This window comes from Ahaetulla prasina, chromosome 1 (assembly GCF_028640845.1).
Source record: "Ahaetulla prasina isolate Xishuangbanna chromosome 1, ASM2864084v1, whole genome shotgun sequence".
Taxonomy (NCBI): Eukaryota; Metazoa; Chordata; class Lepidosauria; order Squamata; family Colubridae; genus Ahaetulla; species Ahaetulla prasina.
In genome coordinates, this window is record NC_080539.1 from 247,423,249 (window position 1) to 247,567,427 (window position 144,179).

At 40.4% G+C, this 144,179-nt stretch overlaps 1 protein-coding gene across 1 annotated transcript; it reads right to left on the reverse strand.

The window, feature by feature from the left end:
• Positions 1–26,367: 26,367 nt before the first annotated feature.
• SLC15A2 (solute carrier family 15 member 2) lies at positions 26,368–105,949 on the reverse strand. The gene is made up of 22 exons (XM_058195390.1): positions 105,845–105,949; positions 100,814–100,901; positions 98,527–98,668; positions 98,072–98,164; positions 94,970–95,069; positions 83,604–83,694; positions 80,548–80,625; positions 74,882–74,964; positions 70,794–70,880; positions 68,924–69,013; positions 66,882–66,926; positions 63,534–63,566; positions 61,770–61,858; positions 60,553–60,634; positions 60,151–60,276; positions 56,803–56,967; positions 53,104–53,150; positions 47,184–47,294; positions 43,530–43,626; positions 38,582–38,728; positions 33,953–34,057; positions 26,368–26,948 (listed from the first exon to the last, which is right to left on the reverse strand). The coding sequence occupies exons 1-22, from the start codon at positions 105,947–105,949 to the stop codon at positions 26,772–26,774; spliced, it is 2,181 nt and encodes a 726-aa protein (XP_058051373.1). The 3' UTR covers positions 26,368–26,771.
• Positions 105,950–144,179: the final 38,230 nt, after the last annotated feature.

The window sequence follows — 144,179 nt, forward strand, 5'->3', positions numbered from 1 at the left end:
AAAAAGAGCAGAAGAAGCAAAAGGTGGAGACAAACTGTATAATTACTGGTACAGTATATAATGGTCATAACCAGCATGTCCTTTATGTTACAATAAAAAGGTTAAACTATTGAACACTGTGAGTTATGGCACAGTGCTTTGCTGGTGTTTGTGTTCTACGTTTACCTCTGTGTTTTTGGTCGCTATTCATTTTCACAACTGTCATTCCTTCTATGCAATCAATAGGCTACATTTTTATCCTTAGCAGGAAAAAATAAGAAGCTGGCATTTTGAATGCCACATAGAAAAGTTGAATTTGGTTTCCTCCAAGTGGGAAGGGAGTGGAAAATACACACAAGACGTACACAGGAAATCTTCGTGACCATGACTTACGATCACAACTGAGCTCAAAATTTCCCACTTCTAAGCAAGACAGTTTTTAAATGACTTTTGCCCATTTTATGATCTTCCTTGCCAAAGTTCTTAAGTGAATCCCTGCAGTTGTTGAGTTAGTAACACAGCTGTTAAGTGAATCCCCTGCAGTTGTTGAGTTAGTAACACAGCTGTTAAGTGAATCCCCTGCAGTTGTTGAGTTAGTAACACAGCTGTTAAGTGAATCCCTGCAGTTGTTGATTTAGTAACACAGCTGTTAAGTGAATCTGGTTATCCCGTTGACTTTGCAAATGTCAGACTTTGCCCTGCTGGGAAAATGCAAAGTGGCAAGATGATGCTGTGCTTCAGAGGGGTTCCCCAATGGGTTGTGGAGGGTGGGAGAAACCAAGAGTGCATTTTCCAACCAAAAGTATGAAACACTAATGCATTCTGATTTTCTTATTCCCCCCCCCCCATTCAGAATCTATTGAGAATCATTTGAGAATAAAGGAAAGCATGGATTTTATTTACTATGCCCTGGAAGAAAGTGAGAGATGCTTGATAAAGGGTGAACTAAAGGAACAACTGCACTTGTGAAGGTGATGCTACTTTTGCTTACTGTGTAGAGAAGAGTGAGTGTCATTCTGTTGAACTAAAAATAGTGAATTTTCTTGTTGGTCTCTGTCTATAGAATTGGATGCTGAAGTTGAAGGAGACTCTCCTAGGTTAAAATTGCCACCCGTGGCCCCAAGATCCCATCACATCCAAACAATCTCTTTGTTATAAATGGCCATTTTTGGAATTTCCTTTTTTACTTAAAAAAAGAAATAGTATTTCTGGCTTTTCCTGCAGGAGTCTAAGGCTGTGCATATAGTATATTGTTTCCTCTACCAATCTATTTGTATATCAAAAGTTTTGTGAAATTGATGCTGACTGACTTGGGTCATCCAGTGTGTATCCTTGACAGGGTGGAATTATCCAACAGCTTAACCATTATGCTATACTGAAGTTTCATGCATTTCATGCATGCAAAACACAACCGCTGAAAGACAGTTTGGTAATAGTCAAATAAAAGAATTCTACTCAAGTCTAGGGACCAGACTATTTCTTTGTTCAGGGTGACCTGCTCCCTCCTGCATCAGGAGGCACGGGACGATCCCCTGCAAGGGTGTGCTGAGGATTTTGGACAATATCTGCACGATAAAATCGCTCAGATTTGGGACGGATTGGACCAAAATTGGGTAGATTCAGGCGAGATGGCAGAGGTAAGTCTGGGTGATACCATCTGGGATGAATTTGATACTGTGACTCCCGAGGACATGGACAGGATGCTGGGAAGGCTGAATGAGACCACATGTTTATTTGACCCGTGTCCCTCCTGGTTGGTGCTGGCTACAATCATCATATAGTAAGAAAGAACAATTTGGAAAAGTTGAGAGATTAGAGATGGCATACACAGAATATTAGATCATCACACGAATGTGCTCAAAGGCAGCTTGAGAATTTCCTGCAGTTTGCATTTTTATCTGAATTAAATTACCCACACTTTCTGGACAATTAGACTCTAACGCAGTTGTCCTTCAGTTTCTGTATTTGTTCAGGTTTTGCAGTAGAACTCTTGGCTCAGAAATATACTTCACATTCTACATTATTATATTTTGGTGTGTCTATTTGGGCCATTGGGAGAGTAATGTACTCTTAAAAATCACAAAATGATTCAAATGTAGAGGGAGCAAATGCATGAAAAAACTTACATTGAATAGATACCATCTGGAAATAAATTATTTCTCTATCTATATCTCTGAAAAATCCTTTCTTTTCCCCAGAGAAATTATTTTTCTATAAAAGTAGCCAGGGGAAGTTTATAGAACTACAGATAATGAGCCTCTATGTTGGTCTGTGTTATGGTTCACTAGCAGCCCACAGATCTGGCAACAGACAGTGAGGAGGATGGGGCGGACAATGGGCCAGTCCTGGAGTCGGGAAGGCCGGGATGAGGGCTCTGCATCAGAGGCAGAGATGAGTCTAGGGCCATCTGGGAGCGATACATGGACTCGGAGCCTCCAGAGGCAGACAGCAGAGAGGAGGGCCCTGTACCTAGTGCATGCATGTGAAGAGCTGCCAGAAGGCAAGAGCAGCTGAAGAAAAAAAGACAACTCAGGAGTAAGGCCAGAAGATGATTGGCCATTCCCATAAGGCTTAAAAGAGCAGCAACGAGCCGTTGGGTTCTTTGTAGAAAAGCAACATTGATTTCCATGCTTCTTGTCAGTGTCTCTTGAACTTTGTGAGGGTTTTGCCAAGAAAAGCCTTTGGCAGGTTGTCAAAGACATCAAAGGTTGGTGATAAGGCCGAGGGACTGGTTATTAAGAATTTTGCTTTGGACTAAGCTGAGAATGAATTAATTTTCAGGTGTTTTGATAAAATAAGTTTGTTGAGGACTGAATTGTGTTTAGTAATCACTACTTGGGCCTTGATCACAACAGTCTGTGTGCCTCTGTATGTGTGTGTGTGTGTGTGTGTGTGTGCGTGCGCGCATGTGCACGTGAGTGTGTATGTGCACATGTATTTGTGTGTGTGTCTGTATTGAATATAGTGCTCATAGTCCATAAAAAGAGGAGAGACGTGCTGTCACACTCACCCTTGTTGGTCTTCTAGAGGTCTTCAGGCATTCTGATGCATGATATGCTTTGTTCTGCAAAGTTTCCAAATTCATCTTAAGATGGAGAGAAAGCTGCTACTCTACATGGCAAAGGTGAATGAATTGTAGGGAATAAACGCCCAATCTTTGGAAACCAGAAACAACCAACTACCAGATGAAATTAAAACCAGTACCTTGACTTGCTATAATAAGGATACACAGAGAATGCAAATTTATCCTGCCAGTGGAGATCTGGGTTGGGGTGAGGGTGAGAATCACAGCTGTCAAATATTTCAGTATCAGACAACTTTAAAAGATCCAAGGGTCACTTTGAGGTCAAGAAATGCTCTGGCTTTCCTTCTTATCTATCAAAAGGGAGGTAAGGAGAACTTTAATTGCACGATGTGATTTGAAATTCTCCAGCGAGGTTCCTGTGAATTAGAGAAAAATGTAGTAGTATCCAGGAGGGAAAAATACAGTGCAGTTGATAGGACGTTATCTTATAGCAGGTCCTACTGCTTGTCCAACTAGAATTGTGTACTTATCATTAGCGGCTTCTCATTATCTCAAGAAAAGAGCTGTTGTCTGAGACTCTTTTTTTCTTGCTAGAAAGCACAATGACTCAGCCCAGGACTTTCTACATACAGAAAGTGTGCTCCACCACTGAAGTACTTTACATCAAGAGAAAAAAAAATGCAGGCAGATATAAATCTACAGAACAAGAAGACATACTGATCTGTCTACTTCTGCCTGCCCAGTGAACATCATGATGGTGCCGATATAAATTTATGGAGTGGTTCAGTGGGCAGAGGTAGCTACAACAGTCTAGTGCTGGTGCCTTGGATCTGGATTGTAAGTGGAAATTGCTTCCTTATTGCTTCTGTTTTGGAATGTCTTTTGTCAAATCATGTTTTGGAATCCTGTGGATGGCACGCATTGGTCTGTGCCGCACATTTTTTAATGTGCGAAAACACACTCATATTTTCTCTTAATTAATATGCCAAGGTGAAATTGACACTGCCAATATTTGGCAAACATTTATGGGGTGGGTGGGGATGGGGGGGAGTGTCAGTCTGATCCTCCAATAGTCAAAAACTTCTTAGTATTTTTCAGTTTTTGGTTTTGCATCTAAAAGTTGAGCCGTTTCATTTATATATAGCCAGCAAGAACTGTAACCAGGAGAACTGATATGTGTCTTTTGCAACCAAGCTAATTTGGTACCTTTAAAGGACATCATCAAGGAAAGGTTCCTCATTTTCCATGTATATAAAGAGGTGATACCCTTCATAAAATAAAAATGGTGCTGTCCATCTTGACCTAGCAAATCTGGGATTTTGTAAACCCTTTCAGTATAAAATGCTGTCACCTCTGTTATTGATGATTGCAGTAAATCTGCACTATATTCACTCATGTAAGAAAAATTCTTTTGGCATTTAAAAAGTGGAGTCCAAGGACAATGTAACTGTCCTTGGATTCCACTTATTAAATGCCAAAAGACCTTGCATGAGTGGATATTGTAACTGACATGAGTTGCAACTTGTTAGGGAAAGGCAGGGTTGCTGAAGAGGACCTGCTCTCTGAAACACTCCCTTCTACCATCCCTTTTCATCACTGAGAAGGTGCTCAAAATCTTGCATCAAAAGTGAGATAGTTGTAAGGTGAATCTAATCTACCACCACTTTGCCCATAAAGGAACCTACTGAAGACCTCTCAAAGGAAAGCATTGGATTCTGGTCTCTGCTGGCCTCTTAGAATGAGGCACTGAAATGAGGACACTTCTTCAGAGCAGTTGGCTGTTCAGTGTCTTGAGGATCGGAATGGGACTTTTCACCTCGAACTCTTGGTGCTGCCTGTTTGAAGCCAGCCAATCAGTGCAGGGATCAGGGGCTTTGGGAGTAGAGCAGGGGCTGCAGTTCAGAGGGAGGCTCTGTCAGTTCAGAGCTTCAAATTGTCCTGTGTGCCCAAAAGCCCGACACGAACTGTACTGTGATGAATGGGCCGTAGCAAAGGGACTGGGACAGAGGGGCCATGGCCCAAAGTGCCAGAGCGTAATAACACGGAGGAGAAACAGGCAGTACCAAGAGTTTGAGGCAAAAGGTCCTAGACCCTTTGAGGATTTCTCAGAACAAATGGATGAAGTGGACAGTCCCGCTAGAGTTAACGTTCTACCTCAGAGCTCCTATAAATAGATGTCTTTTGTGTGATCCATTAAGTTTTGGGATAGTAGTCCCTTTCCAATCCAGAAGGATCCTCATTTTGAGGACTATTTCTTTCGGTGGAAAGAGAGGGGTGACAGTCAAATGAGATAGACAGGGGACAGAAGAGGGGCAAAACTCTTGGTTCAGGCTTCCCAAACCTGGTCCCCACCTGAAGTATTGGTTACAATTCCCAAAATCTCCACCAAGCTGATTCTAGGTGTCAGGCCTGGACGCCATATTACCTTGGTGCCTTCAGGTTCCAGGCCTGCCACAATCCTACCATGGGAAGTTGGGAGGGGAGATTGCATGAGTGAAGTAGAATTAGCCATAATAAAACTTTGCAGAGAAATTCAAGGCCATGGTGTCCAACAGCTGTGCTGAGATGAAAGTGGAGGTTGTCTTCTGTACATGAAGGAACTGATTGGAGCAGTGGTGGACATGTGGGAGAAGTGGGCAAGGTCTTGAACTTTCTTTTGGATGAGGAAAACCTGGAAGCTCTCAGATTCGGGTTTTCTCAGATGTGCCAATATGACATCTCTAATAAAAGTTATTAGAAAGCTTTGAGGAATTGCAAGCCTCTGAGTTTGATTTTGTTGGGGGTGTTACTTGGAACTCTGACACTAGGGACATTTCTACATCCCTCCCATCTATATCTCTCCCATCTCTGATCCTTTATCCTAGAAGAAGCAGTATAATTTATAATTGACAGAATCTGTGGAGAAAGCTAAACTATAAGCCATAGCTTACAAACCACCATGACTAGGTTCACATAGTATGCTAAATTCAAACCAAACAAATTACATGGTGACTTAGCATGATATGTGAAGCCTATCAATCTGTGGTTTTGCAATTTTTTAATCCTATCTATTATAGTTTAATGCTTCAGACACTTGGTAGAAACATTGACTTTTAAACTGGAAGTATTTTGTAATGTGTTGAATCTGATTGGTCAGAATCCGATTTCTGGTTCTTATTTTTGAAGGCCTGTTACTAATTCCTCTTCTATGATCACATACAAAAATTGAGGCAAAGGATATCTGGCAATGTGAACTGAAAATAAAGACTCATGTCACAGATGAAATTATTTTTTTATGATCTTGGAACAAGATTCCTTTAATTAAAGCTGTGAATGAACGACAATCTGTGATAACCTTGTTCTTTTATATTTTTGGCTTTGAGTATTATGTTTGTGTTTTGTATGCATAGGTAAAGAAAATGTGTTTAGAAAATACAGTCTGTGATTTTAAATAATATCTCATTGTTCCAGAAACATTGCTGTCTGTGGATAAAGTTGTTAAATCCTTGGCAATTTCGTTACTAAATAAAACTTCCCAATCATTTTTATCCACTTGATGCCATATATGTTTCGGTGCCAAGTATCCAAATTGAAGGCTTATAAAATTTTTTAAATTACAGTAATTTAAAATCATGACTGCTAGTGCTTAACCATGCTGGAATTCATCTGTTTCTTTAGGCAGAGAAGTTTGGAAGAGTAAGAGGCCTAATTGTCTGTTTGTGGTTCAATTTCAAAGCAGTTCAGAAATCAGCAGATGCCTGCAATTCAGCTGTGACAGAGCTAATTTGTATTTATCATAAAGCAGAATGTAGGAGAAACGAATCTATTCCTTGGAGAACATGCCTGGTACTTAATGGCTATCATGTGCATTAAAAATTGAAAAAGACAACAATTTTGTCTTTTTGGACTCACTTATAATGGCCGTGCTCAGGATAGTAATGAAACAGAATCCAAGGAATTTCAATGTCCTCTTTCACACTTTTGCCCACATGACTTACTCTCCACTCAAAACACAAGATAGTTGTAATTTATTAGAGTATTATAGTTATCAGTAATCAAGTTCGTTATCAAGTACCTTGTGTCTTTTCTATGCAATCATCCCTATGGCAGAAATGCTTCTATCAGCTACAGCACTGTTTCTGAAGCTGGGCCACTTTAAGACATGTGGACTTCAGCTCCCAGAATTCCCCAGCTAGCTATTCTTGGACTTGAAATCCATACATCTTAAAGTGGTCCAGGTTGAGAAAGCCTGTGCTGCAAGATCATTCTGTTTTACATGCCTAGGGAAAAACAGCTGATTATTTCCTATCCTAGCACTCATGGTTCAAACCAAAACTTTCTACTCTGAGCAGAACTTTCCTTAAAGTGTCTCAGTACCATCAGACATTCGATTAAGGGCTTGACTGAATGGCTGGATTCATGTATGATCCTAAGTCAAGCCTTGGTTTTATTCTGTTAATTGTTCAGCCAGAAAAAAATGTCCTACATATTAATGCAACGAAAATTACATTTTAATTTTCCAGCATTCTATGATAATAAACTTGGCAGCTGACAGAAACTGAATCATTTCCTTCTGTTGCCTCAGTTTATATGCTGTTAGCATATGCTCAAGTTTATATTCATAGCAAAATTTTGTTGGATGATTCCTTAATTTTCTCAAAATATTCATTAAAATGGATGATTAACTGGACATTGCCATTGAAATTTGTAACATACCAATTTTTGTACAAGCTCACCTATGCAACCTATTAATGTTGCAATTTATACAATATACTTTAACTAAATACAATCATTGGTGGAGGTTTTTTGCAATAGCACTTACGCTTATATACCAATTCACAGTGCTTTACAGTCCTTTCTATGCAGCAGAGTCAGCATATTGCCCTCAACAATCTGAATCCTCATTTTACCAACCTTGGAAGGAAGGATGGTAGGCGGAATTGACCTTGAGCCGGTCAGGATCAAACTGCAGGCTGTGAGCAGAGTTTTGCCTGCAATGCTGCATTTTTACCACTGTGCCACCAGGGCTTCTGTTCTGCAGCCTGATGCCTTACACCATTCCCCCAAATTGGCTCACTGTGTTACCTACTGTTGTTTTCACAATCCATTGTGGAGGATTTGTGTCACAAGAGTATAGCAGGAAGTTGGAGAGAAGGAGAAAGGCTAGGGTGTCTGATGATGCCAAATGATAAAATGCATGTTATAATATCAAATGGAAATTCTCTCTTATTGTAGTAGCATTGTGGTAATGCATTTTATCACCCTGCCCACGTCTGCCTTCATAGACACGCATGGCCAGGAACCAAAAATTATTTCCAATTTTTTAATACTATAGTTTTGAAATTGTAGATATTACTAATGTTAAAGAGACATAGTATTGACCTAATGAATAGCGAGTTCAGTGCTAACTCCGTCTGTAATCTCAAAATATCCTTTAAAATCCTAATGATAAAAATCTATTGATATGGTCAAAGGACATCATAATAATGTTTAAACCTCCATCATGCTTCAGCTGCTATTTTACGATTTGCTTAATCTGAGAGGCTTTTCATAGTTAAACATAAATGAAGATACTTCACATTTTCTCAATATCATTTAAATATTCAAAATATACTTCCAATAATTATTACATGAGCTGCTTTGAATTCCTGCAGAGAAGTCATACCTCAGAGACCGTATGGTTCCATCAGATTTTATGATGAAGAAGGTTGGCACTAAAAACTTGAGGGCCAAGTTTTTTAAAAATACAGAGCCTGTTTAGTTTACTGGTTAAGGCATCAGCCTAGAAGCCAGGAGACTATGAATTCAGGTTACGGTTAAGCATGAAAGCCGGCTGGATGACCTTGGGCCAGTCACTCTCTCTCAGCTCAACTCCGCTCACAGGTTGTTGTCACGAGGAAAATAGGAGGAGGAGGGAGTGTTAGGTATGTTCACTGACTTGAGTTATTTACAAAAATAAAATAGGGATTTAAAAAACCCTAAAATAAATAAATAAAATACTTGGGGCAGGGAGATTATATGAGAAGCACTGGATCTACCACAGGGCTGGAATTCTATACTTTTCCAAATAGTGGAGAACTCCAACTCCCAGAAGCCCCAACAACAATAAGAATTCCCATTCAGGGACATTCAGAGGGTTGCAGAGTTTTTTTTTAGCTTTGAATTAGAATAAACTACTTTGCAGTCAAACCAGTGGTGGGATTCAAATTTTTTTACTACCAGTTCTGTGGGCGTGGCTTGGTCGGTGTGGCATGGCTTGGTGGGCATGGCCTGGTGGGTATGGCAGGGGAAGGATACTGTAAAATCTCCATTCCCACCCCACTCCAGGGGAAGGTTACTGCAAAATCCCCATTTCCTCCCGATCAGCTGGGACTCGAGAGGCAGAGAATAGATGGGGGCGGGGCCAGTGAGAGGTAGTATTTACCGGTTTTCTGAACTACTCAAAATTTCCGCAACTGGTTCTCCAGAACTGGTCAGAATTTGCTGAATACCATCTCTGAGTCAAACTGTTCCAAATGAACTAATGCATAGATAGGGTGATTCCGCACTGGGTGATTTTTCACAAGTCCTGTTCTCTTTTATCTTGTTCTTTCTCTCATTTTCATGAGATTTCTCATTAGACAATCAGTCAGACCAAAGTATGCATTTTTGAAGCACAAAGATGTAAAAAAAGAAAAAAAGCCCTTTACTCATCAATGATACATATTATAGTTGAACTGATAATTATAGGATTACCATTGTACACACAGAAAACTTTGACAATTATACCAAAGCATTACTAAAAGCTGCACTTGTAGGTTTTGTACAGAAAAAAAGATACATTCCTAATTAACTCTAAGAGCAAAAAGAATCCATTTATACTCTTATCTGTTCTTTTCTCAGCCTGAAGAATTGAAAATCTTTGGAACTCTTATGCCCAACTCATAACATGCCCTGACTGAACAATAATTTATAGATCTGGTTAAAATGTATTCAGTCGAAAGATGGTGAGCTTTAATAGGAAGGCTTCTGTTAAGTTCGGGAAGTAACGAGGCTGGAGACCAGGGTAGTGACAACAGCTCTTTAATATAGGGTGAACCCAGCAACAGGCTGGGGGAAAAACCTCTCCTTTTATACAGTTCTGCTGGAGGCTTCGTCCAATCAGCAACGTGCTGATTTCCCGCTCAAATATTTAAAGGTACAAACATGAATACATAACACTCCTCCCCTCCCAGAAAACACTTTGCCTCTATTTACATATTTATTTACATGTTATTTTTCGGCGTAGTCATAAATAACCTGGGCGTCTCCTAGTTCTTTCTGACCTCGCGGTTCAGTTCTGGGTGGTGTTTTGAGCTGGTCGGAGGGCTGTTTTCTCCTCCCAGCTCTTTCTCTGAGCCAACGGGCTCTGGATTATTGCAGACTCTTTTCTTGGCCATCCGGCCTTGGATTACTTTTTGAAACTTTCCTGCTGTTTCCCTCGGGAACCTGATGGCGTCGCTGGAACTCTGGGACCTCAGCTAAGTCTTGCGCCTCCCCCGGTCATTGTCAGCTGTGAATTCAAATTGGTATTGGTCATGATTTGTTTCATTTGGTTCGGTTTGATCAGTTATTCGCTTCCTTAACTGATCTATGTGGCGCCTCCACACTCGGTTGTCTGGTAGCTCTACCACGTACGATTTTGGCCCGGTTATCTTTATTATTTGGCCTGCGAACCAACTAGGGCCGTCCCCATAGTTTCGGGCCCACACCCGTCGCCTATGCTCATTTCCTTGTCTTTTCTAGTTCCCCTTGTAACCCTCTGGTGTGTAATGGGATTCAAGCGGTCAAGTGGGCACCGGAGTTTCCGTCCCATTAGTAATTCGGCTGGGCTTTTCCCGGTGGCCGTGCTTGGGGTTCTGTGCTGGACGGCTAGAAAAAAGTCTATCTTTGTTTGCCAGTCACCTGGCTTGAGCCTGGACAATGCCTCCTTAGCGCTCCGGACGGAACGCTCTGCAAGGCCATTCGACGCAGGGTGGAAAGGCGCAGAGAGGGCATGTCGGATGCCTCCTCTGCCAGGTATTCTTCAAACTGGGCTGCCGTGAATTGAGGGCCCATTGTCGGACACCAGAGTGTCCGGCAGCCCGTGAGTTGCGAATAGGTGGCGCAGGGCTGCGATTACTGCTTGCCGTAGTGGATTTCATGAGTATGATCTCCAACCATTTAGAGAATGCATCAACAACCACTAGGAACGTTTGGCCGTGGAAAGGGCCAGCAAAATCAATGTGGATTCTTGACCAGGGCCCTTGGGGTTTTTCCCATTCCTGACTGGGGCCGTTGGGGTAGAGGTCTGGACTCTTGGCAAGCCTGGCATTTCCCTACCCTCTCAGCAATCTCTGCGTCCATGAGTGGCCACCACACATAGCTTCTAGCTAACCCTTCATCCTTACGATCCCTGGGTGACCTCGTGGAGGAGGTCCAATACCTTTCCCTTAACTTATCAGGAATTATTACACGATCACCCCATAACAGGCACCCCTTGAGCCGAGAGCTCATCTCGTTTTTAACAAATTCTTTGAACCGTTAGCCCAGCGCACCCTCTCTGTACCCAACCGAGTACAGTCCTTAACACAATGTCGGTATGATGCCCGAGCCACTTCCTTAGATGTGACTGGGCCAGAGTCCAAAGAGTCAATAAGCAGGATGGGCGTCCCGGTGGGGTCTTGATCGCCCCTGGTAGTGGGCATCGCTTAACGCGCCTGCATGCCCCACTTCTTTTCCTGGTCGATGCTGCAGCTTGTACGAATAAGCGGCTAAGAATATAGTCCATCGGGTCAAGCGTGGCGAAAGTGCCACAGGCGTTGGTGATCGCCAGCCAGTATTCCTAGTAGCGGTCTGTGGTCAGTCACGATTTCAAAATCCCGCCCAAAGACATATTCGTGGAATTTTTTAACCCCTGACACAATGGCTAGTGCTTCTTTATCTAATTGGCTGTAGTTCCTCTCTGGGGAGGACATCGTTCTAGAGTAAAAAGCTATAGGGGCTTCTGTGCCATTTGGAAGTCTATGGCTGAGTACAGCCCCCACCCCATAAGGGGAGGCATCGCAAACCAGCACTAGGGGTAATGAGTTGTGATATTGGATGAGCAGGCTATCACTTGAGAGCAGGTTCTTTACTGCTTCGAAAGCCCTATTTTCTGACTTTCCCCAAGACCAAACAGTATTTTTTCCTAAGAGCCTATGCAGCGGTTCCGCAATGGTTGCTTTGTTCTTTAAAAAGACCGCGTAAAAATTCACCAACCCCAGGAATGCCTGCAGCTCTGCTTTGTTTTTGGGCGCTGGAGCCTTCCTAATTGCCTTGACCTTGCTCTCAGTAGGGTGAATTCCTTTCTTGTCTATCCGGTAGCCCAAGAAATCGACGGATTTGACCCCTATCTGGCATTTTTTTGCCTTGACTTTTAATCCGGCTGTCCGAAAAATCCCCAAAACCTTTCTTAAACGTTCCCCCAATTCCTCCATGTTTTCCCCTGAAATGAGGACGTCATCAAAGTAGGGAACTACCCCTGGGAGCCCCTGCAGTAGTCGTTCCATTAGGTTTTGGAACAACCCTGGTGCCACACTGACCCCAAATTGCAATCGGGTGCACTTGAATGCCCCCCTGTGCGTTACAATTGTTTGGGCTTCGGCTGTGCGGGCGTCTACGGGCAGTTGCTGGTAGGCTTGGGCTAAGTCTAACTTCGCAAAGACTTGTCCTTGCCCCAAAGAGTGCAATAAGTGTTGCACCACGGGAACCGGGTAAGCGCTTTTCTGTAAGGCTTTGTTAAGCGTCGCCTTGTAGTCAGCGCAAATTCTAATTGACCCGTCCGACTTTATTGGGGTGACGATTGGCGTCTCCCACTTTGCGTGATCGACTGGCACCAAAATCCCCTGATTATGAGCTTGTCCAGCTCCTTATCGATTTTGGTTTTAGGGCAAAGGACTCTCCTCGCCTTAAGCCTAATGGGGCTACCTGGGGTCTAAGTTGAAGGAAATAGGGGTCCCTTGTACTTGCCCAGGCAGTCCTTGAAGACATCTTGAACTCGTTAAAGAGAATGTCTTTCAGGTTACAGTCACTTCTGTAGATGCCAGTCACTCCCATGCCCAGGGCACGAAACCAGTCTAGTCCCAACAGACTGGGCAGAGTTCCTTCGACGATCGTGATGGGCAGGGTCTTCTTGTATGGACCGTGCTCGACTCGGACGGAGGTGGTCCTCGAACAGGATGCGATTCCCCTGGTAGTCGTGGACTCGTAGCCGTTGTGCTTGCAGGTGGCGCTTGCGACGGACGGCAGCGACTTCGCCAAAGTGTCCCAGGACATGATGGTGATCGCTGATCCGTGTCTACTTCAGCCGCACCGTACTCCTCTATTTTGGCTTAGTGAAGATCTTCTTCTCCACTTGGGTAGGCGGCCTATGACCACCGTTGTTTGGTTGGAATCCGCCTTTTTGTTTGAGCCAATCGCGGGTCGCCTTGCCGATTCCGCGCTCTGATTGGCCGATTTGAATTTTCGGCGGAAGGTTGGGCGCCGACAAACTTGGGCTAGGTGCCCTTTCTTCCCACACCGACATATCGCGTCCTTAAACTTGCAGCGTTGGCGCTGGTGTTGACCCCGCAGCTTCCGACTCGTCTCGGTCCCCTTTGTCGCTTTCTCGTGCGGCAGACCCTTCCTCATCTTCACCGTCGGATTCGGTCTGAACCTCCTCCTGGTGCACGGAGTTGCCTTCGCCGCCTTCTGTGGGACCGGCTTCTGCAGTGTCTCTGCCGCTTGGGAGGACATTTCATGTGCTCTGGCTTCGTCCAGAGCGTTGGCCAGCGTCAGGTTGCTCTTTGCTAGCAGCCGTCGCCGCAAACGGATGTCTTTGACCCCTCGGATGGGTTGCTCGAGGGGCACCTCGCCCAGTCACGGTATCCGCAGTCCTTGGACGCTTTTCTTAGGGCGGCCATGTAGTCACCGATGGATTCGCCCTCCATCTGCCTTCGCTCTCCGAATTCAAACCGCCGCACGTATTTGGACGGCGTTGGTGCGAAGTGGTTTTTTAGTAAAGTCTGTAAGGTTGGCCACGACACCGACTGCAACGGCGTTGGCTCTGCCAGGGCTTCCGCGATATCAATGACCTCCGGACCACAATGGCTTAAGAAGTAAGCCCTTTTTCGGTTATCTGGAACTCCTTGCAGTTCGTTGGCTTCTAGAAAGCTTTCAAACGGGTCATATCGTTCCCATTTCTCTTAGCCGGTCAAACGGTGCGGGCGGAGTGTAACTGGCCATCTCCGCTTTTCTGCCCTGGGTTTGCTGGGTTCGGGTCTATCGTGCTTCAGCTCGGTTCTGGTTCTCCTTAGCCTCGAAATCCCACCCTCGTCGCCAATGTTAAGTTCGGGAAGTAACGAGGCTGGAGACCAGGGTAGTGACAACAGCTCTTTAATATAGGGTGAACCCAGCAACAGGCTGGGGGAAAAACCTCTCCTTTTATACAGTTCTGCTGGAGGCTTCGTCCAATCAGCAACGTGCTGATTTCCCGCTCAAATATTTAAAGGTACAAACATGAATACATAACAGCTTCAATATTAATCCTGAGGGAGTTGGAGCTGAAAACCCTGAAGCAAGGACCTCAAATAATGACTTGTGAACTGTAGAAAAAGTATTGCTTTAATGAGGCCTATTAAATTACTAGGTAAAAAAATTCAGGAAGAAAATTGGCTAATAAAGTTCCTCACCTTTACTGTCTGTATACTAATGTTCAGAGAAATAAACAAAATGAATTAGAACTTGATATAGGAAGAAAAGTATGACATATACTATAAATACGACAGAGATTTAATGAATATCTTCCAACATATTACAACTGAAGGATGCACTTTTTGTGCTGAAAAGAAACGCAGGCAAAAGGATGGAGAAAAATTATGTTAAGTCAGAAATATCTGCGCCTTCTTAAGGTAAGGGAATGAAGTTGGCAGAGAACATGCTGTTAAAATAGTCAGAGATTTGAGGGAATTTTTTGAGCCTGAGAATCTGGAGGGACATTTGCAGATCAATATAGGAACAGAAGAGATGGACCATCCATTTGTAAGCCAGCAGCAGCCCCTCATCAAATTAAAAAAAGAATGAGAAAGAAGGCTGAAGACGTCAAGGACAGCCAGTCTTAATGTATTAAAAACAAGGCTTAAATATGCATACATCTTTTTTTCAAGATTATTGATGACATCACATCAGAGCAAATGTAAAAGCAAACCCAACAGCACTGAAAAAAGTGACATGACTGTTTTTCATACTTATGATAGTTGCAGTATCACCATGGTCATGTGATCAAAATTCGGATGCTTGGCAACTGACTCGTATGTATGTATGCAGTGTCCCAGAGTCATGTGATCACCTTTTATGACCTTCTGACAAGCAAAATCATTGCAGAAGCCAGAGTTGCTTAACAACTATATTACTAATTTAACAACTGCGGTGATTCATTTTTATTTTTTATTTTTTTATTTACATTTATATCCCGCCCTTTTCCGAAGACTCAGGGTGGCTTACAGTGTATAAGGCAATAGTCTCATTCTATTTCTATATTTACAAAGTCAACTTATTGCCCCCCCAACAATCTGGGTCCTCATTTTACCTACCTTATAAAGGATGGAAGGCTGAGTCAACCTTGGGCCGCGCTTGAACCTGCAGTAATTGCAGGCTGCTGTGTTCTAATAACAGGCTTCTTACCAGCCTGAGCTACCACGGTTTAACAACTATGGTAAGAGAGGTTGTAAAATGGGGCAAATTTATTTAACAACTGTTTCACTTAGCAACAGAAATGTTGGGGGTCAATTGTGGTCATAAGTCGAGGACTACCTGTATTTTATTTTTTCACACTGGCTGACAGGTGAAATCAGTCATACCCAGAGTTGTTACTGCCTAGTTAATACAGTTCTTTCCTTTTTCCAAAGTGTCTTGGGATACTGTCTCTTTAGATTTTGGTATAGACTTCCCAAATGTTAAAGGGTTGGCTGCTATTTTGGCTGTTATGCATCTTTTGGTGAAAATGGCTCATTTTCATACTGCTGCATTGTTTTAGCATATGCTTTCCAGTATAGCATATGTGTGCACCTTCTGATAACTGATTCTGGGGGTTCCCTCCAGTGGTGGGATTCAGCCAGTTCACAGCACTTCAGGAGAACCGGTTATTAACTTTCTGAGCAGTTTGGCAAACTGGTTGTTGGAAGAAATCATTAGGGCAGAGAACCAGTTGTTAAATTACTTGAATTCCACCACTGGTTCCCTCCCTTTAGCTGCTGACCTTAGCCTGGTAGTTTTTCATTTAAAGATGCCATCCTCAATCTTCCCAATATCTCACCAGTCTGTGTCCATTATGCTCCACAGAGTCTTTTCCAATTTGAAGGGAACATGTTTCAATGCTAGCCATAGAAGGAGCAGACTAATTCCCTGGAAAGTCTACCTTGAGGGCTTAGAAAGCTGCTACTGGCTTTCATGCACTTTATATCTATGGAGATTGCTGAGGAGAGGGGTGTCTACTTTAGTCCCTATGACACCTAAAACCTTATTGCATTCCCATGACATAAGAGTAGAAGGGAGCCCATTTTCTACAATCCTGGTTATGAGGAATAGAGAGCCGATTTAGATTGCCTGATTACTCATTCTGGAAAGGGATTTCTGTGGTAACTGAGGAGGAGGAGGAGGAGGAGGAGGAGGAGGAGGAGGAGGAGGAGGAGGAGGAGGAGGAGGAGGAGGAGGAGGAAAAGGCAGAGACTGGGGACAGGGAAAAAAATTTCTGAATCTGGGAATGACAAAGAGCCCAGCAAAGAACGCAAAACAATAATAGACAGTCTGTTCACGCAGTATGTAATAAACATATAGGTAGCCCTCATTCAATCAAGAGAGCAAGAAAGGGGATTAAAGGCATCACAAAAATCGAATAAATGATAGCTCCCCAGGGAATGGTACATTTAGTAGCCTAGAGAGGATGTTAGAAAAATTAAAGCTTAAAATGATTTGTAATTGGCAAAAGGATGGAGAAAAATTATGTTAAGTCAGAAATATCTGCGCCTTCTTAAGGTAAGGAAATGAAGTTGGCAGAGAACATGCTGTTAAAATAGTCAGAGATTTGAGAGAATTTTTTGAGCCTGAGAATCTGGAGAGACATTTGCAGATCAATATAGGAACAGAAGAGATGGACCATCCATTTGTAAGCCAGCAGCAGTCCCTCATCAAATTAAAAAAAGAATGAGAAAGAAGGCTGAAGACGTCAAGGACAGCCAGTCTTAATGTATTAAAAACAAGGCTTAAATATGCATACATCTTTTTTTCAAGATTATTGATGACATCACATCAGAGCAAATGTAAAAGCAAACCCAACAGCACTGAAAAAAGTGACATGACTGTTTTTCATACTTATGATAGTTGCAGTATCACCATGGTCATGTGATCAAAATTCGGATGCTTGGCAACTGACTCGTATGTATGTATGTATGATGGTTGCAGTGTCCCAGAGTCATGTGATCACCTTTTATGACCTTCTGACAAGCAAAATCATTGCAGAAGCCAGATTTGCTTAACTATATTACTAATTTAACAACTGCGGTGATTCATTTTTATTTTTTATTTTTTTATTTACATTTATATCCCGCCCTTCTCCGAAGACTCAGGGCGGCTTACAGTGTATAAGGCAATAGTCTCATTCTATTTGTATATTTTTACAAAGTCAACTTATTGCCCCCCCAACAATCTGGGTCCTCATTTTACCTACCTTATAAAGGATGGAAGGCTGAGTCAACCTCGGGCCGGGCTTGAACCTGCAGTAATTGCAGGCTGCTGTGTTCTAAGAACAGGCTTCTTACCAGCCTGAGCTACCACGGTTTAACAACTATGGTAAGAGAGGTTGTAAAATGGAGCAAAATTTATTTAACAACTGTTTCACTTAGAAACAGAAATGTTGGGGGTCAATTGTGGTCATAAGTCGAGGACTACCTGTATTTTATTTTTTCACACTGGCTGACAGGTGAAATCAGTCATACCCAGAGTTGTTATTGCCTAGTTAATACAGTTCTTTCCTTTTTCCAAAGTGTCTTGGGATACTGTCTCTTTAGATTTTGGTATAGACTTCCCAAATGTTAAAGGGTTGGCTGCTATTTTGGCTGTTATGCATCTTTTGGTGAAAATGGCTCATTTTCATACTGCTGCATTGTTTTAGCATATGCTTTCCAGTATAGCATATGTGTGCACCTTCTGATAACTGATTCTGGGGGTTCCCTCCAGTGGTGGGATTCAGCCAGTTCACAGCACTTCAGGAGAACCGGTTATTAACTTTCTGAGCAGTTTGGCAAACTGGTTGTTGGAAGAAATCATTAGGGCAGAGAACCAGTTGTCAAATTACTTGAATTCCACCACTGGTTCCCTCCCTTTAGCTGCTGACCTTAGCCTGGTAGTTTTTCATTTAAAGATGCCATCCTCAATCTTCCCAATATCTCACCAGTCTGTGTCCATTATGCTCCACAGAGTCTTTTCCAATTTGAAGGGAACATGTTTCAATGCTAGCCATAGAAGGAGCAGACTAATTCCCTGGAAAGTCTACCTTGAGGGCTTAGAAAGCTGCTACTGGCTTTCATGCACTTTATATCTATGGAGATTGCTGAGGAGAGGGGTGTCTACTTTAGTCCCTATGACACCTAAAACCTTATTGCATTCCCATGACATAAGAGTAGAAGGGAGCCCATTTTCTACAATCCTGGTTATGAGGAATCGAGAGCCGATTTAGATTGCCTGATTACTCATTCTGGAAAGGGATTTCTGTGGTAACTGAGGAGGAGGAGGAGGAGGAGGAGGAGGAGGAGGAGGAGGAGGAGGAGGAGGAGGAGGAGGAGGAGGAGGAGAAGGCAGAGACTGGGGACAGGGAAAAAAATTTCTGAATCTGGGAATGAGAAAGAGCCCAGCAAAGAACGCAAAACAATAATAGACAGACAGTCTGTTCACGCAGTATGTAATAAACATATAGGTAGCCCTCATTCAATCAAGAGAGCAAGAAAGGGGATTAAAGGCATCACAAAAATCGAATAAATGATAGCTCCCCAGGGAATGGTACATTTAGTAGCCTAGAGAGGATGTTAGAAAAATTAAAGCTTAAAATGATTTGTAATTGGCAAAGGATGCTAAAGAACTGCAAAAAGGATTCCATCAAAAATGTTCAAAATAAAAGAATGAAAAATAGGGAAGCTGACAAAAAGAAGAAATGTTGAATGGCCAGCATTCTTATATGAAAATCATCTATATTATTGGTATTTAATTTTCACATCAGTTCTGCCATCATACATAGAACTGTGTTTAGAGATCTCTCCAACTATCTAATTTTATTCTGTCTTTGTTCTGTTTAATTCCTGCCCTTTCTGATAAAGAGGTGTTCTGTCTCAGTGATTGACTGAATCTCATCCAACAATCTCTGTAACAAGTTTGATATGAAGTGACATAGATGAACATTGATTATCCCACATGAAGTTAGCATGCAATTTCATATAATTTCTGTATAGGAAATCTATCATACTTTAAGGATTTACACATTTATATTACAATTAAAAAATACAAAATCAAAGCATTGTTTCAAGTGAGCAATGAAAGTATTTTAAAATGGATTAAAGTTTGCAAAGATTGTCTCAACTTAGAATTTTACACTGGATTTATAGTGGTTTACAACATAGTAATATACACATTTAATTGTAAATAAGTTTTATTTAATTTGAAGAATTGTGGGATAGATAGATAGATGATGATAGATAAAGGTAAAGGTTCCCCTCGCACATATGTGCTAGTTGTTCCTGAGTCTAGGGGGTGGTGTTCATCTCCGTTTCAAAGCCGAAGACGTCTCCGTGGTCATATGGCCAGCATGATTCAACGCCAAAGGCACACGGAACACTGTTACCTTCCCACCAAAGGTAATCCCTGTTAGATTCGGGCAATAACGAGGCAGGAGACCAGGATAGTGACAACAGCTCTTTACTATATGGTGAACCCAGCAGCCAGTGCTGGGAAAAACCTCTCTTTATATACAGTTTAGCCGGAGGCTTCAACCAATCAGCAACGTGCTATTTTCCCGCCAAAACTTTTAAAGATACATTACACTCCTTCCCTCCCAGAAAACACTTTACCAATATTTACATGAAATTAACATCTTATTTGTCAATGTAGTCACGCAAGTAGACTGGGCGTCTCCTGACTCTTTCGGACCTGCGCAATGCATTTTCTGGGAGTGAGTCGAGCTGACCGGAGGGACTGTTTGTTCCTCTCAGCTCCTCCTCTAGCCATCCGCCCTGGATTATTTGCAGAGTCGTCCCTGCTGTTTTCAGGAGGAACCGGTTGGCGTCGCTGGACCTCCTGGAACTCAGATAAGTCCTGCGTTTGCCCCGGGTTTGAGTCAGCTGTGGATTTATGCATTGAATAGTCAGGGTCTGTTTCGTCTAATTCTACTTTACCGGTTATGCGTTTCCTTATTTGATCTATGTGGTGTTTCCATACCCGGCCATCCTCTATCTCTACTAGATATGATTTTGGTCCTGTTATTTCTAGGATTTTTCCTGCTAACCAGGTCGGGCCCTCACTGTAGTTGTGTGCCCACACTAGGTCGCCTACTGCCATCTCTCTTGTTTTACCGTGTGCCCCTTTGTAACCGTCTGGTGTGTAGTTTGGGTTTAAATGGTCTAGTGGGCACCTAAGCTTCCGACCCATTAATAGCTCGGCCGGGCTGCAGCCAGTTGTTACACAGGGGGTTCTGTGTTGGACTGCTAGATATGTATCAATTTTTGTTTGCCAATCGCCTGGCCTGATTCTGGACAATGCTTCCTTTGCATCAACGAAACGTCTGCAAGGCCGTCGCAGGGTGGAAAGGCGCCGAGAGGACATGTCGGATGCCCTCCTCTGCCAAGTACCCTCAAACTGGGTTGCCGTGAATTGCGGGGTCACATCGGAGACTAAAGTGTCGGGCAACCCGTGGGTTACAAATAGGTGCCGTAGGACTGAAATCACGGCATCGGCTGTCATGGATCTCATGAGAATGATTTCCAGCCATTTGGAGTAGGCATCGACTACTACCAGAAAGGTTTGGCCGTGGAAGGGCCGCAAAATCGATATGGATCCTAGACCAGGGCCCTGGGGTCTCTCCCATTCCCGAATCGGGCCGTTGGGGTAGCGGTCTGGACTCCTGGCAGGCCTGGCATTTCCTACCCTTTCAGCAATTTCCGAGTCCATTAAGGGCCACCACACATAGCTTCGCTAGACCCTTCATTCTCACGATCCCTGGGTGACCTTCGTGAAGGAGATCCAATACCTTTTCCTCAATTTCTCCGGGATCACCACTGATCCCCCATAGCAGGCACCCCTTGAGCGAGAGTTCCCCACGTTTTTACAAACTCTTTAAAACGCCGCCCGGCGCAGCGGCCAACCTCTTGTACCCAACCAATTACAGTTCTTATTGTAATGTCCTTATACGAAGCCCGAGCCACCTCTTTGGATGTGACTGGGCCAGAGTCCAAAGAGTCAATTAGCAGAACTGGTATCCCCGGAGTGGGGTCTTCGATAGTCTCTGGTAACGGGCATCTGCTCAGGGCGTCTGCATGCCTAATTCCTTTCCTGGCCGGTGTAGTAATTTGTAAGAATACGCTGCCAGGAAGATAGTCCATCGGGTCAGTCTTGGCGAAAGTGCCACGGGCGTTGGGTCGCCTGCCAACAGACCTAGCAAGGTCTATGGTCCGTGATGATTTCAAAGTCACGACCAAATACATATTCATGGAATTTCTTTACTCCGGAGACTATAGCCAAGGCTTCCTTATCAAGCTGGCTATAATTCCTTTCAGTTGATGACATGGTTCGGGAGTAATATGCAATAGGGGCTTCTGTGCCATTTGGTAACCTGTGGCTGAGTACAGCCCCCACCCCATAGGGAGATGCATCGCAGCTTAACACTAATGGCAGCGTGCCATTGTATTGGATAAGGAGGCTATCACTCGATAGGAGATTCTTTACTCCTTCGAATGCCCTAGCTTCCGCCTTTCCCCAAGACCATGCGGCCGTCTTTGCTAGTAATTTATGAAGCGGCTCGGCTACTGTTGCCTTATTTCTTAAAAATACCGCGTAGAAATTGACCAGACCTAAGAATGCCTGCAACTCCGTTTTGTTCTTTGGAACCGGGGCCTTCCTGATGGCCCATACCTTGCTCTCAGTGGGGTGAATCCCTTCCCTGTCTATCCGGTAGCCCAGGAATTCCACAGACTCAACCCCGATCTGGCATTTGTTCAATTTAACTGTGAGACCGGCAGACCGGAAAATGCCCAAAACTTTTCGCAGCCTTGCTCCTAATTCCTCTAGATTCTCAGCGGATACCAGTACATCGTCAAAGTATGGTACCACCCTGGTAGTCCCTGCAATAGCCGCCCATTAGGTTCTGAAATAACCCTGGAGCCACACTAACCCCAAACTGTAACCGGGTACACTTAAAAGCCCCTCTGTGAGTCACAATTGTCTGCGCTTGGCTGTGCTGCTATCTACGGGCAGCTGTTGATAGGCTTGGGCCAAGTCTAGCTTGGCAAAACTTGCCCTTGCCCCATTGAGTGCAGTAAGTGCTGTACCACCGGACGGGTAAGCACTCTTTGCAACGCTTTGTTAAGCGTTGCCTTGTAGTCAGCGCAACCGGACCGATCCGTCCGGTTTGACTGGGGTGACTATAGGGGTCTCCCACTTAGCATGGTCAATTGGCACTAGAATTCCCTGGTTTACTAGCTTGTCCAGTTCCCGGTCAATCCTGGGCTTTAGGGCGAACGGGACCCTCCTAGCCTTTAGACGGATAGGGGCAACTTGGGGGTCTAAGTTAAAAGAGATAGGGGTCCCCGTGTACTTGCCCAGGCAGTCTCTGAAAACGCCCCAAATTCTTTCACGAGTGCGTCTTTGAGGTTGACTTCGTTTCTGAAGATTCCAGTCACTCCCATGCCCAATGCTCGGAACCAGTCCAGTCCCAACAAGCTTGGCAGGGTCCCATCGACTATGGTGATGGGCAGAGTTTTCTTGTATTGTCCATACTCGACGTGGACGGACGTTACCCCTCGAACAGGGATGCGATTCCTTGGTAGTCTTGTACCTTTAATTTCTGTGGTTGCAGCTTGCGCTTTGCGATGGCGGGTAAGGCTCTCACGAGTGTCCCAGGACATGATCGTGATCGATGAGCCGTGTCCACCTCCAATCGGCACGGCACCCCTCAATCTTTGCCTTTGTAAAGATTTTTTTCAAGGCGTGTTGATGCGTGACCCACTCTCACGACAGTCTGATTCAACCGCGCCTTTTTAAACTGACCATCGCGGGCAGCCGCCGTTCCGCCTGATTGGCCGGTTTGAATTTTTGGCGGGAAGGTTGGGGTGCTCGACAGGCCTGTGCTATGTGCCCTTCCTTTCGCACCCGATCGCATCCTTAAATTTGCATTGTTGTCGTTGGTGTTGCCCTCCGCAACTCGCGCAGTCACCCGGTCTTCTTTCTCCGGCCTCCCGTGTGGAAGACTCTTCCTCTTCCTCACCGTCCGACTCAGCCTGGATCTCCTCGTTGTGGACCGGGTTGATTTCGCACCAGCCGCTGGTGCGAGCAGCTTTTGTAGGGTTTCCGCCGCTTGGGTAGACATCTCGTGAGCCCTGGCTTCGTCCAGGCGTTTGCCAGCGTTAGGTTGCTTTTAGACAGCAGCCGCCCGCAAACGGATGTCCCTGACCCGCGGATGAGTTGCTCCAGCAATGCCTCATCCAAGTCTCGGTACTCGCAATGTCTTGAGGCTTTCCTCAGGGCGCCATGTATGCGCTGATGGACTCGCCTCTTGCTGTCTGCGCCCCGACCGAACCGCTGCACATACTTGACGGCGTTGGTGCATAATGGGCTTTCAATAAATTCTGCAGAGTTTGCCACGGTACCGACTGTACCGGCGTTGGCTCCGCCAGGGATTCTGCGGTGTCGAAAACTTCTGGACCGCAGTGGCTCAGGAAATACGCTCGTTTCTTGGACGACTTCCGGTATCCAGCGGCAACGGACGTCTGGAAGGCTTCTCCTGCCTCCAGCTGGGTCGAATGGCGCGCCGAGGCTGGCCAGGTGTTCGGACACCTGCCGCACGGACGGCTCGCCAGGGTCTCCCAGCCGACATACAGGACTGTGGGGACCCGATGCTGGCGCGTCCTAGGCTCGGCGGGTTCGAGGCCACAGGCGCGCCATTATTTTGGTCGTCGCCTGCCGCTGTGCCCGTGACACCGGGCATTGGATTTATAACTGCAGCAGCCTGGTGGTGAACAGGGAACGGAGAAGAATTGAGGAGGAGAAGGAAGGGAATATCGGTAAACGTGAGTGGACTGCTCCGAGTGCGGGGTTTTCTCCCCTGCGGTTGGAAGGAGCACGAGTTATTCTGGAGAGAGGAGAACTTAAAATAAGAAGATTACCGGTTTTGTGGAGCTCTGGAGAGAAGAGGTGATGGAGAAATTTAGGAGGGAAGGTTTGAGGCCCCTCCTTCTGGGGAACAGTGGTGGCGCCCAGCTTCCGCCTTCACTATGAGAATTTTGATGACATCACTTCCTTCGGCTTCCTGGTTGACTAACTGTACTCTGGACTCTGTTCCTGTGAGTGCCCCTGGTGGATCCGGAGGAAATTACAAGGATACTGTGCTTGCCTGAGGATTTTGATTTTTTTTTTCAAATGGCAAAAGGTCAGAGACCAACTGCTGGAGAGATGGAGAGAATTTGGAAAAGTTATCCAACATGGACAAGAAACTGGATGATTTGCAAAGAGGCCAAACGGAAATAAGAGCAGAAATTGTGACTATCCAAAAGGATTTAAAGGATACTCAACAAGTCTCAGCAGAAAACAAGCAGAAAGTGGAAGGTCTGGAGGGTGAAATGCGGGCAGTGCAGAAAAGAGAGGAGACGACAGGCAATGCTGTGCTTGACCACAGATGGATAAAATGTCTTATTTCCTTAGGTTTCAAAATTTGGAAGAAGTGGACCAAGAAGACTTGAGAGATGTTGTGACTAAATTGTTGGGAGAATTTCTTGGGAGAGGTGTTGATTTCATGAATTGGGATGTGGATCGAGTTTATAGAGTTAATTCGCAATATGCACGCACGCATGCAGTTCCCAGAGAGGTTCATGTCAAATTTGTGAGAAGAGAGACGAGAGATGAAATTTTTAGAAAACATAGGAGTGGGGCACTGATTTACAGGGGCAGGGAGATAGCCATTCTGAGGCAGATTCCCAGACAGGTACGTGAAAAAGAAAGAAATATTATTTTTGTCAAGCAAATTGTACCAGAAGGAGTGGGCTTCAGATGGCTGATGCCAGAGGGATTGATGATTTTCCGGGAGGGCATTACGAAAAAATCAGTACAATTATGGAGGCTACGGCCTATGTGGAGGAACACAAAGCCTTCCTGGAATCAGATGACCCAGGAATTGAAGAAGGGAGGTTATAGATCATGGGTTGAAGCGGCTGCCGCTGTTGCCCTGAGTTGGGTCAGGCTGAACCCAGAGTTCTGAGATCCAAAACTAGGAAGTGATAAAGATATTTGGGATTGTGCTGGTTTTCCTTATTCTCTTTTGTACGATATTCTGTTTATTCTTGACTCTTCTTTATTACGTATTTAAAATTTGCAAACTTTGCTACTTCGTGTCACCTGCTTGCCTTATGGCTGTTGTATGTGTTAAAAAATTTGAGTAAAATTCTTATTTTAGATAAGAAAAATGAAAATTTACCATACCTGATATGTATTTGTATAAACCTTTTTTGACTAATAAAAACTTTTTGAACAGGAAATACGCTCGTTTCCTGTTGTCTGAAACTCCTTGAAGTTCGTTCGCCTCGAGGAAACACTCGAAACGAGCCATGTATGACCCCCATTTTTCCTTGGCTGGGTCGAATGGTGCTGGCGGTGTGTAGCCGGACATCGCTGCTTGTTTGCTGGGTTCTCTTCCTGGTGAGTTCAGCTCTTTTCCTGGCGCCTAGCCTCGAGATCCCATCCTCGTCGCCAGTGTTAGATTCGGGCAATAACGAGGCTGGAGACCAGGATAGTGACAACAGCTCTTTACTATATGGTGAACCCAGCTGCCAGTGCTGGGAAAAACCTCTCTTTATATACAGTTTAGCCGGAGGCTTCAACCAATCAGCAACGTGCTATTTTCCCGCCAAAACTTTTAAAGATACATTACAATCCCTATTTTTCTACTTGCATTTTTTTCGTGCTTTTGAACTGCTAGGTTGGCAGAAGCTGGGACAAGTAATGGGAGCTCACTCCATTACTTATTATTATTGTTTTGTTATTAGATATTAATAATAATAATAATAATAATAATAATAATAATAATAATAATAATAATAATAATAATAATAATAATTTATTATTAATTATGATAGATAGATAGATAGATAGATAGATAGATAGATAGATAGATAGATAGATAGATAGATAGATAGATAGATAGGAGAGACGGATGATAGTATGATAGATAGACAGACAGAGAGCCAGACACAATTGTGCTTTACATATAAAACGAATAAAAATTACTCTTAGTGCCTGATGGAGGCAGAATAGCTAAAACTACTTTATAAGTATTTTTTAAGAAGGCACCATTCCAGGAATTTGGATACATTTATTCAGCTGACACACAGGGGAACAATAACTTAGTTTGCTCATTCCCTTTGAATATATCCGATGAGATCACAGCATCAGAAAGAAATCTGTCAAATCACTATCTTATTTATTTTTTTAAAAAGCCTCTCACACAACTCCAGTATTTGCAGCCCCTTTATAGCTCTGTTTTCCTGGTAACAAGGCCAATCATGTTTTTATTGCTTGATGTTTCATGTTCATTCCCTTTATCAGCAAGTTCTTCTGGGTCTGGGCTAATATAGAAATATCCCATGATGGAGAAAATAACAAAGACGATAAAAAGGAGCATGGCAAAAAGGATGAATTCAGCCCACTGGAGAAAGAAAAAAGATTAAACAAAACATTACTTGCATTATTTATTTGCTTACAACAAATAATGTACTGCTCTTATTCTGATAATACAATGCAATCATATATCGGTTCTGACACATCTGCCTGAATATGAAAGTTGCATAGGAGGGGGAAGTCTGCCTATGAATTATCTGGGAGATTTAATCAGCATCTGTTTGTGGGGAAACGTACATGTATTTCCAGAATGATTAATTTTATTCTATACATATAGAATACCTGTAGTATGTTTTGTTTTATTTATTTATTTATTTATTTGTCAAGCATATATAAGATAACAGATAAAAGTATAAACATGATTATGAATACATGAAATGGATACAAATAAAAAGGGAACATTAGGACAGGGACGGTAGGCACGTTGGTGCACTTATGCACGTCCCTTACAGACCTATAATCCCTGATAACTGATTATGGGCATCAGTTTGCCAAACCAGTAGTAATTACCCCTCCTTGGCCCTACCCATGGCCAGCTGGTTGCTGCTCACCTCTTCTGGCCGCGATATTCCACAGAATTCAAAGTTAAATGCAGCAGAGAGAATGCTAACTTTTCTCTTTCCATTCAGAACAGAGCTGCTGCAGCCTGTCTCTTTAGTTCACAGGAGGGAGGGGGCCAGGAGGGAAACATAAAGGGAGCAGCAGCTCCGTTGTGAATGGAGGGAGAAAAGTTAGCAATCTCTCTGCCGCAGAATTCAATGTTAAATGCAGCAGAGAGAATGCTAACTTTTCTCCCTCCATTCACAAGGGAGCTGCTGCAGCCTGTCCCTTTTAAGGTAGTCCCCAGGAGGGAGGAGGATGGCGGGGAGCAGCTGGAATGGAGCTGTTTTTTTTGAAAGGCAGGAAAATGGGGAAGAGGATTTTCCTGCCTGTCATATATTCCTCAATCTCAGCACAGACTGAGGGAAGGATGGTAGGCAGGAATATTCCCCTCCACATTTTCCTGCCATTCGTGACAAGGAGTGGCTGGGAGGGGAGGGGCCGGTGAGGAGCCCCTCGATGTGAGTGATGTCGAGTTGGCCATGCCAACCCAGTCACATGACTACCCCCCCAACAAGCTATGCCCTTAGAACCAGTAGGGGAAATTTTTTAATTTCATCCCTGGTTTGGGGGAGAAACTACAGAGTCAGGTAGTGCATTTCAGGCATTGACCACTCTGTTGCTGAAGTCATATTTTCTGCAATTGTATTTGGAGCGGTTTACCATAAGTTTGTATCTATTGTGTATTGTTTTGGTTGAAGCTGAAGTAGTCACTGACAGGTAAATAATACTATAATGTTGAATTTTTGCAGTATAAAACAAAAGTAATTTATCTGGGGTTGCTGGTCAGAGTCCTTTAACTTCAAGCACTTTATACAGCCAAGCCTGTTTAACTTCAGCGTTATAACCCCAATGTCACTATCTCTCATCTCACCTCACCTCACAGGGTTGTTTTTGTGAGGAAAATAAGAAAAGGAAGGTGTGTTGGATATGTTCGCCTCCTTGAGTTATTTATAAAAATCATAAAGGTAGGATATAAATAAATAAACCAATGAAATAAAGAAATAATACAGATTATTTTCAGGATCAAAAGAATGTTGTATTGCAATTCAAATGTGAAACTCCTGAACCTTTTCTCCAGACTTGATTACTGAGAATATCCTTTCATGCAGAACATTTAACATCATGGAATGTCTTGGCAGGATAATCTATTGAGCTCAATCTCTTTTCCTTACACTGTAAAATGAATCCTTATTAACTGGTTTAGTTTTAGTAAACACTTGTAGAACAAGTTGATATGGTACGAATAGGTTTATTTGATTCCGATGATGCTAGAATTCTGAGATAATTCATTAACTAACTTGGAGCATAGCAGCATGGAAAATCTGACTAGAAGGACATTTCAGCATTTGTAGATTGCTGCTGAAAGTAGAGGATGCACATATATGAACACTAGCTGGACACCCATGCTTCGCTCCAAAACTATGTGCTTGGGCTTGATAAATTGACACTTACAGCCTGAAACCTAATGTAGAATATGTAACTCCGTAGCATCAGAGTGTGTTAATATAATGCAACTGGCAGTTGGAATGGGAAGGGGGCGTAGAATGTCGCAGCCCGCAGCATCTATTGGTATTCATCTGGCTAGCATCCTGTCAGTATGTGAGAGAGTTGAGGGGTGTTTAGAAATTCAAACAGTATTTGCTGTGTGAGCAGGAAGGAGACAGGAAGGAGGCTGGGCATGACTTAGCTCAACTGTTCTGTAGTAAAGTGCTTGCTGCTGTGAAAGTAAAACTGAAAATGAAACTCCTCTCCTCTGCTTGTGTTTTTCATTTGGAACAGTTTTCTTTTCAGGTGGGGAGAGGGAGTAGAATTCCTTAGCATCAGAGTGTGTTAATAATAATATAGGAAATATTAATTCTCTGATGGTCATTTAGAAAAATCGTTTCTTAGTGAGCACCTAGAAGCCAAGAGGAACATATATGGCAAATTTCAAGTTTGTAGACTTTACAGTTCTGGAGATTTTGTGATTATGGCATGAGTGGTTTTCACTTTATATATATAGATATGTGTCTATATGCTAGCCTATATTTTGAAAGCCTATCCCCTAAGTACCACATCTCCAATGGCTGTACTAAAAACCCTTATTTTCCATCTTGCTCATTTTCACCTGATGCATTTCAGCAATAAAGACTTGCTTAATTTCTGAAAGCAATTAAGGACCACTTGAACTAAGGAATTGTCTCAGAAGAAACACTCAGGAGATAAATTACTTTGCTCCTTTTTAGACAATAATTGACCCAAGATGGATGATTGTATCTCAGAGAACCTCAAGTGGCCATCAACCAGGGGTCAAATGCTAACGGATCGGACCGGGTCGCGTAATCTGGTAGCGATCATGGCTGGTAGCTCAGTGATCAGGTAGTGATGGCGGAGCAAAGCTCCACCCACCTGCCCGGGTGTCATTACTTTCTGGCTTTAACCAGGAGGTAATGTATTTTTTATCTTCTGCGCATCCGCAGAAGGTTTTGCACATGCGCAGAAGGTCTGTGTATTCATGTGACATGCACGCGCGCATGAGCGAAGTGAGCACATACGCACGGTACGTGCACCTCTGAGCCGGTAAGGAAAGTAACTAGATTTCATCCCTGCCATCAACCATCTTTTTAAGACTAACCTAGTCCCTTCTGATCACAGTTATTAAAAACTGAAAGGGGTCTTATTTACTGTACATGAAAACAATAGCTCGCCCACATTTACACATTTCCTTCTCCCACTTTTCTTACTTAAAGCCTTCTTCCTGCACTGCCCTCCTTTTAGGTCATTTAGATAGGACATTTAAAGAGAAAGAGAAAGGCCCACCATTTTATCAGTGGATGGGTTAAAGAAACAGGAGGGAGGGAGGGAGGGATAGAGAGCGGGTCCGTTTTACCACTTCACCAGTAGACTGATGAAAGAATAATTCACCATTTCTCTGGTTCAGCAACAAAATGGCTGAAGAGGGCAGTGACCAGTGACCAGAGAAACAAACTATCAAGGCATTGCCACAACAAATGAACCATAGCAAATGGATTGTAGAGTATTGCTTGTGCTGGCAGAGATTGGAGAACACTACTTTGACACAGAACATGAAAAAAATTGGAACATTAAGAGCAATACTGTTTATTCCTGCTTTATAAATTAAAAAAAGAAAAGAAAAGAAAACTCTCATGGTGGGACAAGAAAGAGATTAGGTTGAGGCTCAGGTATAAGATATTTTGCTAAATTTCATGTTTTCCATATTCTGAAATACCTTAGCAAAATTGACTGGAGGAGTAGCAAGCAATGTTCTTAACATGTAGCCACCCATGTTTAACTGTTGACCTTATTAATAAAACTTATTAAACTGTGGGTTTGTTTAAATCATTATTTATTAAATAAATGTATAATGAAAGTTGGACCATAAGAAAGGCTGAGCGCCAAAGAATTGAGGCCTTTGAACACTGGTGCTGGAGAAGACTCCTGCGAGTCCCTTGGACTGCAAGGCGATCAAACCGGTCAGTCCTAGAGGAGATCAATCCTGACTGCTTTTTAGAAGGCCAGATCCTGAAGATGAAACTCAAATACTTTGGCCACCTAATGAGAAGGAAGGACTCACTGGAGAAGAGCCTAATGCTGGGAAAGATTGAGGGCAAAAGAAGAATGCGACAACAGAGAACGAGGTGGCTGGATGGAGTCACTGAAGCAGTAGGCGTGAGCTTAAATGGACTCCAGAGAATGGTAGAGGACAGGAAGGCCTGGAGGAAAGTTATCTATACGGTTGTGATAGCTCAGACACAACTTTCCAATTAACAACAACAAAGTGTACAATTGGCTGGATTCTCAGAACACGCTAAACTATAAATTGCAACGGCTAGGTTCACACAACACCTTGTATGAAAACCAAACAAACCACATTATGCTTTAAAATCCTGGATGAACCAGGTAATTGACACAAATAATATAGATATTGTTACCTCATAATACTGTATGTGATGATCATTGGAGCTGGCAAATTTAGGGGGGAAATTACTTGGCATTCTGGAATGATCTTTCTAGTTAGTAGGTGGATGTAACAGAATCTTGAATGCCTGCCAAAGCTTCTCCAGCTCAACTTATTTCTAATGAATTAAGTGGAGTTTTGTGTTTTTTGCTGAAATTACTAAGGAATATTTTAGGTCATGGTTTTGCTCCCCAGGTCTATGAAACATTCATCAAATGATGGTTGCTTTGCATCACATGTAACTCCCAAATGGTTAGGATGTGCTATTAAATAGGAGAAACAATTTCAGGTGGGCAATAATAGTTTCTTCCATATGAAATCACATGAAACAATGTCAAAAATCACATCAAGGATATTTTGGGGATAAATTAGGGGTGTTATATTTAGGCAACAAATATTCAGTTGATCACTAGATGGCAGCAAAGAGATATTTTAGCATTAGCTTTTCTGCTCTCTAGTGGTTTTCTTGATTTTTGCATCCAGTTATGGTAGCCATAACTAGAAATACAAATGAGTTTAGCAGTTCTCATCAGACAACAGAATTTCGTGCTGATGTGGCTGTCCCTTTGAAGGGTCGCACTATATCCAGAAATGGACAAAAATATAGTGTGCGTGGAGTGTTCATTCTGCAAAAGAGCTTTCACAGGCTGGAAAATGATTGTATAAGAATCTAATTCTGCAATTTAGGAGAAATTTGGTGGCCTTGAGACACATGTAAATTGGCACTTAGAAGTCTAGATCAATGTGTTCGCTTGTTTTTAGTTTCATTTATATGAAGTGTTCTCTTTTTTTTTTACCAATAAACACCCATTATTATTGGTATTAACTGAAAGAAATGGGTGGGTGGATAGTCAACCCTTGCCCTAAGTTTTTTTTTCTTTGAGCTATGAATTTGTGAGAGTGGATACAACTAGAAGTGGCACTATCAATGGCCTATCCTTCTCATCAGTGCAGGTTAATCAGTCACAATTGCAATGCATTTCTTCCTCTTAATATAAGTTACTTACAAAGTTATTTCTGCATTTATGACTTATCTTTGGAAGTCAAGTGTCTTGATCATGCTTTTGAGTGTAGACAATCAGTCTTTCTGCCTGGCAACTTTAATTTGGCTATCCTTGTAAGAATTTGATTTCCATCATGTGCACTTCTATCTATTACCTGCCTATGTTCTAGAATATTGATTTGTCAGATACGTGGATATGTGCACACACTATATCAAAGCTAACTCTGTTCTCACCAACTCAATGGCCCAGTTTTATAGTACAGTAGTCCTGTGACAAACATGGATAGGGCCCTACGAAAGGCACAACACATTAATCTGTGATTAATTTAGCAATGGCTCATTCAGTTGATCCATATGCTTGGGTTTACACAACATATTAAACAGTTAATCTCATGAGCTGGTTTTATGTAACATGTTCATCTAAAATATGGTTGGCTAATTTGCAACTCAGTGTGTTTTATGAGAATCCTGGTAAAATAACCGAAGTGTTTGCTCCTGTATTTTAAGACTGAGTGAAGGAAGAGGTGCTTGGGCAAGGGAATCTTTTTCATTTCTTGCAACACAGTCACAAAGATAAGGAATGTCTAGTTGACATGTTGGCTATCTCACTTTAAATAATCAAGCTAGTGAGTATAAACATGTATCAGTTTGTAAGGTAGAAAGAGTCTGAATATTGATGAAATGCATTATTGAAAAGGAACTTAGAACTACGCCACCTTCGGTCCGACTTAAGCTAGTACATAAAATTATCTGCTACAATGTCCTACCTGTCAATAACTACTTCAGCTTCAACCACAACAACACACAAACACACAACAGTTACAAACTTAAGGCAAATCGTTCCAAACTTGATTGCAGAAAATACCATTTCAGCAACAGAGTGGTCAATGCCTGGAATGCACTACCTGACTCTGTGGTTTCTTCCACAAACCCCCAAAACTTTAACATTAGACTGTCTACTGTTGACCTCACCCCATTCCTAAGAGGTCTGTAAGGGGCCTGCATAAGCGCACCAACATGCTTATCATCCCTGTCCTACATTTATTCGTATCCATTTTATCAGCGAACCAGTAGTAGCAGCGGTGGGAGGCTCCAGCCACCCGCCCAGACATCATGAAATATGCTCTATGCATGCGCAGAAGTTTGCACGAGCGAACTGGTAGCAAAGGTAAGTGAAACCCACCACTGTATTTCATGTATTCATAATCATGCTTATACTTATATCTGTTATTGTATACATGCTTGACAAAATAAATAAAAAAAATAAAATAAATGAAGGAACAATGATGTGTACCAATCTAACTGTGGATCTGAAGGAAATGGGTTAACATCTTTGTTCAGTCATGAAACTCACTAAGTGATCTTGGGTCAACCTCCTGGCCTACTCATATTTTCTTGCTGCAAGTGAAAAAATGTGATAGATGTATTTCTGTATTTCAAGGAACTGAATAATATATGCTAGCCATACCTGTACCAGAGGTGCAGACTGGGCAACAATGAGCACAATAATATTTCCAAAGGCCACAGTTAACAACCAGCCAGCTTGCAGCACAGATTTCATACTAACAGGAGCCTGAAAAGGAGAAGGCATAAAACATTCTTAAATTTTTGGAAAATTAGTGTTCAGTATTCCCATTCAGTACTACCCTGGGACTCGCTCTTTGTCAGAGAGGAACACATTGTGGTTCTGAGACCGTGGCCCTTTCAGCAATTCAATAATTCCTGCAGCAGTGGTGGTGGGTTTCTACCAGTTTGCCCCGATTTGGGCAAACTGGTAGTGGCGGAGGCTCCACCCACCCACCTGGACATCATCACGGACGCTCTGCACATGTGCAGGAGGTTCTGCACATGTGCAGAGGTGCCATGTGTGAGTGAAGAGAGTGCACGCACGCACACACTCACAGTTCTGAACCAGTAGCGAAGGTAAATGAAATCCACTACTGTCCTGCAGTCAAATATGGCAGTGGATTCAGTGGGGGAACAATTACCATTCTGGAGCATCGTTAAGTAATCTGTTCATACTAACCAGGAAAATGATGGCTCACTTATATATCCTTGAATATCACTGTTTGATGCTACAATTATTGAGGGATGAAGATATGTGGGTGAACTCATTTCAAATCATTATCAGAACATGGCAACCTGAGAAGAGGATTCTGAGAGACTTTCTGTCTCCTCTGACAATGTTCACCTAAGCAGTATTCCCCTGCTTATGTCCAATGAGGATTCTCTTTATAATCTTATAGGAATTGCAGCAAAAGTCTTTGGAAATACGTGAAATCGGGAAAAAAAATCCTAGAATTGGGGAAATCTCACACAGCCTCTAAATTAATCTATTCTTCATCTTGCTTTTTCATTGTCCCAGGGTAAAACTGGATGTCTAAGATAAGTTGTTTTAATGTTTTATGGCTACTTTATTCTATTTATTGCTAATATCCAGATTGCTAAATTGTTGTGTAAATAAGCTGATTTGTGTTTGCTAGAGAATTGTAAAGTGTACATGTTTCCAATGATCAAGTACATCAAAACAGGTCCATCTTTTGGCCTAGCTATGCCAGCACTATTCAGACTAGCAGCAGCTTCCTGGAGTCTCAGACTCCAGGTTTGTTTCTCTCATCTCCTGACTTCGATCCTTTTTAAAAAAGTTGGAGATACCTGAATCAAATATGGGATAGGTAAAGCATTTCCTCTGCCTCTGCCTCTTTGCCCCTGACATCTGTACAACCTGATCCACAAATATGTCAGCACAAGGAAACATTGTGATTAAGGGTCCTTCGGGAGAAGGGCGGTATAAAAATTTAATAAATAAATAAATAAATAAATAAATAAATAAATAAATAAATAAATAAATAAGGGAACATTTGAAAGAAAGAGCACATGGCCCAACAAAAACCTGCTCCCAATTATATTTCCTGCCATGTGGTTATAAGCCTTACTAAATTTTTAAAATTGAAAGGATTACTCAGGATTACTTAGCATAACGCAGATTAGTTTTTCCAATTGTGTAATAAATTGTAAGTCACCTAATGTGACAGTTGCTAATATTTGGAACATACAAGGCTATCCCAAGAGGCCATTGTTCCTACTGGACTTGTAATTTCCATCTGTTTGACCTCATTGATATTTCAGAATATAGTCTGCCATTTTTGAATCAGATCTTGATTTTTTTTTATTCAAAGTGTTCATCTTTTATGATCTGTAGAAAGAATATCTCCTCTTCTTTTTTTTTAAACAATACCTTATTTGGACATCAAAACTGAACACCAGTAAATTACCATGTTTGCACACAATTAATACTGCTTTATAAAGCCACTCCTCATTGGTAAGTTTGTCATTCAGAAAAATGGTGCCTAAGCAATCCACATGACTAAGAGAGACACTGCAAAGATCACCTCATCTCATAAAGTTTTCTTGTGCAGTCATGCCAATGTTACTTTTACTTGAGCGTGCATTTTTGCCAGTCATAAAAATTCAGGCTTAAGCACATTTACACACATCTGGCTGCAGAAAATTAGTCAGAAAATTAATTTTTGGCAACTGTTTATTACCATTTATTAGCCTTGTATCCCTAAACAGTTGCTAACTGAAGCAGTTACTAAGTGAGGAGTAAGCTCAATACATAGGGGCAAGATAAAATGAAAGGATAGCTCTGAGTAGAAAATAACCAAGAGGGCTAGAAACAGGATAAGTTGATATTGGCAGAAGTCCAGCTGGAAGAAAGAGAAAGCCTAAATTATAAAATCTAAGAAAAAACTACTTTATTAAAAAGAAACACAGATATGTAAATGTGGGCAAGTAAGGTAATCAAACCTGCCCTGAGTCATTTAAATGGAGCAATGGAAGCCACATGGAAGATGAGAGCATTGTACAGCAACTCACCTTCTCATATTGAATAGAGTGGAGTGGAGTGGAGTGGAGTGGAGTGGAGAGGAATAGAATAGAATAGAATAGAATAGAATAGAATAGAATAGAATAGAATAGAATAGAATAGAATAGAATAGAATAGAATAGAATGAGCTGGAAAGGACCTTAGAGGTCTTTTAGTCCAGCCCCCTGCTCGAGCAGGAGAACTTATACCATTTCAGATAAGTGACTGTCTAGACTCTTCTTAAAAACATCCAATGATGGAGCATGATTTCTGGAAGCAAGCTGTTCCACTGGTTAATTGTCCTCCCTGTTAGGAAGTTTCTCCTTAATTCCAGGTTGCTTCTCTCTTTGATTAGTTTCTAACCATTTTTTCTTGTCCTGCCCTCTGGTGCTTTGGAGAATAATTTGAGCCCCTCTTCTTTGTGGCAGCCCCTCAAATACTGGAATACTGCTGTCATGTCATCCCTAATTCTTCTTTTCTTTAGACTAGCCAGACCCAAAACCTGCAGCCATTCTTCATATGTTTTAGTCTCCATCCAGCAGTGTCCCTCACATGCCTCACAGAGTAAGTCCCATCATGGCCAGGTTTGATAATGCAAGTAAATCCAAGTACCTGCTTACTTTTGTGTGAGCCCAGGTGGTGCAGTGGTTACAGTGCAGTACTGCAGGCTACTTCAGCTGACTGCTAGCTGCTGTTCGGCAGTTCAAATCTCACTGGCTCAAGGTTGACTCAGCCTTCCATCCTTCCAAGATGGGTAACATGAGGACCCAGATTGTTGGGGGCAATATGCTGACTCCGTAAACTGCTAGAGAGGGCTGTAAAAGCACTATAAAGTGATATATAAGTCTAAGTGCTACTGCTATTGCTGCTGACAGTATACTGTGGTAGAATATTTGGTCTTTTAATGTATTCATTTGTTTTGTTCTTTTAACAGGAAAAAATGTAAATCTACAAGGTTGGTAACCTCAGAACTGGGAAAAAATGCCTCACCCTTATCCCATTTTTAATCTCCTTTTTGCCAGCATCCTGGTGTTGTGTCAGAGGATGAGAAATAGCAATAGCAGTTAGACTTATATACCGCTTCACAGTGCTTTACAGTCCTCTCTAAGCAGTTTACAGAGTCAGCATATTGCCCTCAACAATCTGGGTCCTCATTTTACCCACCTCGGAAGGAGGGACGGCTGAGTCAACCTTGAGCCTGGTGAGATTCAAACTGCCAAATTGCAGTCAGCCAGCAGTCAGCAGAAGTAGCATGCAGTATTGCATTCTAACCACTGCGCCACCTCAGTTCTTCAATAAAATTTTAAAAAAAGATAGGATGCCTAGAAAAGTCCCAATTTTGCAGGGTATCTCTGAAAATTGATCTCAAAACTAAGAGAGTTAATTTTCTAGAAAGTAGTTCAAATTTCCTGTTTCTAAAGGTGAGAATTATTTTAACCCCAAATAGCCATTCAGTTGTTTTAGACTAAAAATAAATTGCAGATAGGTTTAGGATGATGCTTCCACAATACATTTAACATGGTTAAGTATATTGAATGAACAGGACTAATTTCTAACCTCAGAGTCACAACTGTGTTTTATGAAATGTTTTTCATATACACAATTAACTTCAAATCCTTTGTTTTTAGAAGTATGAAATAAAATACGATTTTAAACATTAAATTTGTGTTCTTAGAGCATGTAACATGTCTTACTAGTTATAATTAAGCATCTCCAGTTGATTTGATGAAGACATCATCAAAAACGCAGTACTTAGATTGATCAACAAAGACTGCTTCCTCCACCCCATAAGATGCTGGCAGAGTCACCAGATGGCTGGCCCAGAGATTCTCTGCCCCAATCTTCAAAGAAGAGTGAACATCTGAGGAGGGCGGTCTTATTCACAGAAAGAAATATTGGACAAAGACATGAGCATTATGATTCCTTGATCAGTGCTTTTTAGTCTTGACAATTATAAAAGGTGCCTGGGGAATTCTGGGAGGTGAAGTCCACTCAGCTTCAAGTTGCTAAAGTTAAGAAACACGACCCTAAGCCATAATCTCAGGCATACGCATTCATTGATCACCAAGATTAAACGGGGTCTGGACTGAGGTGCAAACTGCACTGACCTTGCCATTTAATCTCTTTGGACTTGGTTTTTGGCAGATAACCTTTTGCAACCTTTCATCTTATTTACTAAGGACTTTGGATTCAGGATGTCTTTCATTTATGAAATCCTAAGAACTGTACCTGGGAGTAAGAAAAAGCAAGGCCTGTAATGGAGAACATCACTTCCCCAGCTGATATTAACAGATACTGTGGAATCTGCCATGAAATATGGACATTGTTAGCTGGAATATCTTCTATCTTCCATGCTTTGAGTGTCTCTGTAGAAGCCTGGTTGGGAGGAGAAAATAGACATGTTGATGATGGATTAGCCAGTCCGAGTTAATGCAGAAGTTAGAATACAGTGGGGAAAAGCTTTCATTCTTAAAATTATAGCAGGGCTGTCCTCTTGGGCCCATTGAATTATGAACTTACTGATTGGACTGAAATAAAATCATTATTTCAAATGTCAGATAAAGCATTAGCAAACTCCATTTTTACTGGCAAGCTGTGGCACTGTTTATGAGATGTCCTTAATCACCATATAGGGAGAGACAACAAGGTTTCTCTTAAAAACTGAAAGAGGTGAACAGTAATTACATTATTCATTGGGCTGTGGAAAAATGTCAGGAATCCTTTCCAAAGAAATTTGGAGTTGACAAAAAGATTGGTCTTTGGAAGTAACTCTCCTAATCATTTACATTCTTTGGGTTATCCAAACTGCTACACCATTATGCATCATTCTGCTTCTTGTGCGTACCGCATAAAGTTCAATAGATCTATAGCAGAGTGCAATTAATTACAGCAGGCAGCTTTGGACAAAATCAGTGATTTTGTAAATAATAAGAATAGATATATAATGAAATGAAATATTACCAAGAGAAAATTAAAAATGGGCCAAATTGAATGGCATCAGTGGCAGTGTTTTACCATCCTGAGATATGCTAATAAACTCTTGGTTAATCACAGTCTTGTAATCTAGATCAGGGGTCTCCAACCTTGGTCCCTTTAAGACTTGTGGACTTCAACTCCCAGAGTTCCTCAGCCAGCTTTGCTTTGCTTTGCTGGCTGAGGGACTCTGGGAGTTGAAGCCCACAAGTCTTAAAGGGACCAAGGTTGGAAACCCCTGATCTAGATTCCCCTTTCCTCTGGGTGTAATCCAGTGGTGGGCTGCCGCTGGTTCAGACTGGTTCAGGCAAACCAGTAGTTCAGACAATCAGTTGGCCCTGCTCAACCACCCCCACCCTATCCTGTCCTCTATTTCCTTCTTTCTGGCTCAGCTGATTCACGCAGCACAGCTTATTTCCACGCCTCCACTGTTCTACTTACCGGGGTGGCCTTAGAAGGTAGGTAGCTGAGCTTCAAATTGCTGTATTTTGAACGCTGCGAAGCATGCGTGCGTGCACGAAACATGCGCTCACAGAACCAATTGTTAAACCAGTTGCAGCCCACCACTGGTGTAATCCACATAACTTTACAAAAATTAAGATGCAATTACTTAAAAGTTCTGAAATTTTTGCCCAGTCCAGAATATGATTATTTGTAGGTAAAGGTTGTTTCAATATCCAACACAAATAGTTAATATGAATTAATTATGAATGCACCAGAATGGGATACATTTTCTCTCAGATGATGTCCTATTATCCTTTATCATTGATAAAAGTTAGAATCCAACAACCTTTTATAGGTCACATGTGTATAATATGTGTTCACACTGCAGTTTCTGTAAAGTATTAGAAACCTAATGCCCAACAAGGGAACAATTTCTGTATGAAATATCTAATTTTTGCAATTTGAGAGATCTATTTCTCTATATGAAAGACAAAGCTTTTAGAGCTTCAGAGCTTAGGGGAAATAAAAGTGAGTGATTTGAGTTTACCGGAGAAGGCGTTGTGTATAGAAAGTGTACAGAGAAATATTTCTCCCTCTTGCATAATACTAGCTTTCAGAAACCTGAAGTGAAATTGATTGACAGGAGAATCCAGCCAGTCAAAAAATATGTCTTCATTCAGTTGATGCCCCAAGGCTGTATTGATCGTCATTTGGCTTAGGTTTCTTTAGTTGATTCAATAATGTTTCCTTGACACTCTTGTTAGATACAAAATTCCAGTGAACCCCCAGGTCATTTTTCAAAGTACAGATAGTCTTCATGTCAAGACTTTTCTTGAATCCCTAATTTCAAGACTTTCTTTTAAAATTTTGATTAATTTCAATAGGAAGTTAATCAGCTGATTTACTTAGGAATCCAACAATAGGCTATCAGCAATAGACTGCAGGGCTTGGTTCCAAGTCTACTTGGAATATCTAAATAGCAATAGCTTCTTCTTCTTCTTGTGCCATATCCATTATCGGACATTGGTGATTTTGTTGGTGATCCTATTTTTATCAACAGCCACATCAAAAAGTGCTGCTAAATTTTGTCCAAACCAGTCCCTTAGATTTTGAAGGCATGATGTTCTTCTTCTGCCTGGATCTCATTTGCCTTCAATCTTTTCCTGGAGGATTAAGTGATGTATGCCGTATTTTTCCAGGTGTCACATCACATGTCCAAAATATTCTAACTTTAGCTTTTTAATGGTTTGATTATTTGCCTTGGCTTTCCTAGGTGGCTTATCACCTCCTTGTTACTGATTTTGTCAGAAACTTATACATGACAGCTGCCTGTAAATCCACATTTCAAGCCATTTCAAGTGGCTTCCTGTCAGAGACCAACTCTCTACTCTGTAGAGCAGGATAGAAAAGATGTAACGTCTGACAATCCTGATTTTCAATCTTAAGCTTATGTCGTGGCTGCAGAAGACCTTTTTCATTTTGACGAATGCTGTTTGTGCTTTCTCTATCCTTGTCTTTATTTCAGTGGTCATGTCCCAGCTTTCATGTAAATTAGAACCGAGGTATGTGATCCTTTCAACTTTTTCTAGTGGTATTCCTTCCAAAGTTATCGGTGGTAAATTAATGGGTTGTTTGCTGATGACCATGATCTTGGGTTTTGAGATGTTAAGCTTCAAGCCGTATTTTTCAGATATTTGTGTGACTCTGTTGATGAGGAGTTAAAAGTCTTCATGTTTCATGGCAAGCAGAACTGTATCATCAGCATATCTTAAATTGTTGATCTGAACACCATTAACTTTGATGCCAGCATCAATGTTTTCCAGTGCTTTGTTGAAAATTGACTCAGAGTAGATATTGAACAACAGCTGAGACAGAATACATCCCTGTATTCTCAGTATTTTTGGCCTAGTCTCACATTTGCTACCAGATGCCAATATAAATTCTTTATGATTTGGATGTCTTTGTCATCTAGTCCCACTTGTTTCAGAATTTGTAATAGCTTGCTGTGTCTTATTTTATCAAATACTTTTTCAAAATCAATGAAGCACATATAAACACTGTGATTGACATCTCTACAACACTGTACAAGAACTTGAATGCTGCATAGCAATTAGACTTATATACCGCTTCACAGTGCTTTACAGACCTCTCTAAGCTGTTTACAGAGTCCACATATTGCCCCCAACAATCTGGGTCCTCATTTTATTGACCTCAGAAGGATGGAAGGCTGAGTCAGAATTAAACTCCTGGAAATGAGCAGTGAGTTAGCCTGCAATATTGCATTCTAACCATGGTCGGCAGTCAGCGTAAGTAATCTGGAGTACTGCATTCTAACCACTGCGCCACCACGACTCATATAAATCCTAATTATTATTATTTTTTAAGTCATTGTGCTTCAATCCTGAGTCTATAGTCTTCATATAGAATGTCAGATTGTCTAGTCTTATACATGGTTTTGGTGGTTGCTTCTGTGGTCTTGGCAAACATTTATTGAAATAAAAGGTTCTGTTTGCCAAATCTCAACAGTAAGTTCTATCAGTAATGAATATGTGCTCAAATAAATCACCGGGGCTGATTTTCAACTTAGAAGATGAGATTGTCCAGGCTTGAATTCTCTTCTGAGAAGTTGGAAGCAGTTTAGAAGGCTTTAAAGCATCAAATATTTAGGAAAAAATAGAGACAGAGGACAATCTTTGTCAGGCCCACAAGATTTCTAGGAGGAAGTTTAATTTTTGCCAGGTAGCCTTTGCTCAGCTTTCCCTCTTTTTTTAAATACTTATCTGTTTGAAGTCAGAATTGAGTTTTCTATTAAAAGAAAGAGACTATTATATCTAGCCGCCCATGTGTTTATTCATTTATCTGTTCATCAAGCTGTTTATTTTTCCATAAACTGATAGGCTTCTAACTCAATCTAGTACGTATTTATCCAGAAAATAATCTTCCTGTGCTATGCTCAGTGGGTTTTGATCCCAGCTAGACAAAGGATCATAACCCCAGTATGCCATTCTTTTTTCTAGTCCACATATTTCAATTCAATCAACAAAGCAACCAAATGAATAAAAACGAATACCTTCCCTATTAAGGGCAGGGCACATTTAGGCATAATGCAAATAAATGGATATTTTGCATGGTTGCTGCCACATTTGGAAAGGTCCTTTTTTTCCAGGCCTTTCCAATGCTTGCTGTGGGGCTCATCCATTTGATCTGACAATGACTCAGCACAAGAGGTAGAAATTGTCAGATGTCCAATGCTGAAAAGAAAAAATGAAGGCAAAGCAATGCAATAATGAATGTCACCTGAATTTTCTCAGAATATTCTGAACATAACAGTGCGAATGATCATTGTGATTTCTCTTGAGAGTGTTGAGCCATAAAATGAAATATTTAAAACAATAAGGCTGGAGCCAATGAATCTATACATTTGCTCATCTGTGACAGATGATCATACTCGATCTGCATTTGATGCATTCTCAAGAAAATGTGCTTAGAATTTTATCCAAACTTTTACTGATGACAGCAGGAGAATTATGTATATGGCCTCTTTCGTTCTGATTTCTGTGGGACTTAGAAGTTCCTAACTTTTGGTATATAAATTGTATTTGCGTAAAAATCTTTGGATAATGCTTGTAATATGAAGGTCTCATTTGTTTGCAGCCTAATCTTATCCCTATGGTGGTGGTTGTTTTAAACAAACTAGATTTATTTCAGTAGCTGACTGAATAGAAATAGAAAAGGCATATATATTCAAAAGACAACTCACTTGTGTTAGGACAACTGTGTATGAAGCGCCAAAATCTAGAAGGTCAAGCTTCAGGGCAGATATTTCTGCTCTCATTTGGAATTTTGCATTGTTGTACCTTAATATAGAAATATAGTTCCTGGTTAGCTTCTCCTAGGCAGAGCCATTAAAAATATCTTCAAGCTGATCAATGAATAATTGGGGACATTTAAGGAACCAGCTTATCGATCAGAATCTATTTTACACTGTACTCTAAATTGCCATTTTTTTTTATTGAAAGAGTTTTAAAAAACAAAAACATTTTCCCCCTTTTTTCCCCCCTCCCTCCCAAAAAAACCCCTCCCCCCTCCCTCCCCCACCCCCCGGCTTCCCGGGTCAATCACAAGGTATTGTTATACATAAACCAAACATAGAATAAAATTTTCCCTTCCAATCCAAATAACCACATCCAAAGCTTTTCATCTCCCAACCCCCTCCCCATTACATAAAATAACTTTCTAATTATTCAAAGGCAATCTGATATTTCTTAATCTGATATCTATTTTGTAGATAATCAATCCATTTTTAAATTGCCATTATTGTTTAATTATTTGTTTCCTGGTATACTGGTGACATAAAATCCTCTATTTTCTAGTGTTATTCCATCCCACTGGCTAGTGTACACACTGTCTGGGACTGAAGGAAATTTTAATTCAACTTTGGAAGAGTAACAGGTCCCCTATCAATGTAGCAGAGTATTCAGTAGCTGGGTAGGTACATCAGTCACATATTCTCTCAGAAAAAGGAAGAGAATGTAGTTCATTGTTTTGCAGGGAAGTGGTCCTAGGTTCAGTTAGAGAGCTTTTTGGTTAGTAGACTTAAATGGACAAGAACAGTGATAGATAAAACAGTTGACATATTTGTAGGAAATCATGTGAGGAAAAAAATGATTCTAAATGAGAGACATGAAGCTGCTGTTTTATTTGGAGGACAGAACATTTATCTAACATAGTGTACCTGGACAGTGGTGGCTTTCTAGAGATGATTTTGTATTATTGAATAATGCTTTTAAATGAATATGCATGCGCCTGAAATTATGAGAGTCTCTCCCTGTCCTTTCTAACCATGCTGAATTATTTTTGTGCAGTGTAACTCATGGATATTCCATGTATCCATTGTTAAGTAAGGAAGGAAGTACGTACGTACATACATACATACATACATACATACATACATATTCCCAGAACTCAGGACATTTCCACACAGCCCATTACCACTACAGGAGGTCACATTCCCAGAACTCAGGACATTTCCACACAGCCCATTACCCAGGCCGTTACAACACAGAAGACTAATGGGCACACAACTAGGACCACACCCACACAGGATGCTACGAAATAGCCGACTAATCTGCAAACACCCACTCCACCTACCAATCAAGATGCAACCACACAACCAACCAACCCGCTTACAGCAACAAAACCAACACTCCCCACCTCCCCACCATGGGAAAAGACCCGAATACACCAAGATCTACATACCTATACCCGTGAAAAACTTTTCCGGACCGAGCGCTCAAAGTGTGTGTGTGCTCCCCGCCTACGCCCAGCCAGCATATGGGTCCATGCACCCCCACATGCATCCCATCCCGTGCATGCCTGCATGCCCCCATGCACACACACCGCCCCCCTGCACGTGCATGGCAGAGACCCGAAGAGCAGCTGTCCGGCGGGAGGCGCACGCTTATGCGCAGCGGAGCTGGTGCAATGGCTCACATGCCCACAGAGAGGGCACTGCATGCCACCTCTGGCATGTGCACCATAGGTTCACCATCATGGAGCTATAGGGTCCCTATCTATCTCACATGCCAGGATTATGGTGGGGGATACTAGCTAAAAGTATCCTCCTGGAAGATAGATGGTAACTATCTATCTTGAGTAATAACTAGCAAGCAATTATGCTAAGTAGAAAAAGGAGTCCAGATGTATAAAAGCAAGAGGACTTTTGGGATATGATGTTTGAGACTTCCCATTATCCACCCAATTATTTTAGCTTTACCCAGCATTTATCAAGGTCAATGCACCAGTAAAAAGACTATTGCCTTGGTGGAGCAAGGCCATATATTAAATATACAGCTTCTTCCCAGGACTCTCTTTTCCTAGAGTCTATAGCCATTCATTCATGAAGAGTTATAAAAGTGAGTCTGAATATAAATACTGATATGGTCAGACAGAATCAAAATAATATTTCTAGTGTGGAATCAAAACAGAGGACCCTAAGCAAATAATCAAAGCTCACTGCTGTGTTTTCTTAGATATTAGATATGGAGGAGTTCTCCTTCAAAAGTGACACACTCCTGCAGACAAAAAGATACACTCATATTTATACATTTCAGAAAGGAAATAGTGCATGCATAAGTAATAACATAATAGAACTCAGGTTACTTACTGCCCTTCTGTTATCTACAAAGAACAATGATCTTAGTTAGAAAAAAAATCTATTTGCATATAGAGATGCAATGGGAATGTTCTAATAAAAAATTACAAAGGACCACTGTAAACTAGACATTGCAAGGCCACATTCATTTTGTCTAAACTGTTTCATTCATCTGAAAATTGACCCCCCCCGCCCACCCACCCACCATGAATAGGCAATCTTTGGCTTCATGCAGGCCTTGGGTGAATTTAAAATCTTACTGCGAGCAGTTAGACTTATAGTAAGAACTATCTGTCCCTTTCCTACAGCCTGATGTTTGGGATATAGAGAAAAGAAAAGTAGGATATTAAAAATTGTCAGCTCTTTTTCAGACAAGAAACCAGAACCATGAGTACTAATACCCCCTTTATTGTAAGGTTATAGTAACAGAATCTTGCAAGTATGAAAGAACCTCTTTTCTCCTGTGCCTTTACTTTCCAGATAACTAAGTAATGTTCCTTTGGAGATACTAGCTTCACCTCCATCCCTCCTTTGGATTCATTTCCTTTGGATTTCATTTCTCAGATTGATGTCTAGGCTACAGATCTTCCTCCGGTCTTCCAAGGTTATTCTCACAGCACATTACAGAAATGGAATGATTATTCCCACAAACTTTGGTTTGCTTAAACTGTGCTTCCAAGAAAGAGCTCTTAAATAGAAGTTTCTCCATTTCTGCTGTGTATTAATCAAAGTCCAAGATACAATGCCAGTCAGAAAATAGAACTTGCATTAGAGTCGGGGAAAATTCATACAAATTTTCATAGAATCCCGCTATCAAGTCCCATTTTACAGGGCATGAACAAGGAAGCAAGAAACACACAGAGTTGAATAAGGAGTTTTAATACAAGGATTAAGGATAAAGGTAATCTTGGAAAGTGAAGTACAAACCCTCAATCCTCTTAGAGAGTTCACTAAGGCAGGGGTCTCCAACCCTGGCAACTTTAAGACTTGTGGATTTCAACTCCCAGAATTCTTCAGCCAGCTGACTGAGGAACTCTGGAAGTTGGAGTCCACAAGTCTTAAAGTTGGCAAGGTTGGAGACCCCTGCACTAAGGCACCAGTCTGTGAACATTTTGAATTTCTTCTTTCCAGGCTTTTTGTAGCCTGGATTGAGCTGCTGTTTATGATGTAAACCACTAATGAACTCTTCTCCCTTTCATTGGTTCAATGGCTATAATTTCTCCTATTTATTTCTTATCTCTCAGAATCTCTCACACTCACCTTCCCCTTGGCAGAATCCTGTAATCTGAAACACCATAACTTTTGTTAACAGTGGTGAACTTCTCCTCACCAAGAGCGATGCTGACATCCCATTCCAAGGTATTAATGAACCTGTAAATAAACTTGATTTCATCATGACAGAAAGGAATAAAGCAAAAGAAAGCATCCAATAGTTGACTGGAAGCATACAGTTAAAGAGGGCTTCATCTACACCTCCAGTTTTGAGAATTAAGATTGCTAACCGAAAGTCCACAAACTGGTAAGTGTTTCCTTGTCCTTATATATGTATTATATACCCTTAAGATAGTGCAGCATTATGCCCTTCCTTGGAAGAAAATGAAAATTGTTTGTACTCTCATCTAAAAACATTCAGAAAAACATTATTAATTAATTTAAAAAAAACTATGGGTGGGGGAAGAGGGAGAGAGAGGGGGACAGGGGGAGGGAGAGGCAGGCAGGGAGACAGAGAGAGAGAGAGAGAGAGAAGGAAGGAGAGAGAGAGAGAGAGAAAGATAGACAGAGAAGACTAAACATGATTCTCCTTTATGACTTTTCTCTAATCATTATGTAATTATTCTTTCTGAATCATTAAACCAACATTCACTCTGTTAGAGTTCCATTCGCCTGATTTTAAGAGTTACACTCAACACCAGAAGACTCAACTGGGATAAAAAAAACCAAGATTCTTTTTTTTGAGGGGAGGCATGAATGAGAGATTAATCAATACATTAAGAACTCGTAACTACTCAACCTCTTGACAGAATTGGCAAAGTTGACAGATTTTGCTGAAATGGATAAATTCACTTCTTAGATTAGAGAAGAGACATTATCTACATTTATTGGTGACTGGAAGCTCTTGTGGACTTTTTGGGTAAAAATGAAAAAAAAAATAGACCTTGTGATATATGGTTTTGATGATTAGACAGAATAGATTATAGAAAAAAGACTAATACGATGTAACTTTGGAAAGAGAGGTCAAAATATATCTGTACATTGCTGTGAAGAATATCAGAAGCTACTCTTCTATTTTGCTTTCTTTTCTATTTTTTCTTCAACTTTTTTCTATTCTTGCACTTTTTGATTTTTCTTTGACTTCTTTCTTTTTATTTTTTTCTCCCTTACTATTAGTTTGTGTTAGCTTTTATCTTCTTGTTGAAAAGTTTTAATAAAAAATTATATGTATGAAGAAATTTGAAAAAAATCTAGCCGTTGAGAAAAGTCAGGAAAAAATGAGAGCTCCGGAATAATATGCTTCTGATATCGAAAACATAAACAGCATGCATACCAGCAAAGTACCCCATCAGGAGAAAGAAGGTCTGTGTGCATGCAATATGAACAAGCATGTGTAAGAAGGTGATGTTCTCTATGGAACTTTTGGCAGGAAGCACTTTTGTTATTGAGGATGGGAAGGGAAGATCATCTGAAATAAGGATTTGGACATGACTAGGAATCTCTTTTCTTCAGCAGCTCATCTTATGTCAGCTCAAACCTCTATACGGATGGGCTCTGGTAGGTGGAACAGTACATGGGCAATAGAGAAAGAACATATTTAATTTTCTGATATAAGTCCATCATTAAGTCTGAGAATCCACCCAAATAACTCCCTATACTGGAAGGCTAGAAGTTTAATAATAATTGAAGCAAAAATAGATACAGCTAGTCCTCAATTTACAACAGTTTCGCTTACTGACTGTTCAAAGTTACAATGGCACTGAAATATGTGACTTATGACTGTTTTTATAGTTACGACCTTTGCAGCATCCCCATGGTCATGTGATCAAAATTCAAACGCTTGGCAACTGGTTCATATTTATGACCATTGCTGTGTCCCAAGGTCACATGATCATCCTTTGCGACCTTTTCACAAGAAAAGTCAATGGGGAAGTCAGGTTCGTTTAACAACTGGGTTACTAACTTATCAACTGCAGTGATTCACTTAACAACTTTTGCAAGAAAAGTCGTAAAATGCTAATGCAGTCTATTATTAACAGCAGCTGCCTGCAATTACTGCAGGTTCTAGTCCCACCAGGCCCAAGGTTGACTCAGCCTTCCATCCTTTATAAAGATAGGTAAAATGAGGACCCAGATTGTTGGGGGCAATAAGTTGACTTTGTATATAAATATACAAATAGAATGAAGACTATTGCTAACATAGTGTAAGCCGCCCTGAGTCTTCGGAGAAGGGCGGGATATAATGCAAAAAAAAAAAAAGGCGACAAAACTCACTTAACAACAGAAATTTTGACCTCAATTGTGGTCATAAATGGAGGACTATCTGTAAAGAATGTATAACCCTAAGCCCTAAGCAGCTGATCCCTTTAAGTTTAGTTATTGGGGGGTGGGGGAGAAGTTCCTATTAGTTCTGATTTATATTTGCAGTAATACCCGCACTTGATAAAATAACTTTCTCCAAACTATTGTCCTCCAGACAATATGCATTTGGGCTTCACATTCTGTAATTTCCCATCCAGTATGGCCAATGGATTATCAGACTTGAAACCCAACATATTGAGACAGCACAGCATGGAGAAGGCATGGCAGAGATGCAGTTAAATGATTTTGTTGCACTGACAGGCCATCAAAGTGCTCCGGTGCAATGCTCAGCCAATTCCCATGATCTCTGAGCAGAGAGAAAATTCTGCTTATGTCAGAGTCCTCTCCAGTTCATAGATTCTATTCCTTTTGCCAATTAAAGGATCATATATAGAGAGAGACCAGAACTGGAAAGAGAAGAGACCTCATAAATCAGATGTTGGTCAGTGTACGTTATAATGGAGCGACGAGTCACTTGCTGGCAGAATTTAATGAAATTTCTCATCGCCTTCTTTTATGGATTCCAAATCTCCAAAATAGGGTTAGGTACAAAGGCTTCAACCTAGTTGTTGACCCTTGTGTAAAATGGAACTCTTCCCCCCACCCTTCTCTTTCTTCTTCCTTCTACAAGAAGAATGATATTATCTTCTTTTTGCATATAAGTGAACAAGCATCAGCAAATGGGTAATGATAGCAAATTGTTGCTCTGCTCCTGCAAAAGGTATAGTTCTTCCTTTTGCAATTAAAAGGAAGGAAGGAAGGAAGGAAGGAAGGAAGGAAGGAAGGAAGGAAGGAAGGAAGGAAGGAAGGAAGGTAACAGCTTAATGGCTTCTAATTGGAACTGCCCATTTCTGAAAATCAGATATTGTTTTACTTTGTAGCACAGTGAAATCTCTGATAATCCAGAAGTGGATGTTGGCTGTTAGAATAACGATGTCAAACTAACAATGGCAATAAAATATAGATTAAGCAAGGTTTATGTATTTATTTATTCAGACTATGGGTCCCTAGATCAATTTTGATTTTGGAGATAGATAACTAAGCATCAAGATCAGATTTCCAAAAATCCAAAAAACTACTGGGTGTCTTTCACAAGAAGAGAGGGAGAGAATAAAATTATCCTCTCTTCCTCTTTCCCCTCCTCCAATCCCTGTTTGATTGTGTGTTATTTCCTCCCAGTTATTGTATTCTCAACAATGTTAAACACAAATAAATTATGCAGAGAATCTCTAAATCTTTGGTATGCCCCGGAAATGCTTTTGGGAAGCTTTTTGTTGTCATTGGTCAAGGAAGGGCCTCTGCTGATAACACTCTGCTCCTGGAGAAAAACTGACTCTAGATTAGGGGTGTCCAACCTTGGCAACTTTAAGACTTGTGAACTTCAACTCCCAGAATTCCCCAGCTAGCATGGTCTTAAAGTTGTAGATCTTAAAGCTCTAGATCAGGGGTATGACAAATATCAGGCCTGGAAGCTATCTTTTTCCTTGAATCTTCAGGCCTGCCACATTTACTACTGTGGAAAACTGGGAGGGGGGATTGTGTGGAGCCAGGGTGATATATAGCCATAATAACATTCCTTTCTCAGAGAGTCAATGACATCTTGCCCTGCACCTAGAAGGCTGAAACTGGGAGGCATCTCCAGTAGGGATGGTGCTTTGATTGAACCATGTGATGGACTTGTGGGTGTTGGGCAGGGACTTGAACTTTCCTTTGGGTGGGAAAAATCTGGAAACTTTCAGATTCAGATTTTCCCAGATGTGCCTATATGACATCTCTAATAAAATGGAACTTTGAGGAACGTCAAGTCTTGGAGCCTTATTTCATTGGGGGGGGGTGTTACTTAGAAACCTGACATCAAACTCACCTCATCATGGCAGTGTCACGTGACATATCGGGACTTTTCCCCCCTTCACTAAATTGGGCGTGGGTGTGGCCAGCGCATGACGAGTCTGGCCCATGGGCTGGGAATTTGACAGCCCTGCTCTAGATCTTTATAAAGTCTGATGGCGAAGAGCTGTGAGCTGTCTTGCTCTTTGAGAATTGTCCTCTTTCTCTCTTCCATTGAAAAGGTAACACCAAAAGCTGCTAGGATACTACTGCAACAACTGAAGATAAATTTCCACATCATTGATTTGAGTTGCTACCATTATTTATAACCTCACTCAAAGGTATCTTCTTTCCTTCATTAATTCTTTCCAAACCTAAGTTGCCTGCACTAAAGTTGATCTGGTTAATCAGTTTAAAAGCAAGGTAGACGGCAGGGACAAATGAATTGATAAAGAAACTTTATCAGCAATATGGCAAATTTATCTCTCTTTCTTTAGGACTGGCATGTAAAGTGTATTATTTTGGTGGGATAGGAGTTTTTAAAGTGGGCTTTTAAATTCTTACTTGTTCTGTTCAATAGCAAAATCAGAGCTGGGGATGGTACAGCAAACTAGATATCATTTGAAAGGGTGTCAGTTTTTTAAATGTTTTTTCCCCCAGAATGTTCTGCAACAAATTGAATAAAATTGTATTGTATGTTCATATTCATGAATGAAAGAAACAAGAGGCTGAGAGAGAAAGCTTGGAAACTGCAGCCCTCAGGTTCATAGCTTCTTTTAAAACATAAAACCAAGTTCAACCTATGAAAACTGTATCTCTATACTCAAAATTTATCTATAACAAAGATGTGAGGCTGGTTTATTGAATATCTTCTCCAGAAGGCCTGAAATTTTTTCAGAACTTTAGAGGGAGTTTTTTTTCAAAAATGAAATTTAAAAAAAAATTTTTTTTGACAGAAAAGACTATTCTGGGGAGGAAAAAAACCTTGTCCTTGTACCTTAGAGTTATGCATGTCTGGAGATAGAAATAGATACATGGAGATAGACATATTTCAGAAATATAGATGGTATAGAAGCAGTTCATGTCTCTAAACAGATTGGAAAAGCATTTCTAATGTTATGTTCTAAACTAGTTTGAAAGTTGGTAGGATTATCTGTATTATTGTCTGGATGAGACATTTGCTTTCTCTCAGAACACTTTAGGTGGTGAACAGTTGGCTTAGAATTTCCCATCAGACCCCAATCAATACATGTATTTATACCACTCTATACCACTTATATTCAGAGCTGTTTCAAGCCATTCCTGGCAATCATTACATTGTATTTCCTGCCCTCGAAATGTGTGGCCCTTGAAAGATTATACTGCAGTGCTTAATACCTCTTCACCATACTGGCTATGCTGCTAAGATCTGAAGCATAGCAAGTTATAGATTCTTCTTTGACCATTTTTCTATGTAACCATAGAAGGTCCATTCAATTAAAACATTGAATCCAATCCTCTATTCAACATAAGAATCAGAGTAACCATTCCCAGCAGATGATGGCCTAAGCCTGCACTTGAACAACATAAGGATATTCTTTCCTTACTGTTCCAGCTTGTTGTGTGTTATGCCAATGAATATAGCCATGACAAATGAAACTACCACCAAATTATATTTTGTGTCTCTTAAAATGCACTGATGAAGCTCAACCTCTAGCTGAGAGAAGCAAAGCATTTCTTTTAAATGCTTAAATGCGTTATATCTAAAATCCCCTCCCCAATATTCAAAGCCAGTCCACACCTCACCGCTGCCATTCCTTCTGATGGCTTTTTCTGCATGTCTTCAATCTAAAACCAAAGAGAGAGAAAATCAATATACAATTTCTGCCTACATGAAAGCTTCCTTAACTACCAAAGAATCCATAATGAAAAATGTGAGTCCAGAATATGAATCTAGTAAATGGAGGGAGATGTTTTCAAGAAGCTTTATATCCAATTGTAAGTGGCTTGAACTCCATTAGAAAAACCCCTAAGAGAGATCAAAGGCTGTCAGGCTCCTTAATCCATGTAGCAAGTGAGATACCTTCCCCATGTGCCTGAAATCCAGTGGTGGGATTCAAGTAATTTAACAACCAGTTCTCTGCCCTAATAATTTAACTTCCAACAACCAGTTTGCCAAACTGCTCAGAAAGTTAACTGCCCAAATCCTCTACTTTCTACCTGCAGTGGGAACTTATTCTGCCACTATGTGCTACTCTGTTCTGAGTTAGTCCTATTTATACTGACAAAAAATGGATAAAAGTTGGGCTCTTTCACACCCCTTTAAGCTGTAAAACAAGGTAATCCTCTCACATGATTCAGTACCAAGTGGTCCTTGTTTAACAACCACATGTCAGTGATTTCGAACTTACAACAGGGCTGAATGAGGGACACATCGTAGCAATATCCTGTGGTCACATGTTCACCATTTGCGACCTTCTTTGCTGTCTTCCTACAACCAACGTCAATGGGGAAGGCAGCAAGAGGTCACAAATGGTGACCACATGACATCCTTGCTGACTCATGGTATTTCACTTAAAGACTGCAGCCAGAAATTCCAGAATATCCATTGCAAAGTAACATATCATATGATGTCATGTTTTACGGCTGTGTTGCTTACTGATGGACATCACAGTCCCAATTGTCATTGTTGTCATGATTTTGGCTCTGTTTGGCTGCTTATATATTAAAAGCAAATGGTTTTCTTAATCATCTGATTATTCTGTCAACATAAAGTTCATATGTAAACACTGTTAATTAAACTAGGATATGAACAGAAGTATTTAATTTGCTGAAATGACGATTGGCTTTAATACAAAGAATATGACTGTTTGTGAAAGACAATTTATTTATAAAACTAGAACTATGCTTTGCATTGATGCTTTGTTATTCCCAGTTGTCAAAGATAAGTCTAATTATTCTGTTAATGATCTTTTTGGAAATTTCTAGTAAGAATATTAATAAACAAACATATCACTAAATTGTTTTATTGCTTCACCAATTTAAAGATTTTTTGCAATTTTGAGAAGTTCTTTTGGAGAAAACATTCTTAGTACTATTTTTCTAGGCTTTCTCATCCAACTGGCTTTATTCCAATTTCCCAATGTCATATCTGACAGTTTAAATTATGTCTGGCAGCTCAGAAATGAGAGAAGAATAGAGCTGGAAGGGACATTGGAGGTACACTATTTATTTATTTATTTATTTATTTATTAAACTTATATACCGCACCATCTCCCATAGGACTCAGGGCGGTTCACAGGCATATTAAAACAATATAAAACAATATAATAAATAGACTTTTAAAACCCAGATTAAAACTAAATATTATCAAGGCCTGATCACTAAAACAATAAGAACCAATAAAACCCCCATTAAAATTTGTTTAAAACATTTTTGTTCTTAGGCTAGTCCTGCGCGCTGAAATAATAGAGTCTTCAGTTCATGTCTGAAGGTCCGGAGGTCAGGGAGTTGTCGTAATCCAGGAGGAAGCTCATTCCACAGGGCTGGTGCCGCCACAGAGAAGGCCCTCCCCCTGGGGGTCGCCAACCTGCATTGTTTGGTCGATGGCACCCTGAGGAGGGCCACTCTGTGGGAGCGCACAGGTCGTTGGGAGGCAATCGGTGGCAGAAGGCGGTCTCGAAGGTATCCCGGTCCTAAGCCATGGAGCGCTTTAAAGATGGTAACCAAAACCTTGAATTGCACCCGGAAGACTACCGGTAGCCAGTGCAGGCCGCGCAGGATAGGTGTTATATGGGAGCAACGCGGTGCTCCCTCTATCACCCGCGCGGCCGCGTTCTGGACTAACTGGAGCCTCCGGGTGCTCTTCAAGGGGAGCCCCATGTAGAGAGCATTGCAATAGTCCAGGCGGGAAGTGACGAGGGCGTGAGTGACCGTGCGTAAGGCGTCCCGGTCAAGGAAAGGGCGCAACTGGCGAATCAGATGGACCTGATAAAAAGCTCCCCTGGCGACGGCTGTCAAATGATCCTCTAAGGACAGCCGGTCGTCCAGGAGAACGCCTAAGTTGCGCACTCCCTCCCTGGGGGTCAGTACTTCCTCCCCCACAGTCAGCGATGGTGTAAGCTGACTGTACCGGGAAGCCGGCACCCACAGCCACTCTGTCTTGGATGGGTTGAGTCGAAGCCTGTTCCTCCCCATCCAGACCCGTACGGCCTCAAGACACCAGCCCATCACCTCAACGGCTTCATTGGGGTGGTTCGGTCCACTAGTCCAAACCCCTGCTCAAGCAGGAGACCCTATACCATTTCAGACAAATAACTCTCCAGCCTCTTCTTAAAGACTTCCAGTGATGAAGCACCCACAACTTCTAAGAGCAAGCTAGTTAATTGTCCTCCCTCTTAGGAAGTTTTAAGACTACTTTAAATGCAAAACGTTTACTCATATATCCATCTTCACCTACCAAATGAACATTGGTTATGTCTTATTGATAGTATTATGGTACTTCTGTAAAAGATTTACTTAAACATCTGATCAGAAAATATCCCGCCCTTCTCCGAAGACTCAGGGCGGCTTACATTGTGTTAAACAATAGTCTCATCCATTTGTATATTATATACAAAGTCAACTTTTATTGCCCCCAACAATCTGGGTCCTCATTTTACCTACCTTATAAAGGATGGAAGGCTGAGTCAACCTTGGGCCTGGTGGGACTTGAACTTGCAGTAATTGCAAGCAGCTGTGTTAATAACAGACTGCATTAGTCTGTAGAGCCACCAGAGGCCCCAGAGCTTTCTCTAAAATATCTCATATAATCCTCCATCTTTGTTTAGGAAGACTATGGATTCTATGACACTGAATATGCTTTTAATATTTATTTACTTCACAAGCTTGTACTTTAAAACCACCTATCTAATATATGTGACTTGGGATGGCACACAACAAACAACCAAAAACAAATATAAACATAAAAATAATTTGAAATAAAAAACCAAGACTGTAAGAGAGTGAACAATGTGCTAAACACAACACAACCATCTTGCAGGCTCCTCAAGGTTGCTGAGAAACACATTTATAAACGTTTTCTAGAAGGCTAGTGACTATTTGAAATAACTAGTGACTAATTCTAGAAGGCTAGAATTATGTAGTAGATAAACAAAACGTAAACTATTTTAGCTGGAAAATTATGAATTAACATATCTAAGTATTACCCAACAAGATATATGGTATAATTAGAATACTGTATTTGTGAAAAAAATGTAATAGATTAAATTGAAATGAAGAAAGACGAAACAACAAAAAGATGAAGCCATGAAGAAAACACCGAGATGTCACACGGAAGGAATGACTGATGTATTAAATGTTTGTTTGCTTATAAAATAATTTTCTTTTACAAAAGAAAAAAAGATTGGGTGGGTTTTGCTATGAATAGATAGGTAATTTTCATACAGAGTACATTTGCTTGTATTCTCAAATATTTGGCCCCATTTGATTTCCAACTTACTATATTGGTTGTTAGGTTTCCTCCTCTCTTGTAGATAATTAAGCTGTTCACTGATTTTTCATCAATTGAATGATTAAATGTGGACGATAATCCTTGGTGCTGTATCTTAAAATGAAGAAGTTGTTGATCACTGTTGAGAATTAATCTGGAGTATTCAGCAGGGTCCTGAGCAAAAGAAAAAGGTTTTATCTATACCTGCAGTGAAGTTTTTCTCATTTAGTAAAGAAGAATAAATTTTAAACACACTTTTGCATTTTTCTATTAAAAATAAGTTTTATTTTCATTAGACCCATGTACATTTAAAGACTTGATGACATGAGGAATCCTGATATGGTGGCCTATAATTGTAGTTTCCGTGAAATAAATATTTCTAGATGGATCACAGCATATTTAATCATCATCATCATTGAAAATGAAGAAGTTAAATTGCTTTGGGACTTTAGAATTCAAACAGACAGGCACCTGACACATAACACTCCAGACTTAATAATTGTCAATAAGAAAGACAAAAACGTCTGGCTAGTAGATGTTTCAATGCCTGGAGACAGCAGAATAGAAGAGAAAGAACTGGAGAAGAAAACAAAATACAAAGACCTACAAATAGAAATAGAATGACTGTGGCAAAGGCAAGCAAGGGTAGTACCAATAGTAATAGGTGCCTTGGGTGCAATCCCAAAACAACTGGAACATCATTGGCATTGATAAATTTGCCATCAGTCAATTGCAGAAGGCAGCTTTACCTTCTTGGAACAGCTTCCATCCTGCAATGATATCTGTAAAATCCTCCAGATCTACCTATCTCAGGTCCTTTGATAAGGACTTGATAGGTAGACAAAGATGCCAAACCCAGTCTGAACATCTGGCTGACTGTGCAGTGATTAATAACAACAACAACCAGTACAGGCCAGTACTAAAACAACCTATGAACTGACCCTTAATAAGCAGAATTAAGAGAAAATTATAGCATACTAATTCCTCATCTACATTCAAGCTGAAAACAGAAAAAGGAATAGTTGCAAGGAAAATGTTAAAGATGCCAGCAACCCTTAAAACAAGGATCAACAGTCTTTCTGGAGAATTGTTCCTTTTAATGGTTCCTTTTCAAGACCATATGGAGTAGGTGGGGCTGCTGATATCTGAGAGTGTGATACAAATGCCCACATCTATTCTCCCTAGCAATCCTATCCTTTGGATCAAAGGATCACTGGGAATTGGGACTAAGGTAGATGGTAGGAGAGGTCCTCACTTTCCTCCCTGCTGTAATTCTGATTAAGCTCTCTATTTCCCCCGAGTAGAAAGAAAACAGCATTTGGACTACAGAGGTCATGGGCACATGAAGTGAAAGCCTTTCCTTCCTAATAATGCTGATAAATACAGTGAGGAGTGGATAGATTGGTCCCAGAGTTAGAGAAGACTGCTTGTATATGCTGGACAGTTCACTGCTATTTATCAGAATTCTTACGGGGTAGGTGGGGGGGACAGGGGACATTAGGCATATAAGTATGCCTTCCCTTGAGGACCTGTATACTGCATGAGTCAAAAAGAGGGCTGAAAATATTTACAGACCCTTCACATCCTGGACATAAACTGTTTCAACTCCTACCCTCAAACGATCTATAGAGCAGTGGTTCTCAACCTTTATAGTGCTGTGACCCGTTTAATACAATTCCCCACGATGTGGCGACCCCAACCATAAAATTATTTTCGTTTTGAATTTATCGCGCCTGAAGCTGTATTGGCTAGCGATCTGAACTACTTGCGATTGCCTTGAGGACGGAGGCATTAAAGCGGAGACTCCTCCCCTATTAAGTTTATCGCACCTGAAGCCAGATTAGGCTAGCAATTGGGAGTGATTGCAGCTGGCTTGAGAGGGAGACATCAGAGCAAAGATTTCTCTCTTTTTTAATTCATCACGTCTGAAGCCGAATTCGGCTAGTGATTTGAAGAGCCTGCAGCTGGCTTGTGAAGTCAACCATTAGAGCGCCATTCTTCGACTTGCAAGTATACTTCCCATATTTCTGATGGTCTTAGGCGACCCCTGGCAAATTGTCATTTGACCCCCAACGGGGTCCGACCCACAGGTTGAGAACCGCTGCTATAGAGTATTGCACACCAGAACAACTAGACACAAGAACAGTTTTTTCCTGAACGCCATCACTCTGTTAAACAAATAATTCCCTCAACACTGTCAAACTATTCACTAAGTCTGCACTACTATTAATCTTCTCATCGTTCCTATCACTCATCTCCTCCCACTTATGACTGTATGACTGTAACTTTGTTGCTTGTATCCTTACAATTTCTATTGATTGTTTCCTAGTATGATTTGATTGCTTATTTGTACCCTATGACTACCATTAAGTGTTGTACCTTGTGATTCTTGATGAATGTATCTTGTCTTTTTATGTACACTGAGAGCATATGCACCAAAGACAAATTCCTTGTGTGTCCAATCACACTTGGCCAATAAAGAATTCTATTCTATTCTATTCTATTCTATTCTATTCTATTCTATTCTATTCTATTCTATTCTATTCTATTCTATTCTAATGAGAGTAAGCTGGTAGGGATGTCCACTTCAGCTTTAAAAAGTTCACTCACACAGAGAGCTGACTGTCTCTAAAACTGCATTTTATAGAAAAGGTGGTAAATCCTGAAAAAGAGAAAATTGTAAGGCAACAATTTGTCAGCAATGTCAAATAATTTCTCATGGGGGGGAAAAGGAGAGCTCAATTGACAAGGAACCTCAGCTCCAGACTAAACTGCAAATGTGGAAGTGAAGTCGGTTTCCAGGTAATTCCACTGTACTTGCTCCTGTACCTGAATGAATAGTTGCCCAGATATTATAACTCGAGAAGGAAAAGGGCAAAAATCACATATATGTTCTACTATTGAAATTATCTATGCAAGAAGTCTATCTAGAACAGGAGTTCCCAAACTCTTCAGTTCATTGCTCCCTTCATTAAGTTTCAGATTGTTCATCAACCCACAAACATATATTTATTTAAATAATTTAATAAATAATACTTTAATAATACTACAAACAACAACCGCAACAGTAACAATAATATTGATAGCTGAGCCATTTACTGGGTCTTTGTGACCCCCCCCAGCCCTTTAATGACCCCCCCTTACATAGTCCCAATGATTCTTGCAGGTCAATACTGACCATTTTAGGGAACCTTGATCTACAGCATCAAATACTAACCTGCGATTATCACAATAAAGCCAGAATTGATCTACCTCTTGAGTATGATTGAATGGCATGGTCCTTTGAAATAAACAAAAATATTTGCACAGGATGTTGCTGGGATAAAGAGAAAATAAGTACATAATGCTCCAGATCACCTGAAAAGGTTTAATTGGCTGCCGGAATAAGTCATATCCCTCAATGGTCAGTTCAACATCGCAGTCTGCTAAATTCAGGACCTGAATGTAGCTTTCTTGGGGAACTGGGATAGGCATCGCATTTTCCTAATTAAGAGAAAAGTGTGTCAAGAGCAAAATAAAATGCATGATCAAGTGAGGGGAAATCATTAGTGATTAAGATTTCAGTGGGTTGGTTAGAGTCCACAGAGATGCAAGTTTTTTACCCTTCAGCCTCATTTCCAAATAAAAGAACCACTGTCTGTTTAGCACACTGATGAGCAATTAATAACATAGCGCAAAGCAGAAAAATGGCCAACGATGCATAAATGTAGAACATTTGCATCTCTAGCCCTGTGCCTATGGACACTACTTAGCACCGACCTCTATCTTGAGTTCCACAATAGCTGCAGCTGCAAATGCCAGACTGGCCAGGATCATGCCAGTTGCCATCTTTTTAATGGGCCTGAAAGTAAATAAATACAACTTAATTAGAATAATGTACAGCTACCCTCCAAGTCTGAGATCATGGCACTTAAGCCACCTGCATTTGATTCAGCTGAATCCAGCAATCCTTGAATTTAATGTTTCTATAATATATATGGAATAAATTCAAGGTCTATTCAAATGGATTTGCTATTTTTAAAAAATGCTCCCTGCTTGCAAGATTCCCATTAAGTTCCTCTTAGCTCTTTGAGGAGGGAACTGAGTTGGCATTTAGTTAATGTGTGAAGTGGAGGAAAGCAAAACTGATGATCTATGTCCAGCTTGCTTCTGAGAAGCGAAACAGAAAAAATGTATGGGATTATTGAGCTGAAAGGACATTAGAAATAAAGTGCACATCTTCAAATAGTTCTGTCATGATGAAAAGAGTCAAATGAGGGGATTTGCAGGTGAGTATCTCAGAACTGGTGAAGGGCATATTAAAAGGAAGCTTTAATTAATGAAAATTTCCTGCCCTTGAAGAAAAATATCCTGGGCTGTTGTTCAGACCAGTAAAATAAATTGGGGTCAGAGGACGTGCTTGCATTCAGAATTGGAAAAGAATAACTGGGTTCGTATAAGCCATGATTTCCTTAATTTTGTTAGTTGTTGACCAAGCTACAATTGGATATTTTCACCGAGCAGACAGAAGCCACCCACCATGATTTACAAAGCATAATAAAATACTTTTGTAAAGTAAGCAAATCATTTTCTCTTGGCAGGTTGTGTGAATCTGGGACCTAAAACCTACTAAATAGCCTGCTTTGGTTTTTGTTTTTGTTTCAATTGTGGAGAAGCTGGAAGAGAATAAACATAAACCTTGCAAAAGTTAAAAGTATATTCTCTTTCTGTTTCTTATTCATTCCGGTTTGATAACTAATAAGTTTAGAATATTCACAATGCACAAATATGCGTGAATTTGCTCTCTGTTTTAAGAAAGGAGACCATTCTCCACTCCACTCCACTCTCCCCAGTCTGGAAGCTTCAAGGTGGATTGGACAAGATCTCTTCAACCCTAACCAACTGTGGCCATATTTTTGCTGGTGATGATAGGACCTGTAATCCAATATGCTCGGAGGGCATCGGCTGAACCAAAGAGTTTCTTCTTAGGTACTTACGTGAAATTAAGTCTGCACAGGTTTACCAAGGGATATAGTCCAAAGTCAAAGACAGGAATGAAGACAAGGATCAAGAGAGGATTTAAGAACTGGAATATCAAAGATTGCAGGAGGTTATTAATTTGTCATTACAATCCTAAAGTAATTTATTAGGAAATAAAACTCACTGGCAACAGGTATTAGGTAACCTTGACACATGTAAAAAAAGGGAGGTGGTTTGAATTGCGATGACAACTTGCAAATTGTGTTACCATCCCTGCAGATCGTGGTGCTTATGGGACTCAGGGAGAACTTATTCTGAGGAAACAATTTACACATATAGGTACACAGTAGCAATGTGCAGTAATCCATATTTGAAAGGGGACAGATTATTCCAAATACATGAAGGCACTCAGAGCAGCTAGGAGCATCTACACTGATTTCAAATGACCTGTTCCTCCTCAAATCCAGTTTGCCCAGATAGATAGATAGAGGTAGATAATTTACTATCAATGCACTTTCAATTATTGGCAATTTTCTCAGTGAGAACCCATCCCCAATTGGGTCTTGGTGCCTTAATCACTACATCAGATTTGTTCTCTTGAGTGATACTTAACTAAGGCTAAATATTAACTAAATTAAGATCCATCAGAATTCCATAATTAGTAGACCTTTATCAAGAACTCCTTTGATCCATGCTCACTTGTATAGAGCCATATCTCAATATCATATTCAATGTAAATTACTGGTTTTCTGACACAAATAGGAAAAATATAGGCAAGCTGTTTAAACTCACATTTACAACTGTTAATTTAAACTCGTTTTCTCCTGGTTTAGAGCAAAACAAAGAGGAACTTCCTGATGGAGGAACAAGTCAGTGGAACAGGCTGGCATGCAATGTGACACATTCTCCTTCACCAACGATCCTCATACAGGTGCTAGATGATCATCTGTCAGAGTTGAGTGGTTGCCATTGTTTTTACAGAATCCCTTGGATTATGTATCAATCTAGGTTATTTGGGGAGATCATTGACAAAACCACAGCTTCCCTTTTTGCCATTTTCTCAGGTTTAGAATAGTGCTTCAGAACCCCATCCCACTTTTAAAAATTATGCAATATCCAAGAAGAGCCTTTGTTTCTGTGGGTTATATTTATCAGCATTTCTCATATTAAACTCTGATCTAAATTCATTATTATTATTATTTTACTATATATTTAATATTTTGTAATTTTAATGGGTTTTTATATTTATAGTGATTTTTATATCTCTATTTTTATTATACATTGTAGGCCACCTAGAATCACCCCAAACAGCAAGGTATATAAATTTAATTTAAAAAAAATTAAAAATGGACACATTTGCTCTTACTACTGCTTTTCAGAATTATTTGATGGGGTTTTAATATTGTACTATTTGCCATAGGTTGGCAAATAATGTTTATTTCACAGACCCCTGAGAATCGTGGGGCACCCCAAGAGGTGCTAGGACCACACTTTAAGAAATACTGGTTTAGAAGAATGAGAAAGTAAAACAAAAAACAAAAAAAACAGTAACATGTTCATTAAGGAAAATAATGTAATTTTGAAAACATGTTTTCATAACCCTAATTTTTGATTATCTACAGTGATCATACCATTCCCAGTGGCTGGTGACTGAATTCCAGGATACAGACTGTAAAGGTGTAGTCCTTCCCCCATCCCCCGGATAATTTTTTTTCATGAAATCATTGCAATGTTATTAGAGTATTCAGTGGGAGAACGGATAGCTTACAGCTTCAGCTTACCTGCATTTGGTCAGGTTGAAGGACAAATCCTTCCTTGAAGACAACAACATTGAAAAAAAGTTAATAAAGGCAACAATGGCAGAACTGGCATTATTGATGCAGTTTACTAACATATGGGATGGGAAGTGGAGGACTTCCTCTATAGCTAAAGATTTGTTTTTAAGGTTGAGTTCACTTTCTCCTTGACTGAAAAGACCTGTGCTTTCAAAGCAAATCGCTGGCAGGGCATAATGCAGATCTCACGGCAGAACATATTATTTCTTTGGTAACTATACCTCTAAACAGTATTGTTGTTGTTAATCACAGAGAAACAATGCTTGTTTTTAAAACAGGTCTGCATTCTGTTCTAAATGACACGGTACATAATGAGCACTGATGTGATGCTTCAATATTGTTCCATGGGGACACTGACCTTAATCTTGCTCTGTGTAAATATCCTGAGTTGTGTAGTCTTTGTAATCTGGATGTGATCTAGTGAATGGAAAATTGTCTTTGGGACAGGAGACTTGATATGAGTGAGCTATCCATGATTCTTCCAGAGCCCAATTCAAATCTTTCTCATGCATTACGGTTTGGCAAGCATTCCATGTCTCTTTTAGTCCAGAAGCAATCAGTTCATTCTTACACTAAGATTATAGCTGATGATCCCATATAGCCCCAGAAAAGAGAAATCATTCGCTCACATGTAGGTGTCCCCAGCAATCAACATGTTTATCTTTCTAACATTGTTCCTCTGAGAATTAGGGAAGATAATACAGGTAGTTCTCAACTTACTGCCATAACTGAGCCCAAAATTTAGGTTGTAAAGTGGGAAATCTGTTAAGTGAGTTTTGCCCCATTTTAGGACTTTTCTTGCCACATTTGTTAAGTGAATCACTGCAGTTGTTAAGGTAGTATCATGGTTGTTAAATGAATCTGATTGCCCCATTGACTATGCTTGTCCGAAGGTCACAAAAATGAATCACGTGACTCCGGGAAACTGCAACCATCATAAATACAATGATCATGTGACCATTGGGATGCTACAACAGTAATAAGTGTGAAAAATTACCATAAGTCGCTTTTTTCAGTGCCATTGTAACTTTGAATGGTTATTAAACAAACTGTTGTAAGTTGACTACAATGAGGAGAAAATTATTCAGATTCCCGCTTAGCTATGAAATTTAATGCACTTCCCAATTTAACTGATTACATCAGAATGTTATAGGTATAACAAATCTAGAATTCTATGAAGAAATGAATATAAACCTGAAGACATAAAGGTTTTTTTTAGGTTAAGTCCATAAAATGATCCAGCCTTATCCAATCTAACATACTCCAGAAGTAAGGGATTCCATATTCTAAATCGCCAATCCAATGCTGGCCAGAAGGACTATAGAATCAATTAATCTTTCAGAATTATTATTCTTAATAATTATTCTGAAAGAATAATTGAAAAAGTTAGGCTAGTATGAGTCAATAATAGCTTAATAATAGTTCCATTAATTGATATCCTTTTGTTAGTGGGAACTGCTAGGCATATCTTGAAATATATGTGTTGAAAGTGATCTATTACCATTGGGCTACTGTTTTTGCTCAAGCTGAATTTAATGCATTGCTAATAGTGATAATAACAGTAACTGTAAGGGTGATGATGATAACATAACATAACAACAGAGTTGGAAGGGACCTTGGAGGCCTTCTAGTCCAACCCCCTGCCCAGGCAGGAAACCCTACACCATCTCAGTCAGATGGCTATCCAACATTTTCTTAAAAATTTCCAGTGTTGGAGCATTCACAACTTCTGCAGGCAAGTCGTTCCACTTATTAATTGTTCTAACTGTCAGGAAATTTCTCCTTAGTTCTAAGTTGCTTCTTTCTTTGATCAGTTTCCACCCATTGCTTCTTGTTCTACCCTCAGGTGCTTTGGAGAACAGCCCGACTCCCTCTTCTTTGTGGCAACCCCTGAGATATTGGAACACAGCTATCATGTCTCCCCTAGTCCTTCTTTTTATTAAACTAGACATACCCAGTTCCTGCAACTGTTCTTCATATGTTTTAGCCTCCAGTCCCCTAATCATCTTTGTTGCTCTTCTCTGCACTCTTTCTAGAGTCTCAACATCTTTTTTACATCGTGGCGACCAAAACTGGATGCAATATTCCAAGTGTGGCCTTACCAAGGCATTATAAAGTGGCACTAACACTTCACGTGATCTTGATTCTATCCCTCTGTTTATGCAGCCCAGAACTGTGTTGGCTTTTTTAGCAGCTGCTGCGAACTGCTGGCTCATATCTAAATGGTTATCCACTAGGACTCCAAGATCCCTCTCACAGGTACTACTATTGAGCAAGGTACCACATATACGGTACCAGTGCATTTTGTTTTTTTGGCCTAAATGTAGAACCTTACTTTTTTCACTGTTGAATTTCATTTTGTTAGATAGCGCCCAATGTTCAAGTCTGTCAAGATCTTTCTGTAACTTGAGCCTATCTTCTGGAGTGTTGACTATTCCTGCCAGCTTGGTGTCATCTGCAAATTTGATGAGTTCCCCATCTATCCCCTCGTCCAAGTCATTGATGAAGATGTTGAAGAGTACTGGGCCTAAAAGAGAGCCTTGGGGTACTCCACTGCATACTTCCCTCCATGTGGATGTAGTTCCGTTGAGGACTACACGTTGAGTGCGGTTGGTCAGCCAGTTACGAATCCATCTGGTGGTGGTGCTGTCTAACCCACATTTTTCTACTTTATCTAGTAGTAGGTTATGGTCTACTTTATCAAATGCTTTACTGAAGTCCAAGTAAATTATATCGACAGCATTCCTCTGGTCTACTAATTTTGTCATTTTGTCAAAGAATGCGATAAGATTAGTCTGGCATGATCTGTTTTTGACAAACCCATGTTGGCTTTTGGTTATTACTTTGTTTGCTTCTAGGTGTTCGGTGATTTGTTGCTTGATTATCTTTTCCAGAATCTTCCCCGGTATTGAGGTCAGGCTGATAGGTCTGTAGTTTCCTGGATCTGTTTTTTTTCCTTTTTTGAAGATGGGAACTACATCAGCTCTTTTCCAGTCCTCTGGCAGCTCTCCTGTGCTCCAGGATCATGCTCCAGGATGATGTGCTCCAGGATGATGATGGAACTCTAACATCCAAAATTGTGTTTTCAGAAACCTTGGGATCTAACTAAGCCAAGCATAAATCTTGGAATATTCTTTGTCTCCTGTTCCATGTTATATTGCTTTAGTTTGTGGAATTATTTTATCTGATCAATAGGGGTATAATTAAAATGTACGTATTTAAAACTAATAAAGGTGTAATCTTTATTATACAACTACATTTGCTTAAAATTTTAAAGCAAGAAATACCACTTACAAAGTCAGCATTCATTTTAGTTGCTTGTAGAGTCCACCTAGAACCCTACGAAGGGGAGAGAAAAATAAATGCTGTAGCAGATTTCTGGTCTACAAACTCCCATAATTCATAATCACTGGTGGTGGCCAGTATGAACCCTATCTCAAATATCTATTCTATTCATGAGACACCATGAACTGTAAGAAACCTCCCTGAGATTATACATAATTGCTTTTATGGCTAGAAAGAATAAATAGTAATGGATAAATTTATAAGTAGTAGATTTCTGAGTTACTTGTTAAAATAATGTGTCAAAACAATGCATTTTCAATGCAGTTATTTTCCATTCTTTAAATTGTAAGTGTAGTTTTATTGAATTATTGAATACGATTAAGAAGCATTATTCTCTATCTTTTTCTGTATCTTCAGTTTTCCTTTTTGCCGTGATAAAAATATACATAAATAGAATTTGTGTGTGTGTGTGTGTGTGTGTGTGTGTGTGTGTGTGTGTGTGTTTGTGTATGTATGTATGTATGTGTGTATAAGCACAAATCAAACCATTGCAAGGATGAACACCTGTTAATTGGAGGTTATAGATTACTATGCCATCCCCATGTGGATTGGTAAATGGATGTTTTCCAAATGTCCATCCAGTCTAGGACTGAGAGCAACTGGCCCAAAGTTAGTAGGTTGGCTTCCATATCTCAAGCAGTTCTGGGACTTGGACTTCCCTGTTCCTAGTCTACCATCTTAACTATCAATCCACACTTTTTAATGATATCACGTATTGTATAATTATATTTTATTCTATATTTTTCTCCCATTTGCCATACCCTTTAAATATATCTAACATTTAAAAATGCTAAGCTAATAAAAGCAATTAAAATATCTTTAAAATGATAGTTTTTCTATACAACATTTGAACATGAAAATGTATCTTAAATTCACATCTTTATCGAAAGAGTTATTGCAATCAGCTAAAATATTATACATTCTCTCTGTATCTATAAGAACAACCCTTACACAATAGTTAATGGAAGAACAGCCTTAAATTGGGAACCAAATACAGTATTTCTCACACATTATCCAATTCTTGATATAGATGCAATAATTAGGAATTAAAGTTACTTATTCAGGCCAATGCTTTATCTCAATAAACTAGATTGATTCTTTGATCATTTATTTCCCTTCTTAATATTTTGGCATGGCACTATTTTGGTTATCAGTGTTCACATGTTCATGTATCTTTTATAGAAGTACCATGTACATAATTTGCTAACATAAAAGAATTCTCCGTTTGAAGATAAAATCAATTTTATTCTATCATCAGGGCAAAAATTAGCAATATGGGAGCAGCAATAAGTGCAGTTCTCTTTCCTGAATCAATCTAACAAATAAATTGAATATAAAGGATATATTTATAGTATCTTATATTTCTCCATTTATTTATTTATTTGTATCCTGCCTTTAATATTTTTACAAATAACTCAAGGTGGTAAACATAACCAACACACCTTCCTCCTTATATTTTCCACACAACCACCACCATGTGAGAGGTGAGTTAGGCTGAGAAAGAGTGACTGGCCCAAAGTCACTCAGCTGGCTTTCATGCCTATCATAAGGATTAGTGTGGACATTTACATTGTTTGATTTAAATGGTCACCTCCATTGCAACTGTCCTTCAAAATTAAAATAAACGTTTCAATCAAACAAAGAATCTCAATGTTACTGATGTGTGTTTTAGTGGAAGTCAGCCATGACAGTAATTTGCTAGTCGGATTCATATAACTGAAAAGTTAAAGCTGAATTAAGAAAACACAGTTGCTCGGTTTGCATAACATGCTACGTACAAACAAACAAATAACCCACTGAATGCCTTAAAACAATGACCAGTTCATATATTACATTAAGATGGCCAGATTCCCACAACACATTGAAGTATGAAAAGCATAATCCAATTCAGTGCAGTACGGTACAGCTAATAGGATGTACCCAGCTTTTGAGTTTCAAAAATTAGAGCTGGTGTGTATAGTAAAATGTTGCTGAGTATTGGTGTGCATTACCTGTTGATCAAAGAGTGCCCAGAACATCGGTAATGGGAGAAAGAGGAAAAGGACCCGTGTCACCATTTTAACTTCAGTGATCAACTGGTTCTATGGAAGGAAACACAAATACATCTTATAAATATAGCTTGGTGTTCAAAGTCTGTTTAGATGTTGAGACACAAGACATAGAATATGAATGACAAAAAGAGAGGAAGGTGTCAGCACGCAGGGAACAATGTTGAGTAACTATATCTGCCTAACAGCATAGTCATCTTATATGGGAGCAATTCTTAGCATAAGCAATATGAATATACAGAAAGCAAGATGAATTAAAATACTTCCAAGGAATGCCTACAGTGACCTGTGACAGTAAAGACATCACACATTTATTCTGGAATTAACTTCTGTAGACTAATATGGCATGAATCACAAGGTGTTGTAGCCCCCAAAAACATTTTGAAAAGGGAGACATGCAGAATAAGAGAGAAAGACTTTTGATCTTTGGGGGATAAATCAGCCAATAGTTTTTCCAGGTTTTTTTGGCCTTCCTTCTCTACTCGACTTTGCCTCTGAGAGACTGAGGTGGAAAATACAATAAATGGTGAGACTTTTGGAACTTATTTTCCTCTGCTATGGTCTTTTTATTGCTGTGACTGTTTTGTTTTGTTTTTTCTTTTCCTTTTCCTTCCCATGATGATGTTATAATCCTTTTATAAACCACTCGGCATGGCTTGACAAATGGGTAGCCTTAGCAATCGAATAAATGAATAAATAAAATCAGAAGAAAGGAAGCCATTTCAGCTTGGAGACTTTGTTAGAGATATTTTCTCAGATCCTGTTTCTTTCTCTCCTCGCTCTTGCCTGGGATTAGAATACTAAAATTTGTAATCCCTTACTAAATTTTAGTTTCTTAATTTGTAACCATCTCTTAAGTAACTGAAAAGTGAAACTTGGTCTGACCATCAGTCTCATAAAAGAATTTAAGGGGGTGTAATATGGTTGTGTGTTTGGCAAGGCTATGGTAGTGATGAAACTGTGTGTGTGTATGTGCGTGTGCGTGTGCATTTGTATAGGTGTGAGTAAGAAGCTATCATAGAGAATAGGAGACTGGTCTCCAGTCACTGGGCAGAAGATTATCCATTCACTGCTGGCATTTAATGTTGTTAAAGGAAAAAAGATTGGAAAGTATGAGACTATGAATGGAGATAGTTTACTTGTAACAAGGACAAAATTACTCTGATTTTCATGGCAGCCATATGGAAGCAGCTTGCCATTATCTTCTCCTAGGATTAAAAAACAACCCATGTTTTTGTGTAGTCTACTGCCTATGGGTTTTTGAGCATTCCCACTCAAATGTGAAACAGTTTTGGCTCTACTAAAAAATTCTGTTAAGTGTAATGGTGGTAAGAGAACAATTCAAACGCTCTGAGAGGTAGCCTGAGTTGACTGATCCCAGATGATTTAGAAATTTTAGCCAAGTAAGTTTGAAATTAGATAAACAGGCAATGCAAATTTTGGTTCTCCAGTGTGCAGAGAGGAAAATAAAAAACTGGCACAAACATAACTCTGGTGCAGAAATTGACTATTACATCCCAGATATGCTGGTAGGAATAGTATCTAAAGTGGAGTTGTTGTTTTCTTCAATGGGCAAATTATTGCATTTCTCACAGATTTTGCTCCTCTCTCTAGCTAAAGAAAGAAGAGAAAGTTAATATACTACAGATCTCAAGGGGATCTAACACTTGTATGGTATTTAGAATGAACGCTCTTCTGTCAGATCTAAATGTTAAGTTAGGAGGAACTATCACTGATAGTGTTATTTGTTTAATTTTAGTAAGAAACCTACAACGTGTATATACAATGTATTCAAATGCAAATGTTTACTTACTGAATATTTTTCTGATGCCCAGTCTAGCCAATGCTCTCTTTTGGGTATCTCTGGGGAACGATTTCTGATCCGGTTTCTCAAAGCAAACTGAAGAAAAATGCAAACAATTAAAGTAGATGTATGGATTAGAGTTTATCCAATATAAGCATTGTTTTTATTACCCCAATGCTAAAGTCTATTGCACTGATTTGTATTTCATCTTATTCCTGGTTTTTTAAATATGTCTTAAATGAAGTTCTACCTTTCCTGTTGTTTTATTGGCCAACCCTGAAGTGAACCTGGCTGGGGGCAGCAAGGTTCGCTTAGATGGGAGGGAGAGGGAAATAGTTAACTGGGCTTTTGCAGTCAAAACAAAAGATTTTCCTGTGGGAACCAAGGTCATTCAAACAGGTGGCTGGGAAAGGAGGAGCGAAGTAACCAAGCAACTGGCCAGCACTTCCATTGGACCGTGTGACTGATGACTTGGGGAAAGGGGAAAAACTTTCTCTTTTAATGAGGTGAAAACCACAGGAACTTTCAGAGTCGGTTTTCACCAGTTGTGCCAATATGATGTATCCAAGAAATTTGTTCTTTGAGGAATCTACCTGTCTCGGAGTTCTGCTTTCTATGAGTGCATTACTTGGAATGCTGACAATGTCATTATTTGAGGGACAATTATATATAGAATCCTGGATTCAACATCCATCAATAGCACCCAAACAAATATAAATTATCAGGTTTTCCTTCGAATTTATTTCCTGGGAGGTGAAACCCACCCACCCTCAAAAAAGGCAGCATAGCTATTTCTGGACCTATTTTGACGGAGTGAGTAAACTAACATGAGGCCTTACCATAGAGAGATGCTTTATAAAAATAGGAATTATAAACAAAAGGATTCCATCCTGAACATGGACACATATGTCATAAATACTAAATTCATACAATATTCATAATCCAACTTTTTGTTAATAATGAAGCAAATATTCGTGAAAAGCATATGATTATGCTTCTTTCTCATATCTAATCTAGATTTGCCCAACCTGATCCTCTTTAGACATATTGAATTGCCAGTTCCATAATCTTCCATTGTTCCTTTTAGTTGTGATGATTAAACTACTGCATAGCTCACAAGTCTCTGTGATTTAAATGATTTTGGCTCCCCTATAGGTAGATAAGAACAGCAACCTAAATGACCCATCTTCTATTAAGATATCAATTCGTTAAAATATAACTGTCTTAAGTTAATAGCATCCCTGTGTCATGTTAATTAATTTCATATAATAATCATCCATTAACTATTGTATGAGAAAATATTTCCTTTTGTCTGTAATGAATATAGAGCCAATCAATTTCATTGAATGATTTTGAGTTCTATTATACTTTACAAATAGGAGTGGGTGGGGGGAGAGACATTTTTCCACCCTCTGCACTATTCAGAATTTTATTAATGTTGATGAAATCACATCCTTGAGTAATCTTTTTTCCTCCTCACTCTAAAAAGCCCCAATTGCTTTGCAGTGTAAACTGTTGTTATGACCTCAGTGTCGCAGTACAGTAATACTAAAGAGGATGAAGGATGGGAAGGAACCAATATACCAAATATTATAACCCAAAATCTCTGGTGTAACTCCAGTACATAGAAAGTGATTGACCAAAATTATCACATTTGGAACAAATGGAACAGATGAATAATTACTGGGATTATGTCTCACACCTTGATGAAATTGGGTACTGACCTTGGAGTTTTAATATAAAAACCCCATGCAAGTGACTATAATGAAGTCATTAAAAACCCATGCAGATGACTTCAATGAAGGAATAATCAAAGTATGTGAATGAGTTCATATGTGCCAGCCATGGTTCTGACCTCCAAGTGTTGACCTGAAAATAATTTCAGTATATGTGTCACTTGGGGAAAAACAACTTAGCTGCTTCTTTGAGTGTACTAATTAACTCCGTATTATAGAGGTGGAGTTCAAACTCCAGCTTTAAGAGACTTTCTTCTGTTACTTACTCAAGGCCTTTTCTTCTAATAAAAGACCGTGAAAGCCTTATCAGGCATTGGTGACAGGCAAAACTAGGAAATCCAGCTACAACAGGGTTGTCAAACTTGCAGTGTCATGTTGCTGTCACCTGACATATCACGACATTTTCCCCTTCGCTAAATCAGGGATGGGCACAGCCAGCATGTGACGCATCCGGCCCGTGGGCCGCAAGTTTGACACCCTTGCGCTACATTATGAAGCTGGTTCTGCCATTTTGATTTCCTACCATATCTCAGCAGTATGCAAACTTGGGAACTTGCTGAGAAATTCAAGTGGCAGATTTACTATAATTTAAAGCTGTCTCAAAAATATCTCCTGCAATTTTTTTTTCTTTTAGCCTTCTAAATTGATCTGATCAAAGAGAAAATGAGGGTTTCATTGGCTGCAGGACAGGGTAGGGGCATTCTCATTGGTGAAATGTGGTATTCTTGCATTGTCCAAGTGATCTACTATAATGATCTGAAACTTCCCTGGCTTCCCATTCCACAACTGAATTCAGGAAAGATGCTAGCATTTTATAAACTGGGCCAGTATATTATTACACACATTCATGCAATTAGGTATAATAATCATATTAATCAGTTTTAATTTTTTAAAATAAACTCCAAAGGTATCTCCACTTCAATCACATTTTTCTTTAACCAATTGGTAATAAACCCTAGTATGGCTGAAGTCTGTTCCAATTGATGTTGCTGAAAATTGTAATCCTAGATCCTTGATGGCAAACCTATGGCACATGTGCCACAGGTGGCACACGGAGCCATATCAGTGAGCATGCAAGTGTTGCCCTAGCTCAGCTCCAGTGCACATGCGTGTGCTGGCCAGCTGATTTTTGGGCCTTCCGGGCCCACCGAAAGTCAGGAAATGGGCTGCTTCTGGCCTCCTGAGGGCCTCCAGAGGGCCTCCAGGGGAGTGGGGAAGGCATTTTCACCCTCCCCAGGCTCCAAGAAAGCCTCTGGAGCCTGGCGAGAGTGAAAAACGGGACTACCGGGCCCACCGGGCCATTCCGTGCCAAAAGCAGCGGAAGCACAGGGGTTTCGCATGTGCATGCGTGGGGAGGAGGGGAACATTGAATTATGGGTGTGGGCACCAGAGTGTGCAACCCCCCCTGTGCTCCCCCTGCTTTTGGCACGCGATGGCAAAAAGGTTAGCCATCACTGTCCTACATAATTGGGAAGGCAGATTGGAAAAGAAGATACTCTAAGCCCTTTGGGGTGGCTCAGATCAGGAAATAGGCTCCATAGGAAGACTAGAATAGAACTTTATTGAGATAAGCTATAATAACAGCTTTTCCAAGGCTGATTCTGGCTTTTCTTCCTCTTTATATCCCAGTGAATTAGAGAGAAGCCTTCCTAAGCTTCTTCTAAACATTATCTTGTTCTCCAGGATTTGAGGAATGATGTAACGTTCTTGGTACTCATGTAAAGTTTCGTTCCTGTTTCCCTCAAGATCAGGGCTGTCAAACTCCAGGCCTGTGGGCCGGATACGTCACGCACTAGCCACGCCCACACCCAGTTTAGCCAAGGGGGAAAAAGTCCCAATATGTCACGTGACACCGGTGTGATGATGTGAGTTGGACACCCCTGCTCAAGTTCATCCCTCCGATTCGCTGCCAATATACCTGTCATTTTAAATAAATACTAAAGACTGTAAATGATAATAAATGAAATTTCAAATGAGTACAACAAAAGTCTTAAGATACATCCACAAACGCTTCCTTATCAATTAGAATGGAATGCAACTTCTAAGGCATACTAGAACATTTGCAGATAATAAAGGAATAAGATTGCTTCTGGGTTCAAAAATTGTCTTAATTCTTGTATAAATGTATAAAGCCATAATCAGCAAGTTGTTTCACTCAGTTCTCAGAACGTTAATCCTATCACTATTTTTCAGGAGTATGTCCCGTTGGCTTTAGTCGACATGTATAGGATTTCATTGTAAAAGCAATAAGTATCTTTTTCCCAATATGATTGTGTTTTTAATCCTAAAATATGTGACCATGCAATAGAAAGTAATTTTTTTACATTTTGCACATAAAAAAGGAAAGCATACAGTACTTACTACAATGCACTTGCAAACTTTCAGTAAGATATTTCCCTGTGGTGGAGTCTTTCTGTAAAGTCTGTTTCCAGTGATAAACACGACTAGAAAAAAAACGTAATTTCAGTACAGAAATGTATGTAATTTATATAACAATAACTTACCGGTAACAATTAAGAAATTCTTCCACAAGGTGGGGCTCTGATTTTTACTAGTCTTCTTGCTATCCCCTGTGATTTCCTGCCTCAAAACCCCTTTTCCTGTTCTAAATACAAGTAATCCTTGACTTACAACAATTCACCTAGTGACTGTTCAAAGTTACAACGGCACTGAAAAAAAGTGACTTATGACCGTTTTTCACACTTATGACCATCGCAGCATCCCCATGGCCACATGATCAAAATTTGGGCACTTGGCAACCGACTCATATTTAGGACAGTTGCTGAGTCCTGGGGTCATGGGATCATGTTTTGTGACTTCCTTACAAGCAAAGTCAATGGGGAAGCCAGGTTCATTTAATAACTGTATTACCAATTTAATAACTGCAGTGATTAATTTAGCAACTGTGGAAGAAAAGATTGTAAAATGGAGCAAAATTCACTTCACAAAATGTTTCACTTAGCAATTGAAATATTGGGCTCAATTGTGGTTGTAAATCAAGGACTATCTGTATTTCTTTCCCTCAGTAAATATTCGACACAATATTAGAGAGAACTAGTATGATCCAGTCCCAAAAGGCATGTTCAGGTTTATACTAAGTGATTTGAAATCCTATAGTGTATACCCACTCCATTACTACTGAAAGATTGCCTTATTTACCAATTTATTTGTCTATTTATTTATGTGCTTGCTTGATGGGGCTTATTTACCACCCCAATCCAATAAAAACTATTTCACTAATTGGTAGACTTTAAAAAGGAACGACAGCATTTGCTAGCAATGTTTCCCTTGGCTATTTCTATGTTCTACACATCAGATGACGTCCAATTAAAAATAATACTAAGCGCAAAACAGATGTCTTATTAAATAGGGAGCTTTGGGGCATTTGAAAGATGGGGAAGGGAGGGAAATGGCAATAACCTTTCTGTAACATCAGCAACTTTCCACTGCTAACATTGCTAAGCCATCTATCAACGGGCAAAACCCTTTTTCTAGTGCAAACCATATAGCTTGATGGAAACACGGAGATGCTGAAAATTAATCACTAGCCATTCTTTCTACACTAGTTTTCTCCAAAATGGTCAGAATCAATCCTCAAAGGTATATGGGACTATCCAAGGGGTCAATGCAGGGATTGGTTCCTGAGGGTTCGGCAGCGTTCGGGCAATCCTTTAGCCAAGGATCGCCGGGGTTCAGCAAACCCCCAAATGCTACCCCTGGCTGGTCACACATACCCCACCCGTCCCACCCTGCCCCTCCCCTCCTAAAAGTCTCCACATGGCCTGTTCATCATTCCAGGTAAGTGTAGGGGCTGCATGGAGGGGCTGGAAGGGCAAACACGGGCCTCCGGAGCGGGGGAGAAGCAGTTTTCACCCTCCTGGAAGCTGGAGGAAAGTCTCCGGAGCCTGGGGGAGGGCAAAAAATGCCCCCCTTCCCCGCCGTGGTGCAGGCAGCCAAGTAGGCCATGTTCATCATGGCCACCCCATCCAGCAATGGGGCAGTGAACCTGTTGCTAAAGGATCTGAAGCCCACCCCTGGGTCAATGTTGTTGTTACTATTAGTACTGTTAATTAAAGTAGTATTTATTAAATTATTTTCATATGATAAATATTTGCGGAGGAGTATCAATGAAGAGTCTGAAACTTCATGAAGGGGTTGATGAGCTGAAGTGTCTGGGAAGCCTCGTTCTTCAGAAATTCAAAATAATACCTTTCTTAACACAGTCTGGAAGGTTAGAAAACAGATCTAAGATCTTGTGAATGCAAAGAAGATACTTTGGAACATTATGTCAACTCAGACAAAAGAGGGCTTGAGGTGTTTTTCAAATGGAAGCCATTTGAGAAGGATTTCATGGTGGACATTTGGGCTTTCCAGAAGCCCAAATGTCATAACTTTAGTAGTTGTTTTTAAAAATAGGAAAATATACAGAGGATACTCGGTGAATAACGACCATGACAGAGAACAGAATCTTACAATCCTGAGATAACACAGATAGCAAACCACAGTTGGAACCAGCAACTTTGTTGTTGAATGAAATGGCTGCAGAATAAAACTGGGACTTTGCGTATGATGTTACTTCAGCTTTCCTTTCTTAAACCAACTTATTTATTTATTAAGAAAAGTTACATAGCTGCCCAACTCAAAGTGACTCTGGGTGGGTTTAGAAATAAAGTCAGAATCTATGAAGGTCACAAATGTGAGGATCAGTTGTCAAGTTACTTTTTCATCACCTTTGTAACTGTGAACTGTTGCTCAACTAGAGTGACTTGTATGTCTCTGAAAACATAGTTTTCAACATAGTCTATAACAGTGATTGTGAACCTTTTGGGCACAGAGTGCCCAAACTGGAAGGAGCGCACACATGCTCCAGAGCACCAGAAACCCGATGACCAACTGGCCAGTGAGCAGGCACGCATCCAAAACCCAATGACCAGCTGGCTGAGCTGGGGTGACGGCGTGCATGCCCAAAGAGAGGGCTCTGCATGCCACCTCTGGCACTCATGCCATAGAATCGCCATCACGGGTCTATAATATCGCTTTGTGGACAAATAACAGGAGACAAATAACAGGAGATGGCTGTTGTCTGTATGTCTTGATTTTTAAAAGCTGATCACTGTTCAGGGCCAACTCTGCCATTCGGCTGCTTTGGGCAGTGAATAAACCTAGGTAGCCGTGAATACTATTCATGTTGTTGGAATGAATTCTTAAACACAATGACAATTTGCCCTGAAAATGAGACAGCCGTGGCAGAAGAAGATAGCAGGCTGTTTTCTGCACCAGTTTCATTTTCACCTTTCTCAGCTGTCCCTTGACTCACTCGGAGCTTATTTGCTTATGTGATTCAACTTTATCTTGCTGACCACAGGCCTCACTCCTGTGTGGAGAAAAAGAAGCACAAATATCCGCTTAACTAAGTATCAGCAGAAAAGGAGTGAAGAGGGGGAAATTCTCTCCCAGACCAATTCACACTTTTCTTGGCTTCCTCTGTGGAGCTGAGCAACATGAGCACAAACTTTCCTGAAGAACCATTAAGTACAGGTAATCCTCGATGTACAACAGTTCGGTTAGTGACTGTTCGAAGTGACAACATCCGTGAAAAAAGGGACTTACGACTGTTTGTCGCACTTACAACCATTACAGCATCTCCGTGGTCACATGGTCAAAATTCAGATCCTTGGCAAATGACTCATACTTATAACAGTTGCAATGTCCCGAGGTCAGGTGATCACCTTTTGCAACCTTGTGACAGGGGAATACAGATTCATTTAACAACCCTGTTGCCCATTTAATAAGTGCAGCGATTCACTTAACAGCCGTGGCAAGAAAGGTTGTGAAATGGGGCAAAACTCACTTAACGTCTCACTTAGCAACAGAAATTTTGGGCTCAACTGTGGTCATAATTTGAGGAGTACCCATATTAGCAGAGAATAGCTAGGTAGAGGATGGGGAATCTAGTGCAGGGGTTTCCAACCTTGGCAACATTAAGCCTGGCGGACTTCAACTCCCAACTCAATTCTGGGAGTTGAAGTCCACCAGGCTTAAAGTTGCCAAGGTTGGTGACCCCTGATCTAGTGACTCCCTCTCCCAGCTAATGCCTGATAAGACACACTGGTTCGGTTTCCATATAGATTAAGGCTCCGGATACATAGGGCCTTAAGTGGCATAAAAGTAAAGGACAGACCCAGCTCTAGGTGTGATCACGCCTTGACCAAGTACATCCTTGGTGGAAGCATCCCGATTCCAGAACTTGCCATTTGACATTTACTAGATAGCAGGTAGAATCTGACACCGAATACAGCTCACCTGTTACTGTTTCCTAAATGATGCAACTTTGCTTCCATTGTGTTGGATTGGCACTAACCAGCATACCTATGTAGACTCGGAACTCCCCTGCCAAGATATAATGTATCTCAGGTCTGTCATTAGCAATAAGAGGAATTCCCTGCTAGGACATTTGAAGCTCAAGAGCTGGCAGGAGAAATGAAGCCTCCCCATGCTCCAGCACACTGAGCTGAAAACCACCTGCAGAGCACTGCAGTTCAGCAGAAAGTAAATCGGCTCAGCTTTCCAAGAGAAACATTGGGATGGGGGTCACAGGTGTATGGAGCTGATCCAGGAGTGGCGCAGACTTCTTGAAAAGAAGTGCTCCACGTGAGCTCATGGATGGGAGAGAAATGAGTTCTTTAACAGAGACAAAAGCAGCATGTGTTTTTTTTTTAAAAAAACCCTAAATAAACTGTATCATATCTATTGTAATTAGAACTGGAAAACCCCCAGTGAGAAATTGTTTTCAAGCCGTGTAAGTCAGAGATCAGCCTTTTATTTCCCTATGGGATTTTTGTTTTGTTTTGTCTTTGGCTTCAAAAGGCTGGCATGGAAGGCTGCATGAGCTACAGGATGATCTGGAGATACATCATAAAGATTAGCGACACAATCATTCTCACCATGGAAGAATGGACGGTGAAGGTGATGCAGTTGGCAGAGAGGGCAACACTGACTGTGTTAATTAAAGGGAAGAACCTGTGTAGCTTTGTTTCTACTTGGAAACCACTTCTGGACAGTTTGCGCAAAACTGAAAACGGAAACTTTAATTTTAAGTTTTGGGGATTAGAATGATTTTGTTGTTATTGAGATGCTTGAAATGTTTAGAAATGTAAAGAAAAGGTTGAGGTTGTAACTTTTCTGTATTCTACTGTGCTGAAAAAAGTTGGAAAATACTACTCTTTCTCTCTCTCTTTTGCTTTCTCCTTCCTTCCTTCCTTCCTCCCTCCCTCCCTCCCTCCCTCCCTTCCTTCCTGCACCTCTCTTCTTTCTTTTATCTTTCTTACTTTTGTTTCTTTTTGTATTATTTACCTTATAAAAGCTTTACTAAAATATTCTAAAATAAAAAGATACACCATAAAGACAAAATGTTGGACTTTTTTCCATTTATGAGAGCACTCAGTGAGTATATTTTAACTGAAATAGATTCATTTACGTCCCTGTTTGGGGAACGGGTCTTTTTTTTTATTGATGAATTTCAGTGACGTGATCTTGGCAGGCTAGGAAAATGTAGCCAGGAAGCAGTATTGTGGCCTGCCACCCATTAGCTGCCCTTCTTTGGACAATGCAGAACAAGATGGAAAAGTAATTTTCATTTTATAAAATAAGCTGTTAACCCAGATCTATTTTGAAGCTGCCAATAAAAACAGCCCCCTTGGCCCTGGGGTGTGTTTAAAATGTGTGGTTGCTCGTGGGGACCAAAGATATCACAGATCAGTAGAAAGGCCTCTTCAGTATGGAAACGATTGGATTTCTATTGAACTTCCCTGCTGTTTGAAGACAATGAGCTTCTGGGCTCCTTTTTTCTGCCTTACAATTCCAGTATAGAACCAAATAAAGGGAGTTTGGGGGGGGGGGGCGTCACATAGATTTCCTTCCTTGGTGCACAGAAGAAACATCATCTCTTTTAAGTTGTTTGCAGGACCTGTGATCGTCCTTCCCTTTCTTGTCTCTTTCAGCCTCTCTCTTTTATACCTGCTACTCACCAAGAGCTACAATCATTAAAGCAGCGGGAACCCCGAAAGCCAGAGCGTAGCAGTCCCCTCCGAAGCATTGCACGCCCCCTAAGAAAATGATAAAACAAGTTATTCTTTTAACAAGTTAAGATTGTTCCATCCTTTCCCTCCGCTGCTATATTGTATTAGAAGAAGTGGTGTCTGGAGATCAGAATGGACTATGCACAGTTCACACTTTGCCAGTCTACTACCAATCCACCGCTATGCAACTTGGACTGATTTCAGCTTTGACCACGTCGAGTGGCATCCTGAATGTAACTTCTTTGATTTTTATGGAACCTGCTGTAAATATTAGTGATTTAAAAATTCTGGCTGTCAAGCCTGCAATTGGAGTAATTTCAATTACATCAGCATACAATGAATGATGATGAAGATAATGATTCTTTAGATCAGTGATGGCTAACCTTTTCCGGACCAAGTGCCCAAAGCGCACACATAAACCCCCAAAATGCAATGCGTGGAGGGTATGTGCATATCCCCCCCCCGCACATGTGCACTTGGCCCCCCTGCACGCCCCCTGCAGCAGAGACCCGACAACCAGCTGACTGGATGGAAAAGTGTGCACATGTGCGACAGAGCTGTACTGGGGAGACGGCTCATGTGCCCACAGAGGGGGCCGCTGTCTGCGCCCTCTCACAGCTTTAGATTATTATTCTGGACTGTGCGCAGATTTCTCTAGCACTTAGCAATGGCACTTAGACTTCTCTACTGCTTCATAGTACTTTACAACCCTCCCTAAGTGGTTTACAGAGTAAGCATATTGGCCCCAACAATCTGGGTCCTCATTTTACCAACCTCAGAAGGATGGAAAGCTGAGTCAGAATCAAACTCTTGGAAATGAGCAATGAGTTAGCCTGCAATACTGCAGTCTAACCACAGCTCTTGCCATGTTTGCAGCAAATCGGTTTCTTGCATTATAGGAGGCCCTGACAAAACATGTAATTAAGTAAAATCTGAGAACAGAAATGAGTTTCTCCGATTAAGGAGACAGACTAGGATTAAGAGAATTGGAACCCTGTTATTTGGCCACCCGACAATAGGTAACAAATCCACTCTGAATATGAATAAGACTGGACCCAGGGGAGAGCAAGTGTTTCTCTTTGACACCTACTCTATCTGCATCTTCCTGCTGGTGGATCTCCATTTTGAAATGCCTGATGTCTCATATCAAGCAAGACTTAGACCAGTAACTTTTGAAAAATACAATCCAATTCTGCAAGTATTGGAACACAGGGCAGCGAAATGAGTCAAGAAAGTAAATTATACTGCTAGAAAACGACATCCAAATTTGAGCCAACACTAGGACTCTGCTTGATCTGAAAACTACACAATTTTGTTTTTAGGAAGGCTTACCTAATGGCAACACTGGGTGCATGGATATCCTTTACTAAAGGGACTTGTGAGATGGAAAAGGGGGAAGAACAGCTAATTAGGCTTTGAAGTTGGAGCCTGTTTTGCAACCTACAACAGTGAAAGCGGCCTGAAATTATCCCACATGCTGGTCTTTACTTCTGCAGTTATGGTAAAATACATGTATGCGCATGCACACACCCAGGCCGAATTGAGGCATATTCTTCACAAAGCCTGGATTTTACCACCCCCATTAAATATTCTGCACAACAGAAATAAAAACAAAATCCTGACGCAGCTGCACAACCAACCGGGTAGAATATTGCTAATAAAATATTGATCACGATTACTATGTAGCATCTCTGTCTGAAGTTCACTTTTATGCCTGATATGAGCTTATTTATTTTTCTTTCCAGAAAGATGAGCCAAATTTTTTACAGTCAAAGCAGGAAGTGTTCTGCTCTACAAACAGATTACTTCTGATCTACAGCAGGAGATATTTGAAGCTGCTCAGTACCGAAACCTGAAAGGTCACACACGACTGCCAAATTTCTAAGAAAATAAGGGTCATTTTGTTTTTGTTTTAAAAAGAATCCTATGTCTTCATTCCGCTACAAAATATGCCACTGTTTTTATTTTTCCTAACAATGATCTATGTAGATGTAAGAAGCCTGTGTTCCCGCCCAACCCCATGTGTGGAGCAAAAGCCAATCCATATTAGCACAACCAGAGGTGGGTTTCAGCAGGTTCTGACCAGTTCTGGAGAACTGGTAGCGGAAATTTTGAGTAGTTCGGAGAACCGGTAGTAAAAATTATGACTGGCCCCACCTCCATCTATTCTCTGCCTCCCAATTCCCAGATGATCGGGAGGAAATGGGTATTTTTGCAGTATCCTTCCCCTGGAGTGGGGTGGGAATGGAGATTTTACAGTATCCTTCCCCTGCCACGCCCACCAAGCCATGCCACACCCACCAAGCCACACCCACAGAACTGGTAGTAAAAAAATTTGAAACCCACCACTGAGCCCAACTGAATGGCTGTGTTTTTTCTACTGTATACTAGAACAAACAGAGAAGACTAGCAGGTCATCAGATTCCATCCTGCTGTTAAAGAGGTTCACAGGGAAAATAATAAAAAAATATATGTATACACATGTTGTTGAACTGCTCTGTGAAGTATGAAGGCAAGCTTTATTCTTGGGATTTTAGAGGATGAACATACTTTGTTCATCTGGAGTTGGTTGTTGCTTAGAGGAGAACCTGATAACTACTGTATTGTTTTCCTAAGGGTGATGAAAGAGGAAGAAGACAGGTATAAGTATCAAAATACCAAGGCTCCAGTGGCAATCGTTCCCTTTTAAAATGATGTTATATTCTTGAATATATTCCAAAGTTACAATTTTCTTACAGTGTGTGTGTGTGTGTGTGTGTTTAACAATTGCTGTTCTTTGGAAACAATGAGGAATAATTGCGATGGTCTAGTGAAGCTATTTCAAAAGAGCATTCAATTTCTTTACTCAGAAGAGAAGTTAGAAGCAGATGGGCATCGTGGGGATGCATCTAATCATCATGAGCTCAAACATTTATGAACACATCTGTGGCATTAGAGTTGATCTTGTTTCCCAAGGGTGAATTTTAAATTCCATTACCTATGGTCATTGTAAACTAAACACTGACCTCTGAGCACAGGAGTAAGAAAAGTGGAGATCAAGCTTCCTGCGTTGATAGCAAGATAGAAAACAGAGAAGAACTTGTTTCTTTCCTGGACCTAAAACAAGACAAGATCACATCAGTCTGATATTATAGCCCATCTTAAAAGATAAGCATGGGTTTCATTAAAAAGGATTCCAACTGTCCTACTGAATTATGGTAATAACATGAAATGCTCACATAAAATCTTAAAAATTGACATTAATTTAAAAAATGTTAAATTTAACATGAGATTACATTTTTAAAAGCTGAGTTAAAATAGAATATATATGTAAGTAAGTTTGTGTGTGTGTGTGTGTTTGTGTGTGTGTGTGTGTGTGTGTGTCTGTCTGTCTGTCTGTATATGTATGTATATGTATGTATATACGTAGATATACAAAGACACACAAACACATACACAAAAGTAACTAGGAGCAATGCTACTGCACGGTGATTGGATTTGCAAGGAGAGTAACAGCCACTCATTCAGCGCATGCTTTTTAATTGAATCAGTCTAACTTGTCAGTCCTTGAGAACTCATTATATCTTCATAAATATGGTAATAAGAAAAAAAACCAACTCTTGCTGGGAAACTGTAATTGATAAGAAATTATCAACCACAGCTGTAATCTCTTGAATAGTGGACTAGTTATTTTGAATCAATAACATCTCATTCATAAATCTATTTGCATATAATTGTTAGTTCATTTTTTTCAGTGGAACTTACAAAAACAAACACTATTTTTGCCAGATGCATTCAAGGGATTAATTTGTTTTTAGTTATACTATCAGGAGGAAGAAGAAATATTGCTAATGTCTTAACTAACAGGGTCTGCAACATCAAAAATATTGCATTATATCTGCCCTGTTGGTTGCAGTTGTACTTTATTCCATTTCTATCCTATTTTATTATACGGTGTGTAATCATTTTAATTGCTGTGTGCAATATTATTTCATTTTATTATTTTATTTTATTCAATGTATTTGAGCTGGTTAGTCAGTAGACTGATTGGCAATGTTCTCTTTTGGAATACCAAATTTTATACCCTCTCAGTTCTATTATTCTTTTCATTTTTGTATCCTCTTTGTGACATTTAAAGCACTTTCGCACAATTGCTGGCATCACCCACAAATCTTCTAGCATTTTTGTAACCACCCCACCCGCCCACCCCCATCAATACTGCTGTCTGTCAATGCTCAGGCTTTTGCATGAACTGACAATGTCCCCACTAGCTGACCGTAGGATGTACAAAAATCATCTGTGAATCAGTTCTCTGCCTTCCAGCTTTATCATTATTTCATTGCAGATGTTTTCATGCAGAAGAAAGAGAAAAAAATATCCCTCTTCACTGTGAGTGGAAGCTGCAAAGCCTCACCTTTCCGTAAGTGAACAAGAAAGAGAAAATCTGCAGAGTGAGACCGCTGGATTTCTTAATAAGAGATCTGTCTTGGGTCATGTGACCAGGATAGAGGCGCAAGACAGGCTTAGAATGGAACTGTTTGCAGTATTCTAAGCCACTTCCCAATTCCTTTCCCAGAGATGCGTTCCCCCCCCCGCCCCCAGGAATGTTTTTCTCTTCATCTGTTTGTAGAGATTCTCAGTCATCCAGATCATAGTTGTCTCAAAGGTGCTTTGTTTTCTTCAAAAGGCAACTGGATTGTTGTTGTTTTTTTTCTTGAGGAAGAAGAAGAAAATGTTTTGCTTCTGATCCAAGAAGCTTCATTAGTTCTGCTGGCAGGGTGTGTGTGTGGAAGGATAGATAGTGACAATTGAGACTGGACAGTGGAGGGGATGGAAGGATCTGATAGAATGGTGGGGGGGAGGAAGGATTGTATTTCTTTGCAACCATCTGGTTGTTAGCACTCTTCATCTTTTTTCTCTTTTCTCTTTTTATCATTTTCATTTTCATCATTTTCTCTTCATCGTTTTTGAAACTGATAGTCTTTTGCCAGATTTTCCCACTTTATCAAATTTGGTCCAGTTCTGTTTAATTTTAATCTTTTGATGGACACATAGATATTCTGATACATACATACACATACATACACACAGAGAGATACATACATGTACCTTATGTATACATACATACATATAATACATATACAAACATACATATACATGTATGAGTGTGTATATACACATACATACATACATACACCGTGTTTCCCCCGCATTAGGGCTTATTTTCCAGTTAGATCTTATTTTTGTGGAAATACTGTACTAAATACGGTACACACACACACACACACACACACACACACACACACCTGGCATTCTGTCGGGTTGTAAAAAAATGAAATATCCATGAAAGAAGTCTGACATACCGTAGCTCCTTGACTTCAACAAAAGGAGAAAAGATAAGGAGGTAGTAACATTCCACCCCACTAAAGATCCTTAGTAGTATGGTTTTGAAGATGAAGGAAATGCCATAAGCATTTTCCTTTAAATATTTGAATTGGAAATATTGTAATTCCTTAAAGCTTTCTAACTTCATCTTCTTATGTATGGATGATGCTATTTTAGCTATAAAATATTTTACACTCAAAGGGGAATTTGTTCTAAATGTGAAGGGATGTATATTTCATTGATTTCCTTTTGGTCAGCTTCAGGATGGAATATGTAAACTATGAGATGAAAGTACTACAGGTGAAAAATCGAGTTGCATTTGAACAGATTGTGATGAAAAATGAAGAAGATATTGATTTTGCACCAATAGAATAAATGCAGGAGTGAAATGCAGCAGGTTCTGACAGGTTCTGGAAAACCGGTAGCGGAAATTTTTATTAGTTCAGACAACTGGCAAATGCCACCTCTGGATGGCCCCAGAGTGGGATGGGAATGGGGATTTTGCAGTATCCTTCCCTGCCACACCCACCAAGCCACACCCACCAAGCCACGTCCACAGAACTGGTAGTAAAAAAAATTGGATTTCACCACTGAATAAATGATAATGAAAATAGCCAGATTTTTATGAGGTATCTCATCTTATAACACAGATTGATCAATTCAGCAGCACAGTTGAGGAAGGACAGTTCCAATGATTTACTTAAATAAATGATTTATTTAAATTTAGAAGGAATCAGAAAGCAAGGCCAAATGGCTTATTCTTCCACATGGAATATATTCCTTGTCTGTATGAAGATGAATAGAATTACCTAATTATTTAAATAGCATAAAGGAATTAAGCACTCATTGTGGTTTATCACACCAGAAATCCATTGAATTGTAAAATGGTTTGAATTATATTAATGCACACTGCTTTCTAATACATAGAAAAGATCTGATTACTAAGCAACGTGTAAGTGAATTACTTTATATGCTCTGCTCATTCCTGAAAAGAAAATATGGTTTTCATACCACTCACATTTCTTGATCTCTTTGGACATGGAGAAAATTAAAGAAATTGTTATGCTAATCCATGCATGCAAAAAATGGGGAGGAACAGGAGAAATGGAGAGTTAAGATAATTGTTTATTAAACATTCTCATTACAGGTCAGTGACAATTTTGGGGTGGGGGCATTCCTTCAGACTAAGGCCTACCAATAGGTAAATATATAATCCTTAAACAGAATCCACATACATTTAATCTTAATAATGAAACCATGCAGAATAAAATGAAAATGCCATGCCTATCAACTAACCATGAGGTGGAAGGAGCTTGTTTATACTCTGCCTTGAGAATGTGAGAGGATTATGAGAGTTAGTTTTCATACAGTCACTGAAAAACAAGGTAGCAAATCTGATTATTGCGAAAGCAAGGTAGAAATGGAAACTGACCCTTTTGTGCAGAAAAGTGGGCCCCAATAGGTTACGTGGGGTAGGAAGAAGAAAGAGGTGCAAAAGAACTTGAAGACTGAGTACAGATCAAGTTCAAGAACAGAGGAATCGCCAGAATTTTTTGATTATGGCCTCCTAACCTTCCCTCAAACATGAATTACTACGTTATCAGCAGTTCTGAATTCTTGTAAACGTATCTAGTTGGATATAAACCTGCCTGCTGGGTGACATCTGACAAGGATAACAACAATCCCATAAAGGCCATGTGCAACCAATACTAACAACGGACAATAAAAATGCAAATATTTAAAAACAACTGTCTCTTTAAGAACCTTCTAACCATGTAAATAATCTTTGAAAATCAGCATCAAAGTTGCACACGCAGTAAAGAAGTCAGCCTGAAATCAGCTGGCTCATAGTAATGAAAGATGGAGAAAGAAACCTAGGCTATTAGTACTCTGACCTTCATGGGATTGTTATTCTTGTCAGATGTCACCCAGCAGGCAGGACTATATCCAAATAGATAAGTTTACAAGAATTCTGAACTGCTGATAGCACAGTAATTTTGAAAAATCATCCTAATGCTGCAAATCTCAAATTGTTCTGCTACTAGGTTTATGTCTCTTATTCCCAGAAACCACTGAAATCTTGTAGGTTGCTCCATGTACTATATGCAATTCCATCTTTTAGTTACTAAGCTTTTTATCTATAGTATTTCAGGGGTACAAAGTAGACTTTCCAGTAGAACTGATCTGCAAAAGGTTGAAGAAGTACCTGCTTTCATGTGACATGAACTGACTCAATGATTACTTTCTTACTAAAATTCTCTTCTCTTCCTGCTCCACCCTCTACCTAGATACAAGGATATTAATCACCAGATATGGCCTCTAGAATCCCTTTTTCTTGTTTCCCTGGGAAGTTGGATGATTTCAGAAAAAAACCAAACGGTTCTTGTTAAAGGGGTTTTGTTGCTACTTCTACTTTTACTGAATAACTTTTGCAACTATTTTTGCATTATGATATTAACAGACTGCTTTCATTACCATCACTGTCTTCAATGTCATACTGGGGGGATGAGTGCTATAAGACTGGAACCAAAAAGGGGTCATTAGTAACAAGTGTAAGCTATTAGCTTGCACAGAGGAATGCTGGCATCAGCAAAAAGCAATTATTTCTTTAAGACTGGATGAAAAAAAGCCATCAAAATGTAGAGTAAGCATATTCAGCAGCTATGAATGCCATTCTGATAATAAGCAATGAGAGACTGGAGGGGCAGGGGTAGAATGTTCTCCTGGTCCCTTGCTGGAAAATATGGTTGACTTGATCTCAAAAACCTAGAGCCATGATGGCGAATTTATGGAACACGTGCCAGGGATGGCATGCAGAGCCCTCTTTAATGGCACATGAGCCATCGCCCCAGTTAAGCTTCTCTGTGCATGTGTGTGTGCCTCCCACCAGCCAGGTGGTCTTAGGGTCTCTGCTGTGCATGCGTAGGGGGCATGTGGCATGTGAGGGGGGCCTTGTGTGCATACATTGGGGGTGGGGTCCATGCAGGGGCGCACGCGCATGCGGGGGCCGGGGCATGTGCGGGGTCATACGTGCAGGGCTGGGGGCAGGGTACATGCGTGGGGGCCGCACACACATTATATTTTGGGGATTCAGGCACACGTGTCCACTTTGGGCACTCGATCCGGAAAAGGTTAGCCATTGTTGACCTAGAGCAAGAAACTCTCATTAGAAAACAAGGCTAAATTGCCACATTTTACTGCTGCTCTCACTTGTTCATGTAAAATACCAGCCAATACCTCTGCACCATGGTATGCAGAAGTATTATTGGCTATACAGCCTGTCTTTGTCCAAAAAAGATGCGACCAGTTAGGAATGGAGATCCCCAAAATTAGACTAATTTCCTTTTGGAAGAACAAAATAAACTTGAGAACTAAGTGTGGTGTGACAGTGTTTTCTACTAAAAGCTCAGTTCTATCCTCTAGCTCAAATATAGAAAGAAAGAAAAAAAAGAGCTGTCAGATGTATAGACCATAATTAGCGTATACTGAAACTTTAGTGGCTAACTAAATATAGCAAGTATAATTTAGTTTTATTTGGTTTGGGGTTTACTAATTATATGTACATGAAGAAATAGACAAGTATAGGAAAGGAAAATAAACTGAACTACTCTAAAAAGTGTTTGTCTCATTGTGATTCTCTAATGCTAGGAAGCAAATACTATTGCTAATATCTTTTTCCAGAATCTGGCTGGTTTCAACATTTTATCCACAGTTCACCTATCCTTTAGCCCAGGGGTGTCAAACTCACGTCGTCATGGCAGCATCATGTGATGTATCAGGACTTTTTTCCCCTTCACAAAACTGGGCTTGGGTGTGGCCAGCGCATGACGCATCTGGCCCTGGGAATTTGACAGCCCTGCTTTAGCCTTTCCAGGGGGATGAAGCCCAAAAAGCTACCACTGATAGCACCTTATTCAGGCAGTGGTTACATTCATACTCATGTCTGAGTGAACACAGTTTGCAGTTGTTATTTTTCAGCAGCTGCCCTGTGGTGGTTGAGACTAAGCTGACTGATGGCATTTCACAGGATTTAATACTTGCTTTCGGTTATTCCTGAAGTTGTAATTATATGCTTTGCTTGCTTACCTGTTTCTAAGACTGACTCAAGGGATTATAAAATCCCTTGAGATTTTTAGAATGTAGCTTGCTTGAAGATGCTTATGTTTGAGGTCCACACAACATGAAAGAGCCTGTAACTTCAAACTGCATCAACAACTGAACTTTTGAAAGGGTGATTCTTGCTGTATTGTCTTGTTGATTTGCTAGGCATCTCATTAAGCTTCAAAATTTAGTCCTAAATTTTAATCGTGGCCAATTTAATAAGTTTTTTAACTGTATTTTAATTGTATTTATAGTGTACTGTGTTTTTTACTTGGCTGTGAACCGCCCTGAGTCCTTCGGGAGAAGGGTGGTATACAAATTTAAATAATAAATAAATAAATAATAAAAATGAGTGGAGATATCAGAAATTTCCAGTATGCATTTCTAAGCAGATGTAATTACACTGAAGTCACTTTCAGTTGACCTAATACCAACCTTCATATGCTTCCCTACATGTGTGAATTATTTTCAACTGTAGGAGTTGGGTTAAAAATATCTGCTATACCTCTTGGGACAAAAATTGAGCATCCTAAACCTGATGGCAGAAGAAATGTTCACTGGGTTTTTGTAGTTGTTTGCCTAACCGTATTTGGATTGAGGCTATATTCCACCATGGAAAATATTCTTAATGCTGCACAAATAGTTATTGTTGTGCATGCAAGAATATAATGTGATATTCTCATGGTCAGTGAGTGGTTTTTATTTAATCATTTGCATAGAAGAGGGGAAGTCATAGATTTATATTTAAATTATCTGATCCAAGCTGGAGTGAATAGAAACAAATGCATAGAAGTTTCACATGACTCTCCATATTGAATAACTGGATGAATGATGACTTGGCATATAAAGGTTTAAAATTATCCCCAAATTCTCTGAAACAAGGAGAGTTAAAATTCCATGTGATAATTCCACTCATCTGCATAAAGACCAAGTCACCAATTGAAGCTAATGATAACCATATACAACCCATATTAAAATTTATCCAATTTGGTGTCCTTTGGATTTATTCAACTTGAATTTTTATTGTCCCCAGGCAAGATGGGTGGGGATGGAGACAGGAGTTTGGAAAAGATAGTTATCTTGCTGTTATTCTATTTGTTTCAGTTTTCATTTCTTTATCCCCGCTTTTTTTTACTGGTATCTTCTTGGCTGATTTCCATAAAATCTCAGACTGCATCATATGGATTGTGAGAATTGAAATACAATACATCTTGAAGGCACTAGCTAGAACAGCCAAGGCCAGATATTGGGTTATGGAGGACTGCTATAGATCACTATCCTTCTGTATCAACAGCCTTTCTTAACTAGGTTGTCTCTAGATGTCATGTAACTCTTAGAACTTTTCTCCAATGGTTGTGACTTTATTTTTATTTATTTTTTATTTATTTTATTTTGTCACAACAATATATGTAGGTATCATACAAAAAGATTATATAGTATATAAACACATATATGAGTAAATATAAGGAGGTATAAGCATATATATATATAGGAAGAAGAAAAGAAAAACAAAAGGATAGGAACGGTAGGCACGTTTGTACGCTTATGGTCCTCTTAGGAATGGGGTGAGGTCAATAGTAGAAAGTTTTTGGTTAAAGCTTTTAGGATTATGAGAAGAGACCACAGAGTCAAGTAAAGTATTCCAAGCACTGATGATTCTGTTACAGAAGTCATATTTTCTGCAATCTAGATTAAAGCGGTTGACATTAAGTTTAAATCTATTAGTTGCTCTAGTACTATTGCAATTAAAGCTGAAGTAATCTTTAACAGGAAGGACATTACAATAGATGATTCTGTGCAAGATTAGGTTTACAACTCTTAGAGCTTTTTTTGCTATGTAGTTGCAGTGGGCTTTGGCACTTAGATCATTTGATATGAAAACTCCAAGATCTTTAACGGGATGGGGGTTGTCTGTAAGGTAATGTCCATCTAGTATGTACTTAGTGTTTGGGTTCTTTTTTCCTATATGTAAGACTGAGCATTTGCTGGTTGAGATTTGGAGCTGCCAATTTTTAGACCGAGCAGTTAGATGATCAAGGTCGTTTTGAATGATAAATGTATTGTCTGTGGTGTTAAATAGTTTGACATCGTCAGCAAAAAGAACACAATTACTTGAGATATGGTCACAAAGATCATTAATGTATAGTATGAAGAGTGTTGGTCCAAGGACGCTGCCTTGAGGAACGCCACTCTTGACAGGAACAGGATTTGATAAAGCATTGCCAATTTTGACCACTTGTTGTCTGTTAGACAGAAAAGCAGATATCCATTTGTGAAGGGGTCCTGAGATGCCATAGGATATTAGTTTTAGGAGAAGTTTATTGTGTACTACTGAGTCAAAAGCTTTGCAAAAGTCTATGTAGATTGCATCTATTGTTTTGCCTTGATCAAGATTTGTAGTCCATATGTTTTTACAGTTACAATATATTGTAAATACAATATTTGTAAATACAAATTTGTAAATAAATATTGTAAATACAATATTTACAATATACTTTCAGATATATTGGTTTCCCTTTCTTGCAATTTATTTCAGAAGATTGGAGAAAGGTGAAATATGAAATGCGTTCATTTTAACTCAACTTGTCTTAGGAATCCAAGTCAGGGAAGGATGCTTCCCAATTCATTCTAATTGTACTTTATTTGTAGAAACTGGATGAATGACAAATGTCCCCTCTTCTCCATATAGAGCCTTCATATTTATCCAATGCACTTAGTTTTCTTGACTTGATGAGAATTAAAATGAGGCTGGTAGTACATTTTCTGACTAATAAATTGAATTAATATTACATTTTAGTATTATAGTAAGAAAGGGTACTACCACCTTCTACCGTAATTTCTAAAGAAAGAAAGAAAATAAATTCCTTATAATTTTTTTGCCAATATGAAAAGGTTAAAGTTGGTGCATTTTAGTTAAGAATAGTTGGTTCAAGCAGGGGGCATATGATATTGATCTGCCAAAAAGGAAACTATTTCTTCACTCAGAGTTTGAGCATTTGGTTGGGAACATTCAAAGGTCTATCAGGCTGCTTAGCTTTTAGCAATCAATTAGCAAACTGCATAGTCAAAAAAGGTAATATTTAACCACTCAGAGAAGATCAGTGATTAACCTGAAGGATATTTGTGAAGCATTTAAAAAACAAGGGCTGTTGCTATTATAATCACATCCAATTATGTATTAATTAAAGGATGATTACAAAATCTAATTATTATTGTTCATAAATGTTGCACTTATGAGAATGATTCAGCCCTCAGGTGTTGTTACTGTGCTGTAATTAATACAAGGTTCCCAATTTGTCTAATATGATTTCTTTTTAATAGTTTCTTCTAAATTTCATGTTCAGAGATAGCTAAAACAGTGTCACATGGCGAATGCTCGGATCTATTTTTGTACTGCTAAAGAAACTAGGACCAGAAAAATGGATATATATTTTGTTTAAATATAAAGAAAAAGTTCTTGAAGGCAAGAGATACACAATAGTGGAATCTCTGGTTTCTCCACTTCTAGAGGCTTTTTTAAAAGACACTAAGGAGTTACTCTTAAGGATAATTATCTAGTTTTCTTACACATCTTGAGAAATTTGCACTAGAATAATTCCAGCAATTTATTTCTAGTGGTTAAGGGACTAGATTACAAACCAGGAGACTGGGAGTTCTAGTCCTACCTTAGGCATGAAAGCCAGCTAGGTGACTTTGGGCCTGTCACTCTCTCTCAGCCCAGCCCATCTCACTGGGTTGATATTGCAGTGAAAATAGGAAGAGGAAGGAAGTATTAGGAATCTTCTCTGCCTTGGGTTATTTATAAAAATGATAAAGGCAAGATAAAAATAAATTCTAGAACACCTGGCTTTTTATTGATCTTCCATGCAGCTTGTCCAAATAGGTGTTTTGAATTTAATTTTAAGGTTATTTATGAGATGTAACAGTAACTTAGCTGCTGTTTCTAACTGAGTTGCTCTTTGATTTCTTGAGATGTGGATTTTTCCAAATTTGGAGTCTCTGTGTTTTTTTTATCCTATTATTGTACACTCCTTAAGACATTTTGGACTTGGGTGAAATGAAAACATGCACAGGCACACATATGTGTATACATATTCATATATACTCATGGACATATGTGTATAGATGTTTATGTGTGTATGCTTGAAATGATGGCTATACAAATTCTTTAGAAATGCACAAAAAAGAAAAAGAAAGGGAAGAGACAGGGTATCTAGAATTCTTCTCCTATGTGAAGAACTACTAGAGTGATAGAAAAGCTATTTCTGAAAAGCTATTGCTATTCAATAGATATGTGCCAAGAAAAAGTAGGGCTTAAAAGCTTAAGAAGCTCATTTGTTTAATTTTCAAGCCCAGGTTTTTGCCTGCATAGTGTTTCCTGGTTTCTTTACATTTGATATAAATTTAAACAGGGACATTCACATAATCCTGGAGGTAATTTGGTGCCAAGCCCTACAGATTTTAAATTGCACCAAAAAGCCAATGCAGGTATAACACGTTCCTACTGACAACTGCCAGAGTCTACATATGCTGTTGCAGTTTGAACTATGTGAAGCCTCCAAGTGTTATTGGTAGAATTGCTACCAGTTTTGTCCAATAATGGGCTAGATAGAAATGTAAGGTATTTGTTTAGCTCTCTGTTATCTATGAACAAGGCATCAAGACTGAATAAGAGATCAAGACTGAACAAGGCATCAAGACTGAATAAGACATCTGCTTTTGTATCTTTTGCACATACAAAAGAAGGATGAGCAAATGTTTCTAAATGAACAGTCCAAACTACCCTTGACATGGGAACTCTGGTCCATTGATCATTTCATTGCAAAAAAAAAAAAAGATGTAAAATACATATAATGTCATGTAAAGATAAAGAAACGACATGGAAGAAAAGAAATACAATTCTTACATGCTTTTCTTCAAACTGGTCTCCACCGAACGCTGCCACGCAGGGTTTGATTCCTCCCGTTCCAAGAGCAATCAGAGACAGGCCCGTCATTGACAAAACCCTTCAAATAGGAGAAAATTTCAGCACCATAAAAAGACTTGGGGGCAGAGCTGCTAACTCCATAACAGAGTCTTTTGAAGCATGTGAGGACTCTTAAGCAGTATGCTGCGGCAAGCCCAAATCCTGCATTAGGAACCATGCAGGGAAGTTATCCTTTCCTGTTTCTTTCTAATGGACTTTCAGCCAACAAAATAAGCAAAAATCAAGTTGGATCAGTAATGTCTTATAAGTATTTACATGCCAGAAGAGAAGTTGAAATGACATCACAATTTTGGTTGGATCTGTAGCTTATTGCCTTTTGTATCATAGCACTGAGCTACTCCACTCGTGTAAATTCTTGAAGCGTAGACTCAAGTTTATGACTCATTATGATGCCATCACCAGCTAGTGACAATAGGAGACGTTTTTCTATTAAAAAGGGGGAATGGCAGAATCTCCAGCTTTCTTGTATCTCCTCCTAGTGAATAGGTTTTCCCAGTGCAAACTCTTCAGGAATAGACCGTGATCTAACTACCATTTGACTTTTATGCTGCATTTGGCATTACGTACACCCATTCTCTCAAAGGTATGCAAAGGAAGGGCTGTCTGTTGTAACTGTGTCACCAATGAAGCTCGGTAGTATTGGTGGGGGTAGAGACAGGGGCTGTGAACAAGATATCTGCTCTGGCAATGCTGATGGGGCAGTGGGTGGCAACAAATGCCTCCAGATATTGTGTACCAGTACCAATATGTATATAGTATATTCAAGAGCAATATTGATGGTGCTTCAACATTCTAGAAGAATGGTTATTGGGAATTTGAAACTGAATCTGAGACTAGATCATCTGGAACTTTCTTCCCATTATCAAATATGAAATGCAAATAAATTCCCTAGTTCAATGCAGCAAAATCACACTTAATCACTCTGGAATAAGACTATGGAACACAGTTGCTAAGAAATATGTGCTTTTCAATGAGTTTAAGGAAGCTGTATAATTTTTTTTAAATTTCTTTACACGATATTTTGAAAGCTGAAGTTATTAACTAGGTTAACCTATTAGGTGGAATTTGAATTTGTGCTATTGCTACATAATTTATTTTTATCATTTATTTGTATCTTAAACTACCCAATAATTGAAACTATCTGAATGAGGTAGACAATTAAAAATTATAAAATATAAAACAATAATATCAAATAAATGTGATTGTAATTGATTGATTGATTCTTATGTTACCTTGAATAAGGAATTAATCTGGGAAATAATACATCTGAGAAAACAAAAATTGCCCAAGCTGTCTTTGGGCCATTTAAGGTTTTCTATTGCCTTATTATTGCAATCTCTTGTTTTACTAAAAACAAAAATATTCCTCAATGCAAAGAACTTTTACAGAGGGGTGTGGCATGTTGCTGAAGCTAAGATGGCAAGATCTGAGATTGTTGAGATTTGGGTTGGAATAAATCAGTTCCCTTAGGACTATGAATTCCTCATGTCTGTGGAAAACAAGTACAATACATCAGAAATAACATTTTTCCTCAAGTTCTTTTTAGCATTGTTACTGTCTTTTTAGGTAGAATTTTTTGTTACCAGAGAATATTCAACTCTGTGGTTCCACACCTAGGTCACTTAGCATTCATTTTGAATCTAACCAATTCAAACATTTATGGAAAATACTTTTTACATTCTCTTGGGATTGTATAAGTTCCAACTATAAATCAATCAGAATAGAGCTGGAAGGGACCTTGGAGGTCTTCTAGTCCAATTCCCTGCTCAAGTAGGAGACCCTGTACCATTTCAGACAAGTGGCTGTCCAGTCTCTTCTTAAAATCCTCCCGTGATGAAGCACCCACAACTTCTGAAGGCAAGCTGTTCCACTGGTTAGTTGTCCTCACTGTTAGGAAATTTCTCCTTAATTCCAGGTTGCTTCTTTCCTTGATTAGTTTCCATCCATTCCATCCATTCCAAATAAATTGACCCTCTCTTCTTTTTGTGGCAGCCTCTTAAATACTGGAATACTGCTATCATGTCACCCATAGTCCTTATTTTCTAAATCCTGCACCATTTTTCATATGTTTTAGTCTCCGGGCCTTTAATTATCTTATTTGCTCCTCTTATCATTTTTTCCAAAGTTTCTACATCTTTTTTTGTGTAGTGTATTTTGTAATAAATAATCAAAAGTTGGTCTGTATAGCACTTTATGCCATCTACTCACCAGCCAGATCATGATCTCCATGATAAAATGTGCACTTTACATCACATAAAGAGCAACATTATTTAATTTTAATATAGTTTTCCATGTTTATAAATTTTCATCAATTGCAAGAGCAAAAACTCCTTGCATTGATTTCTCCAACTCAAATAGCATTAAGCAACCTCTTGTGTCCAACTACTTTGGACTTCAGTTTCTATCAATCCCAGCCAAAATGGCCAATGGCAAGAGATTAGGTGACTATAGTCAAAATATTTAGAGGCAACCTGATTAGTAGGGGAAGAATCAAAATTATAACACAACTAAGTTTGCAGCAATATTACATAGCTGGATTTATAGGATTCTAAGGTAGCTGCACAGACTCTTCATTTCTGAGAAATGAACACACTTGAAAACACTGTGGTTCCTCTTATATTTGTATGTGTTTGCTCTGCAATAATAAACAAAATTCCCCTTATTGTGCTGAGTGGCGATGGTCAAGGACCCCTCAGTCATAGATAGAGACTAATCAGCAGCTGAGTGGTGAATTCTAAGCAGTGCTGTTACCACTGAAACACATGAAGTCAAGTCTGGAACAAATCTTTGCACCTTAAGAATCAAGACGGTCAGATTATCAAAAGGTAGGCACCGGCAGCTGTCAAGGCTATGATATCCAGACCTGACAGGGATAAAACTCATTATGCCCAGATAACAAAAGGGTCTGACAGAGCCACATAATGCTCACAACAAGGTACATTTGAATGCACCGCTCATTAATACCAGTTAATTAATAGTAACATTATCAAAAGACAGCAGGTCCATTTCCTCATTACTTACACATGAGCAATCTGGTTTCCCACACTTGGTATTGCCCCAACTGATTTGATCACATGCCCAATGACGTAAACAATGGAGAGATAAATGATTGTTCTGCAGAGGAAAAAGAAAAACAAGAAAAACTGGGTAGACATTTATCAGCCAACGGCAGGTGCATTTATAATCAGAAAGCCAAAAATGTGCCTGTGGTTCCTGATAGGAAAGAGACAAGCATTTTTCTGCTGCTGGGATATCTACCAAAATTACAATCTTCTTTCTCTTTTCTAAGTGTTGGGGGAAAGTGCTATAGCTGACCAGAAGGGTGAGGAAAAGCACTATGGTTCCTCTTCAAATTGGTAGTTTCTCTTCCCTGATGATGGATCCCGCATTCCTATTAATTGTTCCTGACATTACAAATGGGATAGCCTATAAGAAAGGGAAAGTCTATACGCATAGATAGCATGTTTCATTCTTACTTGTATTTTCCCAGCCAGGAGTCAGCAATGAAGGCACCAATGACTGGCGTGAAGTAACACAAACTTGAGAAAGCATGGTATACAGATGTGGAAGTTGTTTCATCCCAATGCAGGAAGTAGAGAAAATACAAAGTCAAGACAGCTGCAGGAAGAAACACAACAAGAAAAATACAGGATAATGGATACCGCAGAGATTTATTCAAATATTTTATATAGTTGAGCATCTTCTTGAAATGATTCTGGGAGGCTAACAATCCATAAAAACACAATACAAAGTAAACATAAATGAATGACAGTATAAAAAGCCTACAACGGCAACTAAGGACAATGGTCAATCAATAATAAAATAAAATCTCATTGGCTTTGAACAACTGCTTGACCGCAAAGTCAGAAATACATCCAAATATTTAGAATTTTCTGAAAAGTTGATAAGATCAGAGTCAATCTAAAGGGTATGGGATTCCAAATTTTTGCCACATTGTGGCAGAAAAAGTCTATTTTCTGGTCCTGCTAGATGACTTTCTTTGTCTGGAAATCAAAGCAAACCTCTATGACTTAGTAGAACAAACAAAAACTGGCCCTGTGACATGAAAGGCATGATGGGTGACAACTACCACCTTAATTTGCACTTGAAATCACACTGGAAGTCAGTACATCTCATGGAACAGAGATGCAACAGGGGCATCCTGATGACAATGCATTCTGGACCAGTTGTAGCTTCTGTATGTTCTTCAAGGAGAGCCCCCACATAGAACACATTGCAGTAGTCTTCTTGAGAGGCAGTTCAACTATGAGTGGCCATGAGAAGTACATCTTGGTCCAAGAAAGGGGACAACTGCACACAAGGCAAAGTTGTACAAAAACACTCTTGATTATGACTGCTACCTGTTCCTCAAATAGGTGCTGCAAATCTGGGAGGAATCCCCTACAATCTTAAGCCTGGGGAACTCCACCGCCTATCTGGTCACATTGAAGGCGTTCAGGCAGGGATATTGCAATTTAACAAGGAAACTACTACAGTAGTGAGAGTCCCAAGTGTTTCTGACAGCCAAACTTTGTAAACAAGGTCTCACATCCATTTTTCTGTAAAGCAGTGCTCCTGAATATAATCAGAGTATCCTGGATCACCAAAGCTCCACCATCTCTGCCCTGGGCTCCTAACTGATACCACACATAAAACACAGATAGGCATATTTCTGAGAGTGGATTTCTCCCTTCTATGTCCTTCCAGGCCTCCAAAATGTATGATAATATTTAGGTCCAGTTTATAATACTGTAGTAAGTTGTTAGTAGTATTGTGTCAGCCTTTCAGGTAGATACCACATCAGCAACAGATTCTGCAGGAAACAGTAGAACTCTACTTTATTGATATAGTAGCAGAATCTCGAAAATCTGACAACACTGTTCCTCAATTCGTCTTACATCAAAAAGAGTTTAAATCAGACTCCATTCACATTTGCTTCTGACATTTTCTTTCTTTTCTGCACTTAAATCATGTTTTGCTAACTGCCACAGTTTTTCTCCAGGGTTATGTCTATGATTCTCTATCTACTGCCACTCGATAATAGCTTTGTGCCTTTAACAGTAACAGAAGAAACAAAGTTTATCAGTGGCAGAAAAATAGAGTGATGAACAAAGTGGCCTTTCTGAATGTTGACCATCATCCCAGAGATAAAATCATAGGGCCTGCCACAGGAGAAAAGTTGGAGAAATTAGTTATTAAGATAGCTTTCTCAGTCCAGGCATTCTTCCAGATGTGTGATGGGTCAGCTGGTTTGGACTCTCTGGACAACCACTAGATGAGAGCAAACAAATATAGAAAATTCTAATGCTTTTTAACCATCTGGTAGTCATCTGCATTTTTGCAATCTAGATCTGGTAGCGCTAGATAAATGGATTTTCATGCCCAGAATTCTGAGCAATAATATGATGGCTGAAGACTTCTGGGAACTGAATATCCTACATCTGGAAAAGGTCATGGCTGAGCAAGTCTGGCTAGGCCAACAGTGTCTTCCTCAGACTTCAGTTCTGTTCTGCAGAACATTTTTTAAAACAACCTTTATTTTACCGCCAACATTCTATATTTATGATCCTTCTGTCTATCACACTAGCATTTACATTTAGCACAGACCATTAAGATTTATAAATCTGATTGAGATTTTGGGTGAGAAATCAAGCAAAACGCTTTCTCCCCAATTCCAGCCATTAATTTCTCCCTGCTTTTCTTCCATCTAAATAAATGGAAAAAACATCTGAGTTTTCCTGAGCAAAGGTTGTAAAAACCTACCTTTCATTCCATAGTAGGAGAAGCGCTCACAAAATTCATTCACTACAATGAAAGCGATGCTGAGAGGATAGTGGGTGCCACATATTCCCTAAAGAAGCCGAGCAGAAAGAGGTTGGGTTATGTACTATATACATGTCATTTCATCATTTGCAAAGTTGATACAATGGTGCTCACAGAAAGCAGGTTTTGAAACCAAAACATCTATTTGTACAACAAAATGAAAAAGACAGGTATGTCTGTGAAGAAACAGTTCAAGAAAACACTTAAAATGTCAGTAAACTCATGTTTCAAAGAGTGAAGTTCAACATATTAAGTCAATGTCAAATAGCAGCTTGAAAATATTATATAAATACTACATATGTTTGTGTGCATATGTAGGCATTTTCATATACGCACACATATATCTACAAACAGTATCAAATAGAATTTTAAAAGCAAACATAAAAAGCAAATATATAAAGGCAAAACATAATTGTTTTCTCATCCAAAGATAAAGAACAAAAAGTTGTGTGTTTTTTTGTGACTTGGATGAGCTGAGTGAATGTCCACAGGTTTCTATAAAATTTCTGTGACTAATCTGGGTTCTTGGTGTAATCAAGAAACAAATCCCCTCTGGGGTGTTATTTTTCTTCCTCCAGCATGTGCAGAGTAATTGTGTCAGCAGAGAAAATATGGGAAACAGGAACCTACAATTTCAGTGTCAGGAGGATCCGAGCATCAAATACCAAAGGCTAACCACATGCTTAAGTACATAATGGCCATATTATTGTTTTCACAGTCCAGCCTTCATTTTTGTCCTCAAATTTGTGAGGCTTCACTGCACTGTAAGAAAACAAAGCAGGCTGATACTTTCCCTAGTCCACTTCCACAACATTTTTGCAGCGCCACCCAACGACATGCAGGAGCAACAGAATCTGCAAAGAGAGAGAAAAACCCATCTGACAGTGAGAAATCCTCAGTCTTCCGGCGTCAACAAGAGATGAGTCTGCCAGGAAGGGGTTATTTAAATGGGAGTTAGATACACATTTACAAATTGTGATTTCTCAAAGTTTGGGCTTTAATGTCAGCAAAAGGTCCCTGAAGAAACACGATAGGCCTGTAGAGTAACTCAAGGACACTTCTCTGAAGGAACAGGGAAATGGGGCAGTTGAGGAAGATGACTCATGGCATCAAAGCTCTGTTTCAACCTACATGGATTTGTTTGTACCTAGAGAATGCCAAAATATACAATGCACATGCCAATCTGACTCTTTCTGTGCATTCAGGAAACCTGGTTGGCAAGTGAGGGGAGGATTAGAGATCTTGAGCATATATGCAAGGACTCCTACAGATGTCGATACAAGCTCTCCATTCAGGATTGATGAACCTGTCCATTTCAAGTTTGCTTGTTTGTTTGTTTCATTTCTCATCTTAGGTTCTTTTTACCCCATTTCCTCACCAGTTTACAAACATATTAATGTATGCACAGACACAGACACACAGACAGACAGACACACACACACACGGGCATGTGTATTATTCATTTCTCATACATGCCATTTGTATACAAATTTTTCCAATATAAATATTTGAGGAAATAATTTCAAACCAGATAGTGTACTGTTCAGTAGAGTATGCACATTTTTTTCCAAGTTTTATGGCTGGAGTACTGCATTGCACATCCTATCAAAATATAATTGAGTTTTGCTTCATAGATTAATTTGGGAGATGTGAATTGCGTAAGTCTGCAGTGAAATGGAAATGAAAGATATTTCCTACCCACTCCTATTTTCCATATCAGTTGCATACAAGTTAAAATGATAAAGATTCAAAGGCTGGAATTTGCTGCTACAAAGTTATTCTCTTCTACACACATTCATTAGAGCATAAAGACTATTTGTATTATAGGTTGCATACTATTGTGCTATCAAAACTGGATGAATCCAGTGTCAAGATTGTTTCATATCACAGCTAGCTGCTGAACCCTAACTCCCATTTGGCATCCCATTTGGGCTCATTTCATCTTTTAAAAAATTGACAAAAAATATTATTGTTTCAGCCAGAAAATCCTTATAGCTTTGTTTACATACAGTGCATTAACACATAAGACAATACACAGGAGAAATTTCTCTATGGGTTTCAATACCTTGCCTTCAATAAAATTAGAAGGGAGCTATAACAACATTCCAGATCAAGACTGGCAACTGGATAACACTAAGATAGTCACACATGTGTTATTGTGCTATCTTTTCTACATGGTCTCCCTTTCAGTCATTAATGGTCCCAATGCTGCCATACTGTTCTGCAGGTCAGATAGTAGACAAAGTATTATTCTATTTGATAGTCAAGAGCATCCTTTATAGCCAAGTTCTGAATTATCGCTAACATCATATAAAGAATAACGCTTTTAGTTTCTCAAACCCCCCCCCCCAATATGCAGATGCTTCTCAAACACCATGGAAAAGCTTGATTTGTTTAATATTTATTTCCAATTTTTGTATCTTTTATTCAATTTCTGTTTTACATGTATATTCCTTTTTGGACATGTCCATCCAGTTTAGCTTTAGCTTACAAAATGTACTAACTATACAGTAATGCGTGAAGCATGAGGTACAGGATGACAATGGGATTTAGAGGACATGAAAAATAGAACTGAAAATAAAAAACTGGACTGACAAGCTGAATGGATTTCTCCTAATCAAGCAAAGCATTCATACCTCAGATGAGGTTACAGCTCCATAAAGCAATTATGTTTCAAAGTCCACTTACAGGTTCTTTGTGTAAAGAAAAATAATGAGTTGGTAAAGAAGCTTTAGGAAGGGTGATTTTCAGGGGTGCTATTCAGCAGGTTCTGACAGGTTCTGAAGAACCGGTAGTGGAAATTTTGAGTAGTTCGGAGAACCGGCAAATAGCTTCTCTGGCTGGTCACAGAGTGGGAAGGGAATGGAGATTTTGCAGTATCCTTCCCCTGCCATGCCCACCAAGCCATGCCCACCAAGCCACACCATGCCCACCAAGCCACACCCACAGAACCAGTAGTAAAAAAATTTGAATTCCACCACTGGTGTATTTATATATCCTTTGGTCACTTTTTCCATTTTGAAGTCCCTTTTCGGGCACTGCTTTCACTTAGCTCTGATTATGGTTACAGATTAAATACAGGACTGAGAAGACACAATTCTAATAACTGAGAGAAAAAAATCTTAATAATCCAGAACACTGTTATATTCTTGGTTCAAAATTACTCTTGCTTTATTAATTTGCAAAAGGCACTCTTATGATTCTGGTATGGAATTTTTCTCTGATTTTGCTTGCAACCCTGGAAGATTGCAGCGTTTCAGCTTGCTTGCCATTTTATATTTCCACTAGTTCCTCTGGCATGCCTGTTTTATAGAATAATCACACCTGGCATAGGTTTCAAATACAACATTGAAGTAAAAAGTGCAGTACATTTTTTTTTTGTTTTGGAGCATTTCATAACTGCCCAAAATTGATAAGAAATCTCACATGTCATTCAACCATTACATATATTGGACTTTATTCACAAATGTTCTTACATGCATGTATGGGTGCGCTTAACGTTGCAATCTCATTCATAAAGAGAATTAGAAGGGAAAACTTGAATGTGAGAAAAATAGCAGTTGAATATTGTTTCCGTAATGCAATTATTCTTAGGTTATGGCCTCTTTCAACAAACCATGGATATTGGTCTTAGGAAAAGCAGGACAAACACTTGATTATCTATTCTTTCAGATAATTTCAGCATTGATCCATATATTCACACCAATGGCTGATTTAATGCTTTCCTCCATTAATCCATAAATGTGTAACTAACAAACTATGTGGAATGAAAAAGCTTGATCTGATCAAGTTTTAAATTAAAGGGCTTTTCAAAATATTCATTTGTACGTGCAATGAATAGATAAAGCTACTCATTTATTTACATAAGACCAGGCAGTGCTCAATTTCTTCTGGGAAGCACACATTTAGAAGTTATTTGCATTTTCCCAGAACAATTAAAAACTCCTTGGCATGAGAATGCTTCTCTGCCTACCAGTTTTTTCCCCTTTAAAACATTACAATTTTTAAATATTATTAATGTGTTTAATTGAGAAGCAGAATGGTTCCCTGCTATACTACTTCAGGCTATAAACTTTCACTGAGAACTGCATCCCATTTTAATTAAGACTGAAATCAGCCAATTTATTCCTTCTTCTCTATCTAAAACAATGCCCTATCTCTTTTCAACCTTTTTGCTTTTTACAAATCTATTTCACATTTATTTATCTGTTTCTTTAAAGGTTATAGCTATTCCTGTCTACTGTTTGAGAAGGAAATCTCCTTTACATAGTTATTTATTTTACTGGGGAATCATCATTCCATAACTGCAACTCTGTTCCCTTTCTCCTTCTTGCAGCTATTTATAAATTAGTCTTTTCCAGCTTCATATCCTTCAAAGGTATTGGGGTACAGGTTAGAAGAAGCCTCCACAAATTGCTCTTTCACTATCTGAAGGCACAATATCAAATTACTGGTTCAAGACTAAAACAAATACACCTTAAGGTTAAAGCCATTCATTTTTCATAAACAGGATTTAGAAAGGTCTGAAAACAAACACCGTTAACGACAGCAGCAAAAATATGAAAATAACTTAAAGTGCCACTGCGGTGCAGCTGGTTGGGGTTGGAATTTCCACTGTTGGAACATAATGAATTAGGATCTCATCAACTTCCCCTCTAGAGCTCTTTCATACTTCAAAAATGAACATTCTTGGAATGTATTTCCCATCTGAAAATGCAAATTCCTACAGTGCAATTTTTTGGCAGTAGAGTGATTATTCAAAAGAAGCCACCAGTTCTATTTCCCTACCTTCACTTTAAAAAAAAAAGCTTTCTTTTTAATAGATTAATCAAGGAAACATTTCATTCCAAATTTTTAAAGCTAATATCAGTTCTAGGTGATTCGGAGGTCAGGACACTGCAGTGACAAAAATAACAGAAGCTTTCATGAAGTTAAAAGAAATAATGAAAACAAAGCCCTCCAGATACATACCGGAGATATTTTCTCAGGAGGGCTAACGCTTTTTGAAGGATCAGATCCTGCAGAAACAGAAAGGAACAAAGTCTTCTTAGGGTCTCCTTTCTCCGAGAGGTCCATGCTGTTATTGTTTTATTTTTTACAAAAATCTGTCTCATATAACTCCTTGCTGTCATGGTGAGTTGGCTGGGAAGACTTCCAACTATGTGGTTTGGAGTTAAGTTCAGTTTTATGTTAACCCTGATTGTGCACCTTTCACTCATGCTGAGGCAAGCAGATGATCTTACTTTGAATGACGAGACCAAAATTAATTTGAATGGAGCAAGCGGTTCTTAAATCAGCAAAATCACAGGGCTCTCCCGCAACACCACTGGGCACAGTTTCATGCTATAACATACCTCAAATGATCTCGTGCGCTCATATCATGTCAATCAAACTGCATATTCCATGATAATTTGCACCGCACAAGTTATAATTAGATGTGGAACATGTTTCTTTAGGCCGTCTTTGTGCTAATGGTAGGCTTAGCAGCTAGGAAGCAAAGACTTCTCTGTCTATTTAAAAGGAGCTGGCTGAACCAAACCAACCCCGCTCCCCAAAAAAACATCATTAAGATCTCAGAGCAAAAATGCATTGGGGGGGGTCTGTTCTATGTGCACGTCTCCAGAATCTCACCAACTCTGTATAATATTTACAATATAAAATATAAAGAGCTTCTTGTATTCTTCTCTAAATCTCTTTTAATTCATAGCTTCTTCTCATTGCAAGCACCTATGCCACAACTAGTGTAGCAAATGACTCTCCTCATAGAGCCCTTGGCAGAGATAAACTGTTGTCACTCTCTATATGTTTTGTGGGATGATTCTGACAAGACAGTGTGCTGTGCTGCACGGGAAGCGAATATATTCCACCTAAAAGGTAATTATTTCTCAATAGGCTATAATCTGAGTAAAGAAAACCTGGCTACAGTATTTCAGAGACAATTCCAGAAGCTGATCAGTCCTCCATCCTCACTCCTTTCAATATAATGATATCCTTGTCTATGCCTTTCATGCAGCTTTGATGAATCACCTCATCCTTCATTTTTGCTTGCCCTGAAAAAAATAATTGGTTGATTGATTCACCTTTCCTCATCATTATTGTCATGACCAATGGGGGGGGGAGATAGAAAAGAAACAAAAAGACAGGAAGCATGGGGAGACAGAAGCCCTGAATCATTCAGTTCCTCGTGTTTTTAATAAAACAAATTCAGATCAGAGAATGCGGGGATAAATTTCCATGGGTCAATAAACTGTTATTAATAGCTTATTCGGGGAGGTATTTGAGGAGCTGTCTCATTCCAATGGGACAAGCCTTCCCCACTGGTTCCAGCAGAAAAGCCCTACTTCGGATCCCATCTGCCAAAGAATTTCTGCTGGTGGGGTTCAGGAGCTGCTGTGGCCTCCATCCCCACACTCTGGAATATTCTCCCATTGGTGGTGAGATCTGCCCTCATAATCCTGGCCTTCCACAAGAGCCTGCAAACAGCTTGACCCTGATGGAAAACTGCTACATTGGAGGTTTCCGACTAGATATAGAAGATCCTCATCCCATATCATCTTGGGTATTAGCTTTTCTATTTATTCTTCAAATTTTCATTTTCATATACTACTCTTTAACTTTTTATTATATTGTAAACTGCCTGGAGTCACTGTAATCAAGTGAGATGGGGAACATAAAAATATAATAAATATAAATAAATGCTAAAAATAGGAGGCTTAGGGGCTTTTTAATTAGCTGTTTTAAGAAATTTTTTAAGGGGAGTTTTAATGGGGATTTTAAGGGTTGGGAGGGGGGGGAGGGATTCGACGGGTAGGGGAGAGAACCCGTCGGGAGGGGTGGGAGGTTAGGGCGGGTACTGGGAGTAGCCCGCCGGGTGGGGAGCCAGTCCTTGCGCGTGCTCGTGGCGGTTCTGTAATGGGTTCGGAGGTTATAGGGGGGGATTTCGTTTCTTTTGGTGAGGGTGGTTCCATTTGCACGGTAAGTGGGAGGGGCAGATATGGCGGAAGGGGGGGACCGTATCGTTCTGGGGGGGCGCGCGCTCGATGTCTGCAGGCGATCGCGCGCCCCGATCCCCCTCCCTTCTCCCGTTCCCCGGATGGTCAAGACCCTCAGAGCCTGGGCCTTCGTCTGATGTTATGCAACGCACGGTCCGTGGCCAATAAGGCCCCCCTAATACATGATCTGATTCAGGGGGGTGCCGCGGACATTATAGGCGTTACGGAGACCTGGTTGGGCACTGAAGGGGGCGTGCCCCTGGTCGAGATGTGCCCACCGGGTTTCCGTGCATTCCATCAGCCGAGGGCCCAGGGTAGGGGTGGGGGGGTGGCGGTTGTTATTAAAGAGAGTCTAGAGCCGAGGGAGACCACCGTACCTCAGATTGCCGGGTGTGAGGTGGGGTCATAGGTGTCAGATGGGCTTGCTGGTCACGTACCTGGCTCCTTGCTGCGTGACAGCCGCCCTGCCCGAGCTCCTGGAGGTGCTGGCTGGGGTGGCAGTTGAGACCCCCAGACTTTTAGTCATGGGGGACTTTAACTTGCCATCTTCCGGCTCGTCATCGACGGCAGCTCGGGAGTTCATGGCTTCCATGACGGCCTTGGACCTGACCCAAGTAGTTGATGGCCCTACTCACATTGGGGGTGGCACTCTGGACCTGATTTTTCTCTCTGGTCAGTGGTTGAGAGATCTGGACTTAAAGGAAATAGTCACTGAACCTTTGTCATGGTCAGATCACTCTCTTCTTCGCCTGGACTTTCTGACCGCCATTCACCACCGCAGGGAGACGGAGCCGATACGTTGGTTCCGTCCCAGGCGCCTGATGGACCCGGATGGGTTCCGGACGGAGCTTGGGCCATTTCCTGAGGGTCTGGCTCACGGCTCGGCTGAGGAACTTGTTGCGGCCTGGGAATGGGCCGCGGCGGGGGCCTTAGACCGTGTCGTGCCTTTGCGGCCTCTGACCCGGCGCAGGTCCCAACCGGCTCCTTGGTTCTCCGAGGAGCTGAGAGGGATGAAGCGCCGGAGAAGACGCCTAGAGAGTTCCTGGAGGTCTAGCCATTCGGAAGCTGACCGGACACTAGTGAAGTCCTATACTAGGACTTACCTAGTGGCATTGAGGGAAGTGAGGTGTAGCTACGCCTCCTCCCTCATTGCATCGGCAGATAACCGCCCAGCCGCCCTGTTTCGGGTGACCCGCTCCCTCCTACACCAGGGGGAGCGGGATGACCCGTTGCAGGGACGTGCTGAGGAGTTTAACGGTTATCTATACGATAAAATCATTCAGCTTCGGGATGGTCTGGACCAAGATTGCGGTGATGCGGGTGAGATGCTCGAGGGTGGTCTTGGCGATATTGTTTGGGATGAGTTTGACCCTGTGGCTCCCGAGGACATGGACAGGTTGTTGGGTAGGCTGAATGCCACCACGTGTTTACTGGACCCGTGCCCCTCCTGGCTGGTGCTGGCCACTCGGGAGGTGACAGGAGGCTGGCTCCAGGCGATTACGATCGCTTCTTTGGTGGAGGGTGTCTTCCCGGCCGCCTTGAAAGAGGCGGTGGTGAGGCCCCTCCTTAAGAAGCCTTCCCTGGACCCGGCTGTTTTAGGTAATTATCGTCCGGTCTCTGTAGAGAGTATGGTGGCATATCAGTTTCCCTTACACCTGGATGAAACCGTCTATCTAGACCCGTTCCAGTCCTGTTTCCGGCCCGGTTACAGCACAGAGACGGCTTTGGTCACGCTGGTGGATGATCTCTGGAGGGCCAGGGATAGGGGTTGTTCCTCTGCCCTGGTCCTATTAGACCTCTCAGCGGCTTTCGATACCATCGGCCATGGTATCCTGCTGCGCCGGATGGAGGGATTGGGAGTGAGAGGCACCGTTTATCGGTGGTTCTCCTCCTATCTCTCCGACCGGTCGCAGTCGGTGTTGACAGGGGGGCAGAGGTCGGCCCCGAGGCGCCTCACTTGTGGGGTGCCGCAGGGGTCGATCCTCTCGCCCCTACTGTTTAACATCTACATGAAGCCGCTGGGTGAGATCATCAGTGGTTTCGGTGTGAAGTACCAGCTGTATGCGGATGACACCCAGCTGTCCTTTTCAACACCGGACCACCCCAACGAAGCTATCGAAGTGCTGTCCCGGTGTCTGGAGGCCGTACGGGTCTGGATGGGGAGAAACAGGCTCAAGCTCAATCCCGCCAAGACAGAGTGGCTGTGGATGCCGGCATCCCGGTACAGTCAGCTAAATCCGCGGCTGACCATCGGTGGCGAGTCATTGGCCCCGATGGAGAGGGTTTGCAACTTAGGCGTCCTCCTGGATGAACGGCTGTCTCTAGAAGATCATTTGACGGCCGTCTCCAGGAGAGCGTTCTACCAGGGTCGCCTGGGACGCCAGTTGCGCCCCTTTCTGGACCGGGGTGCCCTATGCACGGTCACCACGCACTCGTGACGCCCCGCCTGGATTACTGCAATGCTCTCTACATGGGGCTCCCCTTGAAGGGCATCCGGAGGCTACAGTTAGTCCAGAATGCGGCTGCGCGGGTGATAGATGGAGCCCCTCGTGGCTCCCGCATAACACCCATCCTGCGCAGACTGCACTGGCTACCTGTGGCCTTCCGGGTGCGCTTCAAGGTTTTGGTGACCACCTTTAAAGCGCTCCATGGCATTGGGCCAGGTTATTTACGGGACCGCCTATTGCTACCGTATACCTCTCACCGACCCGTGCGCTCTCATAGAGAGGGTCTCCTCAGGGTGCCGTCAGCGAGGCAATGTCGTCTGGCGACGCCCAGGGGAAGGGCCTTCTCTGTGGGGGCTCCCACCCTCTGGAACGAACTACCCCCCGGACTTCGTCAGCTTCCGGACCTTCGGACCTTCCGCCGCGGGCTTAAAACACACCTATTTAATTGTGCAGGACTGAGCTAGATTTTAAATTTATGGGTTTTAATTGGGTTTTATTTCTAAAATTTAATTAACGGGCTTATAGAATAAGTTTTTTAACTGTTTTTATATTGTATTTATGTGTTTATGTGTTTTTTAATTGCCTGTAAACCGCCCTGAGTCCTTCGGGAGATAGGGCGGTATATAAATATGATTAAATAAATAAATAAATAAATAAATAAATAAATAAATAAATAACAATGTCTACATGATTAGCCTCTTGGAAAAGAACATCATACCACTAAAGCTATTGTTAAATCTTGTGACTTATTCAATGGTGGGATTCAGCTGGTTCTCTCTGAATCGGGTAAACCAGTAGCGGTGAGTGCACAGACATAATGTGTGAGCACTGCTCATGCACAGAAGGCTGTGCGCATGTGCAGAAGTAGCACGCATGAGTGAAGCAAGCATGTGCGTGCTCACATTTGCAAACCAGTATGGAAGGTAAGTGTCAGCTTTGGAAGCCATACTAGGCCGAAGGCTTCCACACGCTGCCACTTTCTCCAGTGTGGGAAAGTAGGAGAGGGGGGTGAGGTTACAAGGGGCTATTAGACATAAAAACATTTTTCCTGCTGGTCAAGGTCAGGCTGGACTCACATCTGGAGGAGGAGTGGCCGGAGTGATGCTTCGACATGGGATGGTTGAGGATTGGAGCATGTGACCGGCAGAGGGGTCAGGAGGGTGGAGATTTTGGAGTTTGTATTACTGAGGGAGGAACCCGAATCCCCAGTTTCGGTTTTCATCCAACTGTGCCAGTTTACCTGTAATGTATCTTTAAGAGATTTGGAGGGAAATTAGAGCGGGAAATAGCACGTTGCTGATTGGCTGTTGCCTCTGACTGAACTGTATATAAAGAGGGGTTTTTCTGTTGTTCGCTGCTGGGTTCACTATAAACTAAAGAGCTGTTGTCACTCATCTGGTCTCCTGCCTCATTATTGCCCGAATCTAACACTGGCGACGAAGGTGGGATCTCGAGGCAAAAGAGCGCCAGGAAAGAGCTGAGCTAACCAGAAATACGCGAACCCAGCAAAATAAGGGCGGATAGCAACGATGTCCAGCTACACACCGCCAGTGCCATTCGACCCAGCCAAAGAAAAATGGGGGTCATACATGGCTCGTTTCGAGTGTTTCCTCGAAGCAAACGAACTCCAGGGGGTCTCCGACAACAGGAAGAGAGCGTACTTCCTAAGCCACTGCAGTTCGGAAGTTTTCGACACCGCAGAGTCGCTTTCGGAGCCAACGCCGGTACAGTCGGTACCGTGGCAAACCCTGCAGACCGCCCTTCGGGCTCACTACGCACCGACGCCCTCAAAATTTGTTCAAAGGTTCGAATTGCGGCAACGGATGCAACGAGAGGCGAATCGATTCGTGTACATGGCAGCGCTGAGAAAAGCCGCCAACCATTGTGAATATCGAGTCTTGGAAGACGACATTTGACCAACTCATTTGCGGGTCAGAGACATCCGATTGCGACGGCTGCTGTCCAGAAGCAACCTAACACTGGCAGTCGCCTTGGACGGCCAGGGCTCATGAGATGTCCACCTGCGGCAGAAACCCTGCAAACGCCGATCGTGCGGGGACTGGCGTAAAACAACCCGGTCCACAATGAGGAAGTCCAGGCCGAGGAGGAAGGCGAGGAAGAGGAAGAAGTCTTCCACACCGGGAGGCCAGAGAAAGAAGACCGGGGCGAATGCGCGAGTTGCGGGGGACAACACAAACAACAAGACTGCAAGTTTAAGGATGCGACTTGTCGGCGGTGCGAAAGGAAGGGGCACATAGCGCAGGCCTGTCGAGCGCCCCAACCTTCCTGCCAAAAATTCAAACCGACCAATCAGAGCGCGGGAACGATGAAGAGGCCCGTGATTGGTCGATTCAAAAAAGGCGCGAAACTTAATCAGACTGCCGTGAGAGTAGGCCAAGCAGCCACGCGCCTTGAAAAAAAGATTTTTACTAAAACGCACATTGAAGGGGTGCCGTGCCGAATGGAAGTGGACACCGGTTCATCGATCACGATCATGTCCTGGGACACTCTCGTGAAACGTTTGCCAGCCATCGCGAAGCCCAAACTACACCCCAGACGGGTACAAAGGGACAAACGGTAAAACAAGAGAAATGACAGTGGGAAGTCCAGTATGGGCACACAATTACGGAGAAGGCCCAAATTGGGTAAAGGGGACAATCCTTGAAACAACCAGACCCAAATCGTATCGGGTAGAGATAGAGGATGGCCGGGTTTGGAAGCGCCACATAGACCAATTAAGAAAAAGAACAACCAAAAGTCCAGAAACAGGCCCTGACTATCCAATGTTTGAATCCATAGCTGACTCAAACCCGGGGCAAACGCGGGACTTATCTGAGTTCGATGAGGTCCAGCGACACCAACCGGTCCCTCCTGAAGGAAGCAGGGATGATTCTGCAAATAATCCAGGGCCGGATGGCCTAGAGGAGGAGCTGAGAGGAACAAACAGTCCCTCCGGCCAGCTCGACTCACTCCCAGAGAATGAATTGCGCAGGTCTGAAAGAGTTAGGAGACGCCCAGTCTACTTGCGTGACTACGTAGAGAAATAAGATGCTAATTTCATGTAAATAGGGGTAAAATGTTTTCTGGGAGGGAAGGAGTGTAATGTATCTTTAAGAGATTTGGAGGGAAATTAGAGCGGGAAATAGCACGTTGCTGATTGGCTGTTGCCTCTAACTGAACTGTATATAAAGAGGGGTTTTTCTGTTGTTCGCTGCTGGGTTCACTATAAACTAAAGAGCTGTTGTCACTCATCTGGTCTCCTGCCTCGTTATTGCCTGAATCTAACATTACCTATGCTAGTAAAAGAACTTTGAAAGATATTGGCTTCGGAATCTTTTCTGCAGGAGTGGTTTTCTGAAACGCTGACAGTAAGTGAATCCCACCTCTGGACTTACTGACTATATTAGTTGTAGCCATTTCTAGTTAAAAATTGCATTCTTGACACCATCACTGCCAGAAGTGCCACAGGTTGTGTATTGCAATGCCGAAATGATATAGGATAGAATCTGAGTATGCAAGGAATTGGTGGATTATTTTAGCCTTAAATTTAACATATTGGCTTTAAGGTAAAGGTAAAGGTTCCCCTCTCACATATGTGCTAGTTGTTGCCAACTCTGGGGGCGGTGCTCATCTCCGTTTCAAAGCCGAAGAGCCAGCGTTGTCCGAAGACATCTCTGTGGTCATGTGGCTGGCATGATTCAACGCCAAAGGCGCACGGAACGCTTTTATATTGTATTTTATATATTATATTATATTATATTATATTATATTATATTATATTATATTATATTATATTATATTATATTATATTATATTATATTATATTATATTATATTTTTATATAAAATATAAATTTTTTTATTTTTTATTTATATGTTATATATATATAATATTTTATATTGGCTTTAGATGGCCCTATATTTTGATTCCAATTCATATCTTGCAAAACTACTTTATGAAGTTATGACAATTTCCAGTGGAAAAAAATGAATGAAGTATGTTTTGAATTATCTAAAAGAGTTCTTCCACAACTCAACATTCTCAATAAATATATTTTTTTGTAATTCCAGCATTACAAAATCGATGTGGTGTAGATTTTCTTCTTTTCAAATCTAATCTTATCTTATTAGAATCCTAGGATTCAACAACCACAGACTAATAGCAAAAGCAAAAGCACAGACTTATATATCACTTTATAGTGCTTTACAGCCCTCTCTAAGTGGTTTACAGCGTCAACAAATTGCCCCCAACAATCTGGGCCCTCATTTTACTGACCTGGGAAGGATGGAAAGCTGAGTCAACCTACGGTAAGTGCTGCATAGATGAACTGAAACATGCTAAGACCAGACATTCAGCTGAAGAACCTTTTTGATTAATATGGGACCCAAACTCAGGACTTTTGATTAAAAAAATACTATTCCAGGAGTTCTCTCAAGTATTTTTCTTCAACAAACTAAATGCAGTTGTTTCATTCTTAACATTTGAGTCTAGAAACCCTTGCTGTGGTTCTAGAAATTTGTCTGGGACTGTCGTGTCCCACTCCTCCGCTGACGGCCGGGTCAGGGAAATCCGAATCAGGCTTGCCTCTGCAGCTCTGCCCAAAGTCCTAGCAAAGTCCTCAGAGCAGGCAGGAGACCAGAAAGTGACTTCAGCAAGATAAGTTCGACTTTGCCTGACTCAGAGACTGCCAGAAAGCAGATCCTTTATATAGGCCATGGGGTGTGGCTCCATGACTCAGCACTCATTAAGGCCTGCCCCTCCCTTCCTTCTGTTGCCTCCGCCTATCCAATCTTCTGATGCGAGGGTCACTCCAATCAGCTGTTGGAAGTAAACTTTCCTCAGGCTCACATGCTGTGGAGGAGGGGGAGGGGTCTAGCTGCTCCGTTTGCCTGGGCATGGAGCCAGGGCTGGGGCCGGGGGATGCTCCCTCCTCTGCAGCCTGTTTGGGCATGGAGCCAGGGCTGGGACCGGGAGGTGCCCCCTCCTCTTCAGCTTGTCTGGGCATGGAGCCAGGACTGGGGCCGAGAGGCATACATTCCTCCGTGTTCGGGAGCAGATAAGAAGGCCCCGGCTGCTGTGAGAGCGGGCAAGACACAACAGGGACAGAACTATTGAGAGAGACAAGAGAACAGATGAGTATACTAATGCTGATATCCTGGAAGCTTCCATAAATCACCATTTTTGATCTCTGTTCTCTGAAAGCAAATTGGGCAAGGCCAGAATTCTCTTCTTTTCTACCAGCACAGAAATCCCAAGAAAAAGGAACAAACACCACTGCCCTATCTTGTGCAATGGCCAGTCTTTTTAGCAACAGAAATTCCCCCATAGAAGTTTCTATTCTATATTCAAGGAAATCAAACTAAAGCCATGCCTATAAAAGTGGCATAGCTTGGCCCGGCATTGCATTTGTCATGATGATGAAAACAGCAACCTCCTGCACACACTGCTAATTAGGCAGGCATCAAGTGAGCGGGCAAAGTAATGATAGACAACTGTAGCAATATGTACATCATATAACCTTTCTATTTATCCCACTCAGGCAGTTGTGAAATGTCAAGCTTGTCTACTACGTGCTCGGGTAGCATGTAGAATGAGCTCAAGATTTGTTTTGATGGTACTCATATCCCATGATTATTAGAGTTATATTTGTATAGTTATTAAAATTACATCCTTGAGGGCTGGAAAAGGAAATTTCAGAAATTTAGATATTCTCCAGCTCCATTCCACAATAATGACAGATTTTTGCTCAGGTTTTTGACCAATGTCAAGCTTTAATACACTTTAACGTAAGCGGGAGATACACTTCTACTCTATTTATGTGGTGGATTCGGACTGCACATCTCATGCTGGGGTTGGCTCAGGTGAGCTTCTTGATTGGCATCTAGGTACCATTGCTTAAATAGATTTTGAGATATTGTCTTCCATCCACCTCACAAACTGTAAGTAGGCCATATGAATTGGCATGCATCTGCCCTGGCAGCATTTCTGACCTATATCAGTCAATAAAAGGCACTAATGATTCAATTTTACACAAAGGAGAGAGGAGATGAACCAGCATAATACAGACTCAGAACTAATTATAGCATAAATGTACATTCTTATTGCCCATTTCTACATCGAGTAGATAATGAATGTATTTCAACAAGTGAACAAACAGTTGGAGAGAGGGACAGATTGAGCAACTTCGGGTTGTCAGCTAGGCATCATCTGATTAAAAGAGATCTTTCTTTTAATAAGGATAGTATTAGGATTCTCTTTGCAGTATTTGTTAATTTCAAAATAGCTTTCATTATGATCCTCAGATTTTGGAAGAAACTTAAATTGGCTTCCATTGACCTATCCCGTATTATTGGTGAAACCATTTATTTAAGAATTGCTCCTATTGTCAGGGCATCTTTCAGATTCACCCATTATAGAAATGGGTAATGAAGGAGCATCTACCACAAAGAAGAGGGAGTCAATCTATTCTCCAAAGCACCTGAAGGCAGGGCAAAAAGCAATTGATGGAAACTAATCAAGAAGAGAAGCAACCTAGAACTAAGGAGAAATCTCCTGACAGTTAGAACAATTAATCAGTGAAATGACTTGCTTCCGGATGTTGTGGATGCTCCAACACTGGAGGTTTTTAGTAAGAGATTAGACAACCATTTGTCTGAAATGATATAGAGTTTCCTGCTTGAGGAGAGGGTTACACTAGAAAACCTCCAATGTCCCTCCCTACTCTGTTTTTTAGTTATTCTCTAATAACTTTATTTTGCATTTATAACTTCAACTCTTTAAAGAAATAGCTTATTGATCCAGATCACTATTGCCTTGTGCTAGTCAGCAAAGCCTGGTTCATGTTTTACTGGACTCATGACGACAGCTATCTTCTTTATAGTATCAGTGAGTACAAAAAGATCACAGCGTGAGCTAAGTTATCTATTGAGAAGTTGAACATCTAAGTGCAAATTAGATTTTTTTAAATAAGGTTTTTGTAGGGAGTGGGAAATTGAAAAATATAAAGGAGATCCTATAAATGTGAATCCAATTGAATAACTAAAGTTCTTAGAATGTTTGGTAATCTTCCAAACATTGATTGGAAAAGGGACATTGAGTAGCCCATGGATTATTGTGTGTAGAAAAGAATGGGTGCTATCACAACATTTTTCCCCAATAGAGGGAACTACTATGTCTCTGCCATATTTAAGCACAAACAGGCTGAAGAACAGTTTTTATCCATAGGCTGTCAGACTCCTGAATGCAAAATAACACCATAACTACGTAGTACGATGGACTTGCAGGGCCGGCGCTATGTGTAACATGGTCACATTGGTGCAATAGGATTGGGTGTTTTGTTAATATGATTTATTGGGTTAGAGATTTTCTGTCTTCACTGTGAGTTGTGTTGTGTTGGGGGGGGTGCACTGAGGGAGCTCAACCAATTTCATTGTACATATGTTGTGCACTGACAATAAAGATTTGAAATTGAAGATTTATCAAGCAAAAGTGCTGGTGGAGTCCAAATATCCTGGTGGAACTGGTGGAGTCCAAATATGCTCCTACAGAATATGGAGATGGTGTATTCCAAATTCTTGCATTTTATTCTTATTGATGCCATGAATGTGCCGAATGTGCCGAATATGACCATTTCCAGTAGAAACATGTGTTTGGTTCCTTTTCTTCAGCCTTTGCTAAAATTTATATTTTTTCCAACTGCCTTAGCCTCTTTAATTGTAGAAGACAAATTTAATCTACATGGAAGATAGTCCTAGAGAGGGGGGGAAATCCTTTCAGTTCAATGACTTCTATCGGGATTTTTTACCATGCTGAATTTTGAAAAAGTCAAAAGAACAATCGTGCATCATGTTAGGACTCATACATGCAATTGAATAGGAGTTTAATTTCTAGTCCCTTGGATTCTGGTGATAAATGTTCTTCTGTGCTGTTTATTTAGGTAGTCCTTGACTTACAACTTTTCGTTCAGTGTTCAAAGTTGCAATGGCACTGAAAAAAGTGACTTTATAACACTTTTCACACTTACGACTGTTGCAGCATCCCCAGGGTCAAACGACCAAAATTCAGATGTTTGAAAACTGGTTCATATTTATGGCAGTTGCAATGTCCTGCGGTCATGTGATCCCATTTTGCAATCTTTCTGACCAGAAAAATCAATAAGGAAGCCAGAGAAAACATGTTACTGACTCAACAACTGCAGTGATTCATTTAACAACTATGGCAAGACAGGTCATAAAATGGAGCAAAACTTATTTAATAACTGTCTCATTTAGCAACAGAAATTTTGGCCTCAATTGTGATCGTAAGTAAAAAAAACCTACCTGTACAACTTTGCTTATGCCATCTACTTTTCCAGCACCACAATGCTGGAGCATCATTAAATTTTACATGGGGGTGGGGGGGTTGTTACCTTTGAATCAGTCTGCTTTCCTGGTGACTGCCTGGACTAACTCTTCTCCTTTTCTTAGCAAGGTTTTCCAGAAGTGGTTTGTTTTCTATAGTTCAGAGGGAGTGACCGGCACAAGGTCACCCAAGCTGGCTTTGTATCTATGGCCAGACTAAAACTCCCATTCTCCTGGCTTCTAGGCTGCTGCCTTAACCATTACACCAAAATGGCTCTTGGCTTTTATACTACCTAACATTTATGCTATTATACTATTGAGATAGAAATGTTTTTCTGTGCTATTTAATAAATATATATGTGAGATATATTTCCCATGTTCCTTAGAAGGGGCCCCTTCTAAGGAATTTTTAGGCCCAGAGTTTGAATTCTGTATTTCCCATCTCCTATTAAATTAAAAATCGGGCGTTTCCAGCAGCGGCCTAGATTTGTGCCATTGCTTGATTTATACATTGTCTATATGTATATAGTTTTTTCCCGAAGGCCATCACTCTGCTAAACAAATAATTCCCTCAACACTGTCAGACTATTTACTGAATCTGCAGTAATTAATTTAATTTAATTAATTTAATTAATCGTTTCATAGTTCCCATCACCAATCTCTTTCCACTTATGACTGTATGACTATAACTTGTTGCTGGCAATCCTTATGATTTATATTGATATACTATCATCAATTGTGTTGTAAATGTTGTACCTTGATGAACGTATCTTTTCTTTTATGTACACTGAGAGCATATGCACCAAGACAAATTCCTTGTGTGTCCACACTTGGCCAATAAAATTCTATTCTATTCTATTCTATTGCTTAGCACAATTAAGGCTCTCAATCTTTCTTGGAGCTTTATGCCCCATTTGGGATTTCATAATATACAGGTAATATTATATGTTGTTTTCAGATTTATAGTATTTGTAAGCTGATCTTTTTAATGTTAGCAATAAACATTCCACCTATCTATAATTATCTTAGTATGCTTTATTATAAATATTATATGTCATAGTGTGGTAAATTATTGTTAGATTCGGGCAATAACGAGGCAGGAGACCAGGATAGTGACAACAGCTCTTTACTATATGGTGAACCCAGCAACCAGTGCCCGGGAAAACCTCTCCTTATATACAGTTTAGCCGGTGGCTTCAACCAACCAGCAACGTGCTTTTTTCCCGCCAAAACTTTTAAAGATACATTACACTCCTTCCCTCCCAGAAAACACTTTACCAATATTTACATAAAATTTACATCTTATTTTTCGACGTAATCACGCAAGTAGACTGGGCGTCTCCTGACTCTTTCAGACCTGCGCAATTCATTCTCTGGGAGTGAGTCGAGCTGACCGGAGGGACTGTTTGTTCCTCTCAGCTCCTCCTCTAGGCCATCCGGCCCTGGATTATTTGCAGAGTCTTCCCTGCTGTCTTCAGGATGAACCAGTTGGCGTCGCTGGACCTCCCGGCACTCAGATAAGTCCCGCGTTAGCCCCGGGTTTGAGTCAGCTGTGGATTCCAACATTGAATAGTCAGGGCATGTTTCGTCTGATTCTGTATTACCTGTTATGCGTTTTCTTATCTGGTCTATGTGGCGCTTCCATACCCGGCCATCCTCCAACTCTATTAGATATGACTTTGGTCCTGTTATTTCTAGGATTGTTCCTGCTAACCAGGTTGGGCCCTCGCTGTAGTTGTGTGCCCACACTAGGTCGCCTGTTGCCATCCCTCTTGTTTTACCGTGTGCCCCTTTGTAACCGTCTGGTGTGTAGTTTGGGTTTAAACGGTCTAGTGGGCACCTAAGCTTCCGACCCATTAGTAGCTCGGCCGGGCTGCGGCCAGTTGTGACACAGGGGGTTCTGTGTTGGACTGCTAAATATGTATCAATTTTTGTTTGCCAATCGCCTGGCCTGATTCTGGACAATGCTTCCTTTGCGCTCCGAACGAAACGTTCTGCAAGGCCGTTCGTCGCAGGGTGGAAAGGCGCCGAGAGGACATGTCGGATGCCCTCCTCTGCCAAGTACCCCTCAAACTGGGTTGCCGTGAATTGCGGGCCGTTATCGGAGACTAACGTATCGGGCAACCCGTGGGTTACAAATAGGTGCCGTAGGACTGAAATCACGGCCTCGGCTGTCATGGATTTCATGAGAATGATTTCCAGCCATTTGGAGTAGGCATCGACTACTACCAGAAAGGTTTGGCCGTGGAAGGGGCCGGCAAAATCGATATGGATCCTAGACCAGGGGCCCTGGGGTCTCTCCCATTCCCTAACTGGGGCCGTTGGGGGTAGCGGTCTGGACTCCTGGCAGGCCTGGCATTTCCCTACCCTTTCAGCAATTTCCGAGTCCATTAAAGGCCACCACACATAGCTTCTCGCTAGACCCTTCATTCTCACGATCCCTGGGTGGCCTTCGTGAAGGAGATCCAATACCTTTTTTCTCAATTTTTCCGGGATCACCACTCGATCCCCCCATAGCAGGCACCCCCCTTGAGCCGAGAGTTCCCCACGTTTTTTTACAAACTCTTTAAACCGCTCGCCCGGCGCAGCGGGCCAACCTCTTTGTACCCAACCAATCACAGTTCTTATTGTAATGTCCTTATACGAAGCCCGAGCCACCTCTTTGGATGTGACTGGGCCAGAGTCCAAAGAGTCAATTAGCAGAACTGGTATCCCCGGAGTGGGGTCTTCGATAGTCTCTGGTAACGGGCATCTGCTCAGGGCGTCTGCATGCCCTAATTCCTTTCCTGGCCGGTGTAGTAATTTGTAAGAATACGCTGCCAGGAAGATAGTCCATCGGGTCAGTCTGGGCGAAAGTGCCACTGGCGTTGGGCGGTCGCCTGCCAACAGACCTAGCAAAGGTCTATGGTCCGTGATGATTTCAAAATCACGACCAAATACATATTCATGGAATTTCTTTACTCCTGAAACTATAGCCAAGGCTTCCTTATCAAGCTGGCTATAATTCCTTTCAGTTGATGACATGGTTCGGGAGTAGTATGCAATAGGGGCTTCTGTGCCATTTGGTAACCTGTGGCTGAGCACAGCCCCCACCCCATAGGGAGATGCATCGCAGCTTAACACTAATGGCAGCGTGCCATTGTATTGGATAAGGAGGCTATCACTCGTTAGGAGATTCTTTACCCTTGAATGCCCTAGCTTCCGCCTTTCCCCAAGACCATGCAGCCGTCTTTGCTAGTAATTTATGCAGCGGCTCGGCTACTGTTGCCTTATTCCTTAAGAATACTGCGAGAAGTTGACCAGACCTAAGAATGCCTGTAACTCCGCTTTTGTTCTTTGGAACCGGGGCCTTCCTGATGGCCCGTACCTTGCTCTCAGTGGGTGAATCCTTCCTGTCTATCCGGTAGCCCAGGAATTCCACAGATTCAACCCCGATCTGGCATTTGTTCAGTTTAACCGTGAGACCGGCAGACCGGAAAATGCCCAAAACTTTTCGCAGCCTTACCCCTAATTCCTCTAGATTTTCAGCGGATACCAGTACATCGTCAAAGTATGGTACCACCCCTGGTAGGCCCTGCAACAGCCGCTCCATTAGGTTCTGAAATAACCCTGGAGCCACACTAACCCCAAACTGTAACCGGGTACACTTAAAAGCCCCTCTGTGCGTCACAATTTTCTGCGCTTCGGCTGTGCTGCTATCTACGGGCAGCTGTTGATAGGCTTGGGCCAAGTCTAGCTTGGCAAAAACTTGCCCTTGCCCCATTGAGTGCAGCAAGTGCTTTACCACCGGAACGGGGTAAGCACTCTTTTGCAACGCTTTGTTAAGCGTTGCCTTGTAGTCAGCGCAAATCCGGACCGATCCGTCCGGTTTGACTGGGGTGACTATAGGGGTCTCCCACTTAGCATGGTCAACTGGCACTAGAATTCCCTGGTTTATTAGCTTGTCCAGTTCCCGGTCAATCCTGGGCTTTAGGGCGAACGGGACCCTTCTAGCCTTTAGACGGATAGGGCAACTTGGGGTCTAGGTTAAACGAGATAGGGGTCCCCGTGTACTTGCCCAGGCAGTCTCTGAAAACGTCCCCAAATTCTTTCACGAGTGCGTCTTTGAGGTCGACTTCGTTTCTGAAGATTCCAGTCACTCCCATGCCCAATGCTCGGAACCAGTCCAGTCCCAACAAGCTTGGCAGGGTCCCATCGACGATGGTGATGGGCAGAGTTTTCTTGTATTGTCCATACTCGACCTGGACGGACGTTACCCTCGGACGGGATGCGATTCCCTTGGTAGTCTTGTACCTTTAATTTCTGTGGTTGCAGCTTGCGCTTTGCGAGGGCTGGTAAGGCTCTCACGAGAGTGTCCCAGGACATGATCGTGATCGATGAGCCGGTGTCCACCTCCAATCGGCACGGCACCCCCTCAATCTTTGCCTTTGTAAAGATTTTTTTCTCTAGGCGTGTTGATGCGTGACCCACTCTCACGACTGTCTGATTCAACTTCGCGCCTTTTTTAAACTGACCACTCGCGTGCCGCGTTCAGCGCTCTGATTGGCCGGTTTGAATTTTTGGCAGGAAGGTTGGGGAGCTCGACAGACCTGTGCTAGGTGCCCCTTCCTTTCGCATCGCCGACAAGTTGCATCCTTAAATCTGCATTGTTGTCGTTGGTGTTGCCCTCCGCAACTCGCGCAGTCACCCCGGTCGTCTTTCTCCGGCCTCCCGGTGTGGAAGACTCCTTCCTCCTCCTCACCGTCCGATTCGGCCTGGACCTCTTCATTATGGACCGGGGTTGATTTCGCACCAGCAGTTGGTGCGACCTGCTTTTGTAGGGTTTCCGCCGCTTGGGTAGACATCTCGTGAGCCCTGGCTTCGTCCAAGGCGTTTGCCAGCATTAGGTTGCTTTTAGACAGCAGCCGCCTCCGCAAACGGATGTCCCTGACCCCGCGGATGAGTTGCTCCAGCAATGCCTCATCCAAGTCTCGGTACTCGCAATGTTTTGAGGCTTTCCTCAGGGCGGCCATGTATGCGCTGATGGACTCGCCCTCTTGCTGTCTGCGCTCCCCGAATTCGAACCGTTGCACATACTTGGACGGCGTTGGTGCAAAATGGGCTTTCAATAAAGTCTGCAGAGTTTGCCACGGTACCAACTGTACCGGCGTTGGTTCTGCCAGGGATTCTGCGGTGTCGAAAACTTCTGGACCGCAGTGGCTCAGGAAATACGCTCGTTTCCTGTTGTCTGAAACTCCTTGAAGTTCGTTCGCCTCGAGGAAACACTCGAAACGAGCCATGTATGACCCCCATTTTTCCTTAGCTGGGTCGAATGGCGCTGGCGGTGTGTAGCCGGACATCGCTGCTTTCCGCCCCTTGTTTGCTGGGTTCGCGTCTTCCTGGTGAGTTCAGCTCTTTTCCTGGCGCTCTTAGCCTCGAGATCCCACCTTCGTCGCCAGTGTTAGATTCGGGCAATAACGAGGCAGGAGACCAGGATAGTGACAACAGCTCTTTACTATATGGTGAACCCAGCAACCAGTGCCCGGGAAAACCTCTCCTTATATACAGTTTAGCCGGTGGCTTCAACCAACCAGCAACGTGCTTTTTTCCCGCCAAAACTTTTAAAGATACATTACAATTATGGTTTTATTTTAAAAATGTGAGGTCACTTTCTATGCTTTATATTCTAATCTACTACAATTGACTGCAGTAATGTGTGTGCAATGGTAAATTAGCTTGCACAAAGGAAGGCACAATTTTAAAAATGAACTTGCAAATTGTTTCCAGGTAGTAGATTATTAGCATATATTGGACTTCAGTACAGAACTAGAACATTTTTTTTGGTTATTGAAAGGTTAAAAAGGGCAATTACACTGGTTTTAAAATTGAGAAGTGTCTGTGAAATCTGGGGCCTAAAATTACACTTATGCAAAGATGTTGTGTTGACATTAGAAGACTAAACTAAGCCGGACTCCTATACTTTTAATAAATGGTGTGGAAGAGATGATTTTAGTACTTATAGCTTGCAGGCAAGTTACACTTCTTGTACGTATATATTGGATGCAGATCTCTGGCAAATATAAATTTCATCCTATTTGCTATATTATACCTCCCCCTCCCCCCCAAAAAACAGCTTTCAGCCATTTTTTCCCATCTCTTAACATTTCCTAATAATTATACCTATTAGTAAGAACGATGTTACTTTCTTAGAGGTTTCTGGAAAGGGATCAACCAGGAGAAAGATAATGGCTGGGCTCCTCCCTCGTGCTGTTGTTAGCTGCAACTTTTGAAATTATTTTATAGTTATTGTATTGTATCTTAGTCTTTTATTATGTTTGGTTTTGCACTGTAAATAAATCCTGATTGATCAATTAGATATCATACTTGATGACATTATTGGGTTATCATCTTGTTTCTCACCCTGAATAGCAAGGAATGCTCTAAAAATTTGGATGATTTCCTGGATTCCTGCAACAATTGTGTACCTTTTGTTAAAATAGTCAGATTGGTTTTGCCAATTTAAAGCTTGCATATTTCTTCTGTTATGGAGTGGCAATTATTAAGCCTGAATAGCAGAGGGTAACCCAATCAGATATCATCTATCCCTGGAAAATAAGAAATCTTATTAAAATCCAAATGCCTATGTATGAAAAATAATTTTAGATGCAGACAAACAGGGAAGGAGCATACTTTAAGGCCCTTGTTTCCAGTAGAACAAAGGCAAACTCGCATCACATGACATATTGTGACTTTTTCCTCTTCGCTAAATGGGGCATGGGCATGGCCAGTGAGTGGCGCATCCATGTCCGCAGTTCACAAGTTTGACACCCTTGCAGTAGAAAATCTGATTCAGAGCAAAGTGCTTAATATACACTTTGTATTTACATTTCTATAAATAAACTACACATTATGGAATGTTAATAAGCTATCAGTTATTGCATTTCAAAGGAAATGAAACCTGGCTAAATAATGTACCTTTAAAATGGCCCAGCAGCAGAGGAATCAAAGCACATACAATATTGAACTAACTTTTCCCATTTTAATTGCACCTTTTTTTAAAAAAAGTATTGTTAGCATTTTTGTGTGGGAACATTACTGAACAACAACTCATTTTGAATGGATGGAAACAAATTTCATAATTAGCTGCTCTTTTGGGAGTAAGCCCATTAATGGGACTAAAAATATTTAATTGGAGTACAAAATTAAATAGAATTTTAAAATAACCTCAGGAATACAGGACTCAGCTAAAATGTCACATCTAGCCAACAGGTTGCATCAAAAATCATTATGACATTTAAAATCCAAATGAGGTGACTGACTCAAAGTCCTTTTTTTCCCTGTTGATCCAAAGTAATGTGTTTTATATTTCCATTGTATCTGCATATAACATAATCCAATACTTCATGGCGGATATAAGAGTTTGTCTGTTTGACCATAGGTAAAGGTAAAGGTTCCTCTCTGCACATATGTGCTAGTCATTTCCGACTCTAGGGGGCGGTGCTCATCTCCGTTTCAAAGCCGAAGAGCCAGTGCTGTCCGAAGACATCTCCCTGGTCATGTGACCAGCATGACTAAACGCCAGCGGTGCACAGAACGCTGTTACCTTCCCACCAAAGGTGGTCCCTATTTTTCTACTTGCATTTTTTACATGCTTTCGAACTGCTAGGTTGGCAGAAGCTGGGACAAATAACAGGAGCTCATCCCATTACACAGCACTAGGGATTTGAACCGCTGAACTGCCGTCTTTTCGATCATCAAGCTCAGCATCTTAGCCACTGAGCCACCGTGTCCCCCTTTGACCATAGCCATAGTCATAGTCATAGTTTTGACCATAGTCGTATGCAAACTTTAATTTTTAGTGGTAAAAGTCAGTTCCATAGATGAAGAATGTGTGCTATACTCAGTCTTTTTACTGTATAGGAAATGAGCAATCTTATTTGACAGGGGACAGCCATTTGTATAAAATTATAGGCACTCATGCATTAACTCAAAGAGGATACAGATTAACATAAACTTTGAACATATTAATTTATATCACAGAGGTAAAAATAAGAAATAATTATGTAACTCTTCCTGCCAGCTACCTATTGCATGGGTAAGAACAATAGAATCTTAATTTCACAATAATAGGAAGGGACTTTTGTGCCCCCCAAAATAACACACGTTGCTCCAGCTCTTTTAAAAACTGATGAGAAAAAGCAAGTGAGATAATATGAAGTACAAACATTAAGATTTATTTAACAAGCAAAGAGATGAGGAATTAAAAATAATAATAATAAGGAACTAATGGAAATGGAATAAGTTAAATACTAAAATCTGGCTGGGCATTGGATGGCTGAGAGATAGACAGCCGGAATCTCCCCCCACCCCCAGACATTAGGTCCTCAGGGACTTTCAAATTTGTTTTACCTTGTTGTCATGTTTAATGGGATAAGGAAGAGGATATTATTCAATGTTACAAGAGAATAATTGTATGTTAATTTTATTTAAGGTTAATTAGGCATAAGGTATAAATAAAATGAAATCAAGTTTACTTATAGTCCTAGACGTGCTAACTAGTTCTGGAGGTCTGGCTCTCAGAGTACAATCCAAAGCCAATGTGACCCTCAACACAGAAAATGTTGTGCAGTCAAATGTACAACGCTCAGTGTGCCCTCAATTAGTGTCACAAAACTATCAGATGGTGAAAAGAAAGTTGCAGTGGCTGTTGCCAATATCCTTTCCTTCTTTACTCACATCATGGGTCTGTCCAGACACATTTTCATCTGTTTCTCTACCTCCTTTAAAGTTCTTTTCTCGGTCTCCTGAAAAATTCCTCTCAGCCATTTTCTCATCCATATGCCAGTTTAACACGCACAAAGGAGGCTGAGTGTCCTAAGCCACTATACTGCCCAGTTACCACAGTTGTAATTTGAATAGAAATTATATATATACACTGGTATAGGTACAGTATTTTGCTGTAGTTGGAAGACCACAGTGGTCTGGAGACCTGTGTGCTTTTATTTTATTTTTTTAAGGGGCCCTTGATTGGATCACCTGCCAGGAAAGGATTCAATGTTCCTGAAATATAGTCCTTTGTAAAAAGGCACACATCAGATTATAGATAGAACAGACAATGGTGGAGATAATGGATCCAAATTACTGACCTCTTTCTTCTCCTTTCCTTTCTTTTGCTCTGCTTTCCCTCTCAGGCATTTCTATAATTTTCTTTGCACCTTGCAAATCCAGCTGTGGGGGCTGCCAAAATAAGATTTTTCTCTTAGACATCCTGACTGTCTCTGTTCCAAGACTCGTTAATATTTTACTTCTAGTGACCTAAAAAAAAATGCAACCTCTGGATGTGTGTGTGTTCATTCCATTCAACTGTCCTTCCCTCAGCTAGAGTATTTAACCATACGATTAACTGAAGTTATTTATTCTTAGCTTCTCTAGCAATTTCTGAAAAAGCCTAGAGAGATTTAGATTTAAGAGTAGTCTATTGATAAAAGCTTTTTAAAATACTGTTTCTAAGAAAGCCACTTTAAAAATGCATTAATTACAGTGGTTGTAGTATTTAAATAGGGCTTGGTTTATGTCTGGGTAGCTTAATTAGGCCTAGCTCACTACTTGGTTTAAATTGTCCAAATTGCTTCATCTTGAATGAATGAATCACCCAATGGGAAGCAGACATTTAGTAAGTCCACGTGACAGAAAAAGAAACTTCTTTCTGTCCAAATGTACCATCTCCTATTCCTGTTTCTAAATAAGACACTACTATTATTTGCAAACATTATCACCTATTCACATTTGAGAAATCTTGTCCAGATCAAGAAACAAACAGAGACAAGAGACAATATAAGACTATATATTGCCTATATATAAGCTGCTCAAAAAAATAAAGGGAACACTTAAACAACACAATGTACACTGCTCAAAAAATAAAGGGAACACTTAAACAGCACAATGTACAGTAGTTGAATGTGCTGACAACACAATCACACAAAAAGTATCAATGGAAATCAAATTGAGCAACCCATGGAGGTCTGGATTTGGAGTTACTCTCAAAATTAAAGTGGAAAACAACACTACAGGCTGATCCAACTTTGATGTAATGTCCTTAAAACAAGTCAAAATGAGGCTCAGTAGTTCGTGTGGCCTCCACGTGCCTGTATGACCTCCTTACAATGCCTGGGTATGCTCCTGATGAGGTGGCGGATGGTCTCCTGAGGGATCTCCTCCCACACCTGGACTAAAGCATTCCCCAACTCCTGGACAGTCTGTGGTGCAACGTGGTGTTGGTGGATGGAGCGAGACATGATGTCCCAGATGTGCTCAATTGGATTCAGGTCTGGGGAACGGGCGGGCCAATCCATAGCATCAATGCCTTCATCTTGCAGGAACTGCTGACACACTCCAGCCACATGAGATCTAGCATTGTCTTGCATTAGGAGGAACCCAGGGCCAACCGCACCAGCATATGGTCTCACAAGGGGTCTGAGGATCTCATCCCGGTACCTAATGGCAGTCAGGCTACCTCTGACGAGCACATGGAGGGCCACCCAACATCATTACTGACCCACTGCCAAACCTGTCATGCTGGAGGATGTTGCAGGCAGCAGAACGTTCTCCACGGCGTCTCCAGATCCTGTCACGTCTGTCACATGTGCTCAGTGTGAACCTGCTTTCATCTGTGAAGAGCACAGGGCACCAGTGGTGAAGTTGCCAATCTTGGTGTTCTCTGGCAAATGCCAAACGTCCTGCACGGTGTTGGGCTGTAAGCAGAACCCCCACCTGTGAATGTCGGGCCCTCATACCACCCTCATGGAGTCTGTTTCTGACCATTTGAGCAGCCACATGCACATTTGTGGCCCGCTGGAGGTCATTTTGCAGGGCTCTGGCAGTGTTCCTCCTGTCCCTCCTTGCACAAAGGCGGAGGTAGCGATCCTGCTGCTGGGTTGTTGCCCTCCTACGGCCTCTTCCATGTCTCCTGATGTAGTGGCCTGTCTCCTGGTAGCGTCTCCATGCTCTGGACACTATGCTGACAGACACAGCAAATCTTCTTGCCACAGCTTGCATTGATGTGCCATCCTGGATGAGCTGCACTACCTGAGCCACTTGTGTAGGTTGTAGACTCTGTCTCATGCTACCACTAGAGTGACAGTACCGCCAGCATTCAAAAGTGACCAAACCATCAGCCAGAAAGCATAGGAACTGAGAAGTGGTCTGCGGTCACCACCTGCAGAACCACTCCTTTATTGGAGATGTCTTGCTAACTGCCTATGCTTTCCACCTGTTGTCTATTCCATGTGCGCAACAGCATGTGGAATTGATTGTCAATCAGTGTTGCTACCTAAGTGGACAGTTTGATTTCACAGAAGTGTGACTGACTTGGAGTTACATTGTGTTGTTTAAGTGCTCCCTTTATTTTTTTGAGCAGTGTATAAGACTATTTGTGGTCTTATAAATTATTCATGATTATCCACGGGTGGGGAAACAACATCATGATGTCATAGGACAAATGACACAAATTTTATTTGCAAGATAATATAATGAGGTTGCTAATTTCATTGCATCATTCGCATAATTTGCATGATGAGGTTATGATATAAATGGGATGTCATCTTGGTTTCAACTCAATGCCTATGAAATTATCATTTCTAAGATTACTTATCATCCATTCTTCTTCAGATGAAGGGCTGACACAATGGCCAAGATCATACAATGCTAAACAGTGGCTTGTTTAACAACCATAATTTACGGGGGGCGGGACATGATATAAAGCTGCATGAGTTTACATATTGTACTAAGTCATAAAATGATGATTTACAATCTGCAAAAGCTAGAGTCATATAACATGATTTTTTTAAAAAAAGCAAACCATATTATGACATAGTACAAAGTAAACCCTAACGGGGAATAGAAAAATGGTGACACAATAGGGATCCAGAGCAAGCCAGAATTATTGTAGCATAGTTGGGGGATGTAACTGATGCAAATCACAAAAATGACATCACTTGTGCACTAATGTCTTGATGCATATGATGCCACTTGCCCTCTGGATAGACACTATTAGTTTCAAAATTTGAGGAGGTGGTTAGGAAAATGTTTCAGGACTAACAGGGAGAGACATAACTATGAATAACATAGTATAGTGAAATATAACACAAAGTTGATGTCTGATGGATCACAGATGATACTGTTAAACAGCAGCATGTTTCAAACATTTTATTTTTAATAGCTTTCAGTAACTATTGCAAGTAATTCCAAAGCACTGCTTGAGTTGGTGTCTCTGCCAGTTTTTCACTACTTTGAAATTTTTCTATTTTATCTAAAGCCACTCAACTCAACATTCTCCTTTTGTCTTACATTCAGTACTAGAGTGGGAAATCTAAAAATAATGATTTTTTTTAAAGCAAAGAGTTTAAACATTTAGTCCTTAACAATTACATTGGCTTGTTTATTTGTAACAGGTAATCCATCTCTACATTGCTTTAAATTATTGCAAACTTCTTCAATATCTGCTTAATAGAAGATGGTTGAATTCTCATCTCTGGCTCTGCATTTGATCTATTGCAATATGTTGTTTTAGTTGAAGTCAGATTATATTATTTTAGAATTCTACCTTATGTTGACCTGGGAATTACTATTGTTATTGGTATCAATGGTATTGCTCTCATTATTACTGTTACAGTAATGATCGTAACGTTTTTGTTGTTGTTCAACTTGTGTTTTTCCCTGATAAAAATTCAACACAATTATAATCGCCAAAAGAACCTTTATTTAAAAAAGAACAGCCAGGCTTCCTTCTGACCTTAAAACATAAAATCGATTTAGTAAGTTTGAGCTATTACCTTTGAATATTGTTTAAAGTTCATGTAACAAAATAGACTGTGTTTCCCTCTTTTCAATTTGTTTCCTTTTTACTGCTTTTTATTTAGTAATACTACACACATTTAAGCCATTTTTTAATAGAAAGCACCTTGAAACAATCAATAAAGGACTGCACAATGAAAATCAGATACCTTGCTAAAGGGAATGTTGAATGGGGAGGAGAACAGCAATTTTAAAGATAAACAATGGATTTAACAAAGACTGCAGTAGAAAAAAACATTTTACTTTCTCACTATTAAACATAAAAGAAATCATTTCAGACTAAATTCTACAGATCAAGTACAAGAAGATGTGATTCTTCAGATGTTAAACCGCAGCCTTTTAACTGCCCCAGGTAACCAGTGATAAAGGATGTTGACAACTGATCTTCAAGAAAGTCTGAAAGACCATAGTTTCCCCACTTTTAACACAAGGTTGGAGACCCCTGCCCTAGAGTCCAATCAGAATGTTTTAAATATCTCCACTTAACAGTGGAACATTTTCCAGAGAAAGTTCTAGGAGAAGGGAAGGTTAATTCTTGCCCCGTTTAATGTCCTCACCCAAAATACTTCCCAAACACAGTAAGACTATTAAAATAACTTCATAGTATCCCAGTGACAAGATAATTTTTTTTGGGGGGGAACACATTTATGAAACTACCATAATGTTGCATACATTTAATTTGTTGCTAAGTACATTTAGGTATTGTCATAGAATTGAGGAGTCCTTGCTGCTGTCTGAGCTTGGTTGCTTTCTTTTTATTACCCAAGCTACAGTAAGTAATATTATCAGTGCTAGAAGGGAGTGAAATTTGCTCTCATTTTATATTCTAGTGCCGTGATGGTGAACCTATGGCACGCGTACCAGAGGTGGCACGCAGTGCCCTCTCTGATGGCACGCGAGCCATTGCCCCAGCTCAGCTCTGCTGGTCTTCAGGTCTCTGCCACACATGTGCAAGGGGGGGCTTATGGGGGAGCCATGCGTGAATGCACGGGGCTCATGTGTGCCTGCATGGGGCCCACACGCCCATGCACGGGGGCGGGGTGCATGCATGGGGCCTTGCGCACATTGCATTTTGGGGGTTCAGGCACGCAGCACACATTTGCACACACACACACGTTTTGGACACTTTGGTCCAGAAAAGGTTAGCCATCACTGTTCTAGTGGCTTGCCCTCTCTGTGTTGGTGGGAGTGGTCTTGGAGATTCTTTGGTTGGGCTGTTTACTGTTAGCTTGTTTGTCACTTCCTTGATTGGGGGTATCATTTGCTTGTGGTTTGTTTTTTTTTAATTTGCATTTATATCCCGCCCTTCTCCGAAGACTCAGGGCAGCTTACACTATGTTAGCAATAGTCTTCATTCTATTTGTATATTTATATACAAAGTCAACTTATTGCCCCCAACAATCTGGGTCCTCATTTTACCTACCTTTATAAAGGATGGAAGGCTGAGTCAACCTTGGGCCTGGTGGGACTAGAACCTGCAGTAATTGCAGGCAGCTGCTGTTAATAACAGACTGCATTGTTGATTGTTAGTCTAATGTTAATCTTGGTGTTAATATTTTCTCATCTTGCAATGGTGGGTTTCACTTACCTTTGCTACTGTACTCGCTCGCTCACATGCACAGAGCGTATTTGATGATGTCCGGGCGGGTGGGTGGAGCCTCCCACCACCGCTGTTACCGATTTGCCCGAACCGGGATGAACAAGTGGCAACCCACCACTGTCATCTTGGTGTTGGTTGCTGATAAGATGGTGTTCTGATATTTTGTTCTCTTTTTGGCTTGTAATTGTCTCTTTTGAATAGTACATAGAAGTTGTTTATGCCTGTTGATACGAGGCCAGGCTTCCAGGAATTTTTTAAACATTTTTGGACTTGGCTTGATGTAGAATGGTCACAGTTTCCCAACTGAAGCTATGGTTGAGTCTACCCATGTGTTGCTAAATTAGTTTTCATCATGTCTTCTGACTGCTAGTTCATAGATGTGTTCTGCTGGTCTACTGCCTATTTGTCCTACACAATGGCTGTTGCAGGTTTACACTGCATGTTGTAGATGACTCCTGTTTTTTCTTCTGGAGCTGCTGGGTCTTTTTGTTTACTTAGGATGTTTTGGAAGGATTGAATTGGTTTGTATCGGGGTGAAATCCAGCAGGTTCTGACAGGTTCTGGAGAACTGGAAGCGGAAATTTTGAGCAGTTCAGAGAACCAGTAGTGGAAATTTTGAATAGTTCGGAGAACCGGCAAATACCACCTCTGGCTGGCCCCAGAATGGGATGGGAATGGAGATTTTGCAATATCCTTCCCTGAAGAGTGGGGTGGGAATGGGGATTTTGCAGTATCCTTCCCCTGGAGTGGGGTGGGAATGGGGATTTTGCAGTATCCTTCCCCTGCCATGCCCACCAAGCCATGCCCCCAAGCCATGCCTACAGAACTGGTAGTAAAAAAAATTTGAATTTCATCACTGGTTTGTATGATATGGTGATGCCATGTGGTTGTAATAGTCCGTTGGTGGTTTCTGAGATGTTTTTGATGTATGGCAGTGTTATCCTTTGCACAGTTTCTGTTGGTTGTTCTATATTAGATTGAATGATCCGACCATTTTTGATGAAGTTGCTAGACAAAATGGAGAATATGAGAAAATTATCCAGGTCACTAAGGATTAAAAAAAATTCACCCAATGCTATGTTGATTCAAAGATTCCTGTAGCTGAAAACAAGCAATTTTTGAAACTGTAACTACTTTCAAAATATGCAAGTCCAATGACCTTAAAGGCCCCAACTGAGACCACTGTCTTGTGGTTGCCTCATGAGGAGTAACTGTCTGCAGCATTTATGGGCCATTTCAATACTTTTCTTTGTCTAGGGAGAAATTATAAAGAGCCAGTCTACTCTTTATTCCAAATTTATTTTCATTTGTTCCACCTAGCAAAGTCCTCTTTGGTTCGCCATTTCTTTCCTGGAGCACTTGTGTGATTCAAACAAAATTTATTCTCTGTACTAAGATATTAACTCTTTTGTCCTATTTGCATTTTGGGGGGGGGAAAGGAAAAGAGAACTCTGAAGATATCTAAAAGCATCTATATTAAAACTTATTTACTCAACATTTAAAAATTATTTACTCTACATAATAAAGTTTTAATAATGTACCTGCATTAATATTTATTTACTCCTGATGTTATTACTAAAATGTAATAACATTAGAAGAATGGCCGGACAAGTTTCTTACACTTTCCATGCTAGAAGGGGGGAAAAAGAAACCCCCAAAAAACAAATAAATTATCTTTAACCTGTTTTATGACAGGTAAAAGCAAATATACAAATATGCTCAACCATTCACTTACTAAGCCAGTTAGGATATATTAATTATATAATAAGGCCTTTGAAGAGTGATGTCTTAATAACTCTTGAATGAATAAACAAGTCATTAAAGATAAACTATCTCTAAACAAGAGAAGGTATTAGAAGAAACTAGAAATAACGGTCCCAAAATCTGCCATTCACATCCAATGTAGCATAATACAATGGGAGAGAAACAAGCATTGAAATTATCCCATTTGCTTAGAATTAAGGAGATAAACTATAATTAAAATTATTTACTCAATAATGATGTGAGGCAGATGACATGTCTACTCTGAAATAATGCCTATATCATGAAAGAAGTGGAATATTAGAATATTCCTCAAAAATGTCTCAAAATTGCTGTGAAAGTCTCAGAAGATTAACTAGTGCTAGGATCTTGGTATTCTTTTAAGATTCTTTTTTCTCCACTTCTCTCTCTCCTCCTTCTACTGATAGGACAATAGCACTTAGATAAGGATAGTTAACTTCCACTGTAAGATACAAAGTAAAGCTCATTCTGTATTCTTCAGCAATAGGAGATTTCATGGATAGCCTCTTTTCCAGAGGATTTTGTGTGTGTGAAAGATAAAGCACATTGTAATCCAGTACATTATACATTTATTGTATTTACTTTTAAATATTCAATATAAATAATTATTTATAAATATGCAGCGCAACACATTTCATGCAGGGGGATTTAAGCCTGAAAAATACCTCTGAATCCGTTATAATTCTAACAAAAAATTTCAATTATTAGTATCTGATCTAACTCATTCTGCAAACTTTCTTCTCTGCCCACCTTTCTTATTTCTACCTGCTACTAAATTACACCAGTTTAGTGTAGTGATTAGAACAATGAGTTCTAATCTCATGCACAAAGCTATCTGAGTGGCCATGGGCCAGACATTCACCATCAGCCCTAGGAAGCAGGTAATGGTGAACCACTTCTGAAAAACTTTATTAAGAAAATTGGAGGAAGTCAACAATGATTCAAAAGCATAATTGAAAAACAATAAATAATAAATAAGTGTAATAGCATCAAAAATAAAAGTAGAGACATATATCACTGATACATCATTTTATAAAGTCTCTATAATGTTATAAATGTAAACTTCAATCCTTTCAACCACATATCTTCCCATTGTTCAATCCGTATATTGTAGCCAACTTTTTTAGTCCACTTAATCATACATTCTTTTGTTCTTCTATTTCAAAATTCAGTAAAAGTTTATATATTTTGGCAATAACGTGTTCATCATTTATCCATAAAAGTTTATATTTTTGTAAGCAATATTTTATTATACCATTTTCCTTCTTTGTTATATGGAAATGAAAATTGTTTGTCAAGAGAAACATAAAGTAAGCTGAATGCAGTAGGTGTTAAAACTAGAAGAAACAGAATCAAGAATGAATGAGTGCTCAGTGAATCGCGATAGAACAAAAATTGAGGGATCAGTAAAGAAAAATGTTGAGGAGTTTTTGGCATATAGAGAGAAAGTAAGAGAATCAAATTACAGAACAAATGTATAAAGGAAAAGTAAATGGGTTGAGAGAAAGGGGAGGACTAAGAAAGTCACGGTTCGATGGAGTTAATGAGATCCTTTAAAAGAAAGAAGTGAGAAGTTTAAGAATGTATGAAACAGTTTGTAGATATGGTAGAAATATGGATAATGTATAGTCAAGATATGAAGAAGTATAGAGAAATTGTGTTTGTGTAAAGCAGATTTACGGTATCTATATTTCCTTTTCTCTTGTCTTATAGCTTTTTTTTGCTACCTCTTCCTTCTTGTTGTTGTTTTAGCATTTTGCATAACATTTCTTGCCCCAAAGGAAACAGTGAATTTCACATAAAAGTTCAAGGCATAAATATATAGCAAGCAAGACTGCTGACAAGCATTACCTTTTTAAACTGGTTTGCTGCATCTCATTTATAATGTTTTTATTTAATCATGTGATGGTGGTATAGAGCACAAAAGCCGAAATGAGAGACGCTGTTACAAATTCATGAGACATTTGCATAGCAAAAGAATTACTTGGCAAATAAAAGCTATTAAATTTAACTGGCTGACATCTCAAACAGACTTTTGTGCATGATCATTGAAGAAACATTGCTGTTCTTACATACTACCAACACATTTATCTTAATACTGACATTGGTAGCTTGGCCAAATGCCAGCATCTACATCATCTTATCTGATTTATTTTTTTTAGCAAAGTTTGACCTGATTAGTATTTGAGTAGAAAATCATCAGGAAATAGCAGGTTTTTAAATGATGGAGATAAAAGGTGAAAAGAACCTTCCATGTTATTCCCAAGAAAACTGGATGATATATCCATGCGTCAAACTCATTTGAAATGAGATATTCCATCGATCTTATTGTATTGGTTATTCTGGGGATTGCAATTGACAGCTTAGGAACTTAATTCAGCCTGAAAAACAATATTTTATGAAGCACTGCTAAATTTTAACCAAGATATGATTTGACAAGGAATCCTCAAGGCAAAAAAAAATCTTCCTAAGTTTTAAAGTGTAGAATACATAGATATTCTATACTTTAATGATATCTAGCTGAGTTGCAGATAAAATGCATTGGTTATGCTATGAGGACATATACTGTATTTCATAATTAGGCTTTCATAGCTACTCATGGGTATCTAAAGGGGAGCAAGACATCAGGCACACCATGACATCATTGTGCAAATGACTTACTATACATCATCTATGCTATGACATCATCTACGTCATGCGATGAACATCAACATAACAACATATGCAAACTGATGCAAACAACATAACCTGAGTTATTTAAATGATATAATCATGCTTATGACATCATTGTGGCTTCTGCTGGAAGGCTATGTGATAATTAACAGAGTCAAATATCAATAAATCTAGTGGGATACCTTCCAGATTTACTATGCATTTAATCCATTGTTAGAAAAACATAATTTTATGATCACCTTATTGGTGATACCTAAATCAACCAATGTCCAGTATGCTTCAAATATGTAACTTGATTCAAGGAACCAAGTTGACTCAAATTTACATTCAGATCAAAGTCCATTCATTTTTTATTTGAACATCTCTGACTCAATTTGATATATCAATGATTTGGTTCAAATATTAAATCTGAATTACAGTTGCACTGAAGCTTCAGATTCAGATAGCTTCAGATAGCATGTACATTCCTGTCTTTCTCCTCTAAAACATACATACAATCCCTTTTGCTTAGGGATACATCAAGAAATGTAAACTGAACAAAAGCATAATAAGTCAAAATATATTTTGATTTTGGAATATTGATACTGTCAGCTTTGGAAGCCATATTAGGCCGGAAGCTTCCATGCTGCCACCTTCTCATGTGTAGGAAAGTAGGAGGGGGGGGATTTAGTAGGGGATTTGTCTTTAGACATAATAACACCTGTCGGTCAAGGTCAGGCCGATCCTGCATCTGGAGAAGGAGTGGTCGGAGTGCTGTCTGAGATGGGATGGATGGTGATGGATCCGTCGAACGGATGGAGCATGTGATCAACTGTGGAGTGAGGGGATGGTTTTGGGGGTTTTGATTTACTGAGGGAAAACCCGGACCTCTCAGATTGGGTTTTCCCTGATGTGTCAGTTTACCTATTCTAGTAAATAGAACTTTGAAAAATGCTTTACTTCAGAGTTTTTATTTGAAGTTGGGGGTTTTCTAGAACGCTGACAGATACAAAAGACTGAATGCAGAAATCTAGAGCAAATTTGGTCTGAGTGAATATCTCCAGTGTAATTCCTATTTCTCATCCAATATCATACACATATTAGAGAACAATAAGAATTACATTAAATTTCCTTTATTGGGGGGAAAAATACCTCCTTCACTGACCATGAACTCTTAGAACTCTCCCTTCTGTTGAAACCCAACAATGTAGTATTCTGCATCACTTGGTTGGAATGCAGAAACGTGGATGTTCACAAGTTGTGAACCACAGAAATCGACCTTGCTCAGTGCTAGCTTGATTGCATCCATCAAATGGTCAACGATTCATAATTGGGAACTGATTTGTTCCAAACTTCCGACCCTGAATACTTGGAAGGTGTCCGTTGACCCAAGGCAATTTCGTCATCTTCCTTTGCTGTTGGCCATGTGTGCTCAAAGGCTGTCTGGCTTCAGAGGTAGAATGAAGCTTTTCACTCTGAATGTCAAATGAGGCATATGCCCTTCTTCTGGGCAGTCTCTTTTTCGCCTGGGAAGGAGTTTCACCTTTTGGGAGGGGTGGTAGGGGGGCTTTCTTTCTACTTGTGAAAAGATACTTATTACCTGCAGGTGACTTCTTTCCAACAGGAATCGTCTCTATGCGTTCATTAAAGTAGAATCTCCCGTCCAACTCTCTTCTGCTATGCCCATCAGGAATCCTGTGCTTTCCTGCCTGAGATTTGTTCCTCCTAAAACTGTAGGGTATTTTGGTCCTAACTTGAGACTTGTTTCTTTTGACGTATAGTTTTCTTGTCTGAATTTGGAGCTCTTTCCTTTTCAGGGACAACCTTGTCGCACTATAGCCAGACATTTGTCCTTCAGAAGCCTGTTTAGGATCAAGAGAATACTTTATCTCTTGAACATTTAGTTTGATTCTCTTCTCTGATTCAGACTCTAATGGAATCCCAACTTTCTGGACTTCCACTTCCAATTTTTCATCCTTTAGATTTTTCTTTTCAAGATTCACAGCATGGCTCTTGTTACCTTCAGACTGTGGCTCCTGTTTCTCGGTGTGGGGTTCACCTGTCTCAGCCTGAGAGCTGCATTCAGAAATGTGTTTCCTCGGAGTGGCATTGCCCTTGAGATCTGAATGTTTAGGACTAGGACATTCCTGGTCTGACTTCTGTAATCCAAGATGTGCTTTCCCTGGCCTGGCCTGAACATCTTCTGACCTTGGCTTCCCATATTTTGTTCTATGATGTCCCTCATCCTGATTTGCAGGTCCATCCCCTGGCTTAGCATTTCGCAAAATGTTCCCTTCCTCTGGTTTGGGTTGCCTCTTGCTTGACTTTGGACGCCCTTCATCCATCTGAGGATTTTTCTCACCTGGTTTTGGAAAAATAAAGTATCCTGTATCTGGCTTGAAGTATTCCTCTTCTGATTGAGGTGATCCTTTATTTGTTTTGCTACGGCCTTCTTTTGAATCACATTTCCCCTCCCCTGGCATGGGAAATCCATGAAGGTTTCCTCCCGGCCTAGGACAATTCTTGTCTGACTTGAGATGCTCTTGACCAGCTTTTGGATGTTCTGTTGTATTTGCCTGGTGATGCCCAGCATTATCCTGATTTTTGGTCTTGTTTTTTGCTTCAGCCCAATCACGGCACTCTTCAGCCCAGTCCCGCCATTTACTTGCCCACTGCCGCCATTCATCGGCCCACTGCCGTTTTTCATAAGTCCAGAAACGCCGCCTGTGAGGACGATAGCGTCCCTTCTCCAGCCTGCAATCTGAAGCCAAACTTCCTACTGATCCATTAAATTCTCTGTCATAAACTGGAATCCCTGCAAGAAGCAGAATTCATTACTCAACTATAGAAATAGGTATATGATTACGACTCATCCTTACTTCATGGCTCAGTATTTGCAGATAGGAGAATTTTTAAACTTTCTAGTCAGATTGAGAGGAAAAAAATAATGTCTAGCTTACTTGATTTAGGCTTTCTGTTGGAAACATCAGGCAAAAGTAATTTGAAAATCATGAAATGATCCACCATGTTTGTATCTTATTTTATAATTTGTTTTTTCTGTTTTGAGGAGCTCTATGTGGCATGCCTGGTCTTTTATCCTCCCTACCAACTTGTAAGGTAGCTTTGACTAACACTTGGCGACAAGCCAAGATCACTCAGAACACTACTTGCAGAGCATATTAGCATTCAAAGAGCTAATAGTATGTGCAGCATGATTGGCCCTTTTTCCCCAGAAGGAGAGAATGATCAGATGCTGTGGAAGATGTTCTCATATTCCAGTATTGAGAAGTTATTCTCCTGGGGAATCAAATTAGCATCTGTAGCAAATGAATCATTGTCTTGTATTTTGGACAACCAAGCCAGATATATTGATCTGGTTCTATTATGTTCTCTTTTTTTCACGCATGAAAACACTCTGGAGCAAGTATGTATATTTATAATCAAGTTCCCTTAGGTTACAATTACATGTCTTAATAGAATTTACTACTTAGTAGAATTTAATGTCCACCAGTATTACTTACTTCTATGTAGGCATAACAGTCTGTGTTAACAGCTGGCATAAATAATATGCAGCAAAACTCCCAGTATGCTCACATCAAAATTTAACATATTTTATAAGAATATAAACAACTAGAGGCTGTTCAGCCAATGGTTGATCAATGATTGTCAAAATACCCAGTAAACTACCAATATCAGTTACTGAATCAAACCACACATACAAGAGTGGTAGAAATGCTACTTGAAGAGAATTTCCCCCAAAAGCAATGTTGAATCATTTATATTATAGTCTTTATAACTTCTAGAATCTATTCCATATAGATGAAATATGGATGTAGATAGATAAAATTCAGTAAGAGAAAAAGAAAACTCTTAATGGTTAGTTTGGCTAACGCTACAGGGTATACAACAGACTTTACAACAGACTTTCAACTGAACTCATTGAGTACTGAGGTTTTGGCCTGAATAAAAGTTTTGTTAGCTTCATGGTTCCTGAGCGTGATTACTTTAGTTATACCCAGGTACGGCTTCGGACCCTTGAGATCATATTTAACTATAGTTTATTTAATAAATTACAATTTGATTTCCACAATTATACAGTTTGAGTTCCAAAATAATAAACTGAAATTAGATTTCCACAATTTACTAAGCCATAATTTATGGTATACAAGCCACAGTAACTGGATTTGTACAACCAAAACCTAACAGAAAGACCATTAAAAGGACAGATAATAAGAATTAATGCCTTTAATTGAAAGTGGTATAGTAATATTTAACCAATTACTTTTGCTTGTATTGCAGAAAGCAGTTTATTTCATTATAAACAGTGCCTTTGATTAACCTTCTTTCTTGATTTCTGCTGTTGCAGACAAATTGGAAATACAGCATAATGTTGCAATAGAACACATTCAGATTATAAAACCCAGTGCAAATTAGTTCTTTTTTTCCAGTTCTAGTGTTTTTTTCCTCTGGATTTGACTCTCTTTGGGAAGAATTCTCTTCACCTATTTTAGTTATTGGCTGTTTGGATCCCTTCAGGCCTACAATTTAGAAAAAAGAAAGCTAAGTCCCTCCAATTCATCTTGAATTCTGTAGGAAGAGATTGCTGACATTTGTATGTTATCTGCCTGCCTACCTCTCTGCCCTCCCTGAGATAGAAATGTCTTGGGGGTCACAATTTTTGTTAAGGCACACAAAGTGCTTTCTTGAAAAATCAGGAGCTTTCGAGAAGTCTCCTGAACACTAAAAACAATATTTCACACAGGAAAGAAGAAAGTGTCATCTGACCCATTCAAATTTACCATTAACATGGATAGATACCGTCTTCCCATTTTCTTCAACTTCCAAGTACTTGCTTTCATTCTCAAGATGCCTGAAAGGAGAGGTATTGGTCAGTTACTCCATTCTTATATAATTCTTATATAATTATATAATATTCTTATATAATGGTTCTAGGAAAGGCACTTGTAATTTCTTGCTTAGATTTCAAAGCAACTTAACAGGTCTTGTTTGTTATGCAGTTTAACAGTCTGAATTTTTTACTGTTTACTAAGAACCACTGAGCTAACAGATCTTGGCTGATTTTGAGAAGACAGGCAGGGTCAGACCTGGTTAGTATACTTTGATGAGAAGCCAGCAGAGAATACAAGGGTTATAGGATGCATCCAAAATGTCAACAAAGGTTGAATTCAACTCAAAGAAAACTTTACTTAAGAATCAATTTATCCTTCAGAATGTGAATTCCTGATATATCTTTATAGCAGTATAAAGATATTGCTGCCTCTCATTTTTCATAGAATGTAACTATGTACAAGAATTCTCCTCAGGAAAGATTTGAACATCCACTCTTCAAAAATTTTGCTTAAATTTCAGTTTATTTGGGAAGAAGATAATGATCCTTCAAAAATTCTCCATTAGAATTTTAATGTTAAAACTTCTCTGCATGTGATCCTGCATTTTTTTAAAAAAAGTATTAAATTCTTTTGGCATAAGTGTGACTGAGAAATAATGTTACTAACCCATATTTTGTTGGGTTATATTCAATAATATTCCTTCTCAATATTTTAAAATCAAATTCCTCAGACTTTCAAAACTTTAACCTTTTTGCCCCCATTCTACTAGGAACAGAGAGAAAGCCAGATGTACAGTGAATTAATATAACTATTAAAATAACAAAAGAAAATAAAAGTGCTTATCAATATATCACCACCTTTCACATTTCTCAATGTGTAAAAGACAAAAAATCTATTATTTGGCTACTATCAAGTCGTATATCAGGGAAAAAATAGTTTTGGACACAAATTCTTAACCAGCTTTCAAGTGGAGAAATGGGGCAGACATTTCTACATATTTCTCTAAGAAGCAATGGTATCACAACTGAAAAAAAATGTCCAGTTTGGGGGTCTCCATGAAGTCCTCCCTTGGGCTTCCCTTGAAGTGTGGGAAATCAATGGAGCTATCGATAACTAAAAAGATAACTGTACAATAAAAGGCAATACTTTCACCCATATATTATTCTCTTGGCACAATTGTTAGTAAAAACCATTGATATTTGTCTGTCATTTGCACCTCTATAACTGTCTGGTTCGGTTCTGCAACCCAACAAGAAAAACACAGACTTCAGAGGATAATTAGAACTGCAGAAAAAATAATTGCTACCAACCTGCCTTCCATTGAGGACCTGTATACTGCACGAATCAATGAAAATATTTACAGACCCCTCGCATCCTGGACATAAACTGTTTCAACTACTACCCTCAAAACAATGCTATAGAGCACTGCACACTAGAACAACTAGACACAAGAACAGTTTTTTCCCGAAGGCCATCACTCTGCTAAATAAATAATTCCATCAACACTGTCAAACTATTTACTGAATCTGCACTACTATTAATCTTCTCATAGTTCCCATCACCAATCTCTTTCCATTTATGACTGTATGACTATAACTTGTTGCTGGCAATCCTTATGATTTATATTGATATATTGACCATCAATTGTGTTGTAAATGTTGTACCTTGATGAAGGTATCTTTTCTTTTATGTACACTGAGAGCATATGCACCAAGACAAATTCCTTGTGTGTCCAATCACACTTGGCCAATAAAAATTCTATTCTATTCTATTCTATTCTATTTATCCAAAATTTTGTTCCCCTTTGAAAGGT

What these genes read in the sequence shown, in the direction of transcription:
- SLC15A2 (XM_058195390.1), bottom strand. Translation starts at nt 105,949, where the DNA reads ATGGACCTCTCGGAGAAAGGAGACCCTAAGAAGACTTTGTTCCTTTCT. An exon ending in ACCAGTTTGAAGAAAAGCAT is followed by an intron (nt 83,695 to 94,969) that starts GTAAGAATTGTA and finishes GTCTTGTTTTAG; the next exon opens with GTCCAGGAAAGAAACAAGTT. An exon ending in CTGTGCAGACTTAATTTCAC is followed by an intron (nt 60,635 to 61,769) that starts GTAAGTACCTAA and finishes ATTTACTTTCAG; the next exon opens with GCCCATTAAAAAGATGGCAA.